Here is a 125,480-nt window from a genome sequence, read left to right as displayed (position 1 = left end):
GTGGACCTTATTGCGCAACGAGCACTCGAGCGTGGCTTTGATCCGACAGCCTCCCCCCCTACCATCCTTGACGTATATGTTCAAGATGCCCCCCGGTCTGGCCGCCCTCGCAAGCAAGAGCAATACAAAGATGAGATCCTCGAGAAGGTACGGGCCAACCGATACGGCTGTAAGATGACATGCGCCTTTATCTCTAACGAGCTTGGCAATGTTATTTCGCCTATAATAGTCTGGCGGATCTTACGGGCAGCTGGTATAAAGAAGACGAAGCCAATACGCAAGCCAGGCTTGACCGAGAAGATAAGGAGGGACCGCTTTGAATTCTATCTCCTTTATAAGGATTGGACTCTCGATGATTGGAAGCGAGTGATCTGGTCTGACGAGACATCTATTATTATCAATCATCGTCGGGGAGGTTACCGCGTTTAGAGAACTCCTTAGGAGAGGTTCGTCAAGTCAACAATTCAAGAGCGATAGAAAGGATATACCGAGTTCCAGTTCTGGGGCTGCTTTTTATACGACTCGAAAGGACCATGTCACGTTTGGCATCCTAAAACGGAACAAGAGAAGAAAGCAGCTAAACGCGACCTCGAAGAGCTGAACGCTAAGCTTGAACCTATCTTGAAGGAAGAGTGGGAGCTTAAGACTAAGATGCGGCGCCTTGGTCTTCGAAATCCTAGCGGTAGGCATCCTCAATGGAAATGGGATGCTAAGCATGGCAAGCTGACTCGGAGGAAAGGCTTAGGTATGGATTGGTATCGCTACCAAAAGGAGGTTCTAATACCGAAGCTTATCCCTTTCGCTAAGAAGTGTGGTCCTAATGCACTTGTTCAGGAAGACAGGGCTCCGGCATATGCACACAAGGCTCAGTTAGTGTCATGAACTAACCTGCAGAGGCCGGTGGGGGCCGACCTGCATGGTCAACGGGCGGTGCCCGTATCCAATCACTGCGAACCAGAAAGAACCAATAGGGACCGAGGAAATCAGGAACAATGCCAAGAACGATTGTTCCCGGGGAACAACGCCAAGGAACGTTGTTCCAGATGGAACAATGAGAACAACAATTGTTCCAAATGTTCCAAAGATCTAGGTACGGAACACCTAGAGGAGGAAGCTGTATATAGTTCTACCATTCTGCCACTCATTCAGATAGCTAGCTTCCTCAGTGAGCAATATTACAAGCAATAGCCCATACCTATTGTGCAGACATTACGGCAAGCATTGTTATGAACCTTTTGGCTTCACCGAGACCTACAGTCCGACCAGCAGTTACCTTCGACCGGCGAACCCTTTCAGAGGCAGGACTGCCAGTGGTTTCGTCACAGTTAGCTATCTTTGATGCTGCTCATATAGACCGGCTTCTATGGTGCCCCAACTCACCTGATCTTAATATAATTGAGCCCTGTTAGCCATACCTAAAGCGGGTAACTACAAAGAAGGGAGCCCCGAAGTCGAAAAAGGAAGCCGAAGTGGTATGGACACAGGCGTGGGAAGACCTAGAGCAGTCAAAGATACAGGCTTGGATTGAGAGGATACCATTCCACATCCAGGAAGTGATTCGCTTAGAAGGTGGTAATGAGTATAAGGAAGGCCGGCCAAAGGAACGCCGGGGAGATGTAGTTACAGGGCCGGGCCCTGATTTGGAATAGCTTCACTCCTAAAATGCAGGACGGTGGCTTATAGTGGCTTACAGCGCACGGTGTCTTGGCACAAAAGGCGGTGTGGTGGAACTTTTGGTAGGGACATCCGTACTCGGAACAAGATTTACAAGATGCGGTTGCTAAGTACCGTCGCGGTGGCTATTCAGCGCGAAGTATTAAGTCGGCCCCCCCCCATTCCGACCACCCCACTTTCCGACCACTTGGCAAATCCTGGTCTACAAACCCACCCATCTTCTTCAACACCATATATTGCAGTCTATTTAACCTACCACAATACAGGAGACCTCTGATTCTGCACTTTCTGACCCGCTCTCTTCAGCCACCGAGTCATCTATACGGCCGGCCTCAATTTGAGCCTGGTGGATCTATTCAATCGAAGCGAACACACTGTTTGGATCAAGAACTACCTTCTTCCTCCTTGACGGCCGGGCCGCTTCCAACTGAGCCTTCAGAGCTTCGTTTTCCTATTGTAACCGAGCCAATTCAAAGTCCTTCTGATCAAAAGCTTTCTCAACCTTCTTGAACAAAAGCCTGCGGGTAGAGAGGTCTTGTTTCCGGATGGCCAGGTTGTTTAGTTGACCATGTAAGTCTGACTTCTTCTATAGTATGTTAAGGAATGCGATAGTAGCTATTGTCAAAGCCTGAGAGGCTTAAACAGGTACCGGGGTCTATATAGAAGCTATTTGTTCATCAACCCTAGCTATGCTATTTGAATTTTCTAGTAGAAGCCGGCTTATTAGGGGTTTAGCCATATTAACCGGCTATAACCCAGATGCCCTCTATCCCGCCTTGATATTATAGGCTATAATGGCCTCTTTACGAGCTTCTACGATATATTTGATCATCATCTGCTTGCCTAATACTATCGATTCGGACTAGGAGGTTAACTTATTAAGGAGCTTCCGGTATATATGCTTCAAGGGGGAGAACACTGACAAATCCAACGGTTGAAGAACATAGGATGTATGGGGAGGTAAAAAGAGCAATTGGATATTGTTCTTATAGCATGCCCATATAAAGTCATCAGTTCTATGGCTGTTATAGCCATCTAGTATCAATAGCCGTCTTTAGGAGGGATCTTGTAGCCGGGTCCAGGGGATAAACACCTCTTAAAGCCATTCTAATGCAACTACTCTATTTATCTAGCCGGTAGTAGTTGAAGCCTATTTCCACTCCTTTAGTTCCTCCTTTTTGACCGGGAACTATTGTTATTAAAGGCTCTTCCCTTTGAAGATAACAGTTAGTAGGAGCGCTACCCCTGTTGCTAAGATACACTCAAGAAAAGAGGTCTAGGCTCGCGAACCAGGAACTCTCTATTAAACCATACACGTTCCTAAGCTTCCAACCACCAAGCCGTTAGTTCCCTGGCCTTCTATAATGCCGAATTCGTCAAAGTTATAGCGGTTAGCTGGTAGGATGTCCTTGATAGCTGGGATATTCAGTCGCGGCCACCAACTGCGGATGACTGAGTCAGTGGCCCCATTGATGCGGACCGAGTCTATCTTACAGGCTCGCTAGGTTCGAAGGACTGGGTTCCTGCGAAGGAACCGGGTTATCCAGCCCTTTCCAATGGTTGTATGGGTAGCTCCTTGTGCCTATAGAACTCGGCTGGCGAACTCCCTGATCTGGGCATGAGTTGGTGGAACACCGAGGGCAACCTGGGTCAAGACCCATCGGGTAAGATGATCTTCCTATACCCGGCTAAGGGTCTGTTGCAATTCGGCCGCAGTTGAATGGGTTTGGGAGCCAGAGAGGCGGTCGTGAAGTGTAGTCCTTGGTATGCCGAATTCCCGGCAGATACTTCTCATCGAACGGCCACGCTGGTAGTATTCTGCAATCGCATCTTGTAAGTCCTGTTCAGTATAAGGCATCTTGAACTGACGGAAATATAGTCAAAAATAAGCTTGTTTGGCCTGAAATTGACTGAGTTGTGGTAAGTTAAAGTGGTTGGGTTGGAAGAGCGGTGAGAATTTGCTAAGTGGTCGGAAAGTGGGGTGGTTGGAATGGGGGGGTCCGACTTAGCCGGGAATTCGGCATCCCAATGACTACCTTATACGACCGCCTCCACGGCTCACAGACCCATTCTATTGCCGCCGAACTGCAACAGACTCTTAGCCGGGTACAGGAAGATCATCTTACCCGATGGGTCTTGACCCAGGCCGCCCTCGGTGTTCCACCAACCCATACCCAGATCGGGGAGTTCGCTAGCCGAGTTCTATAGGCACAAGGAGCTACCCATACAACCATTGGAAAGGGCTGGATAACCGGGTTTCTTCGTAGAAACCCGGTTATCCGAACCCAGAGAGGCCGTAAGATCGACTCGGCTCGTATTAACGGCGCTACTAACGCGGTCATCCGTAGCTGGTTCCCACTACTAAAGATCCCAGCCATCAAGGACATCTTACCTGCCAACCGCTGGAACTTTGACGAACTCGGCCTTATAGAAGGTCAGGGTATTAACGGCTTGGTAGTTAGAAGTGCCCATATACGCGTAATACAACAGAAAGTCCCTGGTTCGCGTACCTGGACCTCCTTCTTAGAGTATATCTCTGCGATAGGGGTATCACTCCCACCAGCTGTCATTTTCAAGGGCAAGAGCGTTCAATAGCAGTGGTTCCCTATCGCCAAGGACGAACTAAAGGACTGGCTATTCACTACAACCGATAAAGGCTAGGTGAATAGGGTGATTGCATTAGAATGGCTGCAACAGGTCTTCATCCCTCGGACCTAGCCGCAGGATCCCTCCTAGAGGCAGCTGTTAATACTGGACGGTCATGACAGCTATACAACCACTGAATTTATATGGGAGTGCTTTAACAACAATATCCAACTACTCTTTTTACCAGCCCTTACCTCCCACGTTCTCTAGCCGTTGGATTTATCAGTGTTCTCTCCCCTCAAGCACACCTACCGTAAGCTCTTCAACCGTTTGACTAGCTGGTCAGAATATACTGCATTAGGTAAGCATTTGATGTTAAAGTGCCTTGTCCAGGCTCGTAGGGAGTCAATTACAGCTCATAACATCAAAGCTGGGTGGAAGGCATCTGGGTTATGGCCTCTTAGTATGGCCAAACCACTGATGAGCTCTCTCTTGCTGGAAAATTCGAACCGAGCGCCTGACGAAGATGATCTACTACGCCTACTACAGACCCTAGCTCCTACGCTACCTGGCCATCCCACTACTACGGCTAAGGAGGTCGAATTTCAGACTCCATGCAAGAAGGTAGATCTTCGGGATCACCTGACCAACCTGGCCATCCGGCGGCAAGATCTTTCTACACGACGGCTTCTATTCAAGAAGGTTGAGAAGGCTTTTGATGAGAAGGACTTCCAATTGGCTCGCTTGCAACAGGAAAACGAGGCTCTGAAAGTCCAGTTGGAGGCAGCCCGGCCGTCGAGAAGGAGGAGGGTAGTCCCGGATCCGAATAAGCAGTTCGCTTCCATTGAACAGGTACACCGGGCTCAAATTGAGGCTGGTCGTCTTGAAGAGTGTGGCATTGAAGAGAGCGGGTCAGAAAGCTCCGACTCAGATGCTTCCTGTATTGTGGTGGGTTGATGATGTAATGTAGTAGGTTGAAGAAGATGGGTGGTTCAGATGCCAAGGCTTACAAAGTGTTCGGAATGTGGGGTGTTCGGAATGGGGGGGGTCCGACTTACAGCCCGGTCTCGAATGATGATTTAGACGATAATAAATTCCCACCTCTAGAAGTGCTCGGTACGATTACCGTCGAGCTAAGGAGCGATAAGATTCTCTTAGGGGATTTCTTTAAGGCTTAGGCCCAGATCCGGGAGAGAAACCGCGCAGGTTTATACAGCCAGCCTCTTTAACCATAACTAATAGAAGAAGCATTGCAGATACAACGGAATAAGGCAGTAGAAGGAGCCGCTTCCAGGTAGCCGGCGGACGGCGATGTTTCAGCCACCCTCTTAGCCGCCGCGCATCTCCGGCTCCGTCGGCGGCGACGGTCATCTCGGCTCAAAGAGGCCGCTCGGAGAGATCCTACGAAGGCGCCGAGAGGCTCAAGGAGGTCCAGACGGATCCAGCGTCGGGATGGCAGTATTCGCCCCTAAGGGAGACTAACCTAATACCGCGCCACTTGGGGACAGAGGATCGGGAGTCAATGGTGCAGCTCAAATAGCCGATGTCACGTCGTTCTCACGGTGGCTCGTTATCTTGCAATCTTTATCACGGCGCCTTGTCTACGTGTAGCACAGTGATTTCGACGTGAGACGTGGCATCTGTCCGGCTTTAGAAGACTATTTAATCTGTCTGGGCCCTCTTCGTCTGGGTTTCCAGTTTCTTTCCTTTCCAAATCTGACAATTCCTTAACCATCCCCCCCGCCAGCAACCACTCTACCAACCTCAAAACATGACCCCAAGAGCTCAGAGTAGCCAGAGCCTTTTCAGAGCGCTTGATACACCTACCGTCGTTGCCTCAACCCACCACGATCGCGTAGCGAAGAAAAAGTCGCTCGGGGCCAAGCGGAACCCGAATCAGAAGAAGCGCCGCCGGCTGATTGATCTCGCAAAAGCGTCGCAGAAGAGCCAGGCGAGGCTTACACGAGCACCGCCGTCTACCACCGTTGTACCTGCACCCACCTCGTTGGGGTAGACTTGAACCAAGATCCCTCCCGTCCTCAGGTACGACTCGTTGAGGAACCTTGGGACGGTTGCCTATTCGGTAGCGACGAGATTGGACACCACCGGCAGGGCTGCCTCTGGACGCCGGAGATCGGGTCACGACGAGAATCGGTACAATGGATGTTCAACTACGAGCTTGAGGATGATCAGAAGTGGGATAAGAAATGGATTCAAGCACATCGGCGGAGCTGCCCCGAGACGCCAGAGGTCAGATCACAAAGAGAAAAGTTACGTGAAATATTAGACGGGCTTGATGATTGTAACGGTCCCAGAGGTGTATTGCAACTATCTGGTGGCAATTCTACGAGTACAACCAATCTCGGAGAAAAGGAGAGAAGAAGAAGAGGAAGACCGAAACGAACCAATAAAGTGTTGTACGAAAACGACGTTGCGAGTACTCTCGCAACACTGTCTGACCTACTGAGGTTGTAGCAACAACAAATTGCTTAGCTTCAGAGCCAGCAATAGACGCGTTAGATCCCTTTAATCCAGAAGCTTGCAAGAGCTGAGGGTCTCAATACGTGGCGCGAGAAGCTGGAACGAGCACTTAAGCGTTTCAAACTCGACAATTATATCCACGAAGACGTCCCCGAACCTACAGACCCTTGTGCCTAGCGCTAGTGGTTGACCGACCGTCTTAACGTTGACGATTATATCCAAGCTACTATTCTAGACTACAACGTCTAGAACACTATATATAGCCTTGAATAGTCCGCTAAGGAAAGCAACCTGAAAGAGACGCTCGACTTCGTTATCCAGTACTATAAGAAAGGTACTGTCGGTGTGTTTATCAACCTATATCTCGAGCTTGTTAACGCTCGCCTCTAAGGAATTCGACTCGCTTCCAGCTTTCTAGACCCGGATCAACTACTTTAACGAACGCCCTGAGGCCTCGGAGTTCAAAATAACCGACAAAGCCTATATATAGCTTATGTTGAAGGGTATCGCCTCTGATTACCCTGGCATTTATACTCACTATATAGCTCGTATTTAGACCGACACCCTGACTTGGGCCGACTTGATAGTGGAGCTCTAAGCACAAGCTGTCAGTGAGAATTACCGACCTATAATAACCTCTATTGATCTCAACAAGAACAAGAAAACTAACGATATACGCGTTGTTCAATACAACGAGTGCTCCGGGATGATCAAGCCTGGCCGCCGCCACTGTAAAGTGTACAGCTGGCACCCCGGTGGACCAGATTGCTGGGCCTGTTTCCCAAAGAAGGCTCCTGATACCTGGCATCTCAAGGAGGAACTACTTAAAAAGAAGAATATAACTTCGACGACTAGCCCACTATATCAGCAGTCAGGCATTGCCTACCCGGATAGTAGGAACAAGCCCCTACTACAACCTAAGTTGACAAAGATAGATACCAAGAAGCTCCTCTTCCAGACCTCAAATATAACTGTGGACGCAGACGAATGGGGTGCCAGGAAGACTCCTGATCCCGACGCCGTTCTCCTGACTATCAGTTTTGCTGGCACTTGCCTGCCTGCATCTGTTGAATTCGGGCATCAATAGGGGGGTGGATGATACAGTACTGCTTCAACACCATGGATTTTCCTTGTATATAGAAGGAGAAGATTAGCACTAGCTTCGTTTCTTCGCCGGCGAGGCAGTCTGTAGGGGGGTGTTTGCGTAGGCCCCATTGGTCCATATACTCCAGCCTGCCCCGCCTCGCCTGGCTCTCCCCACACATCAGGGTTTTTCTGTCCTCTTGCTCCTTTTCTACGGAATATAGGCACAAGACATGACCAGTTTGCCTGTCCCACGCAACAGATATTCCACCTGAAAAATCGCTTCCCCACCCACCAAAACGCGCTTGAGAACCGCTTCGAGTGGCCATTCCTTAAAGCTAGTGAAGGCGTCCTCGACTATCTTCTCTTCCAAAGCGGGTCCCCTTGAAGATTGCGGTATGGAACTGCTGCGTCGACTTTGGCGGCGCTTTGGATCTTAGGTTGCTGGTGGTCTTTGAGTATATAGTGATTGGGAGTTGGCGTACTCTGGACATATTCGCCGCTTGGGCGCCGTTCTACAGGTTGCCAGGGCCGAAGTGTTTGCCCTGCGGCGTTTCCCTAGTGGCGGTCGGATAATATCCTTATCCTTGCCCTGCTTGGCGTCACTTCCTACAATGGAAGAATAGTCCTCCCTCGACGTCGGCATCGTAACGTCGACGACGACGACCTGTATTATGCTGAAAGCTGACCTGGTCTTGGTCGGCGGGTGGCTGAAGGGACGGCTGGATATTAGCCAGCTCACGCTTACGGTCGCTTTTATCACCCGCCAAACTTGGCATGCTTGCTCGACTCTCCTGCGCGTGTGGCGGCACGACACAACCATTCTGATACTTCTCTCTTCTGCCACCTAGAACGGGGGGGACAGTCGTCCTCTTCGAGATTGGTATTGCAATATCCGCCGACGTTGCGCTGAAAGTCGATCCGACCTTAGCTGTCGGGCGGCTACAGAGGCAGCTTAGTATTGGCCAGCTCGGGCTCGCCACCCTCGCTACCGCCATCACTGCAACGGGGGCATTCGCGACTCCCGCTTTTGGCTGAAGGAAGATAGTCTTTGGCATCGGCCGTCTCGGCAGTGCATTCTCCTTCCCGAGACAGGCCGTCCCCATCCAACGACGGCCCGGTCTCGCCAGCGTTTGGAGAAGCCACCAGGGAGAGTGTGCGGAGGATGGAACGAGTTGTCCGCCTCGGCTCTGGGCTCTTCGGCGTCCCAGTTCCGGCCAAAGATCTGTACTACAGGTCGGGGTGTCTGGGACACCCGAGACCCTGTCGACAGGATCTCCCCGCGCAAACAGAATTACCGTTGTTGCCCGCGCCCGCTCGACCGGTAGCCGATGGCTCCTTCACGTTGTTATCGCCACTAGCACCGGGAGGGGTAGTGACATCCTCACCTGCTGAAGCGTATTAACCTAATAGACCAGCCCAGAGATAGCGAGTTAGTCCACATACCAGTACCGGCAACGCCGTTAGATTGAGCTTCGTGGGGCAGAACAGCTAGAACCTTGTCAAGCGGTGGGAAAGACGTGGATCGGATCGGCTACCGTTGAGATCGGCATCAGACTCATCATCGCTCGGGATCAAGACAGCATCATGCCACGACTTCCCGGTACTATCACGATGAGCATCATGTGCGTCCTGTGGTAGCGGTGGACGTAAGGAGGCCCCGAGAATGGCTGCAGAGGGATTGACGTTCCGAACCAGATGGCCGCGACTAGCCGGTTTGGGGCCGCCGCCGCAGGGGGGGGAGTGTAAAAGACCTGGCTGTCGAGGTAGACTGTAAGCCTGGTGACCACCAATTCTCCACACGTCAGCACAACGTTGTTGAGGCCTCAATTCATCGTCGTCTTGTTGTTGCTGCCCGCGGCCCGGTACAAGAACAGCAGATGCTGACCTGCTTCATCCCTCCGACGCTCGCCCAGTTGTGGATGGGTGCGTGTGTTGTGTGTTTTCGCACCTTGTTCAATGGGGTGTGACCTCCTTTCAAAATCTGTTTCCATGGCCAAGGAGGTTCAAGAAACCGAGTATTTTTAGGTCGAGGAGATCCTGGACTCACGGCGACCAGGAAGGCGGATGGAGTACCTCGTCAAGTGGCAAGGATATGGGCACGAGCACGATATTTGGTAAACTGTTGCACATTCAATGAGTGTTCTGGCGGAGAGACTCGTGTTCGTGTGTCGTGTGTTGAAGTCCGGGAATGCGTGAGGATGCCTCCTCGAAGATTGTTGTGTCCACACCTGCCCCAGTACACCCGTATCCGCATTACACATGAGCACTTGCCGGATGATGTCTAGACAATGTGCTGGGATTTGTACCAAGAGTTAGTATCATGATAATAGACGAAGTTGGCAACGGAGGGGGCATTCCAAGGCCTGATTCTGGAAAGCCAAACCCCAAAGTCCCAATCTGTAGTGGAAAGTGAGGCTTAAACTTACTAACGTGGTACTTGAGGATGTCTTCCTCAACATCGAAATCATCATCATTTATCGTCTTGTAATGATTGTAATTGAAATAGAGCGATTTGCGGACCAGGTTCTGCATTGCAAAGAATCAGGCTTGACTCGGAGCAGACGAATAGTGTTTATGATCGTGCCCCGCTGTCCTTCGAGTACATCATCAAACATACCAGGCAATGTAAGTGGTGCAATCCTTCCACCTGCACAGAGTATCCCCCCTCGTACTTCTTCGCTCGTTGTACGTGATGCTTTGTAAGTCCGCCCGCATGCCCTTCCTGTTCTGGAATGACGGAAGGCCTGTCTATTCGTCCATCAGCATTATCCAGTTTGAGACTCCCGTTTAATGCCCTCTGATCATGCCTCAGATGGACGCTGCCGGTTACTCGGGGAATACAGTCTGTGATGTTGTGACATACAATCGATACCTAGAGCCTCCCATGCTGAGTCCACTTCGGGCGATCCAAGACGACGGTAGATTGTTTCTTGCATGAAGGTTCCATTGAAGGTCGTTGTCGAATATGTCTTCTCGACCTCGTTTCAGTACCGGCGCCTGATGCAACTCATCATTAGCAAGGAACAACGGTTTAGAGCACGTACAAAAATGTGCCTCGTGGGCGGCCTAGGATACCTTACCGTCGGGAAGAAGAAAAGGGAGGATTTTGAACGAGAGCCAACTCACAATAGTGTGCCATACGCATAGCACAATGACGATCTGACTCCACGTCCATCTTTTGTTTAGCGAGTCGAGGAATTAGAAGAATGGACATCGCCGCACAAAGGATGGAACCCAGAACGAATGCGAGAAACACCATGAAACACATTGAAGATGCTGATGTGTGGCTTGGCGTACGGCGTTGACCGTCCATGAGGGGGTAGTGGTCTAAGTCGGGGTCCTGATCGGTCTCTCTAAGTGGAATGCTATCTTCAACAAGCTCTTTTCGTGGCTGGCCGTTATACACGGAGGTAGAGAAGAGCTCGGCCTCGAATCTCACAGGCCCAGTGGTCACCAGCCGTTCCAGGGGATCTTTTTACCTTGTTAACTGGGTATCAAAGAATGGGAGTAGAGACAAGCTGCTGACAGTTACCGAAGGCATTCGTCGTCTGGTTTCCAATACAGGATATCAGTGACGGTTGAGGTGAACGTGTGCTTGGTTGACGAACAGCCCACAGGTTCAAAAGCACGGCAGAGCAAAACAAAACCGCAAGGAGACAGAAAATAATGTTATTCGCTCTGTTGAATATACGAGCCCTCTTGCTGGGTACTTCAGCGGTACGAGGGTCCATGGCGGTCAACTGCAGAGAGAGATGCTTCCAGCTCGAATAGATGGGAGTGAGTGGTTTGCCCGGTTCGCTTCTCTGTCAGAGTCAGACTCATTTTGATCACTTAGGACCGTAGGTGCCTGCGGGCTGCCTGCGCAGACCCCGCTCGGCCAAGTTAATTAATCACCTCATTCAGTGTGCCTATGGTCACCTACCGCCTCAGCCGGAGCAGCCTCCATTGAATCCCGATGTACCTGACACAGTGCGTTACATACTGTGATGGTGTCGGGTTCGGTTGTTTGTTGGGTGTTGTTGAGAGCTATAGTTATGGCGAACCCTGCTTCCTTCTGCATGAGCGCGGACGGGCCTCTCGTTGAGCTCCAGCATCCCGTGAGGTTTCATTCCCAAACTTGCACACCACCAGTTCCTTTCCTGATCATTTCGGAGAATGCCTTATTAGCAAGTGCAACATCATAGACCGCCCTTGCCTTTTCAACCATCGAAGCCAACATGGCAGCCCTTTCTCACAACCACGCGAAATACAAGGAACGTTTCGACTATATTCAGGAACTTCTGGTCAATCGCTTGGGAATTTCGAAAAAAGGTTGAATCCCACTGAGTGCTACGCATTTCCGTCTGGCGCGGGCCAGTGTTCGCGTCCGCCTGAAGGCTAAGAATACCCACGCACTTGGCTGGCTCCGCATTACAACTGACCCTCCCACCGCAAGTTTCTCCACTTTCTTTGGCCAAGGTTACTAACAGTGATGGCTCGAAATAGGACGCGGAGCAAACAAAGATCACGCCGGTCCAGTACGAACCTGACTTTCCTTTCAAGTACAATAATTTTGTCTACCGCCTCTTGCTTCCCGTTGGGACCCCGGACCGCCTCGGAAGCGCTAGTGAGGGATCTAAGCTCGAGCATCTTCCGGGCTGCATCCCCATTCCGGCCGGCACCAAGGAGTTTATAGTTCGGCGCAGTAACCCAGATGCTGAGGGCATACACCAAGAAACGCGAGTGCAGAACGAAGTTGCCATCCTCACTCTCGCCTCTGCTGCCCTGCGCCATGTCAAGCCCGCCTTGGTCCCCCGTATCTTCGTCTGGGGCAGTGCTGGTCACGGACGTATCGGGTGGATCTTACAGGAACTGATGCCGGGAGCGCCGCTTGCCGAAGAGTTTAGGAACAACATGTCTCTGGACCAGAAACGGGGGATACTGACGCAGATGGCAAGGTTGCTGAAAGCGCTGCAGGATTACCAGCTTCCTGAGAGCATCAAGGGCTGGGGGGGTCTGACGTTTGATGATTCCGGCGCCATTGTCAGCGCACCCATGCCTACTGTCGGGGCTGGACCTTGGTCTTCGCCGGAGGAGTCCTACAAGGACCGCCTGAAAGCAGCACTCGCTAGGGTGGATGTGAATCCGCATCTTCAAGGCTGGCGTGCCAATGGGGTCAGGGAGCGGGTAGATGCTTTTATCGAACACGGGCTTCCAGCTTATTTTGCCCACTTGACTTCAAAGCAGGACAGGACGATTGTACACGCAGATTTCGGTGAGTATCAGGATGCTAGTTCTGCGCGATTGGTCGCTGAAACCGAAGCGCAGTTCCCGAGAATCTGCTCTACGACCCACCAACAGGCCGTATCACAGCACTTCTCGATTACGATTTCGCCAGCATCCAGCATCCTGGATACGAGTTTTTCCGCTCCTTCAGCACCAACGGTGGCTCATTTCTCGGATGGTCCGGTGGAACAACTCCAGAAAAGCAGGAAGCTGAAGCGCTTCGGAATGCCAAGCTCACCGGCCGGTTTCCTTCACCTCTTCCGGCTCCGGTAGTATCTGACAAAGGTGCACCAGCGGTCGACTGGGAGCTCGCACATGCATGGGAGGTCGAGCTGCAGGAGCTGGACGTGAAACGTCCGAGCACGATCCAGGGGATTGACAAACTTGCCGATGTCGACGAGCTCTTAGGCTCCTTGTTGCCATTTATATTGACCAACGGGGACTTCCTAAGAATGAATACGGACGAGAACCAGAGGAAGGACATGAAAGCCATGAGCGAGAGGAAGCTTGTCGGGTTGCTGGAGCACTTGGGATTCTAGACTGTCAATTTCAAGAGGGAAACAACATAAGCTGATAGCTTGGCGAGAACTTCATGAGGAAAGAGGGTAGGTAGTTTAGGTACTTCGACCACTCTGTAACCTTCTCTATCGACCCATATTATCATCTAACCTCGAATCCTTATCTGACGTATCCCCTATTTCATGCAACGTATTTGACACACCAGATCCTCCTCCAGCCGAACCGCCGTCAAAATGTATCAGGGGTTCGGGCGATATATCCGTTGGAACACAAACAGTCAGGATCCCACGGTTGTCACACAGATGAGGGCTTACGACAGTGGGTTTGGGTGTGTCCCAGAGCACCAAGAGGTGATTGATTGAAGGATGTCATTATTACCATCTCCAGAGGTGGGTACTGTCGGATTGAAGCCGCCTTGATGGCTGCATTCAACTGACCTTGGTGGTTGATTGGTGCCAGCACTGCAACCCCTCTTCCTTACCTACTTAGCCCTCTTCGAGCGCCATCAACAGCATCATCAATCGAGGCAACGGCAGTAGCTCTAGGAGTGGTGCCTTCCTGCATCGGCTGGTCCTGAGACTCGGACTCGGCGTTCGGCTGGCTAGAGGTAATTTTCAGAGCCGAGGCGATCGGGATGTTTTCGCCGCCGTACCCATTAAGTGCGCAGATATTGGCGATGTCGATATAGTATCCTGGCTCGAGCCACCGACGAGCTGAACGGTCAATATGATTATCTAGCAGCGCTAAGAAGCGGCCTGTAGTGGACTCTAGGTCGTCGTTCTGTTTACCGCTGAACAAGATACCGTGGGTCTTCGCGAAGTTGAGCTCCGTTGGCGGAAGTCTAGTCTGTTGCAGGTTCATCGTCGGCGATATGATGGGCTCAAACAGCGTTATAATGCTTTCCCGCTCTACGTACCAGCGCGCCTGCGACCGTCATAATAGCTCGGGACACCGTCGTCGAGCCGCAAACCCAGGAGCAGGAGGTCAGATCGTCGAATGCCCTAATCCGGGAGGCGCTTGTCGATTTCCTCAACAACGGGACTAGTGCGACGCTCTAGGTCAAGAGATCCAGGCCTGCCAACAGGTTAGTGCCATGTCCACTGCCCATCCTTTATCTTTGGACACCGAAGCTAATGTAGTGTTATTTCTTATAGGAGTCCTGGTTCTGAAAGCCCTTGGGTATTGTCGGCTAGGGGAGCAGACGGCGGTGTAGGAGATGTTCTGAGTGCGAGGACGGCGAAGATGTGACGAAACCAGGCAGTCCTGCCTCTGAAAGGGTTCTCCGATCGAAGGTAATGCTGGTCGGGCTGTAGGTCTCGGTGAAGCGAAAAGGTTCACAGCAATGCACTCCGCAATGTCTGCACAGTAGATGGAAGACTACTGATTGAATTGCTCACTGAGGAAGCTAGCTATCTGAATGAGTGACAGAATGATGGATCTATATACCCTCCCCCTAGGCGTCCTCGCACCTAGGTCTCTGGAACATTTGGAACAATTGTCGTTCCCATTGTTCCATCTGCAACAATGCTCCTTGGCGTTGTTCCCAATCTCCATTGGCCCGTAATGATTGGATGCGGGCGCTGCCCGCAGACCATGCAAGTCGGCCCACACGGCCTCTGCAGGTTAATTCATGACACGTAGATATAAGCATTCCCGTCACCCCTAAAAGGCTGGAAGTGAGCAATTGACGATTACCCGCCTCTAAAGTACCTAACTTGTTGTTATATACACGACTACGTTTGGTGCGTAGTGCTTATTAGCTGCGTCGTTTGATCATCATATAGTTAAGGTATATGCGAAGTATGGCTGAACTGCTAACCGTGGGACATTATAGGTAAGGTATTAGCAGGTGACGGAGGGTCCGGAAGCGGTTAGATACAGTCCCTCAACCGTGGATTTCTTCCGCATGTGATGCGCGATGAGATATGTGGGGCACGCAGACGGAATGTGGGGCTGGCTGAGGTCGGTGCACTGCCACCTGCGTACGAATATAAGAATCAACCTGGAAACTGCCATTTAACCAGTGACCAAAGGACTTGAAGTCAGGAGAGAGAGGCCTTGCAATCCGAAATCCGTGGCTTGTTCGTGTGTGGTCTGTACGTAGCTTATGGAGATCCCGGGCCTTCCTTGGCGGATTGGGACGCAATGTTGGGCATCTGTTGATGCCTTGGTCCGAGCGCCCAGTCAAGGGGCACAGGCCTGCAGCCCCACCTGCGACCTGCAGTGCAGTAACTGCTGTAGCATCAGGAATTGCAACTTTGGACGGGAGAGGGACGATTTCTCGATACAGCGAGTTTGGCATCAGCTTCGCATATCTTAGCATCCAAGACATCCTGCGCCTACTTCTATAAGTTGGCTTGAGCACAGCCTCCCAGCGCTGACGACGACGGGCTGAGCACTCCTCGGCTTTAAAGTACCAGTAATGTTACCAGGTAATCGGTTTTCTGCCGACGTCACCGGTTCCGATTTTGGCCCGCTGGAGTGGCTCGGCCGGACAGTGGAGCCGGAAGTGCCAGTCGCATCGCCAGCTGCAAACTCCCAGATAGCTCTTCAACCGTTAAACGTGATACCCGATTGCTTAGGTCGCTCAAACAGTTCGTCCCTGGTGTTTTAAGTCGCGCTCATATTGCTTCGCCGTTCTTCTTTTTTGCTTGACCGAGTCTTGCGCTCTCCAAGTCACCAAGCCCTGCTGGAAGCCAAGACTCACTCTTCCGAATCGCAGGCTCACTTGCTTCACAGTTCACATACCTTACCCCATTCCGGTTTGTCAGGAAATCCGCCCTTGGGCACCACTTCACACCGGTTGGGGCCATTCATCCCCAGGGAGGAGAAGAGATCATGTCGGCGAGGCCCCAATTGGAAGCAAGGTCGCTGTCGACCATCAACTCGCTGGCGGCAAACCCGCCGCAGTACCCCTACCACCCGGAGGTGCGGGAGTCGCTTACTCTGTACATCTCGCGAGTGCCGGGCACACAAGGTGCGTGCCAAATCTGAATGGTAATGCAGCCGTAGCATTACCCTGACTGCTGCTGACTCTCGTGCCAACTTCAAGACATCATTCTCTCCACGTTCAGGCCACATAAAAAGACTGTGACTGGAGAGGATATCACAAACTCACTTTATTATGTCCATCTCAACTCACCCGAGGATGGATTGTTGGGCGTCCAGCGGTCGGAGGATACCGTACCGCTTCGATCCAGCAGCGAGACCACCAGAAGCACAATCCCACGGAAGCCACTGCCCTCATCAGTCCAAATCCCGAAGCCGGAGAGTACCACAGTAGGTGTGGAGACTCCAGCACGCCAGACAACGCCCCCCGAGGTTACGCCTCAGCCCATCAGCACCGAGGACTTTGCGACAGCCCCTCCTTCTCAGTCGCAGCAGCAGATCGAAGGCACCGTGGCGGGCTATCGGGAGAACCCCATGTTCCGAAAACGGCCGACGCCGTCGGCTGCGCCGATACAGCGAAAGACGTTGACTCCGGGGCTGCGAGAAACACCTATCCCTCCCCTGCATGGGGCACAGGAACGTCCTGTGACACCAACGAAGGGCCTGACGTTGGCCAACTCCCTTGCCGGCCAGGGGATGCATCTCACCACCCCAAACTCACCATTAAACCCTGGCAGGGCGCCGTCCCCGGGGAAGGTCGGACGCCGTCCGTTGTCATCCGTATCATTCTCGCTAACCCTCATCCGCCGCGACCCAACATCCGGAACACAGTGCAACGTCGGCAAGGTGTCGGCCTTTCAGACAAATGTGCCCACACCCGACAATGCCGATCCCAGCCTCGGCCCTGACAACTTGGGGGATCTAGCGGCGCATACACAGCAGATGATCGATATTCACCTGGAGACATCAGGCTATGCAAAGTATCGGGACCTGCCTAGTCGAGCGGAGGTGGAAACCCTGAGACCGACCTCTGCACATTCGTTCTCGCAACAGATGGCGCGCAACCCCGGAGGAGGGCCAGCCATGGGTGCAGACACCGCCGCGGCGTTCCTCAATCCCGCCTGGAAACCAACCCAGGACGGGTTCTCCCGCCAAGTCGTGATGGCGTACGGCCAAAGCTGGAAGGCAAATTTCAAGAAGGCCTTTCAGCGTAAGGATCGGCCCGGGAGTCCGGTTAATCTGTCCCCCGAGGATGCATCGCGAAGGCCTTTACACTCGCGACAGGGCAGTGCTTCCACCATCGCCTCGATCGACTCAGTCGACGGGAGGCAATCCCCGGTCCTCATCACGCGTCCCGGGCCAGGCCTGAGACCAAAAGGCTACTTCTTCCTGAGCCCGTGGAATGGCAGATGTGAGTTCCGGACAAGCACGGACGGCCGAAGTCTGAAATGCCGCCACATACTGGACCCGGCGAGCGTGAGGCTTGACCCACGCGAGGTGGCACAAAGCCTTCATAATGCGCAGGGGCTGGGCAGGTCGCGCGGAGATGAGCTCTCGTCGGCTCTTGCGGGGGCAAAGCCCGTCAGCGAGCTCCGCTTCAACCTGCCGACCACGAGGCCAAAAGGCAAAACAGGTGACCGCAACAGCAAATCAGGCGACCAGTTGTCAGCGAAGTTCAGCAAGCTCTTGCACCATCGGTCGCGGCACAGCGATGACGAGTCGGAAGACGACGACGAGTACGACGACTACGGTGAGTTGGACGACCAGGGGAACCTAGATCTGAGTCTGGGGAAGGAGCATGCGGGAGGCGGAAACGGGGGGAAGAGAGCAAAGTTGGGTAAGCTCATCATCCACGACGAAGGACTGAAGATGCTGGATTTGGTTGTAGCGGCCAACATTGGCGTTTGGTGGACGACATGGGGGCGGACTATGATGTAATCTCCAAAGCGTGCGGTTTCATGGAAACTTGAGGCCTTGCGATGCCTATCCGCACCTTTGGACGCTAAACTGAGAAATGAGAAGTAGAAGTGCTTCTGTCCCCGTGTGACCGAGACCGGTAGCCGGACTGTGTCTTGTCTTCGACTAGACTGTAAGGGCCTGATGTCCAACCGCCTCTGGAACCTCCGCCACATGCATCAGCCACAAGCAACCACAAGGATAAGGCAGGTATACGAGGACCAAGTAGTAAAACACTGCGCAATAAGGCGGTCACGCCTCCGAGCAACAATATACCAGAGACTCAACTTGACTTCCAGGGACGGCAAATCGACACCTTCACTTTCGGACTCAACGGGAATGCTTACGCCCAGGTTCAGAACTTCAGGGGCAGGCGCAGGTGCAAGGTTAGGGCGTATTTCGCTTCGAACAGGCCCCGGTCCTTGGCACACAGCACGCAGAGCGGCTTAGGAGGGTCTAAGTTTACGGCAATATTGCGACTCTCTAGCGATTCAGATGATCAGGATGATGTGTAGTAGTTTTGCATGCGCGACTATGTTATCGCGCGATCTCGTTGCCTCCAAAGTTTTGGTGTAAGGCTAACGTAAGGTAACAAGAAGTCCGGTTGGAGACATGCCCGTTGATGGTGGGGCGAGGGTCACGTGATGGAATCAAGGACCGACCGCTGAGCCTCTCACCAATCAACACGCGGGAGATGTAATCGCTCAAAGTGGCGGCTCCAAATCCCGGCGCCCGTTGAAGCTCCAGAGCGAAGAACGTCAAGTGCCGTCAAGGGAGCTCACAGAATCGCCTCCCGTCTCCCCACTCTCCGCCAACACCCGACGGCGACCAAGTTGAACAGGCAACCGAATACGCCGTGATCAAACCATTGCTGGCACCAATTGCAGCGTCGCGCTCATCGTCGCGGGAGCTCGGAAAACCGCGCGAGAACAAAACGCATTTTCAACCTTCCAACTTCGATATCCAGCATAATGCTACACAGCACGGCCGTCTCGATGGCCGCGCGCCGGATCCCCTTCGGCGCCGGCGCCCCGTCCGTTCTGCTCCGCACAACCCCTTCTTCCACGCAAGCGCTCGTGATGGCCGCAAGGAGAGGCTACGCAACGCCAGCAGGCCCGCCGCCCAAGAACTTCCGGCTGCGGCCACCGACCGAGTGGGACCAGGAGAAGGAGAGCACGTTCGACAAGGTCGGCAAATTCTTCCTCATGACCGAGATGCTGCGCGGCATGTACGTGCTGCTGGAGCAGTTCTTCCGGCCGCCGTGAGTTGCCTTCTCCTTGTTCTTGGTAGCTCGGGGCTGTTGTGCTGACATGTTGGTTGGGTGAAGGTACACGATTTATTATCCGTTTGAGAAGGTGCGTTAAACAGAATTGGCGGAGGAATGGGATATTGCCTGGTGGAATGCTGCGGACAGCATGATTCGAGGGAAGCATCGTTGATACGGCGCTGACTCTTGTCTTCACTCAAGGGTCCAATTTCCCCGCGCTTTCGTGGAGAGCACGCCCTGCGCCGGTACCCCTCGGGCGAGGAACGGTGCATCGCGTGCAAGCTGTGCGAGGCAGTGTGCCCCGCCCAGGCCATCACCATCGAGGCTGAGGAGCGCGCCGATGGTTCCAGGCGGACAACGCGCTACGATATCGACATGACCAAGTGCATCTACTGCGGCTTCTGCCAGGAGTCATGTCCTGTTGATGCCATCGTCGAGTCCCCGAATGCCGAATATGCTACCGAGACCCGTGAGGAGTTGCTGTACAACAAGGGTACGAAATATCCCTCTCCCCTCTTCCTTCTTTCTGTTCCACTGACATTCCTGCTGCAGAGAAACTCTTGGCCAACGGAGACAAGTGGGAACCCGAGCTTGCTGCTGTCATCAGGGCCGATGCTCCTTACCGATAAGGGCAGTCACGTTGGTGTTCAACATATCTGTGTTGGGACTGGGAGCGATAAAACTGTAGACAAGCTTGTACATACATCTCTGCATACGACACCAGAAAGCAAACCTGAATTCTTCCTTTTGTCGCCGCCCAATTTGACTTCGATGTCGCCGGGATGCCCTACTCCTGTGGAGTCACGTGAGCGGCAAAAGCACGGGCCAATCCGGCTTCCCCGTCGAGCTTGGCGTCTGCATCCGAGCTGTCGAGTGCATCCCGACTCGGCGAGAAATTTATCATCGATTGCGTCCTGCCAACCTCCCAACGTCCGCCATTGCCGTCCCCGATTCGATTGCACCTGCATTTCAGCATCGAGCCGGCCCAATTTCCATTCCCACGACGACCGTACCTCCGCGCGAACCCCGACTCACCTCCCAAAATGTTCCGCACCGCCATTCTCCGGTCTGCCGCCGCCGCGACGCGGACGGCCATGCGCCCCATCTCCTCAGCTGCCGGTAGGAGATTAGCTATCGCCCCGGCTCCCAAAGTCGCCTCCTTCGTTCCCAAGCCGGTGTCTTGGCAAGCGGTGAGGTGCTACGCGTCCGGGGGCAGCCTGGAGAGGCAAGAGGTCTACGAGCGGATCAAGCAGCTCTTATCTGGTTTTGACAAGGTTGGTTGTTGGCAAGCACACTTTGTCCGCGCATCTGCTTCGCCTTGGCCCAATTCCCGCGGCGCTGTTGGCTTAGCAAATTCAGATTCTACTTGAAATTCGATTCCTGGTTTCGAGATTGGGGACAAATGCTAACCTTATGGCAATGCAGGTCAACGACCCAGCCAACGTAAGTGTTACCGTGGACCCATCGCCGACCCGCTACTATATGCCTTATCCGAGACCCTCTTCGAACCTAACATGATATTTTCTTCGATACGATAGATCACAGAGAATGCGCACTTCGCGAACGACCTTGGTTTGGACAGCCTGGACACCGTGGAAGTGGTTATGGCCATCGAGGAGGAATTCAGCATCGAGATCCCCGACAAGGACGCCGATGCGATCCACAGTGGTATGTTGATCTTATTTGCCTCATAGTTGCGAGGCTCCACGGTGCTGACTTCGCTCCTGCGGCACAGTCGACAAGGCCGTCGAGTACATTCTCAGCCAGCCCGATGCGAACTAGACAGTCTGTTCTTTAGCCTGTACAATACCATGACCTCATAAAACACATGGCATTCCACACCGCTCCCTCGGCCGGTTAGACGGTAGTTTTGGCGTGGGGATGAGACGCTAATCTTCTACATTGGCGGGCCTGCGTTGGGTAGACCGCGTGCGTGTGAGATATTATGTGTCCTCAATGGGAGATATGACGAGGGCTTCTGCCTTGCACCTGTATTGCCGCAGGTCTTCACGCGAGCCTGGATCCTTGAACACCGGCACGCGCGGTTACCGAGGTGATGATACTTCCTCATTCTCCCTGCCGCCGGGCATCTGCTGCCGTTAGTAACGGGCGGGTCCAAACTCGACGTCTCACCCCGTCGCAGCGCTCATCGTCACACCATGTGGTACCTGTGTGGCCGGGGTCTCACGGTACGCCTTGCCGAGACATGCTAAGTATGTAGTTACTTCCCACGTCTACCCCTGACCTCTCTCACTTCCGTCGTTAGGTGGACTGGCACGCCGGATGTGCCTTTCATTCGCCTTGCCTAAGGTACTGTTTCCGAAGCTGAGGTAGGTAGGAGATCCGCTGGTGCGACAGCCCTGCTATATCGTTCTCTTTAGGTCCTAGTCTCCTGATACACTGCTTCATCTTCTACTGCCCGTGCTTAGGGTCAGGGTCTCCCCGGCGAGTTGGGTTTCGTCACTCCCGCGGCCGGAGACTGTCCAGGCCACTGTGAGGTTTGCTGTACACCTCCCTCACCTTCGGGGAATTCTACAGGTACTCACACTAAGTGACTGGGTGAGGAGTCTTGATGTATACTACTTGCACAACCCATCCATATCTTACCCACAGTATCAGTCACTAGAGCAGCCGCGCCCATTCCGACAATAACAGGAACCAAGTGTCTCGGTTCTTGATATCGCCACCGTAGCTCAGATTTGGCTCTGATATTAACCAGTTGCTCAGTGTACCAAGCCCAATTCCAAACAAACAGTATGTTTAACCTAACAGACAGAGATCACATTAAGGTTAGACCCCATGTCGGTTTCTGCGCCGTCTCCTAGTCCACCAACTTGCCAGAACCGCCCGCCAACAACGCCGTCTATAACAAACAAGTTTGTACCAAACACGCCTTCCGAAGGAGAAGAAAAGAATGCAAGGGGGGAGGCGGGGTAAGCCGCCTTTTGTATATATCAACTCCAAGCCGCGTCCTCCACAGGCCTGGCAACACCGAAAACACAACAATGCGCGCCTTTCCCATGCTTCCATGCAGATCGTCATCATATCTTCCATCAGACACCGCTTTATTTTCGTAATCATGTAGTATCGATGCAACGAGATTTCATCTGCCCCCTACCGTCTCGACGGTGCCGTTCCCGGTCCCGGGTTGGGGAGTGTTCGCAGTGGCATTCGAGCTGCGCTTGGTGTTGGCCGCGACATTGGCGTAGCTCCACCCCGTGCTCAGCGGACTGGCGGCGCCGCCGGACCCACGCTTCTTTGCGCGCGACTGCGCATCGTCCTCCTCCTCCATCCGGAAGACAAATGGCGAGTCCTCCTCGTCGATCGGGGCGGTAAACCTTGTCACACCGGAGGTGATGGATCCAGCGCTGATGTGCCGTTCAAGCGCCCGATCCTTTTCCCGCTCTCTCCCGATGATACCCGGCCCCGCGTTGCCCGTCTTATTGTTCCGCGACACGGCGGGGTGAAAATGTGGGCTGGCGCTCCCGGAGCCGCCTTCGGATAGCCGGGTCTCTCGAAGTTGCCGGGTCAGGGCGGAGACGGACTCGTTCCCGGAGTCCTTCTTCTCTCCATTGCCGTTGCTGGACTCATCGGCGTATAGCTCGGCCGAGATCGCGGAAGCCAGGCTCGAGTTCCTCAACGGACTTCCCACATGGCCAAATGCCGAGACGTGCTTTAGCGACCGGCCCGAGCCGGCACCATCGAGATCGTCCTCCTTGTGGCGCTGGAAAAGCGGGCCCCAGCGGCTGGGACTCGCCGCCATCACAGGACTGCCAAACTTTGTGGCGCCAACCGGCACAGACTCGATCCCGGACGGTTCGGCGCCGCCGTCGGCCGCCATCCGCACGGTGTTGGTTGAGGATCCCCGCCTCATCTTCTCGGCCGGGGTCAGCACCTCGTTGGCCAGCGTGCCCGGCACGTAGTCCTCCTCGAACATGAACTCGGCCTCCCAGTCGCGGTCGATCTTGGGTACGCTGCTGCTCATCAGCCGCGGCTTGGCATACCGTAGCGAGCTGCTGTGCATGAGCCGCTTTCCGAAGTACTCGTCATTGCCGAAGACCGATCCCATCGCGGTGGACCCGACCGGCGGGCTGCTCCCAAAGCCGTTTGACTCGCTAGCGCCCATGGCGGCGGGGGGTAGGTTCTCGCTGCTGCCGAAGGCTGAGTTATGCAGGAGCTTGAGAGTCTCGGATGTGCGGCCGTCACGCGCCGCGTGGAGCGAAGGCGAGGGCGATTCGAAGCCGAACTTGGACGGCACCGAGGCCGGGAAAGGGCCGTACCGCGCGGCTAGCGATATGCCGTTGCTGTCAAACGAGGCCGGGAGGCCGGTGGTGTTCACCGGCGAGAGGCCGAGCCCCAAGCGGTTCGTGTCCTCGTCGCGCGGGGAACCATAGGCAGAAGCGGGGTTGGAGCTGTACGTGGTGTCGATTATGGGCAGGCCGTTCTCCATGCTCGGTTGCCGGCCGAGCTGGTGGCCATATGACTCGTCTTGCAGGCCGTAGGCGGTTGAAGCTGGGTATGTCGGCACGGGATCGGCGCGCAGAAACGAGTTCGTCAGCGCGCTGTTGGACGGCTGGTGGTATGTCGTCGGATTCACGCGCACGCCGAGGGCGACTCCGGGCGGAGCGCCAATCGTCACGCCGTTCTTCCCGTAGTTGATGCGGCGGCCGTCGGGCAGCACGTGGATGTTTGCGCATTTCGGGCCAAATTTGCAGTTTCCCTGTACCGTTGCGGCGCGAGAGTCAGTACGACGGTTACTACTAGTAGTATCCAACAGGCTCTGTGTGCCGCCAACTTGCGGCACCGAGTCCAAGTCGGTGCAACTACGTGAGACTCACTTTAGCGAAATATTTGCACACCGTTTCCGATGCAGTCGTGAGGTCGTGGCTGAACGGGCAGGCATTGCCGGCCTGGCAAGCGCCTTGTCGGAAGAATTTGCATGGCACATGCGAGGTGTCTGGGTTGCAGAGACAACGAGAGACTCATGTCAGTACCGACCTGGACCAAGCAAAGACTGTGCCGAAGACGCCGGTCCTCCGCCCAGTGGGCTCCGGCAGCCACGGCACTCTCATGAGAAAAAAAAATTGCGAGCAGAATAGGCACAGAAGCGGCGACTTACTCGGCGGGCTCCGTGGGCCGTCAAAGCGGGCGGCGGGCGTCGGGCCCATCATGCCGGAACGGCCGCTCTGCGGCGGGATGCTGAGGCTTCCTCCACGCATATGGCGATTCTCGCTCAGGTGGGAAGCGGCCATGCTGTGGTTTCGGGCGGTGGATCGGCAGGAGGGTTGGATGTCAGTTTACCTCTCCAGCGCTTCCGGCAGACGAGCGGGAGATTTAGGCCAGTGGAGGGGCGGCCCGATGTGTGGCACGCAAGGCGGGTTGAGGGGCAGCGCATGGGCCACTGCGCTTAATCCCGAGAACTGCCGCCAAGCCGGAGGTGGCATCAACGGGCGTAGGTAAGCCTCAGAACAACAACCGGGGAAAGAAAGAAGAGCACCAGCACCTAGCAAGCAGCTTGGGAAAGGAGAGGTCAGTATATATTGGGGGCCGGATAAGACGGAAGGAGACTGGCGATGAGAATGGATGTATCAATGTTCTGAACCGGTTTCTGACTTGGCTAACCACCAGGCAGGTGGTCCTTTTGGTCATCAGGCCGCCGAGATAAAGGCAAGTTTAACCTCCACTGTCTGAAATAATGACCAGCTAACTGTAAGCCAACAATCCCGGTTACGGTTGACTCGGATCGAACATTCACCCCGGTTTACAGAATTTCCGCTTTCCAAATTCAATGGCACTCTCAGAAAGTCACTTGTGACCCGGCTTCTTGATCTGGTTGAGAGCTCAGCACTCCTCTTCCAAAGCTGTGCGACGCCGTTTCGAGAGCGCTCCGAGTCAGAAGCCAATTTGTCAGACAGTGGAACCTGCATGTCACGGCATTTGGCATGCGGCTGATCAGCGTGGCGGTCGGGAACAGCGATCCCTGACGACGCCGAACCACGAGGGCAGACGCCTGACGACATTAAACCAAGGCAGAAAAAGCTGACGGTTATATGGTCTTCAAGTTCCCGGACCGGGACCTCACCACGCTCACCTCTCATGTTGGAACTCACCGTGAAGGATGCAATTCAAAAAGCGGTCTCACCTCGGATTAGTTAGCGCCTTGGCCAGGCTCCGATGAGGGGTGAGAGGAGAGGGGCATGCGCATGCGCCCGCGTGATGCCGCATCACGAGCTCCAAGGCGAGCAACCACCCCGAAAGGGACACCTACATGCTTAGCTGATACGCCTCCCTGAACCCGGTGTAGTGTCCCTTTTCGGTTCCGAATCTACCATAACAGTCACCGTCTCTCTGTACTTGTGCCGCGGTCAGTTTTCACCTTTCAATGTGATTAGGCAGGCAGCCGGAACAATATCAACCACAGTTGCGACACTCATCTTTCATGCATCATGCCGTTGCCCTCGTATTTTGCGGCAATGTCACCTTTTGGGTCCAGGTCTCATTCATTGAACAAGAGGAAGAGAACAGCGCCTGCGATATGAAGTCAAGACGTCGACTGAGTCAACTCAAGATCTATCCTTTCATTCTGGTGCTGGTTACATTTTCCGGTAGATCAGTGTAACACCCTTACCGCTGTGCCACCCCATTGTCACAACGCCTTCTTTGTATGCATCAGAGGCCTACGGGTAGTTTCCTTCGGGTCGAGTTCCAACTTCCACTCAGATGACTTCGCATTGATCTAATTCATGCACCCCCGCAATCCCCGAAAGTTAGAACCTGTATCATGTACCTTAGTTACCGAGTCACCAGAACCATGCAGCGCTGTTTTAGGGCATCTCGCAGTTAATCAAGATTCAAACTCACGTAATGGACACCGCTGAGGCCATGCAAGGACTACTGTGACAGCTCAAGGTGCGTCACGACCGGCATGAGACTCGGATTCGAAGTCCGTTAGATTCTAGAGGCGTGACTCTCGCCTGACCCATGCGTGGTCAGCCGAACACCCGTATACATAGACATCGATGTCTCTTGCTGGCCCCCCACGCCATCCTGATAAGGCGTTGAGGTGACTGGCGTTACGGCGAAGTTGTACTCATCATGGACTGTGGTAGCATTGGTAGTGGGGTTTGCGGGGAGTTAGTGGTGGTCTACGTATGTTCGCTGATGCCATGTCTCACATGTCTGGGAGGACGCTACCCCGGCTAACCCTACTGTTAAGAGCGCACTACAGAATAAGAGTGCGCAAGCCGGCCACACCAGGTGAGATGGATCGGACCAGTCAGAGTGCCGCCTCCTCGGGGGAGATCACTGTGTGTCCTGGGACGCTACGGACTAACACGATTGTCTTGAAAGCCAGCCATAAGCCGGAGTTAAGGAGCGTCATCTGGCACACTCGGACTTGAATTTTCTCCTCTCGAGATGACTAGATCGGCATCGTAAGCAGCATCAACGGTGATGAGCTACGACGCTGCCGTTTGCCAACTATATGCCAGAGATCAGGAATACCAGTTGAGTACCACGCAGATCAGCGATGACCTGTCTCTGAATGCTGGCCCATCCGTGGGATGCTTGGATACAGGTAAGGTAGTATGTACTAGTAGGTATGGACGTACCCGGAGTTCTATCGTCTATATAGAGATTACAAGCATTAATCGTTAAGCGGGGGTACTCGCGTTCTATGATGCTCCGATAGTGACCCTCCATGCACCGAATGCTCCGACCGCACCGCTGACCAGGATGGCGGCCATCCTCTCATGCCAGACCATGCAGAAATAGATGCCCAGCAGCTTCGCCACGACGCCGGCCAGAATGCCGATCCACACGACGAAAAAGCCCGTCTCGAACCAGGCCTTCTGCCACGTCTCCCTCCGTGCGCGCTCGCCGCTCGCGCGCATGGTGGTGCCCCAGCCGTCGGCGCCCATGGTCAGCATGCTCCAGAGATGCACGGCCGGGAGCGGGATGTAGTAGAAGAAGATGCTCGGGACGACCCAGACCAGGCCCCTGGCGGTCAGGCGATCCGGGTTGCGCAGCACGTTGTAGGCGCAGCCGAGCAGGATGCGCAGCAGCACGTCGCGGGCCGAGAAGACGAGCAGCTGCTGCGAGGTGAAGAAGTACCAGAGGATGGAGAGCGCGCCGATGGCCGGGCCGAACTCGCGCTTGGCCATGCCGTAGAAGAGCAGCGGGTGGCTGGTGGCGTAGACGCGCGGGTGCAGCAGCGACTCGATGTGCGTGGCCCGCGCCCAGCGCACCTGCTGCTTCAGCCAGCGCGAGAGCGTCGTGGGCGTGTCGGTGGCCGCGAGCACGTCCGACGCGAACATGACCTTCCACCCGCGCAGCAGCAGGTTCGTCGTGAGATGGCGGTCCTCGTTGATGATCATGCGCTTGCCGAGCGCCCGCTGCAGATACCAGGGGACGAGGATCTCGGGCAGCGCGGCCAGGCGGAAGGCGGTGCTCGGCCCGCTCTGGCAGTCGCTGGTTCCCGTGGCGGCCGGCGTGGACCGGGTCAGGTACAGCTCGCCCCAGTACACGGCCGAGGCGAGCTTGGTGATGCTGGTCTCGTCCGCGTTGTGAACCACCAGGCCGGAGCTGGCGCCGCCGGCCTGCGGATCCGCGGCAAAGGCGTTGACGGTGCGCTCCAGCGAGTCCGGGAACACGATCGTGTCCGAGTCCGACGACCACAGGAACTCGATGCCGAGGATGTCGGCAATGACGAGCGCGAACACAAAGGTCGTGAACATGATGCCCTTCTTGTGCATGTGGCGCTGCTTGATGCACACGTGTCGCACCCCGTCCGGCGCGCCGATGCGCAGATTGTGCTGCAGCAAGATGCTCTTGGCCACCTCGATGCAGTACTGCATGGCGATGGCGTCGGCCTCCGCCTCGTCAAGCGGCTGCTCGTCCTGCCGCGCCTGGCTGACCACCTTGGCCCGGATTCGCTCGGCAATCTCCCCCAGCGGCTCCGCTACCTGGACCACTGCCGATTGCTCTGGGAACACCTGGCAACTTCCTTATCAGAGAGAACAGTTCCCCGTGGAGAATCCGATAAGTCAAGAGATCAGCACACTTACGCGTTTGAAAACCTCGACCATATCCTGATCTTCCGCCTCATCCCCGTCGATGCCGGCGAGGACAAAAGCACATGTCCGGGCGGACTTGTAGCTCTCCAGTGCCCGCCGATACAGCGACGGCTCTTCTCGCCAGCCGACCACCGCCGCCATGCAGTCCACCCTCGTTGTTGGCCCGGGCTGTTTCTCCAGAAGGACCTCGTCCCAGCCCGCCTTCTCCTGGACGGAAGAACGCCTCTCATGGCCGAGATGCCGCCTCCTTTGCCCCGAGAGACCCATGCGGCGCCCCTCGACAACATAGCGGTTCAGCTCGGTAAGCGCGATGGTGACGATGATATCCAATGTCACCGGGTACCGGCTGTGCGCCGTTGTCACATAGTAGATCGGGATCGCCAGCAGGCATCCGAGGATGTTGAGACACTGGCGGAACGCTGGGACCCGGCGACGATGGGCCGCTCCGGCCGCCAGGTGATCGCCGTCCCGTCCAGCTCGACCTTTAGACAGCATTTCCAGTCGTTGGAGAAGCCGGGTTTCACGGGGGGGCAGACGGCAAAAGGGGTTGATACCACGCAAGAGAGCGCCGCAAACAGCGGGCCCTCGACATTTTATCGTCTGCCTTACGGGAAGCCCGTGAGGTTACACTACAGTCCCACGGGGTGGCAGTAGAGATCTTTTGCTACGGAAGATGCGGCACCCGTATGGAGTCCATTGGGCAGAGCAAAGCCATCATGGGATGCTGGAAATGAAAATTGTCGGAAATTGGGGCTTCGTCCCCTCGCCGTGGCCTTGGGAGCGGGCCTTGCTAATGATCTGCGCAGGCCTTTTGATCGATTCTGATAGGGTTGCCCCGTCTTAGCGGTCTTACCGAGCTGACCCCTGGGGAAATTATCGTCCGGGAAGGATTTTGTGCCCCCGTCGTATTTCAGGCCTATCCACCTCGACAATCTACCTTGCGCCCGCTCTCCTCCGCGATTGGGCGCTGGTCCGTGATTCTGGCTGCATGGGCCGTGTGCAAAACCCAGACCGTTGAGTCAAGCAGCGAGACCGAAATGAGGGCGGCGAAAAAGGACCATGCAAAAATCAAGCGCCCAGCGTAATGTTCAGTGTAAGGTAGTATCGCGGCAGGCACCTACAGGCAACAGCCGGGTTCGGGGTTCTGCATCTGCATGCAGCGAGATTCTTCGTTTTCCAGAAATGGCAAATGGACTGGCTGCTTGACGTTCTCATCTCATGATCTCGTCCCATTGTCCTATCTGCCACCCATTTACGCAGACTCGCAAACTTCAATAATACCAGCAACCTCAAAGCGACCTGCAATGGTCGTCACATACCGGAACAACCGGCTTGTGCCGGCGGTGATCATCACGGTCTGCCTCTGGATGTCCTACTGGCTCATCGACCCGACCGTAAACAACTGGCACGGCCTGATCCCGGCGTGGAAATCATCAACGCTCGGCCAGGACCATGACCGAGCAACACCCACACAACAACAACAACAACAACAACAACCATGGGAAGCCGCTGCGACGCCGATACGCCAAGACACTCCGGAGTCTCCAGCAGCAGCCGCCGGCGCATCTCCATCCGCACAACCCACCACCAGCGACAGCGACAGCGACAGCTCCAAGTCGCAGACGGCCACCCCGCAGCAGCACGGCAAGAGCAGCGGCGATCTGACACCAAGCGACGTGCTCCTGATTGTCAAGACGGGCACCACGTCGCTGTGGAAGCGGCTGCTCATCCACCTGACCACCTCGCTGGCGCCGGAGCGGATCCCGCTCGCCAACACGGTCATCTACTCGGACCATCCCGAGACCATCGGCGGCTTCCGCATCGTCGACGCGCTGGCCAACATCACCGAGGCGACCAAGCGGCTCCCGGACTTTGACGTGTACCACCGCAACCCGGAGTACGCGGGCCACAACGTGTACGTGGAGGCGTCGGGCGTCGAGGGCGACAACTACGGCCCGCCGGGCGGCTGGATCATCGACAAGTACAAGTTCTTGCCGCTGATGCAGCACGCGGGCGCGCACTGGCCGCAGGCCAAGTGGTACGTGTACATGGAGGACGACGCGTACCTCTTCCTGCCGAGCATCCTGGCCTACCTGTCCGGCTTCGACTGGCGCCAGCCGCACTACCTGGGCAGCTACGCGGCCAAGTCGGACGTGGTCTTCGCCCACGGCGGCGCCGGCTTCGCCCTCTCGCGGGCCGCCTGGGAGCAGTCCTTCGGCCAGAACCCGGCGCTGTCGGACGAGTTCGAGCAGTACACGGCCGACCACTGCTGCGGCGACCAGGTGCTGGGCCTCGCGCTGAACAAGCACGGCGTGCGCTTCGGCGAGAACGGCGGCGACGAGAAGTTCACCTGGGGCTTCAACCCCATCGTGCACTGGCGCTTCGGCTTCGAGAAGTGGAACTGGTGCAGCCGGCTCATGTCGTGGCACAAGGTCCACAGCCGCGACGTGGCGCGCTACTACGAGTTTGAGAGGAGCTGGGACTTTTCAAAACCGCTGCTCAACCGCGATTTCTTCCTGGCCATGATCGCCCCGGACCTCCGGGACCGCGCCGAGTGGTGGGACAACCTGTCCGGCCTGTTCCAGGTCACGTCGGGCAACAAGGCGTCCCCCCCGGCGCCCGAGACCGAGCACGACGCGGCGCTGTGGAAGGACGCCTGGGCGTCGGTCGACGCCTGCGAGGCCGCCTGCAAGGCCTGGGCCGACTGCGTCCAGTGGAGCTACGTCGAGGACCTGTGCAGCATGGACGACAAGTTCATCATGGGCCAGGGCTACGCGCCGGCCATGTCGGAGCGCAAGACGGCGCTGAAGAGGACAAGCGGCTGGCTGAAGGAGAGGCTGGAGCGCTGGCAATGCGACTGACGCAGATAATGTACTCTTGTATAATGCATGTACGCGTGCTACTAGTAGTAATGAGTACTACTAATCATGATATCTAATGTATAAACGCCGGCAAAGGAAGACGCGCTGCCGATCTCTAGGCCACGATCATCTGGTGGGGATCGAATGACATGGCGTAGAAACCCTACTAGCTCGGTACTAGTATAGTCGCACAGTCGCACTTGTTTCTTGACGTTCTTCCACGATGAGTTAACGTCCTCGAACCCCCAAGCGCCACAGTCTTCCACCTCGCCCGAAACCTCAAACAAAACCGTTGATATACGCGAGACAAAGCTGTCCCTTCCATGAGGAGGTTGTTATTACTTCAATAGCAAGAGCAGGCAAGGGGACAGGAACTAGTAACCGGGACCTTTCAAGGTCCCTATAAGGGCATGATCCAGGAACAGAAGCTCGGTCGTCCGAGTCAGGGGTACCTATCCGAGTCAGGGGTACCTACTACTAGGGGATAAGGTACTCAGCTCACAGTTGTGGATACAATCGTCGGAGATGCGCTGTTGTCATGCCGAGGCTACTGCGTTCGAAACGTGATTCTTGATATGATATGTGGATTGTGGACTGTGGATTGTGGACTGCTTGCGGTCGGTTTGCCTTCTCGGCTCCATCAAGGTTCTGAAGCCTGACAACACCTGGAGTATCGGGACCGGAAAGCCCAACCCTAGTAGCAGGCGCTTGTTTACCGTAGTGTACCGAGGCATCCGTCCGTCCACTGAGAGAATGCCCATACCCCATGTTCATCCGTCCCGTCGGAATGGCGGCTGATCGGCAGCCTTATTTTCGGGCCTTGTCCCCGCTTGCGAGTGTGCTCGGTGAAATGGGTGGGAAGAGACGCCGAGTCTGCGGTTGCCAGCTCCTGCGCCGTCTCTCAACCACCGAGCCGCTAATGTTATTTAGCATTGAAAACGGGAACGGCTTCCAGAGTAGCCACAAACAAGTCGCAGGAGTCGGGGTAGCTCCTGTTCACGGGAGAACACAGAAAACAAGCATTACCAAGCTCGACCAAGCTTTGCTTCCGAAATTGCCAAGATGCGGGTTAGCGCGAACCCCCTGAGCGTCGCATTCAGAGGCTTCACGGCCCGGAAAGCAACAATTGCCGAATCTGGCACGGAAACAACCTCCGCTAACTTCTAAGCAGCTGCTGGAGAGGCCCACGACTACTCGGACTCCTAGGAGCGAACAGGAAGTCGAATGATAAATAAGACGAAGCTCCTTCTGATCTTCCAATGGCTGAGGCAGGGTATCACTGTGATCACAAGCACCCACCCGGCAAGGCACCAATCATCCCATTCCGCTAAGCACAAAAATGGGACAGAAGAAGACTTTCCAACGCCTCGCTGCCACGGCACTGGCAGTCCTGCCGTTTGTCAACGGCCAGCAGCCCGGGTCGTCGACGCCCGAAGTGCACCCCAAGCTGGCCACGTGGAAGTGCACGACAAGCGGCGGGTGCGTCGAGCAGCAGACATCGGTGGTGCTCGACTGGAACTACCGCTGGATCCACACGGCCAACGGCAGCACGTCGTGCACGGCCAGCGGCGGGGTGGACAAGACGCTGTGCCCGGACGAGGCGACGTGCGCGCAGAACTGCGTGGTCGAGGGCGCCGACTACGCCAGCGCCGGCATCGCGACGTCCGGGAGCTCCCTAACGCTGCGGCAGTATGTCAAGGGCAGCAACGGCCAGATGAGCAGCGTGTCGCCGCGGGCCTATCTCCTGGGGCCGGACGGCAACTACGAGATGCTCAAGCTGCTGGGCCAGGAGCTGAGCTTCGACGTGGACCTGTCGACGCTGCCGTGCGGCGAGAACGGGGCGCTGTACCTGTCCGAGATGGACATGACGGGTGGGCGGAACGAGTACAACACGGGGGGTGCTAACTACGGGTCCGGCTACTGCGACGCGCAGTGCCCCGTGCAGACGTGGACGAACGGCACGCTCAACACCAGCGGGCAGGGCTACTGCTGCAACGAGATGGACATCCTCGAGGCCAACGCGCGGGCCAACGCCTTCACGCCGCACCCGTGCGCCAACGGCGGCTGCGACAAGAGCGGCTGCGGCTTCAACCCGTACGCGCGGGGCTACACGAGCTACTACGGGCCCGGCATGGCGGTCGACACGGCGCGGCCCTTCACGGTGGTCACGCAGTTCGCGACCAGCGACGGCACGACGGCGGGCAGCCTCAGCCAGATCACGCGCTACTACGTGCAGGACGGGAAGAAGATCGCCAGCGCGGCGCCCGGCGGCGACACCATCACGGCGGCGGGCTGCACGTCGGCGGCCTCGTGGGGCGGCCTTGCCGGCATGGGCCAGGCGCTGGGGCGCGGCATGGTGCTGACCTTCAGCGTGTGGAACGACGCGGCCGGCTACATGAACTGGCTGGACAGCGGCAGCAACGGGCCCTGCAGCAGCTCCGAGGGCAACCCGGCCGACATCGCCGCCAAGTACCCGGACACCCACGTCGTCTTCTCCAACATCCGCTGGGGCGACATCGGGTCCACCGTGCCCATCTCGGGCGGCGGCGGCTCATCATCGTCGTCGTCCACCAAGCCGGCTTCCACCAGCACCAGCACCAGCACTAGCACCACGACCAAGCCGTCCCAGCCGGCCCAGACGCACTATGGCCAGTGCGGCGGCAACGGCTGGACCGGTCCGACCCAGTGCCAGAGCCCCTACACGTGCAAGAAGCAGAATGACTGGTACTCGCAGTGCCTGTAACCTATAGGGGGGAGGTCGAGGAGAGAGAAGGACCAAACGAAGGTGGCTTGATTGAAAGGATACTACTATTAGTGCTAGTAGGAGTAGTTCTCGTACATGGTACATACTTCCGCCAGACCAGAGTATATAGTATACAGTACTACTAGTGGTATATATAACACTTTCGTTTCCCTCATCTCCTCATTTCATCCACGCCACCTTCTGCTCCGACTCATGCGCCTGCCCGATAATGTCCCGGTACAGCTCCGGCCTCCTCGCCTTGCGGTACCGCCACCCGCCCGCAAGCGTCAGCTTCTCCCGCGTGCATAGGGCCACGGCCATGTCCTCACCGAGGTTGGTGCACTCGGCCAGCACATCGCCGAACGGATCCAGCACCATGGCGCACCCGTTCTTGAGCTGGTCGTCATCCATGCCGACCGGGTTGCTGAAGACGACGTAGATGCCGCTGTCGTACGCCCGCGCGGGGAGCCACTTCATCAGCCACGCGCGGCCCTTCAGGCCCGTGAACTCGGCCCGCAGCGTGGTCGGGTCGCGCGCCCGGTTCTGCCACAGCGCAGGGTCGACGAACCCGGCGCCGGGCCGCGTCGACGGCGTGCACATGGTGACGTGCGGCGCGAAGAGGATCTCGGCCCCGAGCAGGGCCGTCGCCCGCACGTTCTCGACCACGTTGTTGTCGTAGCAGATGAGCACGCCGCACTTCCAGCCGAACAGCTCGAACACGACGTACTCGTGGCCCGCCGACAGGTGCGCGCTGATGAAGGGGTGCAGCTTGCGGAACTTGGCCACGAACCCGCGCCGGGGCTCGACGCAGACGTACGTGTTGTAGATGTTGTTCTCGTCGTCGCGCTCGAACAGGCCCGCCAGCACCGCCACGTCGTGGTCGCGCGCGATCCGGATCAGCGAGTCCGTGCTGGGGCCGCCGGGCACCGGCTCGGCCACCGCCAGCAGCTTGTCCCGCGACAGCCGGCTGGCGAAGGTGTAGCCCGAGATGGAGCACTCGTGGAAGGCCACCACCTTGCACCCCCTCTCGGCCGCCTGCGCCGTCAGCCGCCGGATGGCCGCGAGGTTGAACGTCTTGTCGCCCGACGCATTCTCAAACTGGATCGATGCAATCTGCAGGTCGGCCATGGTATGATGGTTGATGTGTGCGGTGGCTGGATGCAAGAGGCTTGAAGTTGAGTATTGTGTGACATGATGTCAAGATGATAGACAAGTACAAATGTTTTATATTTACGTTAGTATGATTGTATTTCAAGTCAGCGACACCTTACCATTTGGCGTCGAGTCACCCCTTTGTTGACAGCCACAGCGCAGAACAACGTTACATGCATTAGTCCATCAGTGGACCGATGCCGGCGCCCAAATACGATGGATGAGGCCGCAAAATGGCACTAGCTGCTATGCCAAGATGGGTGTGTGTTGCGGTGGTTACTACTACTAGTACTTGTGGCAGGTTACAAGTGTCGGCTTATGGACACGAGATTGGCTGTAATAAGAGGTGCACAGCCGGCGCCAGCCTTGACGTGTTAATGCACCTCTTCTGCTGCGATCAACGTCTAATGGAGTACGTAGGTACTAACTGGCGCTGCGAGTCAGACTGGGACACACCTTTGGCGACGTGGAAAAGTCAAATGCAACGGGACTTAGTACTTCCAGACTTGGTCTTGAATTCAGTTGTGTTAACCCTCCTGTACGACGCCCATTTTGCCTCCCTGCAAAGACCAGATTTTTGTGAGCCAACCTCACGTCTTACAGAACAAGGTAAACGAGTCGGGGATAGATCTCGGCGGCTGTCATGCAACACGCTATGCACTCCCTCCTCCGTAGTATAATATGATCCACCCAGCTTCTCCTGACGAGAATCCCAACGCATCTGGCAAGGGCATTGCCAGTGAGCCGCCGGATGTAGAGCACCCATCGCTTGGTTTCTGGGATAGAGCCCTCTCCATCCACTAGAACCACGTCCCCTAAGGGTCGTTGAAAGGCAGCGCAGCTGGGGTGGGAGCAGTGCACCAGACCCGAACTTTCCATGATCTCCCTCAGCATTGTATAGACTCCCACCCGGCAGGAGCCCCGCGGACCTGATACATAGAGGTCGGCGAGCAAGGCCTCGGGGGACTCCTCGACGATGAGGGAAGCCTCGAGACCATGGCTTCCTGTGTCCTTCAATAGCACAGAGTCGTCGGCACCGAATGTGCTGGTTGCGTCGCAAGGATAATTCAGCGTAAACTGGGGGACTTGCTCCAATGCCTTCCACCCCCTTGTCCAATGAAGTCTTAGGAAACCGTCCGAGCCCATACCCATCTTGTCGACGACATGCAGATACTTCCTGCCATGCGCTGTTGCAATGCTACCGGGAAGTACGTGGAGGATCGCAGTGCTTCCTGGGTCATCCGAGACCTCCCGAAGGACATCGAAGTAGAAACATATACCACCGACGGCCGCAGCAGTGAATCTACCGCTGCGTTGCGGATAGAGATTCGTTGTGAAGAGGAACTGGGCAGTATGATATACCGACGCAAGGTTAAGGTGGCTTATGAGCGTCTCAACGGTATGGTAACCCGAGATTCGTTCCCCTTCAATCGCGAACTCCGGGTTCCCAGGCACGTGGAGCTGGTACACGTGTCTGAGTCCTGACCGGTACGGCTTGAGATCGGCACCGAGCTGCAGGCCGGAGAGATTCCAGACAAGGAATATCAGTGTCACAGCCAAGCCTGTAAGGCAGTACTCCGCCGAACCGAGGAGCCGGCCACCGTCGCGGCACACATGGCAGCCACAGAGAGTCCCAACCTGCAGTGTGGCTTGATCGTATGCTTCCACGGCATCTCCAAGAGACATGCTCAGATTCGGCGAGATATAAGTCCTCAGAGATGCCAGTTCCGGAAACCAGAAAACGGCAGCGTCGATGAACCCAAACCCGCTTTGACCGGACTGAAACCCAAACCACGCCTGGAAATCTTGCGGTGTGAAATGACCGCTGGGCTCGGCTTTCGTCAACCCCTGAAATACTCGAGCAGCGGAGCTGATCATATTTCCGAACTGCTGCCTGGCTTCCAGTAGCTTAAGGGCCGAGTCTCCGAAGGCCTCACTGAGGCAGCTTTCCCAGGGCACCGAGCCAGACATTATATGATCGTACCTGTCGTCCAAGCTGGAAATGTATTTGTTTATTGTTCTGACGCGATAGGCCATTTTGCAGACTTGAAGCTCGCGGGATGTCGAAGATCCGTCGTAGTGTACGAAGATGCGAACTTGGTTTTCGTCGGCCGCAGATCGGTAACAAAGAGTACTGCCACTGTCCCTACGGATCTCAACGTCGAGGCCAAGGAAAAAGAAGCCAAACGCCGCGATCCATCCACAGGACGGACCACCAACCAATGTGACCGAATGCATGGCGTTTGATGAGACAAGCGCAACGGCATGAAGCGCTCTAGCAACGTCCTCCGGCTCGCCTTGCTGAGAAGAGTCGCTGACAGCAGAAAAAGCCATGAACTGGTCGGCGATGCATCCAAAGGTTGTTGGTCGCAGGATTCCCGAACACGCCTCGACCATGTTGATCCACTGCTGCGGCGATGGCTGCAGTTCACTCGGCGCTCCAGATACACGGGTAAAGTGCATCAGGATTGCCGCACAGGCCTTCGCCGACTGGAGCTCCGCGAGACTTGCACAGAGCGTGAGGAGGGTCGCACCCTGAACAGTCTGGGCAATCTCTCTCACAATGTGTCGGATTCCGAAACCGAACCAGATGACGTCTCCGATGCTGGAGCAACTGGGGAGGCTTTTCAATGCTTCCGTGAATCGCTCCATCCCTTGCGTGGATAGGACAAAAGCTGACGATATGCTTTGTCCAACCACGATGGTATGTGGCGCGATGTCCGCGGCAGCAAGCCGTGCCAAAACCGACATTGGGAAAGATATCGTCGTTTTGGCTAGCTGGATCCAGTCGACGGAACCTTGTTGCGTCAGCTGGTTTTGAGCAGCCCCTGACCCTGACGGGGTAAGCGCAGAGCTTTCCATTGCGTCGAGCTGTATGGAATGAGATCGGAATCACGGAGCTACAGATAATTGATGCGGTTGAGGAACGATTCACTATGATCTGTGTGATGTCGACAACATCGGACCATAAAGCAGTTGCTGGGCATCGGGCGGAAGCGTGAGGGGAAACGCTGCGGCACAATCTCTCCCACGGGTGTTAAGGTAGCTGTCATTTCTCAGCGATTCCATCGCACAAATAGTATGCATGATTCAGGGCATGGGCCTCATGGGCTATGGCCGAGTCACAGCCCGCCAGCATGGCCTCAATGCCCCTAATCAGAATAGGTAACACAACAGGACTCTCAATCAATCGGCGCACGCCGCCCCCCTCTCAGCCTACAGTGCGGGGATCGCCAAGGTCGCCACCCGGGCAATCGTGTGAGCGTGGCTGAAGGAAGAGAGGGGACTGCATGCTTGAACAACGCGCCGATAGGTGATAGTTTCCTCTTTGGTCCCGGGATGGACTACAACGGCACTGCAACAGTGTCTACCGTACAGATCAAGCATTCGGGTTCCGGACAAGCTTGACAATGATACCCTCCTGCTTCGCCCCGCTGCTGACATAGTCGGGCATATGGTACGCCGGGTCGTTGGCATTCACGGTGACCCCCATCTGGCCCCCGTTCGCCCCGCAGGATCCAAGGAGCGACGCGGCCCGCTCGAGCGCGGTACCGTCCGGGCCACCGCCGTCGATTGTGCGCGCCAGGTCGTAGTAGGTTACTGAGGAATCAACCTCCGGGCTGACGTGCTTGGCTAGGACGAGCAGCGTGTTGGGATTCGGAATCGGGATCGTCCATTCGGAACAGCTAGTCTCGGGCGGCATCGCCCACAAAGGGTCGCCCAAGTGGGCGGCATGCCAGCGGAGATAGGCGGCGGCGTATGCAATATCGTCGGTGCTAAGATTCTGGGCTTGGCCTCCGTTGGGACCGTAACAGACTAGGAATTGGGTTTCGGTGCAGCTATCGCGGCTTTGGGTGTATGTCGAACGGACGGCTTTTGGGGGAGCTCTAGGTCCGGTCGCTAGAACCATAACCGGGAGAGCCCAGAACAATAGAAGAAGAAAGGCGGCCATCCTGCGAGCAGATGATTCGGCCACCGACGCGAAGGATATTTTGTTCATATAGAGTCGCATGGGAGACACGGAGGCAGAGAGCTAGTATTTATAACTCTAGGATGTACTTTTGCGATGACGCGAGACAAGAGTCGCCCCTGAAACCATCAATCTCGACCTGGGCCCTACTGTATGTTGTGACGATATTACGTCCTTACACAGTCGATTGCCGACACATCACAGACACGGAATCTGGTGGTAGGTGGCTCTTAAACTGTCCGGAGCCGGCCGAGAAGGGAAGCAGCGACGGCCTCGGCATCCCTTGTGTTTGTGTGCTCTGCTCAGAATGCTCGACCACTGTCTGGATAGTGTGTCGATTACTCTAGCTATTTCGAGTAGGGAAGTCTCCGGCCGAGGTGTACTTTCACTCTTCATTCTTAAATAATAGAACAAGGCTCGAATACAACATACGACGGCGACAAAGCAGTGTCAGTTGAGGAGTTCGGCGCAAGAGACTAGGAACTGAAATTAGGAAAGTTAGGAGCTAAATCACCTGAACTTGGGTATTCAAATAAAGCTAGGTAGGTAATCACACTGAACAATCCCATCAGCGGCTGTGTCACCGGATTCCCAATGGGGCCACTGCCGATTGGTAAGGCACGGTACCTACGTGCTGTTCTAGGGCAAGCGGACGGTGCGGACTAGCATGACAGCCCGGGAGCGACCCGCAGATGCCATCCTGACTACGTTTTGCATCAATGCAGGTGTAAGCATTATCGTTCCGTCAGCTTTATCATCTTGCCTGTCAGCGACAGATTGTTGACTGACTCGAGTCATCCTTTGGGAAGTGGAATCGGTGCAGTTATCCGAAACTTGAAAGGGGTTACAATACACAGCACATTCAATTGGGTAACGTTACCGCTAAGGTTGGTTGTGGATTGCGGCAAGTTGGAAAAATATCAGTATCCGTAACAATGCCGCCAAGACGGGAAACAAACAGGACGGGATCTGCTAACTTTGCGAACGTTGCTTTATGCGTAAATACCAGCCATGACGCAGACATACAGTAAAGTCGGTGTATTGTATAATACCTCAAGGTTTTATTTGTGCATGATACCTACACCTTACGTCGATGTTCCTTGTAAATACCTCTGTTCTCGGTACTAACGTATTAATTCCTACGGCGCTGTCTTGTTATTTCGAGTCATTTCCTCCTCCGACACCACCGTTGCATTTCGCGCCGTTGCGGTCTCTCTGCTAGCGAACGCACTGCATACTTCCTTATCCCGGTCAATCGCTCTGGCATGAGAGATTTTAGAGGCAAAGTGGCTCGAACCGGCCCGCTGTCGTTGTACCGTTGTGCTGCGCAGTCGAGTCTACGAATGTGACAGTGACAGGCTTCGCTCCGCCCGGGTTCCACGGCAGTTTCCGAGACCAGGACACCTTGTCCCACCGCCTTGTGTCTGCCTAGGTACCGTATCATGGATCCTCATGTGGTCAATGAGTCTCAGACAGCCAACTTGTCCTCCTGGGAACTGGATCACATGCTGTTGTAGTGTGCAGAGGTCAGAGGCAGAGGAAAGAGTGTGTAATAGTGGGTGAGGAAGGTGAGGAAGGTGATGTGCCCAGCTAAGCTAGTTCCCTGGCTTATATGTGGGAGGGCTTGAAAGCTATACTGAACGTAAAGACCACAAAGGTCTTGGTAGTTCAACACATCCGGTTGAGAACGCCATGATCATTGCGCTGTTCGCGGCCGGGCAAGGGTGTCGGCTCCGTCATCTCCGGTCCCATCAGCGGTGCTCTGGCCGCATCCGACAGTTGGGAGAGCAGCGTGGAATCCTAGTACGCATATGGAAGTGGCTATGGATATCTGATCGTCTTCTCAGGTGCCACTGCGTCGTTTGCCAGCATCGGGTGTGTGGGCAAGAAATGTGGTGTTATGTGAGCCTTGAGGGGATCGATTGTATTGGCATGACGTAGGAAATGACTGAGACACTAAAAACCGGGAAAGAGAGGAAAAAATAGAAAAGACAGAGCGTGAGGGTGGGTATTGCTGCGCCCCAAATATCCTTTCATTTTACGGCGCCACGGCCGCAAACCTTCTCCAGCCCTGTCTCTCACAGCTGAGATATGTCACTAGATCGCTCATCCCGCTCGAGTCGTTCGCAAATGTGGCACCTTGATACAGCGCAAAGGCGGGAGCAGCCAAGAACACGCCGGCAAAGGCACCCATCCCCACATCCAGGATGTACATGACCCAGTGCGTCGTCCCGGCGCCTTTCCTCTTGCCATCGCGCATCGGCAACAGGGCAACGCTCGCGGCCATCCACAAGAACGAAAAGGCCAGGTATACAACCACCACGGCAGGCAAGGGGAGCCCACCATCACCGCCCCGACTCAGATCGACCACCCCGGTAATCAGCAAGGCCGCACTGATGCCTCCCTGCAGCAGACAGCTGAGACTGAGGAAGACGTTGAAGGCGTACCGCCCCCACTTCAGCGAGTCCGCATAGCGCACCCGACAGTCGATACACAACGGCAGCGCCGTGACAGCGACCGTCAGCCCCTTGACCAGCTTGGCCGATCCATTATCGTTCCGGGACGCATTGGCGGCGACAAACAGGATCTGCGTGATGGGCGCGAAGACCGCCGTGTAAACCAGACTGACCCAGCCGAGCGCCGTAACCTTCCGGTCGAGGTCCATCCCCAGGGGCAGCTTAGATGGCTTGGCGCGGGGCCAAGGCAGAGGGGTAGGAGGCATTAGTACAGTAGTACCGGCGGGCGGTTGATCTAGACCGCGCACAACGGCCGGGGAGGGCCACACGTTTACGCCTAGATGGCGGAAGATGTGTGGTCTCGTCACCGTGGGGACCTGCCCTTCTCGTTCGGGCTCGGGAATCGCCTGCCATCCGCCTGTGTAGACGTTTTCGTCGGCGATACGGGATTCATCGCGATGGTGGGAGTCGTAGGCGGTGGCGGGTATGGGAGGGTCAACGAAGTCGCTGCTCCTCCCCGGGCCCCAAGTGTCGGTTATGCCGTGGTAAAACATATATAGGCCGCCAATAAGGACTCGGAAGATAGCGAGCCATGCTATCCATCCCGTCATGAACGCAACAACCCAGCCGTTTGTGAGGCCGTTGACGACGGAGCCGATGAATGCTGACAGCATGGCGCTGAAGGCACTGGCCGCCGGGGAGAGCTTGCATTCCGACGACCGGGAGTCAATGGCGGATGTGCCAAAGGACGCAAGTGCCTCGCTCCATGGCAACGACATTTTCGGGCTTGTGGCTTGGTCTCGTCCTCAGGTGAGTGAGTTGTCAGAACCCGGGCGGGAATGATTCCAGGACCAAAAAGTGGCCGTCTTGTTCCTTTTTGGGGTTCGACGGGAACGCCGTAACCGCTGCGCCGCATCACTGCTGATCGCAAAGCTGGCGCCCTCAGCCCTGGCAAATGCGGGCCACGCATTGTTAAGTAGTACAAAATCAAATTGGGTACCACCCTTTGGCACAGCGCTTAGAATTTTAGAAGGTGGCTGGGCAACGGTGGCTATGCCAGTGTGCTACGAGTTCCAACGCTGTGGTTGGGTATCTGATTAGAGACATCGGACTTGAAGCCTTCGCCGCGCTCGCGCTCCTACTTTGTTTATTATGGAGGTCTAGATGTTGAAATAGGTATTGGATCACCCGTATACTAGTAATTAGTAGTTCCCATTGGCGATGATCATGACGTCCCAGTTCGACGTTGAGACACACGGGACAGTAACCACTGTCTCTGATACTATAGTACTAGTAGTCACCAATGATAGCAGTATCGGATTGGCAGTTTATTAGCTTACAGCATTATCCCAGTTTACGGTTAGCTGAGATCCAACAATATATCCCCAAGGTAAATCCTCGCCGCTTCCGGATCCCACTCTTCTATTCTCTCCTCCTTGCTCTCCTCCATCTTCCTGTCGACGAACAAGTGCATTCGCCTCCTCACCTTGTCCGATAGCAGGTTCATCCGGCCCTCGTATCCGCCCTCAGCATTCTTTCCAAAGAAGCGCTCATCTAGAAACTCCCAAAAGATAGGATCGAATCCATAGCATCTGCGGGCCGCATAGTCTTCCCAAAACGTACCCGACTTCCAGCTCTCGCGCATCCGCTCCGACAAGGGCACTACCGGCGTCTCTTCCGTCTGGGCGGCCGTCTCCGGATCGAGGCTCAGAGCGAGGATATGCTCGGTGATGGACCACTCCTCTTCCTCGCCGTCTCCCTTTTTTTGTTCCTCTTCCAGGCTGCGGAGCGCCCTGCAAAAGACGTCCAGCACACGGGAAAACTTGTCCCGCCACTCGAGCACAGTGCCGTACCAGAACTCGGGCCGCTCCAGCAGCAGCCAATAGGGCGGGTCGTACACGAACTGGGCGGGCGCGAAGTAGGCCCATTCCCAGTCGATGACAGCCACGATGTTGAGGCCGGCATCGACCAGGACGTTCTGCGGCCGGAGATCGTCGACCCAGAGCTTAAAGGTTTCTTGGCCCGCCCTCTGACTCTCCTGCTGCCCTTTCGCTGCCTCTCGCCGCGACGTCATCAATTTCCCCTGACGCACGGCCTGGCGGAACAGGTGTCGCGCGACAAACTTGTCCCGACCGTCATCGGCTGATTCGACGGCGCTGTTGCGCTGAAACGTCAGGTGGGCAACGTGCATGTCGGCGAGGGCCTCGTACCACTCCTGGGAGGTGGAGTACGTGGCGCTTTCTGGTGGGAGGACCGATGGCGGAATCCCCCCCGACTTAACGAGCTCGTTCATATCCACGGTCAAGGGTCGGCTTGCCACGACGAAGTCGTCCCCCTGGCACTGGAGAGAGCCAATCTTGGGCATTTCCAGCTTGGACAGCTCCAGTATGCTGCTGGCCAGCTGCCTGTACATGCGCTCGAGCTTGTCCGTGGGGATGTTCGGGTCGAGGTATTGCTCTGGCTCTTCGGCTGTGGGGTCTTTGAGAACGCTGGCCAGCGATCTCTCGTCGTGTACGTAGTCCATGATGATGAAGGCACCCAGCCCCAGCGGGTTCTCGTCGGCTGTGCTCCAGTGGTAGACGTGTGGCACCGGTATGGAGGTCATCTTCTCGATGTAGCGCATCGTAGCCACTTCGACACGCACCTTCTCGTCCGGAAAGGCGTTGACACCGGGAAGCGCCACCCGTAGGGCGGCTGCTGTTCCATCGGTGAAAAACAGGGGGAAGATGGCGTTGTAGCTGCCGCGGACAATTCGTCCGAAACGCTGCGGGATTCCCGGACGGTATTTGTGAATGAACTTGTAGATTTTAAGCCAGCGGCCTTCCCCTTTATCGCGTTCAGCTTTTTCTGCAACCCTTCCCAATCGCTGATGCTTTGTTCGTCGACGAGCCGATCCGGGTACATCCCATACTCCCTGTCTCGCTTATTATCTGGGTGTGCGGGGTCAGCGCTCCCGCTCGAGATCGGCGATCTGGAGGAGTCTTCATTTCTGTCGGCCATAATCTGAGTGCAGTTGGGGAGTTCAGACTTTCGACTTGGAGTTGGGCACCAGAGAGTTCAGGGGATGTGTCTTTGGTGAAAATTGGCGGAGACGGCTGACTTAGGTACTGCTGCATGGTACATGTGCATGTATTATGAACCAACGGTGGCTTGCCGGACCTGGCCTGCTGCTGCGTGCAAATCGTTCATGCAGAGGAGGCCGTGCGCCCCGCCTGCCGCCTCCGTACGGTCACATACGCCGTCCTCTCCGGACCGACCCGCCCGCGCCTCGAGCTCGGCTGGCAGTTACTAGTACTTAGGACCTGAGTAGAGTGCCGGATGATGATATCGGAGCTGTGACAAGGGCTCGCGGGATGTCGCCGCAAAACAGAAACAGCCGGCATAGCAGTCGATACTAAGAGGGGCCGGGGAGGACACGCTGAAGAAATACCTGACCATGTTGGGGCGCGTCTCCGAAGTAATGCCATGGTTAGGTGGGCCGCATTGGACAGTTCCAGGTTGCGGACTTGCGGTGATAAAGCGAGTTGCGGGCGACTCTGCTATTAGTACTGTTTGGTTTTGTAACTTTTGTTTGCTAGTATTTAAGTTGTTCAAGTTCTCGATATCTCGGCTGTTATTCGTCATCGTTCCGCTTCCGTCTTTGTGATATTTTTGCGGATTTAGATAGTGGTTAGCCTGTTCGCGTGAGTTCAGTAGGAATGCCGTGCCCAGGTGATTCGTGGATGCTAGGTGGCACCAATGAGAGCATCTGCTGTGCTACCTACAGCGCGGTGAATATCTGAAGGTGTGATTTCCCAAGTGCTGCCTAGACGTCCCCGCCTTCCTGCTCCTTTATGAGAAACATGGGAAGAAATATGCCAACAATGGAAGCACCAAATCCCACAGCATCAGCTAAGCTTGTGCAGGTAGTTTGGGCGGCTCACATTCTATCCTACGTGAATCCTCATACAGATGCGGACCTTGACGCTGATGAGGAACTCGACGGAGACGAGGATGTCGAGACCTCAACACAAGACACTGACCTCCTGACTCCATATGACGCCGAAGTTCGAAAGAGGTTTCTCAACTGTATTGCGGAGCTGCTCTCCCACTCGAAGGGCGGCGCGACCGTTACCGCGGCTGCTTTGCGAGAAAACGAGGATCTGGTCGAGGTGGACTTGGCGCGGAATGCCAGATTCCAAGAGCGAGATAACGAGTATTTGTCGGCATTAACGCGATTTCTGGCGATAGCGGGCAGTGGCGAGTGGCATATCGGCGACTGTCTTCGTGCCAAAAGTACTTCTACTACTGCTACCTTAGACTACTAGTACTCACCCAAGTCGACACAGCAGCTATGCACGATGGGCCGAAAGAAGGCTTACATACTTTCCTCGACATGACCATCGATTAGAACGCAAACAGGCTCGACCATTGTATCCAGAAAGCGCAAGGGCTGGTCAAGCGACTACTGATCCGATCTCCTATGTCAGAAACCGCGGCCTCGGAGGCGGACCAGCCCTGCCCCCTGGGGTATTGCACCACAGCGGAAAGATCAGTCCCAGCCGCTGTTCAAGCGCTATTCTGGAAGACTCGCTTCATGGATGTTTCAAAGCCAGACAGCATGGGAACTTCCACCGGTCGACGAGAGATAGTAGCCCTGGCAAGCGCCGTGATTCGTTCCCCAGACGATGGACTCATACACCTCGAGTCTCTTGCATCCTCAGGCTCCGTGAATCTGAGCAAGATACTTGCTTGGTGGAAACGCCTGGCGAGACCGATCACAATTCTCCAGACCCTGGCCACCATTGCGAGGCTCTTGCCCAACTTCGGCACCGTACGATTCATCCCGTTGGAGGTCCCGCCCCCCATCAGACTGCGGAATCGTCAGACGCCCTCGCTCATCAAAGCATGGACGGAGCTTGGCCTCCCTTCTGCCCCGGACGGTTCCATACCTGCTGCGGTAAGCCGAAGAACTCGCGACTTCAAAGCTGACTGCTCCCGGGAACTTGCAATCCACTGCGAAATCCAACTTCTCACGCGCTACGAGGCAGAGCCGTCCCAGGCACCCACATTGGCATACTTCGGCTGTAGCAAGAAGGCCTGTTTCCTCTGCTATGAATTCCTGGCGCTTTCACCGTTGAAACCTGGTGTTCGGGGTAGACATGGAACTTGCCATCCAAGCTGGGCTGTTCCTCCCTTGTCCTTGGGTCTCAGAGCCAGTGCTGCAGACGACGGGTTGAGCGAGCTGTGCAATGTTATCAAGGGACAGATCCAGCGGTTTCTATCACCGGGTCGTCCTCATTCACCGCCGAAGATCGTGTGCCAGTCATCGGCTGTTTCCGAACTGAAAACGGGCGACATGGTCCATCTGAGTCAAATGGCTGCAGATCGGAAGGCGGCAGAGCAAGCGGCCAAGGAGCTTCGTGAGAGAATGCAAATCTTGTAACACCCACATGACCCGTTCCAGTTCCCCTCTCTGTGATGCTAACTGTTTCGTTCGTCCAGGCTGAATCCCGCGTGCCTGAGAGGGCAAACGAAGATCTACTGTCGAGATATACGCACACTTTGCGCCATGTGCCAGTTTCCCGGCGTGCAGTGCACTGGCTGCTACGCAATTTCGTACTGCAGCAAAAGATGCCAGGCCATCGACTGGCCGGCTCACAAGCTCCTCTGCCGGAAGTTTCTTCCCTTCTTGGAGACTCGTCCGTCAGTGAGATCCCGGGTGGGAATCTTCTTCCCAAGGAACCAAGACTCTCCGCGTCTCGTCTGGGTTCCCTTCCGCGACACCAACGGCGAGGCACGCCCTGCCATCTTTGATCACTTCCTCGGCCCGCTGCTCTCAGACTCACTAAGCTGGACTCTTCCCGTCAAGGTCAACAAAAGACGAGGATTCGAGTTGGGACACTTGATGACGATCTACTACGCTGACTACGACGAGTTCCTCAACAGATCTGCGCACCGGACTGTGGAAGCGTGTGTTGGTATGACAGTCCCAACCACCCTCGAAGGCCACTACGTCGTTCTAAGCGGGCCGCCGCTGGGTGGCGCCAACGAGCACGGCGACATGACGCTGGCAGACTTCCGGCACATCCTTGACTTCTGGAGTGTGTACTACGACGAAACGATTTATAGTACTCCGCGGGAATGTTATCCTCAGGGCCTCAAAATCTGCAGCCCGCTTGAGCGTAGGCTTTATGGGCACGAGATGTTCACTCTCGTCTGGGTGGAATCGAAGTATGGGTGGTGCAGCACAAGCACTATCTCGAGCTTGTCAGTGGCACTGGTCGGGTTTGCGGTCAGAGTGTGCGCAGTGAGGGAGACTGAAGCGGAGCGCCAAAGCAACACCGACGTCGAGGGCGGCGATTGGAAGAATCCGTACGCAGAGGCGCTTCTGATTGAAATAGATCCATCTTCAGGGGAATGGGGCAAGTCCAACAGCAACTCCATAGATACCGGAAGTGCTGTTCTCCTGCGGGAGGATAAACAGGACCTTGATGCAGAGCTGGCGGAGTGGATGTGCAGGTATTGTGTTGGGGACCTACAGCCCCTATTCGAGAGATGCCTTAGGGGTGAGGTTTCCCGCTCCGAAGTCCTTGCGGCGATCTCACAGGAAAGCTTCACTGGATGGGTGAAATTGCAAAGATAGGGACAGCGGGAAGCGAGCGGGATGCCCTAGGAAGTCTCTACAACACCAAGGCGGTGTAGTTACAGCCAGGTAGGAATTACTACCGGTGTTCATAAGCGGGCCAGAACTGCTAGAGTCCCTCATTTCCGGCAGACGGCCACGCGATGCTATCATTGGGAAGCCAACACCCTTCTCTCCGTCCACCATCGTGTACTCCTCAGCGATGCGTGAGGTCTTCTCGTGAACCACCCCACGGAACCTTGCCTTCTCATCGTCGAGCCAGTCCTTCCATATAACCTGAAACGCGTCAGCCAGCAAATCGACAAGCTCTTCCAGCGTCGCCGCCGCGAAGTGAACTTTCATCGCAGACACCTTAACATCGCGAAATCCACACTGGCCCAAAATAGATTCTAGAGATGCCGGGGACAGCCAGTCGGGAGAAATGGGAAGCTGGTGGGGACTCTCGCCGGGCCTGATCTCCAGTTTGATAATGGGTTCAAAGTAGCCGAGGTCGGACCAGGATGTGACCGCAGCTACGCAACCGGGCCGGAGCGTTCGATGGATCTTCTTCGCTCCCGCCAGGCCGTCCGAGAAGAAGAGAATGCCGAGGTTCGTGATGCTGTGCGTGAACGTGTTCTCGTCAAAGTTCAGACGCTCGCCGGGCATCACGTTGCTCGAGATCTTATATCGATGCTCGCCGTTGAAGGCGTCTAGCTTGCCTCGGGCAATGTTGACCATGTTTACAGCAGGGTCGACGACGTGAATCCCCGGCACTGTTCCTTCCGTCTTTGCGTTGCGGCGTCAGCGCATGAGCTCCTCGGCCACGATGCCGGTTCCGCAGGCATTATCGAGCACAACCGACTCGGGAGCGCCCGCGTCGGCGAGCTCCGGGAGGTCCAGCAGCAGCCGCACAAGCTGCCGCGTGCATCCGCCTGTATATTTCTCGTAGTGGACCGCTGCGGTGTTGAAATGTTCTATCGCGGACGTTTCGTTGTCGGCCATGGTGGTTTGGTCACCTTTGGTGTATCGTGCTATTGCCAGGGTAATGTGTCCGCGGCTCGAAGGTAAGGTCAGAGAGGGTAAAGCCATGGGCAGGACACACCTCTGGTGGGTAGGTCCCTACAAGTACCTTACTTACCTCAGCAGGCGACGGTTCACGGCTCGTTCCAAGACGACACAGCACTACACCATTGCCCGATGAGACACGAGGCCTCCCATCTTATCCAATGATCGCGGTCCGAATTGGTAGGAACGGGATCGGGGTAAGTACCGTAGGTACTACTAGTCACAGTATGTTGCTTTTTGGCGGTTCATTCGGTCCACAGAACGACTTGGGAGAGATTTTCGAAGCCGGCACCGTTGTTGACCTGCCATTGCATCCGTTGAATCAACAGGCTTCGAAGGACCTGCTTGCGAGGTATGAGTCAAGATGGCGCAAGAACCCTGATGGGCAGCAGGGGTAAAGGTTGGCTGGCCACTGGACAGAGAGGCCCATCAAGGTTCTCATTTCGGAGCGGGAATCTGCGATCAGAGAGAGCACGTCACACTGATAACCTCTCACTGGCGTTCCATTTAAATGTCCCTCCACTGTCCCCCACTCTTTGTCTTCTCTGGTTTCTACTTTCTCCTGCTTGGAAACTCGACCCCTTCGGAGTTTAACCCCCTCTCTAAGGTTCGGAAGATCGGATCTCGGTCCCCTGGCCCCGATGCGCTCCGCGGATCCGCCCGAATCCTCGTTCGAGGCGGGGTGTCCTGTTTATGTCTGACGGGCAGATGTCAGGGGCGCTAGGCTACTAAGGTAGTAGCAGCTCACCATGACGATTCTCGAGGTAAATGTCGTCAAGCTTCTATTACCTGTTATCTCATGTCAGACCCCAAGATCCCAAGAAGTTGGCCCCATTCCTATGACGTACACGTGTTCGTTCTGAGTAACAGGCTCGGACTCTGAATGATCTCACTTGCAGAGCACAGTAGCGCCCCCTTATCTTCCGCCTTAGCGCCGCCTCCGTCGCTCGCCCAGCTCGTCGTCTCTACCCGCCTAACCCCGGCACCGCGACCTTCCCGACCAACGACGGCCGCGCCCCATACGCCTTTGGAGACTGAGGTGTCACTCTGGTCGTGATCTGGTGTGATGGTCTCGCAGGAAGTCTCAGCTACGGTGGGATATGGAGGCATCACACGCCTTTGCTGTCGCCAATAGGATCCCGCACGGCGGTGTCCCACTTCTGTTGCCAAGTTGTTCGGCTCGACGGCGTTAACAACGAGCCCCACGTTTCCCGATCTGAATCCTGCCGTGTGACGACCGCGACGATTCTCGTTGGTGGCCGAAGTGGAAGCGACCTGTGACGACCCCGCGACTTGACGTAAAGCGGTCCAGTTGCCAGGAGTACTCGTGCGGGGAGGCAGAAAGAGCAGGAGGGGTAGGAAGGGTTGCCTACCTATTTAATCCCCTCGCGTTCGTCCCATTCCCGGTGTCTTCGCAAATTCGCTCGTCTCATCACATTTCGGACGCTTGCTTTCAAACCAAGTCAAAACACAACCAAACCAAACATCGGACCTTTTACGGCCATCAACTCCATCAACGACATGAATCCCTGGTAAGGCAGCCTGCCACTGCTCCGAAGCCAACACAGATCGTCCGCGCATGGCTTCTTAAACCCTGGTTTCGATGCTGATTTCGCCTCGTAGCACCTGCAACACCTGCTCTTGCTCTGGCAACTGCGCCAGCTGCGGTTGCGGAAGCTGCGGCGTAAGTTCCACTCTCCCATCCAACCGAGCCCCCTTCGGGTTGCTGAGCTAACTGTGATACGACAGCACTAAGCACCCGGGAGTGTATCGATCTTCTCCGGTGTATGTCGGATCAAGATGATGCAGGGCGGGTTGCGCATGAGATTGGAAACTGGTTTCACTCGGCTATGGACACTCGTGGCGGGTTCCATGTTGCACACGGACTTGGTCATCGCGTTCCCTAGCTAGGACACTCGTTCAATACAGATCAACTATGACATGCAGCGTAGTTCCAGTCATAAAGCCCCTCTCTCTCTCTCTGATGATTAGAAGTGATATTTCTGTTTCCCTTGCGAGACTGCCTGTTCTATGACGAAACCTCCACCAGTCCACTGAACATGTTGCCGGTACCGGTAGCATAGTCGACCAAGCTTTCCCTCGCTGTTGCCCAAGGCGTGCCACCATCTGGATCAAGACCGGATGCCTTGCGCATGACCTCCTCAACACCCCACGCAATCCTCTCGGCGGCAATCCGAGCCCCTCCCAGGTTCGGAGCGGCCGGACCCAGCTTCAGGGCGGCCAACCTCCCCGCCACGAACAGCGGCACATCGTCCTTCCACATCAAGTCGTCGTTCAGGCACGGAAAGCCGCCATAGCCGTCAATGGGATGGCTCTCCATCATCGTCTGCAGATAGGGCAGCGTCCTGAAGTCGGTCTCAATCCCCGTGGCAAAGTAGATGTAGTCCATTGGCGGCAGCCCTTCCACCTCGGGACTTGTCTTGACGTGCCAGAGGCCCGAAGAACTTGGACCGTCCTCTCCTCCTCTGTCCTCCTTCTGAAACCTTGCCTCGTGCAGGGTGGTCTTCTCAAACAACCGCAGCTTGCCCGACGTGACGTGCTGCTTCAGGATGCGGCGGTAGATCGGGGTGACACTGCCGCCGCCGCGTGCCTCCTTCATCAGGCCGAGTCGCTCCTCGTCCGAGTCGGCCTGCCAGAAGCGCGACTGCTCGACGTTGCGGAACTTGCCCATCCAGCACAGGTCCACGTCAAACGGCTTGACGCGCAGCGGGCCGCGCATCATGTGCCACACCGTGCCGGCGCCCTTGCGGATGGCCAGGTCGGCCAGCTGCGCCGAGGTCAGGCCGCCGCCGATGACCAGGATGTTGGTGTGCCGGTTTGCCGCTATCCGCCGTTTGACCACCGGGTCCGGGAAGTGGCGGATTTGCATGGCGTGGCAGGCCTGGGGGAACGACGGAGGTGCCGCCCCTTCGGAGCCGCTCGTCATGCCGGGGATCCTGGGGATGCGTGGCTGGTTGCCGGGACCGACAGCGAGGATCACGACCCTGGAATATCGGATGCCCGCGTCGGTCCGGACGGTGAAGAGCTTCTCGTCCGCGATGGGCACACCCGGGACAGAGCTGTAAGCGATGTCGAGGACTGTCTCCTTGTGGACTAACCCGGTTCCATGTAGGCTGTAGTGAGCGACAACGTCCTTACAGTGCTCCGAGAAGAGCGACTGCGATGGGGTGAAGTAATCGTTGCGGTCTCGCTCGTTGATCGGAACTCGGGAGTCTCCTCTTGTCCACCGCACCGTTTGAGCAGCTGCTCCATAAGATCGTCGGGACCACAGAATAGCAAACTTACTTGCCGCCTGTGTAGTTCCTCCGCCGCTTCTTCATGTGCTTGCTGATTTCCTTGCCCACGCATCCCTTGATCTCCAGCAGCTCCCCTGACCGTTGCTCTTCATACGCCTTGGACAGCAGGCCATCGCGGCTGTTGGGGTCGAGGTGCCAGAACATGGGGCTGCGGAGATGCGTAATGTGGAAGGTGTGGAAGAGCTGATTCCATCGGCCCATCCAGTCATCGTGGTTGGCATCCAGGACGGCCATGTCGTACCCTCGGACAGTGCCGTGCGTCGCGGACGATGTCCGGCCACTCTTGACGTGCTTCAGGGCCATCTTCTTTCCGTGCCGATTCATCCAGTGAAAGCGCTGGTGCTCCTCGTCGGTGAAGATGGCAGCGGGATTCGCTTCGCGCAGCCGGGCAGCAACTGCAAGGCCACATGGTCCGGCCCCCACGATGATGATGTCGTGAACGGCAGCACCGTTCAGACCGGGAGTGCCAAAGTCAGGCTTCGAAGATGCCTCGTATCCGTTGATAGTCATCCTTCCGGTGAAAGGGCAACAACGCCACTGATGGACTCAGGAGTAAACAGGGACGCAGAGGGTGACGGGCGTCGGGATGAGAGAACGACGGAGATGGTTCGACAGACCACCTAGAATCCAGAGATGCGGGCGAAGTGGCTTCTGGGGAGTTTACCCATGACAATCTGATGAGAACCTTTACGGCTGAGGGCCAGGTTCTCGAATCCGACTGCCTTACATTGCCCCCGACGGTCTTGACTTCCGGCCACACTGCCGCCACAGCCAACCCCCCAACACTTCGAGTCCCAAGTCTCGCCTGGATCGTGCGTCGCCATGGCCATGGTATGCTGATGCTAAATCAGTTTCATTGCTGAAGTGGACTTCCACTAACAATCACTTCAACGAGCGTTTGTCGTACCCTCGAGTGACTGCGGATTTGAGACGTCTCGTTCTCTTGGCTAGTAAGTACGCGGGGGTGAGGTTTGGGATGCGAGAACCCTGATGGGTAGGTACTACCTCACTGGTATGTCTCTTCTTGTCGGACCACAGGGCCGCAGGGTCCCCAAGGAAGGGGCATGGCTATCAAGGTTCTCACACTCCACAGTCCCCTTAAACAACGTCATACCTTAATCCAGGCTGATTGCTGCAGTCACTTTCACAAAGACTAAGTTAGGTAGGTAGAAACAGATTACGAGGACACCCAGTATTAATACCACCTAAAGCGCAAGGTAGGTACTAGTATACTAGTACTTGTGCATACATGTATTCCTCCAATGTTGTTCCTCCCTCCGATACTTCCAACCCCCCTATTGCCACTTGCTACTTAGTAGATCGCCGAGGAGTTGAGTATGGCTTGGACCTTGTCGACCTGCGCCATGAGGAGCATGGTCTGCCGTCTGTCGATATCCCATTTGAACATCCGCATGGCAAGGTAGCTTTCGAGGCATGCAAAAGAGGCTACGTACATGGGAGCGGTAAGGCGCTGGAGTACCGGCGGTTGAAAGGATGGTCCAACTTCCTGTCGAGTATACAGACCTAAGGATGCTGAGCGGGTAGGCATAATGCAAGGGACTTTCTAGAAAATTCAACATCTGGAAACTACTAGTAGCTACCGTACTTGCTACCATTACCTGTATCATCTAGAGTAGGCATTGTACTATACATACATCCCTTTGTCATACTTGCACTGTGTTCACGGTTCCTACGTCAACGTGACATTACCCATCTTCAAGTCCTCCTCCCTTGAGCTCGACCCCGCCCACAGGTGATATAGTCCCAGCTGGGTGGTGAGTTTGGCGTTGATCCAAAGGCCCAGGTCCTTATACGGAATCGTAAACGCAAGCTCCCGGCTCTCCCCGGCCTCCAAGTCCACCTTCTCGAAGCGGACCAGCCGGCGCACGGGGAACTCCAAGCCGCGGGTGGTGGCCGGGCGGAAATAGAGCTGGACCACCTCCTGGCCCTTGCGCGCGCCCGTGTTCTTCACCGTGATGCTGACAACGACTTCCTTCGCCTTGCTGCCGCTGCCTTGCACCTTCGCAACCGGCGCGGCAATGTCAAACGTGGTGTAGCTGAGGCCATATCCGAACGGCATGGGCACGGTGCGCGTCAGGTTCGGGAACTGCCAGGCCGAGTGGTACCCCAGCAACCTCGTGCTGCCGCCCTGGTCGTCCGACGGCAGGTAGTCGTACATGGCCGGGACGGCGGCGCTGTGCTGCGGCATGCTGATGGTGAGCTTGCCGCTGGGATTGACAGCGCCGGTCAGCAGCTCGACGAGCGCGTCGCCCGTGAACTCGCCGCCGAGGAAGCTGTGGAATATAGCGTTGGCGCGGAGGGTGGACGAGTCGAGCACAAACGGCTGCCCGCCCGACAAGACCAGCACTGTCGGGACGCCGGCGTCGAGGATGGCGTCGAGGAGCTGCTGCTGCAGGCCCGGGAAGCCCAGGTCGGCGTGCGCGAAGAACTCGCCGTCCGTTCGCTTCGCAGCGAGAATGGTGTCGTCCATGGGCGCGGAGAGGCTGCCTATCATCACGACGGCGAGGCCCGCTTCCTTGGCCGCGGCGACTGCCGTAGCGATGCCACTGTCGTCCGTAGTGTCCACGAAATCGCACCCTCGAGCGAATGTGACCTTGTTGGCGCCAAAGGCGGACACTGCGCTGCGGTAGAGCGAGTTGCCGTACTGCGGATCCGTGCTGTTGACCGCCGCATACGAGCCGGCGTTGATGATGTCCCCGAACGGGCCGATGACGGCCACCTTGTTGGGCGTGACGGGCAGTAGACCGTCGTTCTTGAGCAGCACGATGCCCTCGCGCGCCATCTGCCTGGCCACATCCAGGTGCGCCGGTGCTCGGAGTGTTGTGTTCAAGGCGTCGAGATCTGCCAGGGGCTGCTCAAAGACCCCTGAGCCGAACTTGATCTCGAGCATCTTGAGTGCCGCTTCATCAATGAGCTTTGCGACCTTTTTATCCTTCACGGAAGAGAGGAGCGTCGGGAACACGGCCGGGCTGCCCGCTGGTGCCAGCTCCATCTGGAGGCCGGCGTGAAGCGCCTGGATCGCGGCATCCTCGAGAGATGTGGCGGTCATGGATTGCGTGTACAGGTTGGGGATGGAGTAGGCGTCGGACATGATCAGCCCTTCGAATCCCATACGGGCCCGGAGGATGTCTTGCAGCATGTACTCGTTCGCCGACATGGGGACCAGATCGACAGTCGCATACGACACCATCAGCGAGGCCGGCTTGGTGGTCTCCAGGACATGGAGATACGGCCGCAGCTGGTCGTTGAAGAGGTGGTTCAGCCCTCCGTACTGGCTCGCCGTGTTAACGCCGCCGCGGGGGTCGCCAAACACAAAGTGTTTGATGGTGCAGGCGACCTTCGTGTAGCCGTTGCCATCTTCCTCCTCCATCGTCTCCACATACACCCGACCAAACTCGCCGATCAGGTACCCATCCTCGCCAAACCTGCACTCTGTGTTAGAACAACTTGGACTTAGTCCTTCTTGGGCCATGACCTTCAGGTCTCACTCACAACTCTCCGATGCGTCCGTATCGTGGTTCCCTGGCTAAATCCAGTGACGGTGACAGGACCCAGCGGACCCCGATGGAGAGCTGCTCCTCACGTATTGCCTCGATGGCCGATTTGAACAGCGGAAGATTGAAGGAAGCCGACATGGCAAGGTTGCTCGGGAATACAGTGCCGCCGGATATGAAGAGCCCGTTGACCGAGTCCGTCACGGTAATGTACGGGACGTGCAGACGGCTCGAGTTGACTTGCTCCTGTCGCAGCTTGTTGACAACCTCCATGATGTCTCCTGCCCAGTTGAACATGGGACCGAACCCTAGCCGTTTATTATATGGTCAGCTCTGTATCTATGATGTATCATCTGAGGAGACGACATAGTAACTCACCCATCTGTCCATTCTGCATCTGCCGGATCGTGTCATACTGGGGATTGACGGTCGTGCCTGAGGACAGAACGCGTCGAACGCCTCCCATCTGGCCGATCTTCTCTTCCCATGTCATCTGCTTGAGAAGGTCTTTTGCTCGTTGTCTAGCATCACAATGCTTGGCCTTCTTGCACGTCGAAGTTGTCGCCGAACTGACGGTGGCGGCCAAGGCCAGCGCCGAGAGGGCTGCATTGCGGATAGACACCATGCTGACGCGACTGATTCCGAGTGCTGTGGCATGGGGCTCAACTCCATATGCTAGTGGTGGTCCATTATATACAAGAACGCGAACGGTCACGGTAGCTATCCATTCTCAGGATCACCTTTTCCAAAGTCGGGCGGGTATTTCCTGTCATGACGATACACGGGAGTCTATCCCAGCTTCCAGGAACATGACCTAATCCCCCCCACAATTGCCGTTTTGTTGTCTACGTCCAATGAGGAAGAGGCCACCCCGACATCCGGCGCCAAGGAGGAGGCTATTCCCACGAATGCGGGGAACAAAACATGGAAACGGCGGGGGAAGCTAGGAACCACGAGCTTGGCATCGCCGGTATAATCGAGCTCGGCCATCGGAATTGCGTGCTGAGTTTAGCAGCTTTATTTTGCATGGCGAGAGTTAGCGTGAAGAATCTCTGTGCCGAAGTCCGAGTCTCGTTGGCTTCCAACTTTCGAAATATGTATTATACAGTTAATAAAGGCATATGACTTTATCTGGCAACTTGTCCTAGTGAATCCTTCCTGTGTTCCAACTAGGGGAACTACCACCTTGCAATTGCCGACACCTGCCGAACTAACTTCCGTGATAGCCTCATGACTTGGCTTCGTGTCCCCTTGATGAAGAAAGGATCCAGGGGTTGGGTCTTGCATCGACCTGGAGGAGCTGTCCAGGCACGGAAGGAGTCCAGCAGGTAAAAAGTGCACTTTTGATATCTGTTCTAAGACTCGCTCACGTACAACTCTACCCATACCCAATTGGACAGAGTTTAGACATCCACCTTGGGATGGACAGGCTCATCGCCAATCTCCAGCATCTTCTTCTCCAACAAGGCCGTCATGTGGCGCACCACCTCCCGGTATTCCGGCTCGTGGTACACGTTGAACAGCTCCAGCGGGTCCTTTTCACAGTCAAACAGCTCCCACTCCTTATGTTCCTCGCCTCCCGAACGCGCCCCCTTGATGCCCAGCGCCTCGTTGTACCAATAGATGAGCTTGTACCGCTGGTCGCGGATGCCGTAGTGCGCGTAGGCGTTGTGGATGATGTCGTTGTGCATCCAGTAGCGGTGGTAGGCGGCCTGCGGCCACTCGGCGGGGGTGCGCCCCTGCAGCAGCGGCCGGAAGGACCGGCCCTGCATGTACGAGGGGACGGGGAGCCGGGCGTAGTCGAGCCAGGTGGTGGCAAAGTCGACGTTGCAGATGATGTCGTCGCAGACGGACCCCGGCGAGATCTCCTGCGGGTATTTGATGAGGAAGGGCATCTGGAACGACTCCTCGTACATGAAGCGCTTGTCGAACCAGCCGTGCTCGCCGAGGAAGAAGCCCTGGTCGGACGTGTAGATGACGATGGTGTCGTCGGTCAGCCCGGGCTCGTCATGGTCGAGGTAGTCGAGCAGGCGGCCGACGCTGTCGTCGACCGACTGGATGGTGCGCAGGTAGCGCTGCATGTACCGCTGGAACTTGAACTCTGCGAGCTCGCCCTGGGACGTGAAGGTGAAGACGGTGCCGTCGTCCTTGTCGATCAGCTTCAGAGCGCCGAGCCCTTCTGCGGTCGTCGGTGCCGGAATTTTGCGCTCGCTGGCCCCCTTCTCCTGCTGGACGCGCTCGCCGACTCTCCGACCGCCGTCCGGCTGCACAAGCCCGAGGTCCTGGTACGTCAGGTCCTCGGCCACGCGCATCTTTGCGACCTTGGCCGCTTTGGCTCGGCTCTTGTAGTCGTCCGTGAAGGTGTCAGGCAACCGCACAGGGTCCTTGTACAGGTCCTTGTGCTTGTCGTCGCACTCCCATGACCGGTGCGGGGCCTTGTGGTGGCACATCAGGAAGAATGGCTTCGTCCTGTCGCGGCCGCGCATCCAGTTCAGGCTCTTCTCGGTAATTATGTCGGTGACGTAGCCCTCCTCGACGTTGATACCGGACGGTTCGATGAACTCCGGGTCCCAGTAGTCTCCTTGGCCGGGGAGGATGGACCAGTAATCAAACCCGGTTGGATAGTTCTCCTCGGCCTCGCCCATGTGCCACTTGCCGACCATGGCCGTCTGGTAGCCTCCTGTACGCAGGTGCTTTGCCACGTTCGGGATGTGCTTGTTGATCTGGGATTCGCGCAGTCAGTCGCCGGTTCTCAAGCTGCCGGGAGAAGGATCAACTTCTGTTAGTTTAAGACGTACATGATCATCCAGTGTCATGACACCATTGACATGGTTGTAAGTGCCACACAGGATGGCAGCTCGCGAAGGGGTACAGATCGAGTTGGTAACATAGCAGTGGTTGAACTTCATCCCTTCCGTCGCGAGCCGGTCAATGTTTGGCGTGTTGTTGATCCCCGCCCCGTAGCAACTGATGGCCTTGGAGGCATGGTCATCGGCCATGATAAAAATGATGTTCGGACGCCGCACATGGTGTTTTTGGTTACTGCCTGATTGTGCCATGTTTGCTTGATGATGGTCGGATACTGACTTCCTGATAGTCGGACTAGGGAAATGACGGCAGCGGTCTGCTGCCGAGAGCTAGAACAAGCGTAGCGGCACCGAATAGCAGAACACCAAGGAACGCAACACTGGGAAGTCCGACAATTGATGTGGTCGCATGTTGTTTCTTTTGTTTTGCTAAGGGGAGAAGCTCTGCGGGTAAGGTTCAGTAACTGCTGACATGTGAATTATGTGATGGGCGGCATGTCGCTAGTCACCCACTAGTGACGGATCCTGCCGGCACTCGGTCGGACTCGGTGCTTATTGGTGGTTCGCAGAGAGTAACGGTCCTGGGGTGCGCATGTGTTCGAACTTCGGGTTGCATCTTGCGTCCGTCGGCACTCGGCCCTTCCGCGTCTTGGTTGGCCTATGTTGAAGTTGTGGAGTGAAACCTCCGCTCCGGGGTCAATCCGTGGGGTGGCATCCTCAGCCGGCAGTGAACAAGCGGGTAACTGGCCTGGGTTGTTTCCTTTCCCCATGGGGTTATTCGCCATGCTATTACGTGAAATCCTGGGCTGTTCGAGTGGAACGAGTGTGCGTGTACGCTAGGGAGCCGCAGGCAACAATAGCATATCGCTTCAGTACTAGTACATGTATTGCTCATCCTCTCCACCGACACTATTGCCTGTCCCCATCCCTTCAAATATTGCAGGGAATAGAGACCACACGCTAAAGTCAATGCTCGCCCCGTCGTACATGCCAATAAGTCCCGGGTCGGGGAACGAAGCCTGGGACGGCAGCAATGTCGGAGGTTGTATCCACTCTTGTTGGTGCGCAGCCGAAAGGTAGCCGGTAGCGGGCGATGGGCCGGCCCAATCCGGGGGTTGGTCTAGGGGAGGGCCAGAAATCACGTCTCTGGGCGGCTCCGTGGCGGCCTCGCGGCTGTCATCGACGAAGTCTGACCGCAGAAGCAGGCTGTGGACGGAGAGCCTCTGCCGGATAATAGCAGCCTTGGAAACACCAGGCTGCGCTCGGGGTCCCTGATCGACCGCATACACCCCTTCACTGCTGGACGAGCGGATGAGCCCCCTGTACCTCTCAATCAGCTTGGACAAATCGTCGCGCTGGCCAACACGGAAAGAGGTTAGCATTTTCGGGCATTCGAGCCATAATGGTAGAAGACAGACGCACCATTGGCTCGACCGCTGCCGAGAAGGCAAAACGTCGCGAGATGATGTCCACGCTACGTTGTGCATGGTCGATGGCTGCTTCCATGGAAATGTCAATCCCCCCTTTTCCGCTGAATGCTCCGAACAGAACAAGACGGGCAGCATGGTATGTGCAGACCGCTGCGTCAAAATCCAGGACCTGGCCGGTGTCGGTCTGGCTGTCGTAATAAAACAAAATATCAAGAATTTCTTGGGCGCTCTTAAGACATCGGTGTCTCATGGTAGCGATATTTCGGGCTTTGATGCCCTCGATGTTCCGTTGCGGCGCCGCCTCCGGGTAGCCGCTCAGGAATATCCGGTACAGGTCACACTGACATTGACGGTACGACATGTGCATCATGATATATTGCGGACGCAAGCCGATTGCGGTAGTACTGGTAGGCGGGTACCCATCTTCCGGGGCGATCTGGGACGATATGCGGCGGAGATCTGACTGTAGGTGCTCGATTGCGCGGAACAGGCCCGGAAGATCGATCTCGTTCAGGTATAGTTGTCGGTTGAGTCTTGGGTTCCGAATCTCAGTCAGCACGATATCGCCAAGGGAGTGCGGAGATGGAGGGGGGGGAGATTCTGACAGACTTCATGATGGACCGCCGAGTGAATGCAAGCTTCACAAACAAACCCCGGACACAGAGTGTTTCGGGTTCCAGCCCCATCCCCGGTTGCAAAAACCCCGTGACGGTTTCCCTCTCGTTGCCAAAGTCGATGTCGGCGCACGGCAGCTGGAGTTGGATGATCTCGGGCCGGCAGAGTTCGAATTCCTTCAGGCCGACGCAGAAGACATCCTCGAGGAGATACAGAGACCAGAACGTCCGTCTCCGCACTTCCTGAGCCACGGGACCAAGCTCGGGATGCTCGTAGTTGAGCCGGAGAGCGACAGCCGAGCGTGCAGCAAGCCCCGCGAGCATAAAGGCCCTCCTGGACTTGGCCGTCTCGGCCCGGTAGCGGATCACGAGGAGCAAGGCCTGGAGGTGGAAGATGGAAGGCTCATCCAGTTGGTCCAGAATTTGGCGCTCGCTTTCCCGAGCCCACCCGTCACGCTCGGCTTCGTGTCTACCCAAGACCAGGGCCGTGATGGCACACAGCGAGAGCTTAAGGGCATCATTGATGGTCCTTTCGCGGTTTCTTCTCTTCACAGTTTCCTCGTGCAGGAAGCTGTAAGCAGGAAGGGAATGGAGACGGCTGAAGTATTGGTCAATCAGCTCGTCTACCACCGGCTCGGGTGGCACAGCACCAGCATCGTGCAGCCGGGCGTAGTGCTGTTCACATGCCGGAATCGATACCGCTGAGTCTGACCCGAAGAGGCTCGGAGCGTCATCTGACACCCGCTCCGACCTGGCCGAGACACCAACCGTCGGGTAGGTGCAAGGCCGGCCTCGCCGAAGGCAGTTGGCGCACCGTGGTGTTTCCTCGGAGCACCGGACCTTCATGGCGCGGCATTGCAGGCACGCACGGGCGCCGCGGTACCTCGGTGGCAGATGTGGAGGGCGAGGGCCTGTTGCCACGCCTCCGGGGCTCCCGCTCGCATGGGGTTGGAGTGAGCACACGAGGCCGAGACGCCTGCAAGTGGCGCAGGAAGGCCGAGTTCCGTCGCAACGAACCTGTCAAAACGTTAGTCTCCATATGTACCCATGCGTGTTTAGGCCGTCCGGTTCGGCTTACCTTTCGGACACGGCATTGGACACAAGCAGTCTTCATCATGTCGGCTCTGACCCCGACGCTCCGGGTCTCGGAGAGGGGCAATGGCTTAGATCACATGCGTACCGCCCCAAAGGCTGTGTCACCGCTCGTGTGGACGGGCGTGCGTCCCAGACAAGGCACGCCGGGGTACGGTGTAGATTTGTGGAGAGTTTAGAATGAGCCGATGAAAGATGGAAGCTGGGGAATGTGGGCACTTTCCCAGCCATGTGCGATGTGGATCACCCCGAGGCACACCCAATCCCGCATCGGACCCCATGTACCATGGGAATTTCAATGGGGCATCTTCTATACTATGTAGGAGTACGTTGTAACCATCGGCACACATCAGCCACTGGCAGACCTCTCCGGCCGACTACCGACCCGGCGACTAGGTCGGCCAAGCCGCTAAGGACGACGGCGACGACGCCAGTTTATTATTGGATGAGGCATGGAGTATGGTTCCGTTGGACTGGTCACACAATTTGTCGCAACATCGCCCCGCAATTGCGCGGCAGCAATTGTGCCTCTGTACCCAGGATCCCGGGACGCCTGTTCCTCTCGGTCCGGAGGGATAGCCACGCTACGAGCCTCGCCATTGCCTCCTAGGCCTAGTAGTCATCGAGGCATGCATTTAAGGATGGATATCCTTTATGAATCTCACAAGCTCCATCCATCAGCTCCCCGAGTCCTAGTTGCTAGTACTCAGGAGTCAAGACCAACCCAAATCCCAGAACTCGAAGGGTCTATCCTGCCGACCTTCATCGCTGCACCATGACTCGCCTCGGCAACTTCAGGGCCTACTACCTCGTGGCCCTGAGCTGCGTCGGCTCGTTTCTCTTCGCCTACGACACCGGCATTGTCGGCGGCGTCCTCACGCTCGAGTCCTTCCAGAAGGACATGAACTTCACGGCTGCCGATAAAGCCAATGTTAGCTCTCTCTCCGCAAGTCTGTTGCAGGCTGGAGGTGAGAGAACGCCATACTCTCCTGAGTCCTCCCTAGGGGGCTGCGTGACGGTTTACTTACTGTTGATCACCGGAACAGCCTTCTTCTCCTGCTTCTGCGCCTGGCCTTTCACTTCCCGCTTTGGCCGCCGATGGTCGCTTATTCTCGCTTCCTGCATCTTCAACGTCGGTGCCATTCTACAAATCATCACAGTTGGCGGAGTCGGGGCGTGGTATGCGGGGCGCACCATCTCGGGCGTGGGTGTCGGCATTGCTACTGTCGTTATCCCCATGTATAGCGCCGAGATGGCACCGAAGCAGATCCGCGGTCAACTCGGCAGCAGTGAGTCCATGTCCCAAGAAATTCCGACTTGCCAACAACATGCGGGCTGGCTAATCTGGAATGATACCACTCAGTGTTCCAGTTCTTCTTCACCATGGGAGTCATGACTTCTTACTGGGTCGACTACGCCGTCGCGAAACACATGGAGCCCTCGACCGTACAATGGCGCATCCCCGTGGCCCTGCAGCTCGTTCCGGGCGGTTTCCTCGGTCTGGGAATGCTGCTGACGAAAGAGAGCGTCAGGTGGCTAGCGAAGAAGGGTGATATTCAGGGCGCCATGGCATCCCTAACATGGGTGCGAGGCAATGAGGACGCCTCCGTTGTGCAAGCAGAGTGCGTACACATACATGTATTAACCGCCCCACGATTCGAGACCTCCTCTGACAAACTAGCAGGATGGACGAGATCCTCGAGGGTATCAGAGAGGAAGAACGAGTTACGGAGGGCCTCACCTGGAGAGAGTTCCTCCTGCCGTCCAACCGGTGGCGCATGATGATTGCTGTCACGCTGCAGATCGGCGTCCAACTTACCGGCAACACGTCTCTAGCATACTTCTCGCCCCAGATCTTCAACGCAGTTGGAGCAGGAGAGAATTCCCTCCTGATCAGCGGCTTCTTCGGCGTCGCCAAAGTCGTCTCATGCCTGTTCTTCCTGGTCTTCCTTGTCGAGAGGATCGGCCGACGAGGCTCCCTGCTTGGGGGCTCGTTTATGATGGGGGTCTTCATGATCATCGTCGCCGTTCTCACCGCCGTCTTCCCTCCGAATAAGAATGCTGGAATGACGTCGACTTCGCTCGCCTCCCTCATTATGATATATCTCGAAGCAAGTAGGTCATCACCCATCGACAACGCCTCGGTGCCCCCTGAGTTTGTGCGTGGCACTAACATGATATCGCAAAGTGACCTACAACCTCTCTTGGGGTCCTGTGCCATGGGTGAGTTACGCCAATGACAAATTTCCCCCTGTTATTTGCTCGGAACTGACGGCGAGACTTAACAGCTTTACATGAGCGAGATCTTTCCGACCCGAATCCGTGAGGGAGGAATCGCTGTCGGCACGGCCACGCAATGGCTGTTCAACTTCACCTTCTCCCAGATTACACCCCACGCCGTCAACAACCTGGGCTGGAAGACATTCTTGATGTTTGCCATCTTCAACTGGGCTCTCGTCGCTTACACATGGGTTTTCATCAAAGAGACGAAGGGTAGATCGCTCGAGGAGATGGACATTGGTAGGTTCAGAGCCAGCATTCCCGACAGCAACCGACGAAGCTTGCTAACACATTACTCGCAGTGTTCCGAAAGGGGAATAGGGAGCGTGGACATGAATCCGATACCGACAAGTCTGAAGAGGGCCCCATTGAGAACAAAGCATAGGACAGTCATAGGAACGCCGAGTCCAAGCTTGCTTTCCACTAGGCACGATCAAATGAGATAATCCATAGATTGCAGTGCACAGGGAGCTCACGTATCTGATGTGCGGGTATTGACCTGTAGGCTGTCTGGTTCAGGCTGTATCCGACTTGAGCCGGAACACCACATTCGGGCTATCAGCTGCAACCAACATAAAGTTTGTATCGGACCGTTATTGTCGCGTAATGAGACAGCGAACAGCTGGTGGCTTCAAGGCCCCTCTCCGCCACCAACGGTCCCTCGTTGTCTCCGTATCCACCACCTCAGATTTTGGTCATCCCCCTCGCCTCATTTCTTCAATGAAAACAATCACCTCGATGTTGAACGTAGGGTGTCACATAGGTTGAACTACATTCTTGAAGAACCTGAAACCGTTGTGTCGTTATGTACATGGAGAGTCAGGTTCCGAGTCTCCTACTCCTGGTCGTCTCCCGCTCGGATGCATGTCTTTGGTCGGTATCATCGGACTCTCTTCGCCATATATGGCGGCATTTTCATAATGCTCACTTATTACCGCCAGGACCAGGAATGCGGCACCGGTGATTGCGATGCTGAGTTATAACAACATCTACGACGTTTCTCACTATCTTCTTTTCTAGAAGTGCGTTATATATGTCCCACGAAGCGACGCGTTCCCCAGGACCATCCCTCCTGTCCTGTCTTGCCTTTCTCGTGGTATAGCCCGTGACCCTTGAAGAGAGCTGCGACATGTGCAACATGCCACAGCTCGGCTTCGGGTCCGCTAGCTGATAGATTGACACTCAGGATTGTAAGAACGGGTAACGGAAGCTGCCGTATTACCTGTTGGACAGCTTGGTTGTAGTCAAAGGAGACGACTCCAGCATATCTTAGTAGTCATTCGAGTATGGCAAAAATGAGAGAATGACATGCCCTTTAGCTTCACTGAACGCCAGTGTGAGTTGTATGATACGCTCTTGGAGTGGTATTGGAGTCAGACTCAGATCAGGGTTCAAGAACGTCCGCAATCTCAACACTCTTGACAGACGCTGATAACACACATCTACGATAGGAGATCTAGAAAACGTTGCGCTGTTTACCCCTTGTTAAATGTCGTAATTTGGGGGCTCGTTGCAATTCAGCATGCCCAGCATACGGGTGATGAAAAGAAGGGTCCCGAACTCATCCCATCGTCGGGGTCACTCTTCTCATGACCTTTGGGTGTTCCCACTTTCCCATGCTGTCCATAGGCGCATTAGCTGCACCGTGATGCCTCCACGGCGTGGAGCTCTCTTACCATACGCGCAGGTTGCCACGATCGGTGATAGGTCCGGCATGTTTGAGTGCTTTGCCGGTGGCCACTAAGAACGGGAAAAGGAACAAACCTTGAGGGAAGGGACCCGTCCCATGCATCTTGCGCCGGTCCTTTCCTTTCGACTATCGCCAAGCTGCCGAAGTGATACAAGGTACTCCTCTTACCCCTCAGTCCATGCACCCCTATTACGAAGTAGTCATATATAGTACCGTTGAGCCCCCCCAGTTTGGATCACCGGCACCCTTATTAAAACGGACAGATTTCTCCCGCCATCTTCAACCTACATGCTCGCGGGATACAACACACCCACGCCCACGCACAACTCCTCATTTGCTCTCAACAAGGCACAGACAATGACATCCCCGCCGCCCGAGGTCGCGGAGCGCATCCGCCACAAAAAGGCGCAGTACACGCGATTCGCCGACACCAAGCAGTGGAGCAGATTCGACACCATCTTTGTGCCAGACGCCACCTTCAAATTCGTCGACGAGGATGGCAAGGTCATCACCACGCCGGACGGAGCCATCCCGTACGAGTGGGCCTCGCGCGAGTCGTGGGTGGCGTTTTTCGAGGCGGCCTTCACCGACCTGCAGGTCATTCACCTCGTCGGCCCCGGCGAGTTTGAGCTGGTCGGACCGGACGAGGTCAAGGCGGTGTTTACGGTCATCTACCACGACGCACCCGCCAAGGGGAAGGGGACAGGTCCGCATGAGACGGGCGGCGGGCATTACTACGAGACGTGGGTGCGCCAAGGCGGGGATTGGTTCTGTAAGGATTTGTTCATGCAGAGGAATTACCACCGGGTCGCGTAGTCATATGAGGTTACTACTAGTAGTACCTGGGTCTTCCTTAGCGGGATGTAGGATGCAGGTACTAGTAGTACCAGCTTCTTGGGAAAGTTGCAATATGGGCATGATCACGCTGCGATGGATAAGAGAGAGCGACACAGAGGTATTGAGTAGATAAGGTAAGTGTCGTCAATTTTCATCACTCATAGCGTCCTTACACGGCAACTCCCCGAGCTCACAAAATCCCATCCCATGTCCTTTTAATTATGCACCCACCTTGCCGGCGTCTTCGGCGTCGATGCCCCGGTACTCGAAGTACTTGCGGAACTCGGCGTCGTTGATGAGGTCCTGGGCCAGATGCTTCTCGTAGGCGATGGAGAACTCCGGGCCCTCGTCCGAGTCCGGGCTGTTGTTGCGGGTCGGGTAGACGATGATAACGCCCTCGGTGACGCGGTCCAGCAGGTGGCGGTACGTCAGGGGCGTGGCAAAGCCAAAGTCGGCCGAGACGATGTTGGCGTCGCGGTGGTCGGTCTGCAGGATCGACATGGGCGGGTGCGAGTCGATGCGGATGTTGAGGCTGGTCTTGTCGCGCACCAGCGCCACCATGTCGAGCGTCTTGTCCAGGTTCTCCTGCGTCACGCTGTTGGTCATCTGCCGGATGTATGACGCGAGCCTCGACAGCGGCGCGTGGAGGATGTCGTCGACCGTGAGCTGCGGCACCGGCGCCGTGTTGGACAGCGCCGCGTACATGACGTTGTGCTGAATGCGCGGATGCACCTTGGGGCTGTGCATGCGCCGCCGCATGTCGACCGCCTCGGCCCAGAAGAGGTGCGACGCCGGGTCCGGCTGGAAGACGGGCACGCGCAGCCGCGTCAGCGTGCGCCAGATGAAGGCCGAGAAGGCGTCGTACGTCGAGATCCACGAGCCGTCGGTGGGCGCGGCCAGCTTCTTGAGCTCGGCGGCCTTGCTCTTGGGCAGGTGGAACAGCAGCGACTGGCCGACCTTGTGGCCGGGATGCCGCTCGGCCGGCGGCGGGCCGTTCACCTTGGCCTCCTCGGGCACCTCCTTCTTGGTAAGGCGCGAAAGATCGAGACAGACCGGGTCCCAGGCCGGGAAGGCCGTCTTGGTCAGCGCGGCCCGGCAGTTCTCGGCCAGCTGGTGCGTGAAGCCGGCCCAGCCCATCACGTCGTTGGCGTAGTGGTGGTGGTGCATGTTGAAGACGAGCCCGCCGCGCACAAAGTTGGCCTTGAAGGCCGACACGACCGGTCGGTTGTCCGGATGCGCCTCGGCCTTCTCGCCGTACGTCATGGGCGGCACGCTCCACGTGTCGAGGTCGCCCAGCGTCACCGCGCTGTAGTTGGCCCGCTCGATGTCGTCGATGGACGGGTACTGGGCCGCGTCCTCGGGCGCGTCCAGCCACTGCACGATGAAGCGCACCGTGCTGTACTTCTTCTTGACAAACGAGTGGCCGCCCTCGGGATCCTTCTCAATGGTGCCGACATAGTGGCGCGCCTGGCTGAGCGTCCGCTCGAGGCCCTCCTTCAGCGTTGCTGCCGCCTTCTCCTTGTCCGCGTCATCGAGTCGGAAAAAGAGCGCGTAGTTGTTGTAAGTGCACGCTGTCAGGTAGTCGAGCGTCGTCACCTTGAACCGCTCCTCCTCCGGGTCGTTCTCCCAGCCAAAGGGCCGCAGCTGATAGACGTCGGCGCGGGGCATGGTTGAGGAGTGGAATCGGGTGCCGGTGTTCTTTCGTGAGATGTGGATGTCGCCTGTGCCTTGGGTCACGTTGGGTGATGGGCGCGTCTGGGAAATAACATTAAACGTAGGTAAACACGTTCTATCGCTGGTGAACTCCTTGTCCCCCCCTCATCAATAAGATGTTCGCTCTCACCGACGCGCCTCACGTCCCAGACTCCCTCCGCACCTCCTCCCGCATGAATCTGGAAGGGGCGATCAGCGGGTCTTTGAAAAGCAAAGACTGCACAGTCGAGGGGTTGATCAGTGCTGTCTCCGCTGCGTCGCTGGAAACCCCCCCTGTCAAGCTGCCATCAGCGCAGGCAACCGCACCATCTGCTGCATTGGCGTCGGCGGGCATAAAACTCCAGTGTTACCATACTGTGTGCTAGCACTGTGCGAAGAAAGAGAAATACTACACTGCCTTCCACTGGAGTGGGTTGGGCAGGGGAGGAAGGAGAGTGGCTGATAGCCTAGTGTAAACCGCCCACCGCAACGCCCCCTGGGCCCCTAAGATCATGCAGCCGAGATGTCAGCGTTGGCGGTCGCTGGCAGAGTCTGGCAAGAACGGGACGTAGTATTTCTCTTCTTGGCGTACTACGTGCCTGACGACGGGAGAAGTCGGGGACAACACGAGAGCCGAGACTCAGCGCCCGTGAGAGACCTGAAAGCCCCTATCCAGACGAACTATGGAGTACCGGTACACTACCTACGTTCCTGATCAGGAGTACTCCAATGTGAAATGTTAGTATACTACAACCCTAGTTACTAGTAGCAGTAACTTCCGCTGCAGAAACCTTCATGAAGTGCCAGGTATGGTAGGTTTGGCGTTCGGGGCGGGCTCCGCGTAAGCTTGTTTCGGGTGGGTCAAGTGCCAGTCGAGCCACCTGGTTTATTCGCGTTATTAGCGCCGCCTCTCCAACGCCGGGGCCAGCGGCAAAAGATTCCCACAAACACCAGAAAGGCTAGCTTCGTCGTGCCGAGCTAACATGACAAGTTTCACCTCGGGAACTTATTCCCGCACCGTTAGCACCGGGCCGTTCCCAGCCATCCGTTGTCGTTCGAGACTAGCCGTCCTTCCAATCGGAGCCTTCCGCGGAACCCACTACACTTTGCAGTGCATGCCCAGAACCAGTACCGGTACGTAGTACACTACACCTTGACGGCTATACAGAACGCCAAAAAGTTCCGTTACTCACAAAACGACCTGCATCTCCCGATCGTTTTAACTTTCTGACGTGCTTCTCTCGCTACCGGAAGCATGGGTATGAGCCGCTTCTGAATCGTTTCTTACTGTACAGTAAACCATACATCTAGTAGTAATCTCGGTAACACAGTCTCGATAGTAGGTATGGAGCTATAATACGGAATACATTATCCGTATCCGTTCGAAGGTCCAGAAATCAGGAGTCAAGAGACTAAGAATGGACGTTTTTCTTAAGAAAGGCCGTTTTGTCGCTACTTGCGATATCGAACTACTAGACAAACCAGAATTAGATTGTTAGATTGTCCGTCTTTTATTTTCGGTGAACCCCGGACATTGGTGCAAGCGAGAAAAGATAATTGCTTGTTCGGAGCCGTGCCATTTCTTGCATATCCAAGGAGACGGTAGGTGTGTTGATCTTTTTCCCAACATGAAGCTCTTCGTTGCGTGGAGGATTTCACCCTGGCTCTCCTGGACCACTGCCGACCCGCTGGTCGGTCCCCGGGACCGAGAGAGGACCGAGCTGTGCTTTCGTACATACTGTACTGTGTAACTTGGCAGTAACAACTCCAAGCCGGAAACAGGACAGGATCGACAGGACAAGACGGCGGAGAAGTATTAACAACCGGGAGGCGTTCGCGCTAGGTACCCATGAGCTAGTTAGCGCCTTCCACATTGAACAGACGTGTGAAGATCAAACGGTTTCCTGCCGAGAAGGTGCATTCAAGAGATGAGCGTGAGGGTGGCCCAACGGTTAGGACCAGTACAGTACATCTTCAAGTCGTTTTCGCTTGTGTGGGGTGACATCCCAGGTCGCAGGACAGTATCTCAACAATGATGCAACGTCATGAGGAATTGCAAGGAAATCCGAAGTGGCATTGTAGTTACATACAATCATGAGAATTAAGGGGGTCAAAGCTCCGAGGGTGCTGAGTTTGGGAATATGCAAATTTTCCGTCAACTTTTCCCCTTATTAGACTACTACTTCAGATAACGTTATACCTGGATCATTCTCGGCTAGTCTCCCCATCTACGTTGAACCCGGTTCTCGCCTCACACTGCCGATGGGCGCTGCTCTTTATCACAGAGGTCCCAGGTGTTGAAGTTGCCGTGTGGTTTGCACCTCCGCAGGACGGGCTGTAAGAACATCACCAAGCACACACACACGCACACACCCGAGCCGCCGCCATGGATCTCGACGGACCGGCCCTTGCGCCGCCAGACGGCGTCGTCCCGAACTTTGACAACCCGCCCAACCAGAACGGGCTCGCGCGGGGCGTGCTCGGCGCCACCGTCGCGATCGCCACTGTCTCACTGGTCCTGCGACTGTACGGCCGGTTCTACCTTCTGAGAAAGATTTCTCCCGAAGATGGTATGCATTCGAATCTTCTGACCCCCCCGGCGCGATACAAGATAGGGATTCTAGCTAACGCGAGGCATTGGTACAGTCATGGTCATCCTCGCATATGTTCGTCCAGCACCTGTGCTTTGGAAATGGTATTCCATCAGTGATCATTCTGACACCTCCGCGTTTTCGCCGTTCCTAGGGTGCCTTCTGTGGCGCAGTTAACTCCACGTTTGCGTTCGTCGACACTCCGGGGTATTTCGTGCACCAATGGGATATCCACTTGCGAGATCTCATGCCCACGAGTTATGTAAGTGAGCACGTGGAAAACACACACACACACACACACAGAGAGAGAGAGAGAGGGGGGGGGGGGGGAGAGAGAGAGAGAGAGGGAAGGAAGGGACAAAGCGCTGACGGCTTGACGAACTCAATAGCATATCCTCGTCTTCGGAACCTGCTACTCCTTCGTGCTGCCGTTGCTCAAGGTGGCCATTTTGATCGATTGGTGCCGCATGTTCGTCCCACACGGCTCGTCCACCAGGAATGCCTTCTGGTGGGGCTGCGTGGCCATCAGCTTGGTGCAGATCCTCACCGCCATCGCGACCATCATCGCGCTTAACCTCCAGTGCATCCCGCATGAGGCCATCTGGGACTTCACGATTGCGAACGCCAAATGCTTCAAGCTCTACAACCTGCAGGTGTCCTCGGCCACCATCCAGCTCGTGTCGGACATTGCCATCTTCTTGCTGCCGCAGCGTGTCATCTGGACGCTGAAGATGTCGTGGAGGAAGAGGATGGGTGTCTCGGTGATTTTTGGTCTTGGTCTGCTGTGAGTACTAGTGCTCGTACCCCTTGGTACCTACCTTGCTCGGTGCGTGCTGCCGCTGGGCTGGTTGCTAATCCCTGCTCTCTTCCACGCGACAAAACAGTGCCTGCGTTTCGGCCGCTTTCCGTCTAGCAACAACGGTTGCATACGGCGAGGCCCAAGATGCCATTTATGCTCTCGGTCCGCTGGTGTTCTGGGCCACGGCGGAGATGGCCTGCGGGTTCTTCATCGTCTGTATTCCTTGCCTGCCCAAGATCCTACAGCAAACCGGCGTGCTCCGCAAGATGAAGAAGGCGCTGGGCATGTCGACGGGCCCGACAGCCAACTCGGCACAGGCTGGCTACCACACGGGAGGCAAATCCGGGAACCGCAGCCGGGGGCCGAAGGCAACGAGCAGCTCTGGACAGGACTCGTACTACAAGCTGGAGGAGGACGGCATGGCCATGAAGGATCTGAAGTCGTCCGAATCGACCGAGCACCTGCGCGACGAGGAGCAGGGCCGCAAGCCAGCCGTCCCCACTGGTGCCGCCGCCATAACCCGCACAACCCACATCACCGTCACCGAGGACTCCCGGTCGACGAGCGACGGAGGCAGCAACCCGGACATGCACATGTACAACCAGCAGAAAGCGCCGTGGGGTGGCTATCGGTGAGGCTGGACCCACGACACCACCGGGGTCAAAATGGAAGGTACTGCCGAGGCTCTTTTTTGTTTTGTTTCGAGGTTGGGGAACGCGACCCATGGAATGCTTGGCAATCTGGGTTTTATGGACGGCATGGCCGTGTTGTCCGAGAGACACCTGGTTGTCGTCTCGTCTACACAGTAACCACACTAATCTCCCTGTCTATTTGTTCGGCTCGAATTACCTGGCTCCCGGAGTTCAATGGAAGAGAACAGAAGGACGGGGCCAGTGGCTCCCAGGGGAAAAGAAATACCTGATGTTCTTTTGTTTGCGATACCGGATATGGCTAAAAGCTAACAGGTTATAATGACATGATCAAGATACCTTCCATAGTGTAATCATACGGCACTGACTCTCCTCGAGTCCTAATGTACTAGCAGGCTTTGAAGAGATGTACCCAAGACAGCCGTCATGCTAACTTCCATGTTCCCATCACCTTATTGTGGTGCAATGCGAAAGACAAGTCTGCCGAGGCGCGGTGTCATCCCTGCTTCACACGGTGGCAGGGGGGATTGGACAGGGTCCAGGGGCACAGGTCGCGGACTGCAAATCAAATCTGCACAGGAGATGTCGCCCGGGCTTGTCCAAAACAGCAGAACGTTGTGATCGACAGCCTGGGCTACTCAGCGTAGCTACGAAGGATCGTACCAAGCTTTTCCAGTACCGTGATAGAGGTCGGCAGTTGCAGCTCTTTCTACTGATCCTACCGATACTACCTTACAGTAGGCACACAGTTCAATTGAGCGAAGAAGCCCCGAGTGGTTTGGCTTGCGAGGGGACACAGCAAGCTATACAGCTTCCTATGAGCTGACTCGGGGAGAATTGCGTGATGTGGGCGTGCATAAGAAAGACGGAGACAAGTCACAAGCTGGAGAGGGCGGTTCCTACAAAACTTACATAGAACAGCGATCAACGAACACCTTGGCGTCAAACACCGCAGAATCCGTAACGTCGAATGTTTGTCTGATCGAAAGTGGAGGGCTTGAAGGCTCCAGACTCCGGGCCGCTTATGTGGCACAGGAAACGTTACTACATAATCATCCCAGGACCCTATAATGCTTACACTATGATTTTACACATGCTGTAACCCACTTTAAATGGGGTGGTAAGATTCTGCGCCGCGCCGTGTATCGAACTCCGCGCTACCAGGCCTACGGAGTACTTTTTCAACATAAAAGTGGACTAACGGCCTAGGGCTAGCCCAACATCGTTCCAAGCCATACACTATGGCACTAAGCTTCAAGCCGCTAGTCCATTTCCGTATCGATGAAAAATCAACGATAGTTAGCTAAGGTATTAGTAAATCCAACTTGAGGATGTTACGAGCAGCGTCGAGTTCGATGCGCCGGACGACCAGCTGGAATTCGCCCGCTCCCTAATCCTCGTCTGCCGCGAACTTGTGGAAACAGCTGCACGGTCACATAACTCGAAACCACTACTTGGCTACCCTGTACTGACCTTCACGACATACGATAGTCTCCACTCTCTCGGACTCTCCTGTGAGACGGTTTAGGGTCACCGTCTGGGTCAAACTTTCGGAAACAGAAATAGTGACGACCGAAACGAAGGTCCTGCTCGGAATCTACTGGAGTCTTTCATGCCTCAGGAGAACAGCCGCGAGAGACAGATAACGTATATGAATAGTAGCTCACGGAACGCCAGAATGTCTAACTGAAGCCACGCCCTTCCGTGCAATCTTATCCGATTTCTTCTCGCTTTCGCGGCGCAACAAGCCGGACTAGTTCGACATTTATTATAAGCCTACCAATAAGTTTTAACCTCTCGACCCGGTCATCTAACCCATCTTCCTGCTCACCCATTCGAGCGTCAGAACCCACTTCGACTTTCGCCATGTGCGAGCTTAAGGTTATAGGAATCAAGAGGAGTGGGAATTTTGAGGTAGTACTTGAGCTTTGTGGCTGGGCACAGGTTTTGAGGGGCGGCAAGATCTGTAAAAACGCCTTAAAGGATAGAGACTACTACAAGGAGAAGTACAAGGAGAAATATCGGGAGATCCGGGACGGGGGCTCGCGCAAATAAGGTAGCGATGAGAGTGAGGACAGCGGTGCAGGCGGGACCTGCCACAAGGTCGTCACATACTCTGCAGGGCGAGAGAGAAGCAGGATAGAGCTGGAAAGGGCACGGGTGGAAGAAGCGAAGTCCATTGTCAGTACGTCCGTCCGCGTGTTTGTATGTGCTATACTCCGTAACTACAGACAATACGGACTCGGAGTTGTAGTCCGGATCATTCAGGTCTGGGGTCGAGTGGAATGGTCTCTTGGAAGGAACAGAACCCCGGCTCGCTTGCACACGTACATGTATTAATGCATGTACACGTAGTTATTGTGCCGATTCCCCCCGAGAACCCCCTGTCGGTGAGTGGTTTTCCGAGCCGAATAATGTAACGATACGCCGGAACTGGGCTCCGAGCTGTCTTACTCCGTGACTGCAGGGCTCGTGACTCGTTACCTGACATAGAACGACGCAAAATCCGGGACCAAAAGCAGGCGGGCCGGCTAGGTTGCCAGCAAGCTCGGTTCCAAACGCAGGTTTAGATTTAAGATATACAAGAACAGAAGGGCAATCCGTACATTAGCGTGGCTAAGCAACCTCTGTCCAAAAGACGAAACATTGGCTCGCTCGATCGACGGCCCACATCGGCCTACAGGAAAGGAGAGGATCTGCACGTACGGAGGTACCAAGAGCCCGATTACAACAGAACGGATAGGTGTTCGTGGGCCAGACTGGGACCGGGACAGTGGAAGCGAGTGTCCAAATGTCTGCTTCGTCCAATCGAGGCGAGGGAGGGCTCCGACGCCGCGGGCAGGGTAGAGTCTATCGGGGAAAGAATGGGGAAGGTGACAACGCGCGAGCTTCTATGGAGTGCACTATGTCGAGGTCATGCTACACGTACTGGTAGTTGAGGTAGGCGGGAAGCATAAAGTAGGCAGGGTCGGAGAACATTGTTACCTCCCTGTACGGACTCATACCTGACGTTGTTGTGTTTTTGTCCAAGTACAATACTCTCCAACTACGTAAAGTCTTAAAACCGTTCAAGATGGACGAGGCAAAGTACAGCGACAGACTGGCGGACCGACCGGACGACATCGCCATTGTCGGATACGCTTTTAGACTGCCACAGGACGTCGATGACGACTTCACCTTCTGGGACGTTCTGCAAAAGCGACGCAACTTGAGAACGGACTGGCCGGCATCCCGCATCAACGTCGATGCCTTCAAAGTGAAACCGCCCAACAGGTTCGCTTTGAATTAGTACTCGGTGTTCCATAGTGCTAACCTCGCGGCTGCAGCTTCATGGCAAAGGCGGACATTTCATCAGTGAGGACGTGGCCGCCTTTGATGCCCCCTTCTTCTCCCTCACGGCCAAGGAGGCCGCGGCCATGGACCCGATGCAGCGCTGGACCCTGGAAACTTCATATCATGCCTTTGAGAACGGTAAGGGTGTCCTATTGAATCTCACCAGCATCTGATGTGACGAGTGGACTTAGATTACTGATTTGGACCTTTAGCTGGGATGCCGGCAGGGAGCCTCAGAGGCTCTCGCACTGCGGTGTTTTCGGCCTCGATGTTGGAGGACTATGCAAGGATGACGGCTATGGATCCCGGCAACACCGAGAGAACGGCCGTGACGGGCAGTACCGTTGCGTCCGTCATTCCGAACCGTGTCAGCTGGTATTTTGACCTGCGCGGTCCGAGTATCCATGTGAATACGGCGTGCTCCAGCGCACTGTCTGCCGTAGACATGGCTTGTAAGAGCTTGCAAGCGGGGGATTCCTCGTGTGTAAGTGCCTCATCCCTCCGACTCTAGTCTCTTGGCTGCAAGCCCAAGCTAATGGTATTCTGGCCGCAGGCGCTCGTCACGGGGGCGAACCTGCTTCTCGACCCAGGCGTATTCCATGTTTTGTCAAATGGCGGCTTTCTGTCTCCGGACGGCGTATGCCATAGCTTTGACCACCGTGCCAACGGGTACGCCAGGGGCGAGGGATTCATCGCTTTGGTGCTGAAACCGATAGCCGCAGCCGTCAGGGACGGTGACGTGATTCGCGCCGTCATCCGGGCTGTTGGCTCTAATCAAGACGGCAACACGCCCGTGCTCACGCAGCCTAGTGCTCAGGCACAGGAGGACTTGATCCGGCATGTCTATGAGCGAGCTGGTCTGCCGTTTGATCAGACACGCTACGTCGAAGCCCATGGTGACACAAGGTCTCCTCCTCTTTGCTTTCAGTCACTGGCTAATAGAGAGAAATGTACGCAGGGACGGGAACTCGAGTCGGCGATCCCATCGAGGTCCGAGCCATCGGCAGGGTGTTCGGAGACTTCCGCTCAGCGGAAGAGCCCATGTTTGTGTGAGTCTTCAGGCACCATTTCTATGCATGATTCCTGCCCGGCTCATACGTCTGCAGCGGGTCCGTGAAAGCAAACGTCGGGCACCTGGAAGGGGCCAGCGCCTTGGCCAGCATTGTGAAGGCCATATGTAAGTGCCTTTCTACCGCTCCATGCTCGACCAAAGGTACTTGTACCTTACTTTGGGCGACGGTATCCTGACGTTTGTCCCGTAGTGATCCTTGAAAAGGGAGTCATCACTGGGCAGGCGCTCCTCGAGAAGCTCAACCCAGACATTGACGCTGACATGTACCACATCGCCGTAAGTGTTCGGCATTCCTTATTTCTTATCCTCACCCAGCGAGGTTTCAATGCGCTGACTACGTCCTTACTACAAGGTCCCCTTGAAAGACACAGTCTGGCCAAGCCCGGGGCTTCGTCGGATATCGGTCAACTCATTCGGATTTGGAGGCTCCAACTCCCACGCCATCCTTGACGACGCACTGCACTACATGCAGGAAAGGGGCCTCCGCGGGCATCATTGCACTGTTTCCGGTCCTCTGGTCTCCAACGCGGATGCGCAGGCGAGCACCTTGGACGGAGAAGCCACTAGGTTACCGAAACTTCTGGTGTGGAGTGCCGCTGACGAGGGGGGACTCAACCGCATGATCCGGGCATACGAGTCCTACTACCAGGACAGAGTTGCCGGTGACCCCAGCCAACTCGACAGACTGGCTTTCACCCTGGCAGCACGACGGAGCCGCATGCTGTGGAGGGCCTTTTCCATCGTCATCAACGACGGCGCAGAGACCAAGAGCCTGCCGCGGCCCAGCGAACCAACCCGGAGTTCGGCTGAGGTTGGCCTGGCATGGGTCTTCACCGGACAGGGCGCACAGTACGCGCACATGGGCTATGCTCTTTGCCGGTATTCTGTCTTCCGCCAGACGTTGGAGCAGGTCGACGAGATATACCGCAGCTTGGGCGCGGAGTGGTCATTGTTCGGTAAGAGAAGAAAAGAGAACCGCATTGTTGACTTGACTAGCAGTAGTCGTGGCCGAGACCCCGAGACTGTGGACTAACTTGCGATGGCAGACGAGCTGCGGAATCCGGCGAACATCGATAAGCCTGAATACAGCCAGCCGTTGACGACGGCTGTACAGGTGGCCCTTGTCGAGTTGTTAAGGAGCTTTGGCGTCATCCCCAAGGGTGTTGTCGGCCACTCCTCTGGGGAAATTGCGGCCGCGTGAGTGCTACCCCTGAGCCCCTGAGCCCCTGAGCCCTGAACGCCACGTCCCGTCGAGGTCATAGACGTTTCTACGAGCGCAATGGGCTGACTGGCCTCCCTCCCACATACACACAGTTATGCCATTGGCGCATTATCTTTGGCGTCGGCCTGCAAAGTTGCCTTCTTCCGCGGACTGCTCGCCGGAAAGTTGCGCGCCGCAAGTGCCTCCACGCCTCAGGCCATGATATCCGTGAATCTTGCGGAGGACCAGGTCCCAGACTACCTCTCCCAGGTCGAAACGTCCAAGACGAGTGCGGCGTCATCGGTATGCGTCGCCTGCATCAACAGCCCGCTCAACTGCACCTTGTCGGGCCCGGAAGCAGCCATCGACGCGATTAAGGCGCAGGCCGACAGGGACGGCATCTTTGCACAGAAGCTCCGGACCGGGGTTGCTTACCATTCGCCGTCCATGCTTGCCATTGCAGGCGAGTATCTGACGCTGATGGGACATCTCGAGGGGGGTGCGACCTCGAAAGCCTCCGGTGGGAGTATCACGATGGTGTCGTCGGTCACTGGCAAGGAGCTCGGGCCGGGCGAATTGGCCAAGCCACAGTACTGGGTCGGTAATATGGTGTCCACGGTCCGCTTCTCCGACGCAGTGCGAACGCTTCTCACCAAATTCGAGTCAAGCATCACGGACTTGGTCGAGGTCGGCCCGCACCCAGCACTGCGCCGCCCCGCACGAGACACCATGGGCAAGGAGCAGCAGATTCGGTATGCGGGTGTGTTGGACCGGTCACGCCCCGCGACGGAGACCATGCTGGAGCTCGTCGGCGGGCTCTTTTCGTTAGGATACGGCATATCCATCCCCGCAGTCAACCACCACGAGCAGGCCAAGCCGGCTCCTCAGCCTCTCGTCGACTGTCCCCCGTACCCATTCGACCATTCTCATCGCTACTGGGGTGAGTCGCGTCTTAGCCGGGACTTCAGGCTGCGAGGCACGGTTCAGGGCGAGACGCTGGGAGCCCGCGTGTCAGACTGGAACCCGTTGGCGCCAAGGTGGAGGAATTTCCTCAGCATTGAGTCCTCGCCATGGCTGGACCACCATAAAGTACGTGTAACCGAGAGGCCACATGTGCTTTGCTGTGATGTGCGTGCTAACGGACGGATGCAGATCAGCGATACGGTGCTCTACCCGGCCGCCGGGATGCTGATCATGGCCATCGAGGCGGTGCAACAGCACACGGCTCGCGCCGAACGCACAGTCACCGGTTACCAACTAGAACAGGTTGAGTTCCTCAACCCGATCATTGTGCCGGAAGCGTGGGAAGACAGGACAGAGACACAGGTGCACCTGCAGCCGGCGCGGAAGAAGGAGAACAGCTTCGATGTGTCCATCTTCTCGTACTCCCCCAGCGGGCAGTGGTCTGAGTGTTTCCATGCCGGGATCACAGTGGAGTACCAGGCCGAGCCGGAGGAAGAGCACAAACAGGTCGCAGATGAAGCCGCACGGACGCGCCAGGCGGAAGCACAGAGAGATTGCAGGCTGCCCCTCGACTCGGAGGTCTTCTACCACGATGCGGCGGAGCACGGGCTCCAGTACGGAGACTGGTTCCAGCTGCTGCGTGAGATCCGCTGGGACGGCCGGAAGACGGCCGTGGCGCAAGTCGATATGTCGAGGCAGAGGTATCGGAGTGAGAGCCTGGTGCATCCGGCCCTGCTCGACACAGCGTTCCATGTGCTGCGCGCCAGTGCTGGCCAGCAGCGAGCGGCCAACGTCCCCGTCCGTCTGGATCAGGCATGGTTTTCGGCTACGGGCTGGCAGCATCCCAGCAATGGAGAACTCAGGTGGCTGGCCACTTCCAATCGTGCTAGACGGGACAAGCCCGACCAGCTCGGCGAAACTGGCACTCTCCAAGCCCTTGCGGCAAACGGGACCGTCCTATGCACCATCAAGACGGCCGTGACGGCGCCCGTGTCCAAGACGACCGCAGCAGCGGATCAACAAGTCAAGGACAAGAAGCTCCTGCACAACATGGAATGGAAGCCACAGCTGAGCCTGCTCTCGCCGCAGCAGCTGGCAGCCGTGTGTCACGCCCACGTGTCCGCGCTGGATGAGACGGCGATCGTGAGCCACTACGCCAAGCTGTGCGCCGCTCTGGACCTCGCCGCGGTCCGCATTCTCAAGCACTTGGACCGCTCGAAGATACCACAGAACCACCTTCTCCGGCATGTCGATTGGATGGAGCACCACGTGGCCACGCTGCCGGCGGCACGGCGGCAGGAAGGGGAGACGATCAATGACGCCGACCTGGAGACACGCCTGCGCGAGGTCGAGGAAGTGCTTCCTGCGTGGAAGCTGTACACGGCCTGCGCGCGGCAGCTGGGGAGCATCCTGGCGGGAGAGGCAGACCCGCTGCAGGTCGTGTTCGAGTCGGAGCTGGCCAACGTGTTCTACGCCAACCTGTTCCTGAACCTGTGCGCCGACGGCCGGCTTGCCGCATTCTTGGAACTCGCATCCCACGAGAACCCGGGCATGCGCATCCTCGAAGTCGGCGCCGGCACGGGCGGCATGACCGGCCACGTCCTGAACGCGCTGCAGGCGCGCGAGGCCCGCACGGGGGCGCCCAGCTTTGCCGAGTACCGGTACACGGACATATCGCCCGCGTTCTTTGAGCGGGCACGCAACCGCTGGCCGGATCTGCACCAACAGGGTCGCATGACCTTCCAGGCGCTGGACCTGGATCGGCCGGTCGAGACGCAGGGCCTCGAGGCGGGTGCGTACGATATGATCATTGCCGCCAGCGTGCTGCACGCCACTCCGTACCTGGAGGCCACCCTGCGCAATGTGCGCACTGCGCTGAAGCCCGGCGGCCGTCTCGTGCTGGTCGAGGTCATCAACCCCGCCGACGTGGCCACAAACTTCATGGCCGGCCTGGTGCCCGGTTGGTGGGTTGCCCGCGAGGAATGGCGGCCGCACTCTGCCGCCGTCACCGAGCCCATGTGGGACAAGCTGCTCCGCGCCAACGGCTTCTCCGGGAATGACGTGCTGCTGCGAGATTACAAGAGCGAGGAGTGCCATATCATGAGCGTCATTGTGTCCACGGCGCGCCAGGAGACCAAGGTGCAGCAGAATGGTGTGTCAGAGCCTAATAAGCCAAAGCGCCGTGCTGTCCTCGTCGTGGATGAAACGCCGTCAGAAGAGCAAATGCAACTGGCGCGCCTTGTGGGCGGCCGGCTCGGACCCGGCTGGGAGACGCCTACAGTTTCCCCTTTCGCCCCTGAGGAACTCTCCCAGACACTCAGTGTCCTAACAGGGGACGACGCTGTAGTCTGTCTCGCCGAGGTGGGCAACAGACCCCTGCTTGCCAATCTCTCGGAGCAAAGCTTCGCGTGTCTGCAGCAGCTGATCAAGGGCGCCCCGAGACTGCTGTGGGCGACAGCACCGAGTGCGGCTGATGATCCGCTGGCAGCCCACTACGGTGCTGTGCAGGGCTTTCTGCGCACTATCCGCGCGGAACAGCCGAGCAGCCGGTTGGTGAGTGTCGCGATCGACGACTGCAGCAATGACGCCACGTGTGCAGAATCCATTGCCCGGGCGTTCCGGACTGCATTCGAGCCCTCGCCGTTAGGGGTAGAGCCAAAAGAAGTCGAGTATGTCGTGCGCGACGGTCTGCTGATGACGGGCCGGGCTGCCGAGTACGTGGCTGGAAACGAGACTCTGCGATCCACCTTACAGCCGCAGCCCCGGAAGCTTGCGTGGGCAGACGCCCCGGCACTGCAGCTCTCGATGCACACCTCTGGTAACAACGAGCTCCTGTGGATTGTGCAGGACCTCACGCATGACCCTGAGGCGGAGATTGGCCCTGACGAGGCCGAGATCGAAGCGAAAGCGTGGAGTCTTAGTCAAGACATCGTTGATAACGTAGCCGCGAGCCGGATCTCGGACGACGAATATTCCCAAACAGAGGAGCGGATGTCGCAATCTAGCACCGGCTGCGCCGGTATCATCACGCGGGTGGGACGCAACGTGGACCAGTCCCTCGTCCGACCAGGCGACCGCGTCTGCATGCTGCTGCCGCCGGGGGAAGACATGCGCAAGTACATGCGCGCCCACCATCTGGCCGTGACCAAGCTGCCGCCTGCCGGCAACCTCTCGTTTGAAGTATGCGCAGCCTCGCTGGTCCCGGCCATGGCCGCGTACCACGCCCTCATCGACGTCGCACGCTTGAAGCCGGGCATGAGCGTGCTGGTCCATCGCGCAGCCGACGCCACGGCACAGATGGCTGTCCGTATTGCCAGAGCGCATGGCGCAATTCGCGTCTTCGCCACCGCCTCGTCACCCCGGGAAAAGCAGTTTGTGGTCGACACTCTGGGCCTCCCCGCTGAAGACGTCTTGCTCAGCCGCCCGGCAGCAGCCTTCGCATCCGGAGTTAGAACTGCCACGCACGGAGCAGGCGTTGACGTCGTCTTCAACAACGCCTTCCTCGGTGACGACGCGCTGCTGGCTTCGTGCGAGTGCCTGGCACGGGCCGGGTGCTTCGTGGAGGCTGGCCACGCCAATCTGGCCTCGGGCGCGGCGCTGCCCATGTCGGTGTTCGCTAAGAATATCACCTTTTCGGCCGCCCACTTGAGCGAGCTGAGTCGTGACTCTGCTGCCGGGCTCGCCGCGAGGGTCATGGAGCTCTTGGGCGAGAGCAGTATCCAGCCGCCCCAGCCGCTGCGCGTGTTTGACGTGTCGCAAGCCAACGAGGCCGTCCAGCATGTCAAGACCACCAAGGCGCTGGGGGAGTGGGTTGTCATCCGCCCAAGAGATGAGGACATGGTTTCGGTGAGTCTTCATTTTCGTGTCTCGCATTCTGCATGGGCATTATTGCATGTAACAAGCTACTGACCGGCTCATTCTTCACCTTGACGTTAGTACTTCGTAAGGGAAGAGAGACACTGGAGATTTGACGGCCAGGGATCATACCTCATCGCGGGAGGATCTGGCGGCCTGGGCCGGGCCATCGTCCGATGGATGGCTGACCGCGGAGCCAAGCACATCATCATCGCCTCCAGGTCCGGAGCCACGTCGGAGGCTGCTCGGGGGCTGTTGGCAGAGCTCGGAGCAAGGGATGTCAACGTGGTGGCAGTGCAGTGTGATGTCTCCTCCGAATCAAGCCTCGCAGGCATGCTCGAGGAGTGCACACGGCGCGGCATGCCGCCTGTCAGGGGCTGCATCAACGCGGCCATGGTCCTCCAGGACGCCGTCTTCCAGGACAGCATGACCTTTGGCCAGTGGGATCTCACCATGCGCAGCAAGGTGCAAAGCTCGTACAATCTGCATCGTCTCCTTCCGCACGACCTCGACTTCTTCGTCCTCCTATCCTCGCTTGCCGGGGTGCTCGGGCAGATGGGCAGCGCCAACTACGCCGCCGGCTGCGCTTTCCAGGACGCACTGGCACGGCATCGCCTCGCGCACGGCCAGCGCGCCCTCTCGCTGGACATCGGGTGGATGAAGAACATCGGCATCGTCGCCGAGACGAGCGTATATCAACGCCAGCGCCAGCGGGCCGAGGACATGCAGCCTATCGATGCCGGCGAGCTCCTCGCAGTCCTGACGCTAACCCTGGACCCGGCCAGCCCGCTTCCGATGCCGATCCACGGCCAGCCGGGGCAGCTTCTTTTCGGGCTGCGGACGCCCGCAGACCTGCTCGCCCAGGGACGCGCGGTGCCTGCCGTGCTGGAACGCCCGCTGTTCGCCGCCTTCTCCTCCAAGGCGACTGCCGTTGGAGCCGCATCGCCTTCGTCCTCTGCTGTTGCTTCCAGCGCGCCTGACGACAGTGTGCTCTTCCGCCGGGCGGCAGTCGGTTCGCGCGAGCGCTCCATGATCGTACGGCGGGCCTTGGCCAGCAAGCTGGCCCGCGCCATGTTGATCGCACCCGAAGATGTAGAGCCGACCAAGCCATTGTCGGCGTACGGCGTCGACTCGCTTATGGCCGTCGAGCTGCGGAATTGGTTCGCAAAGGACTTCGGCGCCAACGTGGCTGTCTTTGACATCATGGGAGGAGTGCCAATTGCAAAGATTGCAGAGACGGTTGCTGCGAAGAGCAATTTGACGTAAGTAGGAGAGACAGGGTCGAATTAGGGTTACGCGCCAATTTTAAATGCCGGCCGGAGTCTGAGCTGGCAGTCACAGCGACGCCAACCTTAGGAACGTGGAATGTGCATAGGGAGAATTTCCATTAATAAGTCCATTCAACAGACTCAATGTACCTGGTAGTTAATAAGCAATAATAAGCAATGAGTAAACCAATTTATCCACGGCACGGAAGTCGAAATCATGGTGAGGGTGCTTGTTGACCTGAACCGAGATTTCTGTAGTGCTGCCAATCCTTCGGATAGTTCCTTAATGGGTACTGTAGTTATCCGTGCACGACGCGAACCGTTCCTTCCACTTGGCACTGCAAGTTGCCTCTCTTTCTGCTTCTGCCAGAACTGCCAGAAACTCAAAGGAAACAGAAAAGAACGGAATGGGCTTGCAGAGGTGAGATTGGATCAGACACCCAAACCTCAGCTGTTGAAATGCATGTTCTACAAACGCCAGTCGCGTTACGCGTATGGGTTCAAATTCAAAAGATCCAGCATCATCCGGGGGCTGACCGCCGAAACATAGTTATAAGACACAAACAAAACCTTTCTTCCTTATTCAGCTGCTGCCACTGCTACATGCTCGTTCTACTACCTCCGCTACCATACAATTCCCACAGCCGTTGCTGGGAGCTTAGTTGGCGGCGTTGCCATTGCCCGCTGCATTGCCGTTGCCATTGCCAAAGCGGTTCGCCCCGTTCCCGAACCCGTTCCTGCCATTGCCATTGCCATTCTGGGCACCGCCATTCGCGTTTCCGTTGCCGTTCCCAAAGCCGTTCCCGAAACCGTTACGGTTCCCACCACGGCCACCACCATTGTTCGCTCCCGTTCCCGTTCCCGTTGTCGGCACGGCTGTCGCGGTCGCGGCGGGTGCGCCTCCAAGCTCCACGCTTGGCGTCTGTGTCGGGAAGTCGGCCAACGCGCTCGAGCTTGTCAGGCCGAGGATGGCGTTGACCGCCGCGAGGTTCTGCTCCTGCTCGGTGCCGCCGGCATCCTGGTTGGCCTTGACGGCCGCCGGGAGCGCGGCCTGGTTGCTGGCGACCTCCGAGTTGATGTGCTCGAGCGTCTCGCTCGTCTTGATGTTGTTGGGCCTGTTGTCGTTGGGCTTGGTGTCGGTCTGTTGCACGGCGAAGCAGCCGCCAAACGGACCGGCTTGGGCGTTGTTGCGGCACCGAACGGTGCAGATGTTGCCTGTCGAGCCGCCAATGCACGTGAAATTCTGGGGCATGGTGACGGTGATGTTGAAGTCCTGAGCCTTGGCTTGCGACAAACCGTTCGCGCCGGGGATGTTGTTGGTGACGGACAGGTTGTGGCTGAAGATGCCGGTGTTGCTGGTCTCGTCGAGGTCGCAGAAGTAAGGGCCGGCACCATCGGCATTGACCTGGTGGATGGTGACCTGTATCTCGGTGCCCGCCTTCACCTTGGTCACGCCGTTAGCCGCCAGCGCGTTCTCCGTAGCCTCGCCAACGTCGATGTTGCCGGTGAGCTTGGTGCGTCCGCAGCTGTTGACGGTCCCCGCGGCAATCTCGGCATCACGGATGATGGTCGTGTCCATCTGGCAAGGGTTGATTGTCGTGCAGTTCCTCGCGATCGCGGCGTTTACTTGAAAGCCAACAGATGGGGGCGACCCGCTTTCGCCTTGGGCGTCCAGAATCACCGCATGGGCTTCAACGAAGGCGAGCAGCGCCGCGATCGGCAGAAACTGGGCGAGCATGATGAAGATAAAGATAGGGATGAAAGGATTGTGTAGCGTTGAATGAAAAAGATGAAGTATGTAACGGCAAAAGCGAGCAAGGCGCAGCCTGCTGAGAGAAAGAATGGAATATAAACGGCTCCCTGAGCGCGACTGAACGAAGGCAGAGCGGTGGTGATGGGAATGGGTGCCCGTCAGAACTACTTGTAGTTCATGTCTTATATACCTGATCTGGCAGATCTGCATTCCTGCTGATCGGTACTCGGAACTCGGCAGAGGAGCGGGGATTCCAACGAATGCAACCCCGTATCATTCAGGGGTAAGGAGGCGCTTCGCATATCAAGATAAGACAGGGTTCAGAAACAGATACTACCCAACTTCCCAACGTAAACAAACTGCCGGAAACAACAGCTGTTCGCCTATATCCCGTTTCGGTTGATCAATTCGCGGCTTGGAAGGAGGATAACCTGTGGCTGTGAGTCTACTATGCCATTATGATGTTCAAACACAGTGAGTGGTAGAGTCGTAGGTGCAGTCAACCACCGAATTGGGAGAAGAGATCCCTCTCTCTTGGCCCAGACTGGTGCGCACGAGGGGATAGTCATTCCTCTTTCATCATGACCCGTTTGGTCGTTTGTTTATTCCATATCGTCTCAAGTTGCCCGCCCGAGAATGATACCCAAATCCTCAAGCATGTTGGAGCCTCGGCTTGTGTCGGTCAATGAACCGGAGTTGAAACAGATTGCTCTCAGCCTGCTGCCTTCAAGTCGCTCGTCGATCGCGGATCCATAGTTCTGTCCCCTTCTAGGTAAACTCTTCGTTTAGTTATCCCAGGATTCAATGAAACGATTGCTTCAAAGCCGCCTGCCGCCCTCTCCTTCTTGTCCTCATGCGTCGCGTAACACTGAGCAACCCAGGACTCGGCTCAGAGCGGGACTGTCTCAAGCCTTCTGTTCCCCATATGACAAGGCCGGCGGCAGCAACTCCCTGAGCCCCATTGTACGAAGACACAAGTAAAACAGAAGTTGAGGCGGGCGTGGTGGAGAAAACGGAGTCGTACGGAGATGTCAGCCCACAATCGGATGATAGGGGTTTCGCCTTGCAGCTGTTGGACACAAACCCCACTTGGATCCAGGATTCCAGCAACGACTGGCGCATGCGATGCACAGTCGCGGTAATAACCATGGGTAGCATGCCAGATGGAGCGACCTAACGGAGTATGCCGTGTGGATGGTTGAAGGTGGTTGACGATTGTGGCGTGAGTGCGTGTTGCGAAGAAGTAATGTTCTTACCTGGTGAAAATAGAATGTCTTCAAATAGTTATTGCGACATGTTTGCGTTATGTCGTTGGCGTCGTTGGGACAAAGGCTAGTAGGCTATGGCAAAGCACTAACTTGAGTTCCGGATTGCTTCCGGAAGCGATTTACAGTGGTAGTTATATTGTCCTTGGACGACACCATGTCGCTGAAGATGGGCTGCGTGGTCGTGGAAATGAAATTGCCTTTGAACGTCCAGCCGCTGATGGACCCGTCCATGACCACGCTGGGGTTTCCGGCTCTTCAACGCGGTGAAGTCCGCAAAGGTCGACGCGTCCGTGGCTGGCATGGGCCCGGCGTCAAACGTGTCGGCGAGTACGGGAGACGAGTGCAACTTCTGCTCGCTGCTGTTGCTACGAAATACCGGAGCGCCCCTGCGCCTACGGGAACGGGCCGCGAGTACGAGGTCAGTCGCTGCATGAGAGCTAGTGTACACGTTGTCGTGTGGGTTATACCGGGTACCCCCAGAGAACCACGCCCACCATGACAATCACGCCCATGACCACGGGCACAGCTACGAGCCTCGACATATCGCGGACCTTACTTAGGGAAAACCTTTACTATCCAGGCGATACATGCAAGTCTGATCCGCTTAGCCGGGGCATTGCCAATTTGCCACCACCTCGATCCTCCTAGATAACGATTTTACCGGCTTACTAATGGTTTCTTACCCGGACTCGCCCTTCTATCACTCAAAAGACTTGCCCCATCAAACTGGCTTTCCATGGTTGGCTAGAGCTGAAGGCCTTTGGAGAGTCAAGGCCCAGTACTAAACTAATACTAAACTAATACAAACACTGCTGTATCACCCGCGAGCAGGCTGGGTTCACTTCTCTTCCGCTTCGTAAGCCTCCAGTCATCCGTGGCTTGATCGCCCCCCCGATGGAGTCTGCTCCTCTTCCCGCCTCGTCCAGCGCCTGAGCCGCCTTCGGCTACCTTCGGCGCGTTCAACTCGGCTTCAATCAGGGGCACCTGCTCGAGGATCTATTGCAGTAGAAGATGCTGAAGGTATAGATTTTTCTTCTGCTCTCGGTAGGTCCACGTTCCCTTGATGAACTCTATGATGAGATCGTTTCGCCTCTTGACCATCCGGAGCGCCTCCTTGGCCGCGATTAGCCTGGAGTGAGCTGCTGCTAATTTCTGTTTGCGCTCTTGCGTGGTGAACCTTGAGCGCCCAGTCTTGGCTCTCTCCGTCTCTGACAAAGCTGCTTTGGCGGCCGCTACGGCGGATGCTACAGCCTCATCGGCCTGCTCTCTTTCGCTCGCACGTCGAAACGCAGCTTCGGTTATGCGTACGGTCTGGTCCGTCTCCCCCGGCCGTAACACTCCAGAGTCTACCAGCTTCTTCCAGGCTTCATCGTACTCTGGCCGCAGCCGCTTGATGGAACGCTCGTATCGATCGTGCCACGAGTACTCGTAATTGAGGTATTCGATCCATGTCGTTAGCTTGTCTTGTCGTGCCGGGTCTTTATCGAGCTGGAAGGTCCGCGTAAAGCCGTGTTTTGCGAGGCGGCGCTTGGCCTCGGCAACATATTCGGGAAACCCGCCCCGGCCGTTGTCCTCGCGCAACCACAAAAAGTACTCTCGGTAGCGCCAGTACTCATCCCTATTAAACCAGACCCTGAGCGTCTGTCGATATTCGTCGTCTGTCATCCCGGGCCACCACGTTCCGGCCTCTAAGTCTTGCCGCTTCTCCTCCTCGACAAAAGCTAGAAATCCTGCCTCCCCATCATCAACGCCCTTCTCCTCTTGCATTTTCTTGAACTTAACCCGAAGCCGCTCAACATACCGTCTCTTAGAAGCCTCATGGTCTCGCCGTCTGGATCTGCTCATGTTGGCTTCTACCTCTGCCTTTCTGCGCCTCTCTTCCTCAAAATAGGCAGCAAACTCCTCTTCCTTGTTGTATATACCTCGGTTGTATTTCTGCCAATTGCGGAAAGCCTTCCACCTCACCAGTTGTACGCGGAACAAGTTCCCGTCGAGTCTGCTCGGATTTGGACGAGACTGCCATGGCAGCAGCATCTCGCGATGTCCTTCGGGATTGTTCAGCACCTCCTCCCGAAGACTGATTGGATAGAGCGGGCGGCCGCCGCCCTTGACCAGTTCGTGGTACGCATTCGTCTCGGCTTCTTTTGTCTACGCAGCCTCGTCGTAGAAGGGAGTGGGGGATCTCTCGTAGCTCGGTGATCGAGATGCAACTGGCGGCAGCGCGTCTTGGTTGTCGGAGATTTCACGCAGTCGTGCGGCGACAACGTCCAAGTCGACCGGGCGGGACTTCGTCTTGTCATTGGCCTGAAGCGCCCCGGCCCTACGACACTGTTAGTAGCTGGAGGGAGAAACGTTAATACGGCATATAGAATTACTTCAATCGCTGAGCCAGCTGGTCGCGCTGCTCCTCGGCCAGATTCTCCCAACCGTCGAACTCGAGACCAAACCCGCCATCATCACGGCGGTTTTGCTTCATGTACTGCACGAGCTCCGCGTCGCTGAATCCGAGGATATCGTTAACAGTCAACTTTGGGGTCGTTAGATCGGAGGACGCCATTTCGCCGTCGCGCAAGGCAGGTGGGAGAGAGATGACTGCTGATGACTGCTGATGATGCAGCCGTTGGAGACAGCTGGGTGCACAGCAGTTTTGAAGGAGCGGAAGGGGTGGTTTGTGCGCACTCCGTGTTAGTAGACTGACCTGCCCTGCGTGTGCTGCCATCTGGCTTGCCCATCGCCTTCCAGGTTCCCATGTCCAGACCATCCACCAGTCCGGTCAATCTTGCCCTGCTTGTTGTCTGCATAACTTCACTTGTGTTAGGCAACTGCAACGCTAACCAACCATGCAACTTCCCAGGAGTCAGGCAGACTAATCAAGTAAACGTTTCAACTGCCGGCTACGTGGCGTGCATCAAAGAAGCATCGAATGCAGTGACGTCCTACGCCGGCGGAGGGCTCGGTTTAAAACACGGGGATGAAGCAACGCGCCTGTTGCATCCACCGTTCCATTTTCTTCGTCTCCCCTTCATGGTACATGCGCATCTCAGCATGGCAGATACGGATCTCATCGCATGCCTGTATCCCTTTGTGGATCGCCAGGCTGTCGGCCAGAAGGCAAAAAAGGTGATCAAAGCGAAGCCGAACAGGAACCGGCTCATCCTTCCGCGGCTTACGGAAACTGAGCAGCCGCAGCTCAGTCGCCGCGAGAGAGAGTCGGCGCCGCTCGAACAGCCGCGGGAGCAGGTGCCGGCGTACTTTCACCACCCGGGCCTCGAACTGCGGTTTAGCCGCGGCCCACTAACTCCTTACGGCTTCCTCTTTGGGCATGACGAAAATTCGGACGTCGTCCTCGAGTGCGATATACCGTCTTTCAGCGCCCATCATTTCGCCCTGACGTTCGACGACCACCATCGCCCGATCATAAAGGATCTGGGCTCGTATAATGGAACCGAGGTCACGTACGACGGGGTAGGCGAAGGGCGGCGCAGCGATTTCGTCTGGGTCATCGGCGGGCACGATGTCCCTCGGAAGATCACGACAATCGTCATTTGTGTCCACGAGAGCCTCAAGTTCCAGATCGTCGTCACTGACCACGACATTACTTCACCGCCATACATCGACAACGTCAAGCGGTTCCGTCAGGGGATGGCGAACGCGGAGAGTCTGTTCGGTCGGCTCGACCTTCGGAGTCGTCCGCATACCGAGCGTGCAAGTCAAGCACATACGCCTGGCACTGGTCCCATCGTCCTGAGGAAGAAGCTCGGCGAAGGAACCTTCGGGGTTGTAACACGTCTCTGGGATGTTAGCACCGCAGCTGAATGCGCCCTTAAAGAGCCATCCGAGCGGGCCACCCGGAACGGATGGGTCAACCTCGATGCGTGGAGAAAGGAAGCTCGTATCATGGGACTCGTCTCTCATGTACGTAGGTACCGTACCCCCTTGGAACTACTAGTCTAATATTTGTTAGGATCGAATCGTGAGACTCATTCGCTCGGACTTTACTCCAGTACCTCAATTGCGGTTTGAGTACATCCCTGGTGGAAACCTCAGCGACTACCACGATCTCTCTGAATGCGAGTGTCTACAGGTCCTCCGTCAGTGTCTATCAGCACTCGTACACCTTCATGGACGGGAGCCGCCAATCGTACATCGAGACATCAAGCCAAGCAATATCCTTGTCCAACATCGACATGCTGGTAACATTGATGTCAAACTTGGAGACTTCGGTCTCTTGAGAGAAGGCCCCGATCCGACAACGATCTGCGGCTCTCTGCGATATCTTGCCCCCGAGATCTACGCCGAACAGGACAGAAGAAGGATTCATTCCGACGAAAAGAATTACACTCCGGCGGTCGACATCTGGTCTCTTGGCGTGGCTGTCTTAGAATGCGCGGGCGAGCTTCCATCCGGCGGCTAAGCCAGAGGGGTCCGTTGGTGCGAGGAGATCGTTAAGAAGCTCTGGAAAGACCTCAAGCGCGGTCCGGATGATATGAAACAGTTCTTGTGGGACACTATGGTAATCCTGAAGCCGGAGTCACGATGTTAAGCCCAGTATTGCTACGATCAGGTCCAGCTCCTTGCTGATCCGGCCCAAGATCGTTGGCAGACCCCAACCCCCGACGTGGGTTTGGCCGGGTCAAACGGCCCGGCTCCTGACAGCGTGGTATCATCATCCACCCGAAAGAGGACAAAGGATTCCCCGTCATCTAGCCATAGAACTACGAAGCGACACGCTGTGAGCAGTCAGCTGCCACCGTCCGAGCCGCAGCTACCTCCCGAGCTATGGGACGTGGTCCATCCGCTTGGCGGTGGGTCCTCGCTCGCGGCATTCATCGGGCAAGAGATGTCCGATAATCTTGATTCGAACTCTTCGACCACTCGAACCACTGCCCCGCGGAGCGTACAGGGTCACGTGGATGACGACCCAAATAGGGTTCAGCTATCAGAAGTCGTCCGGCCAGACCCTCCTGCCGGCGGAAATGCCTCGGTACCATCTGGGGCCGAAGTTGTCGCAGTTGCTCTGACCGCGAAATTACTCACTGGAATCAGTGAAGGCAGCTAAGGCGCGGGGGGCGGGGCGAATCGGCTAGGGGTTTTGGGTTGAGCGACATGCAGAGTTTCGCTAGTAATTACTGTACGGTACTGCATGGGCGAGGGACAGCCCCAGCTTGTTACAAGTCCAACATTGCTTTCAGGTCCTATCATTAACTCTTCTCGTGGACATTGAGTACCGAATTCTCTTTCGTTCTGTTTGTGCATGCCACGTGATCGCATCTAGTTCTCCATAACATGGCGCACAGACCGTCCAGGCGCTTATGTAAGGTGGCACGCAAATCCCTCTCAATCCTCACATCAATTCATCATTAACAACCCCGTCCATCGTCTATCTTTGTTTGTGGCATCACAACCATTGTCATCGCGAACCGCGCTGCAAGAGGACGCATCAACCGAGCCAACAAGCAGACGGCCCTTCTTCTAGGGACTCGTACAGCGCACCTCCGGTGTGCTCCCGAGTTACCGTGCACGTCTTGCCAGTGGCTGACATCGGGCGACACTTGTCCCTCGCGCCCTCGATCGCTTGGCCGACTCCCACCCCTCGGACGCGTTGTATGCACCACCTCCCTGGGAAGGATCGGGATCTTGGGAAGGGGCTTGGCTCTCTCACGAGCGGCCGCGCCTCCTGTCCGCGAAACTAGTTTCACCGCTGTCGGCCTGGCTGGGACGGGCGGGAGTTGCGGTCTGCATAGCGGCGTCTGACGCGACAACTCGGTCTGGCACAGCCTCTGCGGGCGTCTTTCCTGGCCGGTAAGCTGCCCTCTCGCTTGTTTCAATTGACCTTGTGCACAGGTACACCTACCGATCATGGCCGACAGTCCCGATACCATGGAAGAGACCGAGTCCAGCTTCGAAGTCCGCGGACCGGCCGTGGTCTCTTGGGAATCGCAGAGCAGCGATACGCCGCGCTACGTCAATCCGGACCCCGCGAACAAACGCGTGGTACTTGAAGTCTGCCTCGACCGATCCGCTTGCCTTTTCCGGCTACGCGTCCCCATCCGGCTCAAGAGTCTCGACAACACCTACCTCTACTTCCACATTCCTCCTGACCATATCTCGTCGCTCGAATGGACCATCGACTCTGACGCTCCCGGTGTCGTGCGCCAGCAGCTGAATGGCAGCCTGACTCGCCTCAAATTCCGTCTGTGCACCCCCGGGCAGCTGGTCGTACCGGCCCAGCAATCCCTCGAACCGAAAAAGCCGGCGACGGCGCGTGCTATCGAGGCCCTGGTCTCCTTAGCCGCCGTCGACTCGCTGTCGGTCTACGTCGAACATACTGTCCTATCCAAACCGCGCCTCGAACTTCTTGAAGCCGCCGTCAAGTCCGGCGCCTCGTCGCCGCCCGCGCGACTCCTCGACCTACGCAGCCTCTATAACGGCAAGGGGGGCAAATACTTTCCTTCCCCCGTCGACGAGAATGGCACCAGCACGGCATCCGACGACGCTGCTTCCACCGTCGCTGTCGACACCCCGCCGCCGTACGACGAGATTGGCGCGGGGCCTCCTATGCCCCCCATCGTACAAGGTGAGAGCGTTGTCCCGTACTGCATTTCGTGTCACGCCGCTCTAATGCGTACGGTCTCTAGCCGACAAGTTAGGGAAGCGGACCCGTCACAGTAGCGGTAGTAGGAGCGGCATCGGTTCGCCCGCCCGACCTCTCAAGCGAGTCACCCACGTCCGGGACGTCCAGGATGCCTCGGCGAGTGTCTCTATTACCGAGCAGGTCTTGAAGTCCGGGCTAGAGTTGTCCGAGGAGTCCGGGCTTCTCGCCCAACTCCTGGCTCTGGTCAAGATGCAACAAGAGACGATCGAGCGGCTCAACGACACGGTTGCTGGGCTGGAGTCGCGCGTGGCGGAGATGCAAGGGCGCCTTGACGAGACGGGCGATAAGGTAGATGTCCTGGACGTTAGTGTATGCGAATTAGGACAGGGCGTCGATACACTGGAGAGCCAGATGCCGGACATTGAAGACATCTTGGAAGAGGCCCTGAAGAGGAAGATCAGTGACGAGGTACAGGAGCAGGTAGAAGAGAGGATGCAGGACATTTTTTCCAGAATTAGGAATGCATTTCGTGACTACTTCCCATCTTTGCTGCGTGACATGCTGCAGATCGGGCCGATACGTTGCTCTTGCTCTTCTATCTCCAGGCGAGCAACTAATAGTAGAAAGGACCCCCCTGCACCCCGCAATCGCGTACCCTAAGGAGGTGGTTCGCCGGTGCTTGTTGCATTACTCAGTACCAGTTCCTATAGTCACGGGCATCGCCAGGGCAGGACGCGGAGGTTGGCACGGTGTGGCGGAGCATGGTCGTGCCTGGGAGTTGGACCGGGTTGAAGCGCAGCTGCGGATTGCCGGGCTTCGTCCAGTTGGGGCGGCAGTACTGGTTGCAGTCGTACTAACTACCTACCTAAAGAAGAAACTGATGTAGTCGCCGCCGAGATCAGTGACGCCGTAGTCGCCGGTCCGGGACAGGATCACCCTGTCGGATAAGACGAACTCGTGCTGCGAGATGCCGCCTCATAGTTCGCACAGCCCGTTGTTTCCGCCGGAGACTTGTAGCTAAAGTCTACCGAGGAGGTACGATTAGTTCAACGGTTGTTTGATCCGTGTCGCCGTGCACCTACCGTTTAGCTCCTGTATGAGCTGCGGCCATGCGCTTCAATCGCCCCTCCAATTGGTATTGGTATCGGACTTTTGCTAGTTAGTTCTAAATGGAGGGCTTAACCAGTGCTTTCTAGCCAGCCTAGGAAGCCGTTCTTGTCCAACAGCCACACTAAGGTCACGCTAATCTTGTTAATCTTATTAACGATAACGTATCTTATAAGCGAGCGAGACATATAAGCGAGCGAGACACTAAGTTCTTGGCACGATGCGTCCTTCTTCAACCACCCCCAACAGCGCGTTTTTCCTATAACCAAGAATGTCTTCCGCTTCAAAGGAAGCTAGGGTAATCTTGGCCCTTCAAGCTCTTCAAAATGACACGAAACTGAGCCTCCGAGCCGCGGCCAAGCTCTATAACGTACTAGTTTCAACCCTCGGCCACCGACGTACCGGCCGAGCTATACGACACGATCTTCCAGCTAACTCGCGGAAGCTTACCGATCTAGAAGAGAAGGCTCTTATTCAGTATATAATTGAGTTATCCGAGCGAGCTTTTCTACCAAGACTCCGTGGTATAGAAGATATGGCCAACCAACTGCTATATATACGCGACGCGCCCTCTGTCGGCAAGCTCTGGGCCTATAACTTCGTCAAACGCCAGCCAGCCCTCCGTATACGTTGGTCGTATCGATACGACTACCAGAGGGCTAAGTACAAGGATCTAGAGGTCATTGGCGAGTGGTTTGCACTTGTACGGAATACCAAGGCCAAGTATAGTATTATAGATGACAATATCTATAACTTCGACGAGACTGGGTTTATAATGGGCATTATCTTTATGGGCATGGTGGTTACAACCTCTGATGGCTATAGTAAGGTAAAGCTGGCCTAGCCTGGCAACCGCGAGTGGGCAACGGTGATCTAGGGAGTCAATGCTCTTAGCTGGGCCATCCCTCCGTTTATCATCTTGGCCGCATAGTACTATCTCGCTAACTGGTATACCGAGTACAACCTCCTAGCCAACTGGCGTATTGCAACTACCGACAACGGCTGGACAACTAATGCCGTAGGCCTGGATTGGATCAAGCACTTCGACTACTATACAGCGCCCTAGGCAAAGGGCAAGTACCGGCTGTTGATCCTCGACGGCCACAACAGCTACTACTCGACCGAATTCGAGCTCTATTGCCAGCAGAACAATATTATCACGCTTTGTATACCTCCGCATTCCTCGCACCTCCTCCAGCCACTCGATATTAGCTGCTTTGGGCCACTAAAGCAGGCGTACGGTCGCTAGGTTAAGGACTTGATACGCGTATATATTAACTACGTAAGCAAGCTCGAGTTCCTCTGTAGCTTCCGCAAGGCCTTCTTCCCCTCGATAACGGGGAAGAATATCCAAGGTGGCTTTGCAGGTGCTGGCCTTATACCGTACGATTAAGAGAAGGTACTATCTAAGCTGGATATAAAGCTCCGTATACTAACGCCCCTGAACTTGCAGGCTAGTATATTATAACCTTGGGTATTCTAGACGCTATATAACCCTCGAGAAGCCAACTCGCAGTCAACGCTCATCAAGACTTATATTGCCAACCATCAAAATAGCTCCCTAACTTCGATATTGTCTGCTATGGACTAGCTTACCAAGGGTACGATAGCTATAATGTACCAGGTGGCCCTCCTTCAGGCAGAGGTGTCTTTGCTCCGCAAGGCTAACGAGGCGCTAAGCAAGCGCCGGAGAGCCAAAAGAACACGCGTATAGCTTAGAGGATCGCTTGCAGTACAAGATGCAAAGGATCAACTGGACCAGAAGGCCGTGGTTGGGGAGGTGGTGCAAGAAAAGGAGCAGGATAGTGGTGGTGCAGGGGGGGCTTATACGAAGGTTCGGTGCTGTGGTGTGTGCGGCAAGCCTGGCCATAATGCCTGTACGTGCCAGGAGGTTGCAGAAGGGTCTGATTCAGCTGTCTCTGATGTAATTGTAGTTGGTTCCTAGTGTTGTTGTGTTGCAATTGAGGATAGTTGTTATAGAGTGGTGGAGAGTGTCTCGCTCGCTTATATGTCTCGCTCGCTTATAAGATACGTTAGGCTACTACCTAGGTACATTTGGCTAGCGACTTGATGCGGTAAGTGCACCGTATACTACAATATGCATAGAAATCAAGTAAGAAGAAGGAGGAGGATGATTTAAGAAGAGAGTGGCTTGCCTGCACGGAAGATACTCCACACACATGTCGGCATGCCTATGGTACTTACTTACCTTTTCGAGCTCGGTCCGCAATTGCCGCACGGCAGCCGCGAGAGTCTTGATGTGTTGAGAGCGTTCGGAGTGGTCCGCCTTCCACGCGGCAGCTGAGTATAGCAAGTTCCTCGCTACCTTGATAGCCGCGATGAAGGATTCGTCCCAGGGCTGGAGCGCAGGATTGGTCGGGAGAACAGGGGGGCTTGAATCAATCTCAAAGTCTTGGATGCACGATGCGCACCCCAAAAGGAGGGAAAGGCTTTTGTCAGAAACGTATATTGTCCAGAAAATGCGGCGCATGACCTCTGCGTTCCCCGTCCGGTCGATTTGGTATGTTCTCTCGCAGCGATATCCGAGTGTCTGGCAATGGGCTCGCTGTTATGGCAATCAGACTCGAGAAAAGACGAGGTTTGGCTTCTTCTTGAGCTTGATCACCTAACAGGAAGTTAATGGGCACGTGTGTGTCAGTCAGGTATATGTCGGACATTTGCTTGGCGCCATCACGCCCTCGGTCATGGATTTGACTCACACCCATTGTCAAAGCAAGAATGTTTTCAGAGGTAGGTAGAGCGAGTACATCGTACGTCTCCAGCCCAGCGTTGACGTTGTGCTCACACTTAGCCAGGCACGCCTTGAGATTATAACCCTAACTCTTCGTATAAGTCGACCACCCCCCATTCCGCCCACTTTGTAAGTCTTGGCGTCTAAACCACCCATCTTCTTCAACACCATCTATTACAGTCTGTTCAACCCACCACAATACAGGAAGCATCTGATTCGGGGATTTCTGACCTGCTCTCTTCAATGCCAGACTCTTCAATACGGCCAGCCTCAATTTGAGCCCGGTGGACCTGTCCAATGGAAGCGAACTGCTTGTTCGGATCCGGGACCACCCTCTTTCTTCTCGACGGCCGGGCTGCCTCTAACTGAACCTTCAGAGCCTTGTTTTCCTGTTGTAATTAAGATAACTGGAAGTCCTTCTCGTCAAATGCATTCTTAACCTTCCTGAATAAAAGCCGTCGTGTAGAAAGATCTTGCCGCCGGATAGCCAGGTTGGTTAGGTGACCGCGAAGGTCTACCTTCTTGCGTGGTGTCTGGAATTCGACCTCCTGAGCCATAGTTATGGTCTGGCTAGGTAGCCTAGATGCCGGGGTCTATAGTAGTAGTAGTGGATCGTCTTTTCTAAGCGCCTGGTTTGAAGTTTCTAATAAAAGAGGGCTTATTAGTAGTTTCGCTATATTAAGAGGCTATAACCTGGATGCCTTCCACCTAGCTTTGATATTATGAGCTGTAATTGCCTCCCTGCGAGCCTTGACGAGGCACCGTAATATCAACTGCTTGCCTAATGCCGTAGTTTCTAACCAGCTGGTTAACTAGTTGAGGAGCTTGCTGTGACAGTGGAGCATAAACCTAACCTACTCGGCTATGTACACCTTCCGAAAAGGATGTCGGAATCGCAAGTCCCTCGGACTTGCGACTCGGTAGATTATATCTTCCCTGACGGCAAGCACCCCGTAGGCAGCACTTGCCGTCACACTTGCGGTAGGTATGCTTCAGGGGGGAGAACACTGATAAATCCAATGGCTGGAGGACGTAGGAGGTATAGGCTGGTAAAAAGAGTAGTTGGCTATTGTTGCTGAAGCACTCCTATATAAACTTAGTGCTTATATGGCTATCGTGGCTGTCCAGTATTAATAGACGCTTCTAGGTAGGATCTTGCGGCTGGGTCCGGGGGATAAAGACCTGTTATAGGCATTTGTCACGAATTAAGCCAACAGGACAGCTGCAGGTGGGACAACCCGACGGGTGGCGCAGGGCGCACCCGAACCAATCATTTAGGACCAATAAGAAGGAGCTCTAAGGTGTTCTAGGGAGCAGACAAGAGCTTAGGGAGCTAAGCCAATCAACGCAAAGGAATGGAAGCTCTCGATGGAGTCAACAGAGCACCGAGCTCTAGGGAGCTCTATAGAGCACATGAGAGCACCCAGAGATAGCCAGTATATAGTCACTCGTTCTGGAGGACTCTGGGAGTTCTCCAGTGAGCAATACAAGCAATAGCCTCCACCTATTGTGCAGACATTGCGACTAGCATTGTTATGAACCTTTTGGCTTCACTGAGACCTATAGTCCGACCAGCAGATACCTTCGACTAGCGAACCCTTTCAGAGGCAGGACTGCCTGTGGTTTCGTCATATAAGTGTCTGTTGCGGTTCGGCCGCAGTTGAATGGGTCTGAGTACCACGAAGGCGGTCGCGAATAGTAGAGCGTGAGATGCCGAACTCACTATAGATGCTTCGCAATGACTGGCGCCCAAGACGGTATTGCTCAACTGCATCTTGTATATCTTGCTCTGAGTAAGCCATCTTGAACTGGCAATCAGTTTGATATAAAAAAAAGGCCGTTTGGCCAGAGATTGAGTGAGTTGTGGTAAGTTGAAGTGGTTGGGTTGAAAAAGCGGTGTGGACTTACAAAGTGGGCGGAATGGGGGTGGTTGGCGGAATGGGGGGTGGTCGACTTAACTACTCCTTCAAGTCCAGCGCTTCCTCTTAGATTGAGGGGCTTGCTTATCGCTCATCATCTTAAACGTCGTCTTCACGTATATTAGCTAACTAGTTGCTAACTAATAATCGCAATGTGTCACGAATTAACCAACGGCAGGCTACAGGGCAGACGGCCGTATATAGGGACGCGGGGACGTCCCGAGCCAATCATTTGGACAACTAGGCGGACCAGTCAGAGACGGGCAAAGGTGCTAAGGTGCCAATGCCGCTGAGCACTCTATAGGATGTAAGCGATTAGAGTGATTAGGGGCATATTACGATAAGCACCTGAGTGCTTATCCGAATCGAAGCACTGAGCACCCAAGAAGATAGCTAGTATATAGTCACTCGTTCTAGAGGACTCTGGGAGTTCTCCAGTAAGCAATACAAGCAGTAAAGTAGCCCTACGTTATTGTATAGACATTGCGACTTGCATTGTTATGAACCTTTTGGCTTCACCGAGACCTATAGTCCGACTAGCAGTTACCTTCGACCGGCGAACCCTTTTAGAGGCAGGACTGCCTATAGTTTCGTCATACGTTGCTTACTCCCTTTGACTCTATCATAGTTCAGATCGAAGGTAACATCGATCATCATGGCGCCTTAGACACCTAGTACCCTAGGCTCCCAGGGCTAGACCGCGACTATACAGCAAATGCAGCAGGTCATCGAAGCCCTTAACACGAGGATTGCCTAGCTTAAGGCCTAGAAAGATAATATCTAGGTCCTCAAGGCTCTTAACGATAAGATCACCTAGCTCGAGGCCGAGAATAGCAATATATAGCAACTCGTTAACAAGGCCTATAATAGCAAGCCCAAGGACAAGGCCAAACTCGAAGCATCCCCCAAGTATAGAGGCGATAAAGAAGGACTTATTAGATTCCTTATATCTATAAGGGCCTACCTCAAGTACTACCTAGATAAGTTTATAGACGAATCTATCAAAGTTATATTTATCTCCTTATAGCTCGAGGGGAAGATACTTCGATAGTTTAAACCTACCCTTAAGGATTGGCTAACCAATAGTACGAACACTTAAGACGACTTCACTATTGATATTTTCAAATCGTACGATAAATTCGAGCAGGAAATCTAGAAGGTGTTCGGAGACTATAATAAGAAGCTCTATATATAGAAGCGACTCGTACGCCTAAGGCAGACAAAGTCAGCGGCTGCCTACGCTATATAGTTCCGCCAGGATTCACTTTGGTATAAGATTAATAATAAAGGTCTTATATAGTTGTTCTATAATAGTTTAAAGGAAGAAGTCAAGGATGAACTATATTAAAAGGATCGACCCGATACGCTTGACAAATATATTACTATAGCCATCCGTATCGACGATCGAATTTACGCCAGGCGCCAGTAATATAAGAGATACGGAACGCAGCCTATATTCGTCAAGGCCAATAACAAGAAAAAGCGACAATATCCTAGCATATTATATAGCACCTATGCTGGACCGATGGATGTAGATGCCACCTAGTATAAGGATAACGTATCTTATCAGCGAGCTGATCATATCAGCGAGCCGATCAATTTCCACCACACCAAAACATCTATCCTCAATTACAATACACTAACACTAGGAACCAACTATAATTACATCAGAAACAGCTGAATCAGACCCTTCTGCAACCTCCTGGCACGTACGTACATTATGGCCAGGCTTGCCGCACACACCACAGCACCGAACCTTCGTACAACCCCCCCCTGTACTACCACCGTCCGGCTGCGTTTCTTGTATCACCTCCCCAACCACGGCCTTCTGGTCTAGTAGATCCTTTGCATCCTGTACTGCAAGTGATCCTCCAAGCTGCACGCGTGTTCTTTTGGCTCTCCGGCGCTTGCTTAGTGCCTCGTTGGCCTTACGGAGCGAAGAGACCTCTGACCGAAGGAGGGCCACCTGGTGTATTATAGCCATCGTACTATTAGTAAGTTGATCCACAGCACCTAATATTAAAGTTGGAGAGCTGTTTTGATGGTTGGCAATGCGAGTCTTGATAAGTGTTGACTGCGTTTCGGCTTCTTGGGGGTTGTATGGTGTCTGGAAGACCCAAGATTGTACAGTGCTAGGTCGTAAGGTTAGAGGTGTCGGTGTACGAAGCTTTACGTCTAGCGTAGAAAGGACCCTCTCTAGATCGTATAGTACTAGGCCAGCCCCTATAAAGCCACCCTATATGTTCTTCTCCGTTATAGAAGCAAAGAAGGCCTCGCGAAAGCCGCAGAGGAACTCGAGCTTGCTAATGTAGTTGATATACGCGCGCATTAAGTCCTCAATCTGGCGACCGTATGACTGTTTCAACGGCCTAAAGCAGCCAATATCGAGTGGCTGGAGCTTGTAGGAGGAATATAGAGGCATGCAGAGCGTAATAATGTTATTCTCCTGGCAGTAGAGCTCGAATTCGGTAGAGTAGTAGCTTTCGTAGCCGTCGAGGATCAACAACCGCTTTTTGCCCTTTGTACGAGGTACTATATAGAAGTCGAAGTGCTTGATCCAATCTAGGCCTGCCGTATTAGTAGTCCAGCCGTTGTCGGTAGTTATAATGCGCCAGTTTGCTAGGAGGTTGCACTCGGTATACCAGTTGGCGAGATAGTATTGCGCGGCCAAGATGATGAAGGGCGGGATAGCCCAGCCAAGTGCATTGACTTCCTGGATCACCGTTGCCCATTCGCGGTTACTAGGCTGGGCTAGTTTTGCCCTACTATAGCCATCCGAGGTCGTAACTACTATACCCAGGCAGATCATACCTATCATAAACCCGGTCTCGCCAAAGTTGTAGATATCATCATCTATAATACTATACTTGGCCTTAGTATTTCGTACGAGCGCAAACCACTCCCCAATAATCCTTGGATCCTCGCACTTAGCCCTCTGGTAATCGTATCGACGGGCATAACGCGTATAGAGCTCTAGCTGGCGTTTAACAAACCGATGTGCCCAGAGCTTGCCAACAGGGGGCGCGCCGCGTTCGCGTAGCAGATGGTTGGCCATATCTTCTACCCCACTTAGTCTAGGTGGGAATGCGCGTATAGATAGCTCAATCACATACTGAACTATCGCCTTCTCTTCTAGATTGGTGAGCTTACGCGAGTTGGCTGGAAGATCGCGTCGTATAAGCCGGCCAGTAGATCGGTCATAGAGGGTTATATAGGGTACGTCGTAGAGCTTAGCTGCGGCTCGGAGGCTTAGCTTTTTGTTGTTTTGACAAGCTTCAAGCGCCAGGATTACCCTGGCTTCTTTTGAAGGAGAACGCATATTAGGTTGTAGAGAAAATTGATGTTGGGTGTGAAAATGACGCGTTGCGGCAAAAAGTGATCGGCTCGCTGATATGATCGGCTCGCTGATAAGATACGTTAAGGGATATAAGGACAAGTCCTAGGTTACCTGTTTCAATTACGGCAAGAAAGGGCATTTTAAACGGGAGTGCTATAGCAAGAAGAACTAGAAGCAGGTGCCTGGCAAAGAGAACGCTATAATTGACAAGTCAACCCGTGTAGTTGAAGTAGCTATAGCAAGCTATACCGAAGATAACTTCGATGATATAGTCGACCAGGGCATAGCCGAAGGAAGTATCGACGACTTCTCTTAGTCAGGAAGTAATAGCCCCTACGTTATATTCAAAGAACCTATTATAGGCTACGATATTGCCGCCGCCGTAGTATTATAACTTATAGAAAATTAGGGATTCTAGTTGACCTAAAACGAAGAAGGTCAATGGAGGATACGACAAGCGGATAACAAACCCGTTGGCCCGAACCCCATCTTTCTCACCTAGCACCTCCAGGAGGCTAAGGAGGAATAAGCCGAGCTTCGAACAATTACCTGAAGACTTGCGGAAGAAAAAGCTCAGGCTATAAGCCAACTAGAATTCGTCAAGGCCAAGTTAGTCAGGGTCTAGGAAGAGTACTACTCGAACTTGTAGGATGGACTAGCATAGGACCTAGGCCAGGACAGGAGAAATAGTAGAATCAAGAACCCCGAGGCTAAATACTAGAAGGCCTAGAACCAGCGAAGACTCAAGGGGCAGGAACTATAAGATTAGGACACTTTTTGGAATAAGAAGCCGTATAATAGCGTCGGGGATAGCAACGCGGTATATATCTGGATTGGATTCGGCCTGTACTACGAACCCTATAAAGAAGATATATTTCGACTCCAACCCCAGCGATACGACCACGTCTATATCCTATAGTTCTAATACATTATATACGAATGCCAATACCATTTTCGATTAAAATTTGACAATGACTTTTGGCCTAATAGGCCTACTGACCGAAATAGAGAACCTCGACTAGCCCTATAGGTTTGGGACGTAGGGACTGGCGCCGACTAGTTCCTATAGAGGGTCGAGAAGACCAACGTATACGATAGAATCAGGGTAACACCATAAAGAACCTAGCCAGAAGACTGCCAGCGGTGGCCTAATAGCACTTGATAATATAAGAGCTAGGATTGCTTAATTTATATATATACGAAGCTCTAAGAGCACCACGAATATAAAATATATATACGAAGATAGATGATACCTTGCGAATAGCGATAGGAAGAAAAGAGAGCTAATGAGATTCGACAATTATTCAAAGAACTCCCGAGACTTGGACCGTAGGACGGTGACTAAGAGGTATAGGAAGATAGGGACGCTTATCTAGATGCTCAGATGGAGTTGGGAAATGGCTTAGGGCCTTCTGAGGGGCCCGAAAACCACTAAATCTATTATAACGATAATAGATCCGCGGGTATAGGAAGAACTATATAGGGAAAAGGATCTATGACCTTCTAGCGAGCGAAAAGGAAGCCACTACGATTCAGAATAATAAGCCTGATGATAGAATCTAGGTTATAGTATACTGGAACGGATTCCAAACATATATTCTCCTACTCCGCTATGCCTCGCTATTTACAAGGCGCGCCGGACCCTCTATTGCTATATACAAAGGAAAAACCGTGCCGTTTAGGCCGGGTGAAAACCTTTGTCGGAAGTAATAGGAAAGACATAGTTCCAGTGATACACGCTGCTGCAAGTAAAGAAAAAGGCCTTGGGAAGGCCTTGGGCCAACGGCTAGTAGGGTGCTAGCCCGGCTAAGCCGTGGCCACGGATGTGGCTAGCCGGGCTCTCTAGCTTCCAGTTCCTCATCGAGGTTCCGAGCGAGCCTATATTCCCCTAGCCGGCCCGAGTCCATTAGCCAACCCAGTACCTTCTTCAGAAGTCTTCGGTTCCGGTAGCCTAGGCCCTGTAAAACAAGGCTAAGGTCCCGGTGGGTGCGTATTAGTTGCCTAGGCCAAGTTCTTGGTATAGGTGGTATAGAGCACCAAATCACAAGATGCTCTACTGTCTCTCTGGCTTCCCCGCATTCGCAATAGGGGGTAGGCTGGTTACGGGCCTTTTGTTTAAAAAGAAAGTCCCGTAGGCCTATAGCCTCCGTACGGGCCTGTACTAGTAGGGAGCTCTTGGCCTTTGTAAGGCCTTGGTGTTTCCGTAGGCCTTGGTTTGTGAAGAGAACTGTTGGTAGGCCTTCGTCGGCTAGCCTGGTTGGCTGTCCCTGGACCTGGGTTTTCCACCTGGCCTCCCAAGCTCTTAATAATGCCCAGTCATCCTGGGTCTTGGCCAATGGTGGGCCCAAGGCTTTAGCCTGGGCGTTCCATTCGGCCACTACAGCCGAGGCCTTTTCGACGTCTGTTGGCTTTTCTGGGCTCCGGGGCCGGCCCCGTAGCCTCCGGAACCTTCGTTGGAGCCTATTGCAAGCCCCTTGGATGATTTCCTTTGGTGGGCGTCTCGGGGCCTCTGGGCCTAGCCCGGCCTGTAGGGTAGGCTCGTTGAGCCGGCCTTCGAAGTCGGCCAGCCTCTTGTTAAGGTAGAGGTCTAGGGGAGGGATCCAAGTTTCCGTCTCGAGATTCCGTATAGGGGTAGTCTTATAGGCCCCGGCTACGATGCGTAGGCTTCGGTTCTGGGTCTTTGCTAGGTCTCTGGCTAGGCCTTGTGGTGAGCCGTTGAGTGTTGTAGGCTTGTGGAAGCTGGATGCCCCATAGGCTATTGCGCTACGAATGCACTTGGTATAGACCTCTCTGGCCCTGATTAGCCCCGGGCCCCAGGTCTTGGCTGCTATCCTTGATAGGGCAAAGTCTTGGGTTCTTAGCTTGGTAGCTATGCTGGCTCCGTGGGCCTTCCAAGAAAGCCTCCAGTCGAGCCAGACCCCTAGGAACCGGGCTGAAGCCGTTGGTTTAACCATAGTATGGTCATGAGGGTGGCCCGGTTTGGCTAGTCGTAGTGGTTCAGACCACTGTTTACGGCCTTTGTTGAAGTGGATCAGCTCTGACTTGGCCCCATTGAATTCCATTCCGTAGGATCTAGCCCACTGTAGGCATGTAGCCCAGGCTTGTTCTAGTTGCCGGCAGTTGATATAGGGGTCCCTTCCAAAGGCTAGGATGTTGGTGTCATCTGCGAATCCCACTAAGCTGACCAGAGGGTGCTTTTCCTTTAGTACTTTATATAGCGAGGCTATATATAGTATAAAGAGGATTGGTGATAGTGGTGATCCTTGTGGCACTCCAGCTCGGATGTCGATTTCCGGGGCAAGTTGGCCGTCGAATAGGAGTGTGGCCTTCCGGCCCGTTAGCCACGACCGTAGCCAACCTACAAGCCACTGCGGGAGCCCGAGGTCCCGAACTGTAGCCAGTAACCGGGTATGATTTACCCGGTCGAAGGCCCCTGTGAGGGATTCCAAACATTGGCATTGGTAGATAGAGGATCTTAGGTCGACCTTATCTCGCCAATACTTGTCAATCGACTTAGGATCCTATAGAGGGTTAAAAAGAAATAGTATATCATTAAAGGACTATTCGATACCCAATAGGTATAATAGAAAATAGAACCACTTAAGATTACAATAGAAGGAAAAACCACTAAAGTGGTATTTGACATTGTTAAAATAGGGCCTAAGAAGGATATAATTCTAGGACACCTATAGCATTAAGATTATAACCCAGATATTAGTTAGAAGGGAGGTGGCCATCTATAACCTTGGGAATAGAGGCTATATCCGACCAACGAGATAGGAAGCGCAGACGACGGATCGTAGCAGGGAAGATCGCCCCGGAAGGCGGCTCCTATAGATCCACCGTAAGAGACGGACAGTGCCAAGTAGAGTATTACGGACTTAGGAAGAGGCGGCAGTCACCAGGAAGAACAGCGAGAATTAGCAAGACCAGGCCAGAGACGACGCCACTTGTAACGATACCCTTGCGCGGCTTATAGAGATATAGACGATATCGAAATCGCTATTATCTTAATCAATGAGGCTAGAGAATTCGAATTCCAGGATTAGGTTACCAAGAGGGAAGCGGCTAGTATTACGGCTAGAAACAAGTTCTTATACTACCGAAGTATAGGAAAGAACGCGGAAACGGGCAAGATCCTAGTAGAATACTAAGGACATCCGGCGTTCGAAGCGAAACATCTTAAAGGGCTACTAGACTATGGACCTTAGGATCACGAAATCAAACTCAAGGAAGGAGCCTAGTTAAAGTTCTTTAAGGTATACTATACCAACGAAAAATAAGATACTAAGTTAAGAAGATATCTTAAAAAGAATCTTAAGATAGGGTATATTAGACTATTAATATTATTAGCAGGCTACCTAGTCCTATTTGTTCCGAAGAAGGATAGGAAGCTTCGGATATATATAGACTACCGATAGCTGAACGAAGAGATAGTAAAAAACCGGTACCCCTTGCTACTTATCTTGCAGCTTCGAGACTAGTTGGCAGGCGCCTATTACTTTACTTGCCTCGACCTTCTAATAGCGTACGCCTATATTCGTATTAAGGAAGGGGATGAATAGAAGATAGCGTTTTATACTCCCTACGGCTATTATAAGTACCTTATAATGCCCTTTGGATTAACGAATATACCGGCAACCTTCTAGGCGGTCGTTGATTATATAATCTGCCTATTCCTCGACCGATTTATAGTCTATTACCTAGATAATATCCTCATCTTCTCTAAAATACTTAAAGAATATAAGAAGCATATAAAGGCAGTACTAAATATACTCTATAAGTATAAGTTATTAGTTAATAAGGACAAGAGCGAATTCTATATTACGAAAACAGTATTTCTTAGATACGAAATTTCGCCTAGTAGAATCAGGATAGAGCCAGCAAAGATTGAAGCGATTAAGAAATGGCCACGACCAACAATAATAATAGAGGTACAAGGATTTATCGGATTCGCCAACTTCTACCAAATGTTCATTAGGAACTTTGGCGACCTTGTATGACTATTATATAAACTTATAAAGAAAGACATCGAGTTCCGATAGGAAGCCGAGTACGAGCAAGCGTTTTAGAAGATCTGCGATATAATCATTGCCGATCTAGTGCTCTGGTTACCAGACCTATAGAAGCCATTTGAGGTTGAAACTAATATATTAGATTATATAATCGGAGGATAACTCGGTTAGCGCGATAAATATAGGAAGTTATACCTAGTTGTATTCTTTTTGAAAAAGCTCGAAGGACTACGGCTTAACTGCCCTATCTATGATAAGGAGTTGCTAGCCATTATCGAAGCATTTTAAGAATAGAGACTATACCTTAGCGGTATAACCTATAAAGTCCAGGTCTATATAGACTATAAGAACTTGCGGTACTTTACTACCACTAAGGTATTGAACGGACGACAAACTCAATAGGCAGAATTCCTTTTAGAGTTCAACTTTAAAATCAATTATAAGAAAAGCTCGGAAAACGTACGATCAGATACGTTGAGCAGGAGGCCAGATCACTTCAGGAATAGCCAACTAGAAGCCTCGCTACTGTTACTTTAACAATAGCCAGACGGTTCCCTATAGTACGCTCCCTAACCGATAGAAGATCTCGATGATGATACGCTTCTACGATAGGACGAAGATCCCAGTATATAACCTCTACAATCGTTTGAAGAATATTATATAGTCTTTAGGGAAGAACGGCTAGGAAAAGACTTCCAGGACCGGAAGCAGAATGATATAGACGAAAAGGCAGGTATCTCTTGGAGAGATAGAGCGTTATAGTATAATAGCAAGGCCTATATTGCACTATAGGATTAGAAAGAACTGATCAAGACAATCTACAAGTCGAAGCTCGGAGGATATATGGGAATCGCCAAAATAGTCGCTAAGGTTCGGCAACACTACGACTTCCTAGGACTTAGGACTAGAGTCAAAACCATTGTATAGGAATGCAACCTCTATAATCGAAGCAAGTCGGTATAGTATAAACTATACGGACTCTTGAAACCACTGCCAGTTATAGAACGACTATGGAGTTCGGTGACGATAGACTTTATTACTAAACTACCGCTTTTAAAGGACTCGACTACCGGAATGAAGTATAATAGTATCCTTACTATAGTTGACCGACTTACTAAATAGAGCTACTTCTTCCTGTATAAAGAATCATAGTCAGTAGAACAACTTATGGATATAATCTACTGGTATATTGCATTAGTATATAGATGGCTAGGAGAATGGATTATAGACCGAGATACCAAGTTCGTATTAAAGTTTTAGCAAGCGCTTATAAAGCGTTTAGGTATGAAAAGCAAGCTTTCAATAGTATACTACCTGCAGACAGATAGCCAGATAGAAAGGCTTAACCAGATCGTTGAATAATACCTTAGAACGTTTATCAACTTCTAATAGGACGACTGGGTTGATCTATTACTAGCAGCATAGCTTACGTATAATACTATACCAATAGAGATAATAAAGGTTACTCTATTCTTCGCGAACTTTGGCTACGAAGCAGATTTATGCCAGGGACCAGACGTCACGGTACCTAGGGCAAAAGTCAAGGTAGAGAAAATATATACACTATATATAATACTAAAGGAAGAACTCGAGTTCGTTAGGCTTAAGATAAAGGAGTACTATGATAAATATCGGCTCGAGAGACCTCGCCTTGAGAGAGGAGATATAATCTACCTTATTTCCCGAAATTTGAAAATGAAACGGCCAAGCTAGAAACTCGACTTTAGGAAGATTAGACCGTTTAAGATCGACGTAAGAATTTCGATATCTAATTATCGACTTTCGTTACCATTAATAATAAAGTTATATACTAATATCTTCTATATCTCGCTCCTCGAACTAGCACCTAAGAATATACGGCTTATAAAGGACATCGAAGCCAAGGACGAAGAAAAAGAATAGGACGTTAAGGAAATCTTAGATTCGCAGATAGCCAACGGAAGGCTAGAGTACTTGATTAAATAGCTCGACTTCGGACCAGAAGATAACTTATAGGAGCCGGTAGAACACCTTAACTATATAGAAAAACTAAGAGAATTCTACCGGTAGAACCTAGACTGGCTAGGAGGAAGGTATAAAAATCTCTATATAAGTTACCTTACCCTATGGTAAAGCCACTCATATGGAGATAAGGCGCAGGTAAGATTCGAACCTACGGTCTCCTAGAGCAATCACTTGGGTGTGATAACCAAGCTATACCATTGAGCTATTTCATTTGTAGGAAAACAGGCAGCAATACTATAGACAATACTTATACGGCAGGCGCGACTAAGACCTAGCCACCATCGGCTACAAACCCCCACTACCTTGAGAAACCAGAGGGCTTCTATTACCAGAACCCTATAGAGCTAGAAATAAGGGACCTCCCCTAACAATACTCTAGTCTATAAGAACGTCCGATAACCAGTTGGGATCCAAGTGATCCGACAAAGTAGGACTAGGAGCAAGGAAATCTGATAAAGAAGGCGAAGCGGCAGTATCTAAGGATGCTGCTGCCGTACTATCCGAAGGTAGAGCAGCCAGGGAAGCCTGCTCCGACTCCTTCTTCTTCTCCTCGTCCAATAAATGAGACTCCCGACGGAAGGCTATATAAGCCCTCTCCTCCAACGCCCGCGACTATTGCTCTAAACGAAGCAATTTGTTAATCGTGGCCCGACGCTCGGCATTAAGACGCTCCTTTTCCTTAATAAAAGGATATACTATGGAGGTTAGCAAGTATAGGAGTAAAGGAAAGCGGTAGACTTATAATCTATACTATAGATATTGTAGTTGGAACGACTTGCCTTGATATAAGGAAGGCAACGTTCGTAACGCTTATGAGCAATATACTCTAGTTTCTTCTCGTAGCAATAGGTATAGGAGGGCATGATAATACCGGTCTATATAAGGAAGCGTACCTGATCGCGACGATGGTCAGAATTCGTTCGTTTCTTTTTCTCTATACGGTCAGGTATAATAATAACGATATAGAAGGGAAGAACCTACTAGGGCAAGATACAAGGAGGATAGCCAGGACTATTGGTTATTTCAGGAACTTGGTCGTCGGGGCGTTGACCCTAGAGGAGGGGCATTGTATCACGAATTAACCAACGGCAGGCTACAGGGTAGACGGCTATATATAGGGACGTAAGGACGTCCCGAGCCAATCATTTGGACAACTAGGCGGACTAGTCAGAGACGGGCAAAGGTGCTAAGGTGCCAATGCCGCTAAGTACTCTATAGGATATAAGCGATTAGAGTCATTAGGGGTATATTACGATAAGTACCTGAGTGCTTATCCGAATCGAAGCACTGAGTACCCAAGAAGATAGCTAGTATATAGTCACTCGTTCTAGAGGACTCTAGGAGTTCTCCAGTGAGCAATACAAGTAGTAAAGTAGCCCTACGTTACTATACAGACATTGCGACTTGCATTGTTATGAACCTTTTGGCTTCACCGAGACCTATAGTCCGACCAGCAGTTACCTTCGACCGGCGAACCCTTTCAGAGGCAGGACTGCCTGTGGTTTCGTCATATAATGGCTCACAGCTAGGGTTAACTTAGCTTAACGTATCTTATAATATTATAAGATACGTTAGCTGTTAATGTACATGATAAGCGAGTGACCCAGACAAGCGAATAACCTACTTCCTATACAACGCGACATCTTTGCACTCAATAACAAAATTTCCTCTACTATCCAAAATGCCCTCTACTTTAAAAGAAGGCTAGATAATCTTGGCTCTCCAAGCTCTTTAAAACGACAAGAATCTAAGCGAACGAGCCGCAGCTAAGATCTATAGGGTTGACTGTAGGACCCTAGGGCACCGACGCACTGGCAAGCCTGCACGATACGATCTTCCAGCCAACTCGCGTAAGCTTATAGATCTAGAAGAGAAGGCGATAGTTCAATATGTCAATAAGCTATCTGCATGTATATTCCCGCCTAGGTTGTATGGTATAGAAGATATGGCCAACTAACTACTGCGCGAATGCGATGCGCTCCCTATTGGCAAACGCTGGGCTTATAACTTCGTCAAACGCCGGCCAGAGCTCCGTACGCGATATACATATAGATACAACTACCAGAGGGCTAGATATAAAGATCCAGACGTTATTCGCGAGTAGTTTAGGCTTGTATAGAATACTAAGGCCAAGTATAGTATTATAGATGACGATATCTATAACTTTGACAAGACTGGGTTTATAATAGGCATTATCTTTACAGGTATAGTTATTATAACCTTAGATGGCTGGAGCAAGGCTAAGCTGGCCTAGCTTGGCAATCGCAAGTAGGCAATAATAATCTAGGGAGTCAATGCTCTTGGCTAAGCTATCCCTCTATTCATTATCTTAGCCGCGCAATACCACCTTGTCAACTGGTATACTGAGTATAACCTCCCGGCCGACTGGCGTATTGCAACCACCGAGAACGGCTGGACTACCAACGCAGTAGGCCTTGATTGGATCAAGCACTTCGACTACCATATAGCGCCTCGGATAAAGGGCAAATACTAATTGTTAATCCTCGATGGTGTGACGAAACCACAGGCAGTCCTGCCTTTGAAAGGGTTCGCCGGTCGAAGGTAACTGCTGGTCGGACTGTAGGTCTCGGTGAAGCCAAAAGGTTCACAACAATGCTTTGTCGCAATGTCTGCACAATAGGTATAGGCTATTGCTTGTAATTGCTCACTGGGGAACTCCCAGAGTCCTCTAGAACGAGTGACTAGCTATCCTATATACTACGGTTCTTCCTACGGATCACGGCCTCCCTCTGGTGATCTCTTATACTAGATCACCTTGGATCACCAGTGATCCCTTATGAGCCTTATACCTGGATCACCAAGCCTTCCCTATGCCAAGTGTGATCCTCTTCTGATTGGTCCGTTCCTGGACCGGAACGATTGGACGCAGGCGTCGCCCGCAGACCATGCAGGTCGGCCCCACCGGCCGCTGCAGGTTAATTCATGACAGATGGCTACAAAAGCTACCACTCGACCGAGTTCGAGCTCTATTACCAGTAGAACAATATTATCACGCTCTATATGCCTCTATATTCCTCCTATCTCCTCTAGCCACTTGATGTTGGCTGCTTTGGGCTATTGAAGCAGGCGTATGGTTGCCAGATCGAGGACTTAGTATGCGCGTATATCAACCATATAAGCAAGCTCGAGTTTCTTTATGCCTTTCGTACGGCCTTCTTTGCCTCTATTACTAAGAGGAATGTATAGGGCGGTTTTATAGGGGCTGGCCTTGTGCCATACGATCTAGAGAGGGTGCTTTCGAAGCTAGATATTAAGCTTTGTATACCAACACCCCTAATCTTATAGCCAGGCACTGTATAATCTTGGGTCTTCCAGACACCATATAACCTTCGAGAAGCCGAGTTATAGTCAACGCTTATCAAGACTTATATTGCCAACTATTAAAATAGCTCCCCGACTTTAATATGGGCTGCTATAGACTAGCTTATCAAAGGTACAATGGCTATAATGTACTAGGTGGCCCTCCTTCAAGCAGAGGTGTCTTTGCTCCGCAAGGCTAACGAGGCGCTAAGCAAGCGCCGGAGAGCCAAAAAAAACACGTGTGCGGCTTGGAGGATCACTTACTGTGTAGGAGGTACAGGAGGTGGTAAGCTAGGGGGCTATAGGTGGGGAGGCAATGCAAGAAACACAGCTAGATGGTAGTGGTGCTGGTGGGGGTCGTACGAAGGTTCGGTGCTGTGGTGTATACGGCAAGCCTGGTCATAATGCCCGCACTTGTCAGGAGGTTGCAGAAGCATCTGATTCAGCCGTTTCTGATGTAATTGTAGTTGGTTGATAGTTGTGTTGTTTTGTAATCTAGAACTCGCTGTCGCACCCGCCGGGTTTAGCGACCCTCCCGATCGGGTATAGCGCCGCGTCCGAACCGCGTGCTCGCACGGCCCAGCGCGCCCGTCGCATAAATACGAGCCTCGCCTCTCCGACGTCCCTTTTTTGTACTCTCGACTTCTCCCTTCATCCCTCTACTCTTTTCCTTCGCTCGGCCCCTGCCTCCTCAAATGTGCTCATCACCAACGCCTCTCTGATCGCTCATTTCGCCAAGGCGGCCGCGCGTCCCTACCTACCAGCCCTTGCCTTCCCCTCTTTCCGGCGCCTCGGAGCCTCGCACATCGCCTCTCGCGCAGTACTTGCGCTGTTTGGCAACTGTTTCCCCCGAGCCCTTCTCCTTACCGCTTGCGTTCCGGCTCATTTTCACCACGGCTTTCACTCGACTCATACTACAACTCCAACTTGACTTTGAGCTTCATCTACACTAAGCGATCGAGATCCGCCTGCTTTCCTTGCTCTGCCATCCAGGATGCCTCCCTTTGTCCGTGGCGGGCGACTTCGCGTCTGCCTGGTAGGTCCCCCCTGTGTGGGCGATTTGTCGTGCACGCTAATTCTGACCAGTCACAAAAATGCCGCAGTTATCGACTGCGTCCGATGCAGAGACACCAGGACGCCTCCTCTCGCTTGGCGCATTGGCGACCTCCCCGTCTGCAAGTCGGATAATCTCGTATTCGGACCGAATGTCGACACACGCTGCGGCGGAGCCTGCAAGAGAGTGGCCACGAGAACGGCATGATCGCTCCTGATTTGACTGCGATCTGTTTTTGGGTCACACGCCGCGATTCAGCCTGCAGCGGACGTGGATAGAAAGGCCGCGCCGAAACGAGCCCTTGGCGATGCGATCCAATGGGGGCGGGCTCCGGAAAGAAAGACGAAGTCGGTCCTGGCTGCAGCAAGGACAGTGGAGCAGGCGAAGGAACAACACGGACCCCAAAATGACGTGGCCTCTTTGATGCTCCCGTTGGCTCGCGGTCACGCATGACGGACGATCCTTGTCTTTGTCGCATTGACGGCGAGGCAGACTCGGACCACTTTGTGGCGGGGGGGTTGAATGGCCCTGGGTTAGCGGTCGCGTATGCGACAGCTCGGTGAGAGGTAGTCTCGCGATTGGGTGGTTTCGGCTGCGGGACGGCGAAGAGGAAGGGGGCTAGTTCATGCAGCGGGCTGGAGGAAAGAGAGACGACGCGCCTGCGTCACAGCGGCTAAGCCGACCTGGGCGACTTTCGGCGACGCCGTGGATCATGCGGCACCCACGCCAAGGTCGTGAACCCGCCGCGATACGATGCCCTGCGGCTGCTCCCTTCTCCGGCCCAACTCCTTTCCGTCTCGGCAATTGCGTGATTGGCAGAGGTACGAGGGACCGGTGAATCGATGTCTCGCGTGCTTGAAGCGACATGCCGGGCACGTTCCTTACGAGCTGTCGCGATTGGCGGAGCGGATTGGGAGTTGGAGGCTAGGTCCAACTCCTTGTCAGTGAGCCAGGTCTGTGGCCGAGTTTCCGCACACGCTGATATATTTTGCTCGTTCCCCGGTACCCAGGTCTGCGAAGATGGCTAGCTTCTACACTGGTTTCCTCCGGGTATCTTCGAGCCTTTGGCGTCATTCTGCAATTCAGCAGCGCGGTATTACTGGCAACACCATGGCACCAGTCTGCCTTGATCACCAAAACTTCTACACTCCCCCTGCGGCGGCGGCGGATCCTAAGCCTACGACCCGTGTTGTTTTCGCACGGGATTACCCCTCTTCAACCATCTCTAGGACGCAGTCGATGCAGAATGCAGGCGATCCACGGCCTGGTGGTACCAAAATGCCACAGAACGACGTGATCGCAATCTCGAGCGATGGCGAGTCTGAGAGCGACAGATTGCACACCCACGACAACCCATGTCTGCCACTACCGAGGGGTGAACTACGGCCCACGGGCGGCAGCCGGTGCCTGAATGGCAGCGCGGAATGAGGGCCCTAACCGCCGTCCACGCGGGGTTAATAAGGGGTACCGCCTACACTAACTCGCGGGTGGGACTAGGTCTCGGCCTTATACCACGCTGACGCCGCCCTCCGTTACATGCAAGATACCGGTTCAAAGTTGTAACGTTACCTGGCTGACGGCAGGAACCGAATGCAAAGGCAGAAGCCAGATATATGTCTTCCGTCCTGCTGTGTAAGGTAGGAGTCCGTAGGACCAAGGAGGAACAGGATAGCATATCATTTCTGTGATCTGGAATTGATAACAATAGGTGACCGGTCGATTGGCGATCTCCATTCTCAAAGGCGGAGGAGAGGAAGGGCGATATCAGCGATTCGTCGTCGGCTTCATGAAGGTGGAAAAGACACTGCTGCACATAGCACCATGGCAGATACCCAGTAGCCTCCCATCGGGACTCCCTGGCATAGCTCAACTCGGTAACCGCCTGCCCAGATGTAACACTACCCGTACACCCGCGTAAGCCGGGTAGAGAACAGAACAGATGTGTCGAAAATCACCAGGCTGTGCAAGACTCCGAGTCTCCGACTGCCCTCGGGTCACGGCGTCACGTGTCGACGCCGGTAGGCTGTAGAAAGCACAGCCACCGCGTCGAACCCGGCAAAGAGGTTGGCAGACCTCAGGTAGGTATTTCTCGAGGAAGAGGGTCCATTGCATTGCGCGGAGAGAGATCCTGTGTTGGGCGCGGACGTAAGGGTAAGGCGACATACTCGGCGAGGTACCATCAAGTCATTGAGTCCATGTTACCCAGGAGGCGGCACGTTGCGAGTTCCTGGCGGACTCTCACCATCCTGCTGCTCGTCCTTTCCTTTCCTTCCCTTCGCTTTGCGGTGGTGGCAGCAGAGCTCAGGTTTTAGGATTCGAGTGCAGTCCACTGAGGAGCGGAGAGTTAGCCTCGTAAGGATGGAACAAGATGTCAGGAGGCGGGAAATGTTTTCGATGCCGTGCATAATACCACTTACCGTAGCGCGCCACCAGGTTCAGAGAAAACCGTTGCAGGTATGATTCTGACCTAGTGGAACCCGCACCTCCATAAGGGAGCGTTTTCCGGCCTGCAACCTGCCCCATCATTGATTTAGCTACATTCAGCCCTATATAACATATTGGCTATAATAATGGTCTTTGCCTAGAAGACTATTCTATCTTAAGCATCCTGTTTTTGAGCCCTAGTCTATTTTAGAGTAGTAAGTCTGTTTTACCTAGAGGAGGACTTATGGAAGGTGCCCCTAGTAGGTATATAGGCACAATGTCTGCTTTTCTCAGTTGTGATTGCCGTAGTGTAGTGGTAACCTTGTAGACTTGTAACCTTGTAGCTCCGTGTTCGATCCTGTGCCCACCCATTTCTTTATGTAGACCCGTAGACTTGTAGAATCTTTACCTACCTAGGGTAATGTTTTACCCTAGTATCTTTCGACTAAAAAACAGCCTTCTGGAGAAAACAGATTCTAAGAAGAAAACGGGGTCCTTATGAAAATGGTCATAATCCATTAAAATAGGCCTGCAATAGAAATTGCCGATTGCCAAAATTAACCCCTTCCTATTTTCGTCTCGAGACCGTTTTCACACTATAAAATTGTACCTGCAACCGTTTTCTCTGAACTGGGTGGCGCGCTATGGTAATGAATGAATGCTACATCAGGATAGTGTCACGGACATCTCTGGGATACGTACTCTCTGAGGTAACGCCAGCGTGGGGATTGCATGGCCGTGCGCCTGAATGAGCTGTAAGTTTTATACGACCCTGAGCTTCTGCTCTGCGTCCCAAACCTTCTGTTTGTTAACGTACTTTTACCCAGGTGGGGTATCATATATGCCCAGACAACTGGTTGACTTGTTTCTTCTTGCTCGTTTATTGCCCGGATTCCGGTCGTTTCCCCGGTACCTTCCCCGGTGATAGTATCGTCGAAAACCTCCCCTATTTGCATCATCCTTTGCGCAGTTAAGAGGGATATCCATATCCCTCCTCATTGTAGGTTAATCTCGGGGCAGCGAGCGATCTTTAGGTGGATTCTTGTAATCTCGATTTGGCCCTCCTCTTCCCTCGATGTTGCGGCGATCCGTTAGCCCCGTCTGGGATAATCCTTGGTTTGCCTCCGGCCGGATGGCGAATGGTTTTTGTTTTTTAAGAGTTGAAAGGTTTTGCGTAGGAACATCATAATTATCATTCTGGGTCCCGGTTTCTTGATGATATAAAGCATCGAATAAAAGAACCTTCAATACCACTGCTAGGTCGGGAAAGAGCCACCCTGGTGTGTGACAACGGTGGGAGAGCCAGAGCCAAGGACTAGAGCCTCCATCATCCCTTTCTATCTGTCCGTTAGACACAGTCATTATGATCACCACCTGGGCCGGGCGCAGCAGTCTTTTCAACAACTAATCAATCTTCCTCGATTACTGACTGGCCGGTAAGTGAACTGGGTCTCTGGAACTCTTTCGTTTTCCTACAACATCCTCATCACTCTGGCAGCCATTACAATCTTGCCTGGGTCGGGCTCTGGTAGCCAATTCAACCATCAATCAAACTCTGTTACCCAGTCCAGTCATCTGGTCATAATCCATTTCTATTCGACTGCACCCTGTTGGAAGCTACAAACCAATTCCTGTTACCAACTTACCAACCAGCCTACCACCACAAATTCCACCACTTCTTGGCTCTACTTTTCAACCCCTATTACCCGGCTTTTCTACCACATGATACTTGCCTATTCGTGTCTGATTGGATGGGGAACAAGATCTGATTCAAGGACAAGCGGCGACGGAGATGGTTCTGGCCGTTGCATGCGATCTCGATCCACTAAACTTCACTCGCCCGTCCGTATCTGATTGGATGATGAACCGCATTTGATCCAACTACCAGCCGTGACGGAGATGATGACGCAGGTGTGATCTCGATGCACTATAAACATGGCATTCCCTCCCGACTTGGATCCCCCCCGGCTCATATATACGACTTTCCGCGTGCCTCACACCGATCCGATTAACCACCGGAGAATCGAGAACCTTGAACGGACAAGATGGATGTTATGAGTCACCACGCCCTCCCGGCGTTCCTTGTCGCCCTTAGCCTCCTGAGCGTCTTGTGGTCTGCGCAGGCAGCCTCGCTTGCCGCCTCGGCGCCATTCCCTGTTCGCCGACTTCCTCGCGCCCCAACCTTGCCCATTCACCGTGACGGCCGTCTCAAGGACCCGCCGGTGATCGTCTCTCCGGCCTTCAAGCCCAGCACGAACTACTCGTACAATATCGGATTGAACAGCTCCGCAGATGTATTCCAGTTTGCAACCAGCATCGGAGACCCGCCATCCGAGGGCTTCGGTGCGACGGTGGCCGCTGCGCTCCTGGTCATCACGGAGCCCCTGGATCAGTCCCCGGAACCAGATACCGTCGTCTTCCGTGTTGGCATCAGCGTGTCGAAGTGCAACGTCCAGAAAGGACCCTCCAAGCTGGACAAATCGTCTGGGGAATTTGTGCGCGATCCGCGAGCCACCAACGATAGCTGTGGCCTTGACTCGGGCGACATCAGTCAGCAGCCGCTCGTCTACGTGACGCAGAATCTCACCTCGGGGGAGTTTATCAATGTCTACTGGAACCAGTCCACGTCGGGACAGGACCCCAACAACCTCCAGGACCCCGCTGCCTACACAAAACTGCTGGTCAGCACTGTCCGAACCCTACAGTCGACTTACTCTCCAGGCAGCAGGTCATATGTCGTGGAACGGCCTGGTCGCTTCGGTACACCCCGTAACATTACGTACACGTATATTGGAACAGTATGGCGCCCTCCTCGATTGAACTTCACCTGTTGACGCTTTCTCACCTTCTCCAGGTTGCCGGCACAGGAGACCCCTGCTTCGACGTCGAGGCGGAAAGCGTGCAAGGGGATCAGTTTGAAGAGTTTCATCAGCAGGTTTGCTACTCGAACAGCAGCACCGGAGGGATCTCGATGGCTTCCAGCGGAGACTCTGCAGATCTCGGAACCCCCGAGGCCCCAGGCGTAATCCCAGTCACGTCTTGTATCATTGCGGACTGGACCACCATTACCAGCCAGGATGACACAGCTTCCATGTACCTGCAAACAAAGGAGCTACCTGACCCCGGCCTCGGCGTCGTCACCGATGCTAGAGCAGGGTATATCTTCGGCACCACCCCGGTGGTTAACGTCTTCACCCTCAACGACAAGGGCGTGCTGGCCCGATGGAGCCTCAAAGGAAACACGGTGTGGCCGAATCCCATAGGAAACACGCAACCCTCACCTCTGGTGTTCATCTCTGGCGTCTCGCTGCAGCAAATGGTTCCTGGCCCACGGGACGTGTTTGCGGTGGACGTCCAGGGTGTCATATGGGTATACCGGACCGACGGGAACGACGTGGCCTCCGCTTGGGTGAATTACACAGACCCGGGCGTGATAGATCCCGGCAGCCAGGTGCTCGACGTGAGTTCTAGACTTGGCTTGCTGTCTGCCTTCATTGGATTCATTTGCTAATATCAGCCACGGGGAAGTTCCATCCCTGGACGAAGCCATGCGCTGCTACCTCGCCTCCGTCCGAGGTGTTTGGATTCTGGGTATCGACGGGTGGGCAGGCTTTCATCTTGTCAAGCGCCGTGTGTGCCGGCACGGCGTCCCCCCGGGGCCCCATCGTTTCCGCCCAGATCCCCAGCCTCGACGTGGTCATGAACGCTCAGAACATCTTGGAACTTCAACCGGTTGGCGTCAGCTGGGTGCTGCCCCACGTAGCCGCTGTTACAGCGTCCCAGAAACTGGTCTTCAGCTTCTACAGCCCCACTCCCTCGATCAATATCGCGGATGGGTATAGCGACTGGAATAACATAGATCTGGGGACAGACAGCAGAGGGGCTGCGGTCAACGTAACCCACGTGAGTGCTCGCGGTCACCTCGCTCTTATCCTTACCGTCTTTGCTCGCTGACAATGATTTATGATTTCGCGGGTTTAGGTTGAGACGTTCCATTTTCCCGCCGGCTTCAAGTTTCCCAATGGACAAACGCTGGCGAAGGAGGAGGATGGCATTCTTGTCGTGTTGGCGAATTCGTCCGTCTGCGCAATTCTTGCCACGTCCGCTGCGACAAACGCTCTCAGCACACCCCAACTGGTACTGGATTCTAACGGCCTGCCCGTCATTGGCGTTGACAAAGTAAGCCGGTTCTGCCCACTCCGTTTTCATGCCCATCAGCGGTCTAATTCTTGTCGAAAAAACCGAGGTCTCGTTCGACCCTTCCATTGCAGGGGGCGCGTTGCCCACTCGACACGCCATCGCTACGCCGTTTGGAGGGCACAAAATCCGATCGCTGCAGTACGTCGCGTCGGGCCAGTGGCGGGCCTTTGACTCGTGGCAGCCATTCCAAGCGGAGACGCAGGCGAAGGTGCAGAGGGACCAACCGCTCGGGTATCCTGCGATGAACGGCAAGTATTCTCTGTATTCTCGCCTGCTGGAGCCTCAAGGGGAGGGAAGCAGAGGAACGAACGGGCTGACGTAACTGGCAACCTCTCCAGCGCAATCCGCTGCCCTTTCGACATTGCAGAGTTCGTCCCGGCGCGCTCCAGCGGAGACGAAGCAAGTGAATTTTCAGAACCTCACAAGGACCGGGTTTGACGACCCGTTTTGGTATGCCGCCAGCGGCGATACTTGCACAACCGACAGTAAGGCAACTCGGGCATTCACTGATTCAGAATGATCCTCCCCTCGCTTCTAACAGAACAATTGTCTAGCCATGACGGCCGCGGTCAAGGAGCTCTTTGTAAACCCCACCGATACAAACGCGCTTCTGGAGTTCCGCCGCTTCTTTGCTGCCTGCAGTGCGCTCTCGATCGGCAGCCTTTGGCAGGCCATCACAAGCGGCCAGATTGTCATCTCGGATGACGCTCACGCCTCCCCTATCTTCGGTGCTGTGTACGAGTACCCTGTTTCCTCCATCATAGCCGACAACATGGCCAAAATCATGAATGGCCAGCAACCAAACGCCAACGCAGTCCCTGTCCGCGCCAGCGCCATTACCCAATCTCCATCTCTCCCGTGCTTTCCGGCCGTGATCGAAGATGCCCTGATCACCCTGGCCTTTGATCCAACACTAGACAAAGAGATCTCCCTCTCCGCTCAGAATGCGCTCGCGGCTTTCGTTGGGAAGGGGGCGTGCCCGTTCGACACCCCCGACTATGACCCGGCACACCACGAAACGATGAACCGTCTCCTGGACACGACGAGCAAGCATCAAGAGATTGCACCACACGAACTGTTGGGCACTGTGTACGGCATGGCTAACACGCGGCACCCCGACGTTGTCGACGCAGCAAGCGACCTGCTGCACCATAACTCGTCGTCTGTGAGGGTTGGTGCCATCCGGGCGATTGCCAACGTCCCGACGGTGAGTAGCAGTCCTCTCCTCCGCGCGGGGTCCCGCAGAAGATGCACGGATGCTGACCATCCATTCATTTGCTCCAGCTCGGCGCCACCACGAAGCTGGTACACAATGTTCTACATCACAAGGACAAGGCGGTCAGGCGATATGGAATGGCCGCTCTGGCCCATCATCAAACGACAGACTGGATGATGGTGACCCAGCAATTGCTCCGGTACTTGTACCAGCCCCGTGTCCGACGTCACCAGAGTGATCTGGACGGATTCGCCACGTATTTCCGGAAACGTGCCGGCGCCAACGCAGCCGACAGTCGCCTGGCCCGTGCCGGTGCTGCCCGTCTCAGAATCATCCAACACGCCGTGAGCCGGGTCAATGATACGGAAGCCGTCGCCCAAGCAAACTTTTCTCCATTGGTCTGGGACAAAGAGTTTGGCGGTGAGTTGCCGGGGGGGGAGGTGCCCGCAACTGGCTAATACTAGTAATTAACGAACAAAACAAAAGGCTACAATGCGAAGTTCTTGGTTGGTCTTCACGTCGAGAGCGACCTTGACGCCACCGGGGCAACATTCTACGCCGGAGCTGACTTGGGCGGCGAGATATTCGAAACTGACTTTGACATTGCATCTGCGGGGATCGAAGCCGTGGCGACGAGTGGCGGGCTCATCAGTCTGACTGCTTGGTTGGCCGTTTTCCTGCTGGATCTCCCTTCATTCCAACAGGTCCCGTACTATGTGATTGCGATACAATATCAGGCAGCAGTAAGATCCGTTATTTATTTATACTAATGTACCTCTTCAGATCACTGGGACTCACGGGTGGCATCAGACCGCAGTTCAAGTCTCCTCGGGAGACGCTTGCAACCTGACGCAGCCATCCCCACTTGCCAAGTCGATTCGGGAGACGAGAACATTCATCTCGGCCACGTATTAGTGAGTTGAGGCTGCATCGATTGTTCTTTTTTTTTTCTTCTTTCTTTCAAAACTGGCATCAGCTGACGACCGGGGGCCCGGGGGGGGGGGGGGCCGCCAGCTACGGGATACCTATGATCGCCGACGTAAACTTGAGGGTCGAGCTTGTTGGATGGTACGGGATCAGCTATGGCATCGGATGTAAGCTTGTAGTGTCTATAGGACGCAGGAACGAGTCTGGGCTAACCCGGCCACGCAGTGAAAACAGATCAGCCCATCTCTCACCCCTATCCCGGCCAAATCGCGGCCTATCTGGACCCCAATGCTGGCATCAGCGGGCAGATCTCTGCCAACGTCCACCTGTTGGTTGTATCGGGGGGCATCAAGGGCAGTCTCGACTTTGCAACCATCGATCTCAAAGTGAGCGGCGGTGCTGTTGTCAACAGCCCCAGCCCGCTCACTGTCGGCTTTGGCGACTCGATCATTCTGGCGGGGCAGTTCCTTCTCGGCTCGGTCGACTTGAACGTGGAGATTTGGGAATGCTGCTGCTGGACGTGTTGGTGGTCCTGCTGCTGGCGCTGCGGTGGCAGCTGCAACTCCGTTTGGACCAAGAGCCTCTTCACGTGGAACGGGTATAGCGTCAGCGTGCCGATCGACGACCGCAGCAACCTTTGTTCAACCCTTGCGGATTCCTCCAAGCTCCCTGCTACGCCTTATGATGGCAGAACGGCCCTGGAGGCCATCATGGATGCCGAGCTGCCACCTGCTCAAGATAACCTATTGGACGTGGACCCGGATTCCGAGTTGTATTGCGACTGCGATGACGCGCCCTATTGGCTACGCGACAGATATGTGGACTACACGCCGTTTTTCGAGAGCACCCAAGGGGTTTGGTCCAAGGGCGCTATGGCTCCTCTGGTAGGCAACCTCCCTCCCCCTTACGTTTCTGCGAGTATATACATATATATATATATATGTGTGTGTGTGTGTGTGTGTGTGGCATGCGACTAACACGCGGGCAGTACACATCCGCGGTGTACAACGCACCCAACCTTGCCCAACCGTTCACATACGATTGCTCTGCCACGGGGTACCCGGAGGTCTGCATCAACACGATGTGCTACTTCCTCTACTCGCTTGGGACGCATTACTTTAGCCTGACCTATAGTGACACTCGCGAGAACCGGAGGAAACTCAGTCTTTCCTTGTTGCCTACCGTGAGCGGAAAGGATCGGGACGAAGTTCCCATGAACAAGGTACTTAAGTCCGAATCACCTCTGACTCTGGTAGTTCTGTGGCTAAGCTCGGGTTCTGTCGCAGTGCGTGGAAGGCGGGTGCTGTGCTCGAATTCAAGCGCTGGATCCCACTCAAAACAGACGACATGGCGCCGTGTTTTGTGCCTACCTCAACCACGAGTTTGGACCCAAGAATTACCGCCCAAATATGGGAGTCTTCGAAATCAAGTACGGCTGGACAGTAGCCTCTTGGCGCAGCTGTGAGTCTGGCTGACGCGTGGATATAGCATCCCATCCTCCGTGCCACGTCCCAATATTCAAGAATGCCGCAAAAGTGACCTCAGGTACCTTGTGACAGACCTTTATTTCTGGCAACCGCCCTCGGTCGCGAACTGCCCGAACCAATGCGGGAGTAACTGGCCTGGGTACATCGTTTTTGGCAGGCCCCTCAAGCAGGGTCTGCAGCTGCTTATATTCCACGACGGAGATGTTGCTCACCCAAACCTGCGATACGACGCCGAAGACGTCACACGGGTACAGGTTGATGTAAGGCTTGCAGAACCGATGCCCCTTCATTGTCAAACGGCCTACTGACGCAGTGCCTCCCTGGCATATATCAAAATAGCCTCAAGCCCACCCCGACTATGTCATCCTCCACAGCCGTCTGGAGAACCTCACCGTGGCCGGGACCGCTCTTGTCCGGAACAGCCAGGCAGTAGGCAAGCTTGGCGAG

General features: G+C 54.9%; 33 protein-coding genes across 33 annotated transcripts; 13 read left to right on the top strand and 20 right to left on the bottom strand.

Moving 5' to 3' along the window:
• Window positions 1–7,931: 7,931 nt before the first annotated feature.
• On the bottom strand, window positions 7,932–8,818 carry B0T15DRAFT_257645 (uncharacterized protein). Its single transcript, XM_062863268.1, has 2 exons — window positions 8,310–8,818; window positions 7,932–8,240 (listed from the first exon to the last, which is right to left on the bottom strand). Exons 1-2 carry the CDS (start codon window positions 8,645–8,647, stop codon window positions 8,036–8,038), a joined length of 543 nt encoding a protein of 180 aa, XP_062718626.1. The 5' UTR covers window positions 8,648–8,818; the 3' UTR covers window positions 7,932–8,035.
• Window positions 8,819–9,093: 275 nt separating this feature from the next.
• Window positions 9,094–9,812, bottom strand: B0T15DRAFT_257681 (uncharacterized protein). The gene is made up of 3 exons (XM_062863269.1): window positions 9,713–9,812; window positions 9,271–9,603; window positions 9,094–9,212 (listed from the first exon to the last, which is right to left on the bottom strand). Exons 1-2 carry the CDS (start codon window positions 9,719–9,721, stop codon window positions 9,316–9,318), a joined length of 297 nt encoding a protein of 98 aa, XP_062718625.1. The 5' UTR covers window positions 9,722–9,812; the 3' UTR covers window positions 9,094–9,212; window positions 9,271–9,315.
• Window positions 9,813–9,848: 36 nt separating this feature from the next.
• On the bottom strand, window positions 9,849–10,808 carry B0T15DRAFT_400731 (uncharacterized protein; the record flags this gene model as incomplete). The annotated part of the gene is made up of 4 exons (XM_062865079.1): window positions 9,849–10,120; window positions 10,254–10,353; window positions 10,445–10,575; window positions 10,691–10,808. Coding segments are annotated over 4 exons (621 nt in total), but the record flags the coding sequence as incomplete, so codon positions are not given.
• Window positions 10,528–11,750, bottom strand: B0T15DRAFT_257712 (uncharacterized protein). Its single transcript, XM_062863270.1, has 6 exons — window positions 11,722–11,750; window positions 11,436–11,630; window positions 11,354–11,375; window positions 10,908–11,298; window positions 10,691–10,824; window positions 10,528–10,575 (listed from the first exon to the last, which is right to left on the bottom strand). The coding sequence occupies exons 2-5, from the start codon at window positions 11,556–11,558 to the stop codon at window positions 10,812–10,814; spliced, it is 549 nt and encodes a 182-aa protein (XP_062718623.1). The 5' UTR covers window positions 11,559–11,630; window positions 11,722–11,750; the 3' UTR covers window positions 10,528–10,575; window positions 10,691–10,811.
• A 118-nt stretch (window positions 11,751–11,868) lies between these two features.
• B0T15DRAFT_504150 (phosphotransferase enzyme family-domain-containing protein) lies at window positions 11,869–13,744 on the top strand. The gene is made up of 3 exons (XM_062867488.1): window positions 11,869–12,110; window positions 12,313–13,081; window positions 13,135–13,744. Exons 1-3 carry the CDS (start codon window positions 12,045–12,047, stop codon window positions 13,629–13,631), a joined length of 1,332 nt encoding a protein of 443 aa, XP_062718622.1. The 5' UTR covers window positions 11,869–12,044; the 3' UTR covers window positions 13,632–13,744.
• Window positions 13,745–14,088: 344 nt separating this feature from the next.
• Window positions 14,089–15,005, bottom strand: B0T15DRAFT_576313 (uncharacterized protein; the record flags this gene model as incomplete). Its single annotated transcript, XM_062871026.1, has 2 exons — window positions 14,528–15,005; window positions 14,089–14,457 (listed from the first exon to the last, which is right to left on the bottom strand). Exons 1-2 carry the CDS (start codon window positions 14,546–14,548, stop codon window positions 14,089–14,091), a joined length of 390 nt encoding a protein of 129 aa, XP_062718621.1. The 5' UTR covers window positions 14,549–15,005.
• A 1,444-nt stretch (window positions 15,006–16,449) lies between these two features.
• B0T15DRAFT_401693 (oxidoreductase-like protein) lies at window positions 16,450–20,352 on the top strand (the record flags this gene model as incomplete). The annotated part of the gene is made up of 6 exons (XM_062865126.1): window positions 16,450–16,588; window positions 16,664–18,384; window positions 19,344–19,717; window positions 19,784–19,811; window positions 19,925–20,216; window positions 20,276–20,352. 6 exons carry the CDS (start codon window positions 16,450–16,452, stop codon window positions 20,350–20,352), a joined length of 2,631 nt encoding a protein of 876 aa, XP_062718620.1.
• Window positions 20,353–20,766: 414 nt separating this feature from the next.
• On the top strand, window positions 20,767–21,505 carry B0T15DRAFT_486426 (acyl carrier protein-like protein; the record flags this gene model as incomplete). Its single annotated transcript, XM_062866357.1, has 4 exons — window positions 20,767–20,997; window positions 21,149–21,166; window positions 21,262–21,391; window positions 21,459–21,505. 4 exons carry the CDS (start codon window positions 20,767–20,769, stop codon window positions 21,503–21,505), a joined length of 426 nt encoding a protein of 141 aa, XP_062718619.1.
• A 1,312-nt stretch (window positions 21,506–22,817) lies between these two features.
• Window positions 22,818–25,173, bottom strand: B0T15DRAFT_257503 (uncharacterized protein). Its single transcript, XM_062863267.1, has 3 exons — window positions 24,843–25,173; window positions 24,562–24,680; window positions 22,818–24,443 (listed from the first exon to the last, which is right to left on the bottom strand). The coding sequence occupies exons 1-3, from the start codon at window positions 24,973–24,975 to the stop codon at window positions 22,827–22,829; spliced, it is 1,869 nt and encodes a 622-aa protein (XP_062718618.1). The 5' UTR covers window positions 24,976–25,173; the 3' UTR covers window positions 22,818–22,826.
• A 1,801-nt stretch (window positions 25,174–26,974) lies between these two features.
• On the bottom strand, window positions 26,975–29,719 carry B0T15DRAFT_538354 (uncharacterized protein). The gene is made up of 2 exons (XM_062869681.1): window positions 28,789–29,719; window positions 26,975–28,716 (listed from the first exon to the last, which is right to left on the bottom strand). Exons 1-2 carry the CDS (start codon window positions 29,290–29,292, stop codon window positions 27,397–27,399), a joined length of 1,824 nt encoding a protein of 607 aa, XP_062718617.1. The 5' UTR covers window positions 29,293–29,719; the 3' UTR covers window positions 26,975–27,396.
• Window positions 29,720–30,101: 382 nt separating this feature from the next.
• B0T15DRAFT_495409 (uncharacterized protein) lies at window positions 30,102–31,658 on the top strand (the record flags this gene model as incomplete). The annotated part of the gene is made up of 1 exon (XM_062867095.1): window positions 30,102–31,658. The coding sequence occupies one exon, from the start codon at window positions 30,102–30,104 to the stop codon at window positions 31,656–31,658; it is 1,557 nt and encodes a 518-aa protein (XP_062718616.1).
• A 1,005-nt stretch (window positions 31,659–32,663) lies between these two features.
• Window positions 32,664–34,491, top strand: B0T15DRAFT_257349 (glycoside hydrolase family 7 protein). Its single transcript, XM_062863266.1, has 2 exons — window positions 32,664–32,726; window positions 32,830–34,491. Exon 2 carries the CDS (start codon window positions 32,998–33,000, stop codon window positions 34,399–34,401), a length of 1,404 nt encoding a protein of 467 aa, XP_062718615.1. The 5' UTR covers window positions 32,664–32,726; window positions 32,830–32,997; the 3' UTR covers window positions 34,402–34,491.
• Window positions 34,492–34,576: 85 nt separating this feature from the next.
• On the bottom strand, window positions 34,577–35,820 carry B0T15DRAFT_538350 (carbon-nitrogen hydrolase). Its single transcript, XM_062869680.1, has one exon. The coding sequence runs from the start codon at window positions 35,527–35,529 to the stop codon at window positions 34,582–34,584; it is 948 nt and encodes a 315-aa protein (XP_062718614.1). The 5' UTR covers window positions 35,530–35,820; the 3' UTR covers window positions 34,577–34,581.
• A 230-nt stretch (window positions 35,821–36,050) lies between these two features.
• On the bottom strand, window positions 36,051–38,696 carry B0T15DRAFT_538349 (uncharacterized protein). Its single transcript, XM_062869679.1, has one exon. It carries the CDS (start codon window positions 38,413–38,415, stop codon window positions 36,151–36,153), a length of 2,265 nt encoding a protein of 754 aa, XP_062718613.1. The 5' UTR covers window positions 38,416–38,696; the 3' UTR covers window positions 36,051–36,150.
• A 236-nt stretch (window positions 38,697–38,932) lies between these two features.
• On the bottom strand, window positions 38,933–39,565 carry B0T15DRAFT_538348 (uncharacterized protein; the record flags this gene model as incomplete). Its single annotated transcript, XM_062869678.1, has 1 exon — window positions 38,933–39,565. The coding sequence occupies one exon, from the start codon at window positions 39,563–39,565 to the stop codon at window positions 38,933–38,935; it is 633 nt and encodes a 210-aa protein (XP_062718612.1).
• A 1,996-nt stretch (window positions 39,566–41,561) lies between these two features.
• B0T15DRAFT_400971 (uncharacterized protein) lies at window positions 41,562–42,758 on the bottom strand (the record flags this gene model as incomplete). Its single annotated transcript, XM_062865084.1, has 2 exons — window positions 41,562–42,209; window positions 42,357–42,758. The coding sequence occupies 2 exons, from the start codon at window positions 42,756–42,758 to the stop codon at window positions 41,562–41,564; spliced, it is 1,050 nt and encodes a 349-aa protein (XP_062718611.1).
• A 581-nt stretch (window positions 42,759–43,339) lies between these two features.
• B0T15DRAFT_568620 (kinase-like domain-containing protein) lies at window positions 43,340–45,154 on the bottom strand (the record flags this gene model as incomplete). The annotated part of the gene is made up of 5 exons (XM_062870776.1): window positions 44,866–45,154; window positions 44,322–44,776; window positions 44,234–44,291; window positions 44,072–44,194; window positions 43,340–44,035 (listed from the first exon to the last, which is right to left on the bottom strand). The coding sequence occupies exons 1-5, from the start codon at window positions 44,977–44,979 to the stop codon at window positions 43,340–43,342; spliced, it is 1,446 nt and encodes a 481-aa protein (XP_062718610.1). The 5' UTR covers window positions 44,980–45,154.
• Window positions 45,155–46,316: 1,162 nt separating this feature from the next.
• Window positions 46,317–48,894, top strand: B0T15DRAFT_257140 (uncharacterized protein). The gene is made up of 2 exons (XM_062863265.1): window positions 46,317–47,400; window positions 47,464–48,894. Exons 1-2 carry the CDS (start codon window positions 46,442–46,444, stop codon window positions 48,602–48,604), a joined length of 2,100 nt encoding a protein of 699 aa, XP_062718609.1. The 5' UTR covers window positions 46,317–46,441; the 3' UTR covers window positions 48,605–48,894.
• B0T15DRAFT_559201 (uncharacterized protein) lies at window positions 48,684–49,585 on the bottom strand (the record flags this gene model as incomplete). The annotated part of the gene is made up of 3 exons (XM_062870499.1): window positions 48,684–48,713; window positions 48,770–49,369; window positions 49,439–49,585. The coding sequence occupies 3 exons, from the start codon at window positions 49,583–49,585 to the stop codon at window positions 48,684–48,686; spliced, it is 777 nt and encodes a 258-aa protein (XP_062718608.1).
• Window positions 49,586–51,677: 2,092 nt separating this feature from the next.
• On the bottom strand, window positions 51,678–53,708 carry B0T15DRAFT_568619 (FAD binding domain protein; the record flags this gene model as incomplete). The annotated part of the gene is made up of 2 exons (XM_062870775.1): window positions 52,955–53,708; window positions 51,678–52,887 (listed from the first exon to the last, which is right to left on the bottom strand). The coding sequence occupies exons 1-2, from the start codon at window positions 53,473–53,475 to the stop codon at window positions 51,678–51,680; spliced, it is 1,731 nt and encodes a 576-aa protein (XP_062718607.1). The 5' UTR covers window positions 53,476–53,708.
• A 947-nt stretch (window positions 53,709–54,655) lies between these two features.
• Window positions 54,656–59,143, bottom strand: B0T15DRAFT_402158 (alkaline-phosphatase-like protein; the record flags this gene model as incomplete). The annotated part of the gene is made up of 5 exons (XM_062865143.1): window positions 54,656–56,411; window positions 56,479–56,788; window positions 56,859–57,015; window positions 57,055–57,141; window positions 57,896–59,143. 5 exons carry the CDS (start codon window positions 59,141–59,143, stop codon window positions 54,656–54,658), a joined length of 3,558 nt encoding a protein of 1,185 aa, XP_062718606.1.
• A 1,019-nt stretch (window positions 59,144–60,162) lies between these two features.
• B0T15DRAFT_401102 (fungal-specific transcription factor domain-containing protein) lies at window positions 60,163–62,177 on the bottom strand (the record flags this gene model as incomplete). The annotated part of the gene is made up of 3 exons (XM_062865092.1): window positions 60,163–60,642; window positions 60,710–61,250; window positions 61,327–62,177. 3 exons carry the CDS (start codon window positions 62,175–62,177, stop codon window positions 60,163–60,165), a joined length of 1,872 nt encoding a protein of 623 aa, XP_062718605.1.
• A 939-nt stretch (window positions 62,178–63,116) lies between these two features.
• B0T15DRAFT_257116 (general substrate transporter) lies at window positions 63,117–65,186 on the top strand. The gene is made up of 7 exons (XM_062863264.1): window positions 63,117–63,391; window positions 63,470–63,712; window positions 63,787–64,045; window positions 64,108–64,538; window positions 64,612–64,646; window positions 64,712–64,943; window positions 65,006–65,186. The coding sequence occupies exons 1-7, from the start codon at window positions 63,199–63,201 to the stop codon at window positions 65,086–65,088; spliced, it is 1,476 nt and encodes a 491-aa protein (XP_062718604.1). The 5' UTR covers window positions 63,117–63,198; the 3' UTR covers window positions 65,089–65,186.
• A 1,341-nt stretch (window positions 65,187–66,527) lies between these two features.
• B0T15DRAFT_538329 (uncharacterized protein) lies at window positions 66,528–67,356 on the top strand. The gene has a single exon (XM_062869677.1). It carries the CDS (start codon window positions 66,682–66,684, stop codon window positions 67,207–67,209), a length of 528 nt encoding a protein of 175 aa, XP_062718603.1. The 5' UTR covers window positions 66,528–66,681; the 3' UTR covers window positions 67,210–67,356.
• On the bottom strand, window positions 67,330–68,990 carry B0T15DRAFT_257109 (acyltransferase). Its single transcript, XM_062863263.1, has one exon. The coding sequence runs from the start codon at window positions 68,896–68,898 to the stop codon at window positions 67,450–67,452; it is 1,449 nt and encodes a 482-aa protein (XP_062718602.1). The 5' UTR covers window positions 68,899–68,990; the 3' UTR covers window positions 67,330–67,449.
• Window positions 68,991–71,570: 2,580 nt separating this feature from the next.
• On the top strand, window positions 71,571–72,947 carry B0T15DRAFT_486413 (uncharacterized protein; the record flags this gene model as incomplete). Its single annotated transcript, XM_062866356.1, has 4 exons — window positions 71,571–71,588; window positions 71,668–71,775; window positions 71,903–72,297; window positions 72,398–72,947. 4 exons carry the CDS (start codon window positions 71,571–71,573, stop codon window positions 72,945–72,947), a joined length of 1,071 nt encoding a protein of 356 aa, XP_062718601.1.
• Window positions 72,948–76,035: 3,088 nt separating this feature from the next.
• On the top strand, window positions 76,036–84,855 carry B0T15DRAFT_437780 (polyketide synthase; the record flags this gene model as incomplete). Its single annotated transcript, XM_062865858.1, has 11 exons — window positions 76,036–76,218; window positions 76,289–76,433; window positions 76,508–76,779; window positions 76,849–77,191; window positions 77,254–77,344; window positions 77,402–77,472; window positions 77,558–77,643; window positions 77,720–78,323; window positions 78,414–78,564; window positions 78,682–83,377; window positions 83,468–84,855. 11 exons carry the CDS (start codon window positions 76,036–76,038, stop codon window positions 84,650–84,652), a joined length of 7,827 nt encoding a protein of 2,608 aa, XP_062718600.1. The 3' UTR covers window positions 84,653–84,855.
• Window positions 84,856–85,312: 457 nt separating this feature from the next.
• Window positions 85,313–86,392, bottom strand: B0T15DRAFT_495392 (uncharacterized protein; the record flags this gene model as incomplete). Its single annotated transcript, XM_062867094.1, has 1 exon — window positions 85,313–86,392. The coding sequence occupies one exon, from the start codon at window positions 86,390–86,392 to the stop codon at window positions 85,313–85,315; it is 1,080 nt and encodes a 359-aa protein (XP_062718599.1).
• Window positions 86,393–88,671: 2,279 nt separating this feature from the next.
• On the bottom strand, window positions 88,672–90,232 carry B0T15DRAFT_504125 (uncharacterized protein; the record flags this gene model as incomplete). Its single annotated transcript, XM_062867487.1, has 3 exons — window positions 88,672–89,823; window positions 89,887–89,995; window positions 90,051–90,232. The coding sequence occupies 3 exons, from the start codon at window positions 90,230–90,232 to the stop codon at window positions 88,672–88,674; spliced, it is 1,443 nt and encodes a 480-aa protein (XP_062718598.1).
• Window positions 90,233–90,786: 554 nt separating this feature from the next.
• On the top strand, window positions 90,787–92,302 carry B0T15DRAFT_256976 (kinase-like domain-containing protein; the record flags this gene model as incomplete). The annotated part of the gene is made up of 2 exons (XM_062863262.1): window positions 90,787–91,590; window positions 91,640–92,302. Coding segments are annotated over 2 exons (1,254 nt in total), but the record flags the coding sequence as incomplete, so codon positions are not given.
• A 1,232-nt stretch (window positions 92,303–93,534) lies between these two features.
• B0T15DRAFT_513051 (uncharacterized protein) lies at window positions 93,535–95,127 on the top strand (the record flags this gene model as incomplete). Its single annotated transcript, XM_062868021.1, has 3 exons — window positions 93,535–94,252; window positions 94,314–94,750; window positions 94,981–95,127. The coding sequence occupies 3 exons, from the start codon at window positions 93,535–93,537 to the stop codon at window positions 95,125–95,127; spliced, it is 1,302 nt and encodes a 433-aa protein (XP_062718596.1).
• A 2,450-nt stretch (window positions 95,128–97,577) lies between these two features.
• Window positions 97,578–97,937, bottom strand: B0T15DRAFT_383346 (uncharacterized protein; the record flags this gene model as incomplete). The annotated part of the gene is made up of 1 exon (XM_062864260.1): window positions 97,578–97,937. A coding segment is annotated over one exon (360 nt), but the record flags the coding sequence as incomplete, so codon positions are not given.
• A 21,162-nt stretch (window positions 97,938–119,099) lies between these two features.
• On the top strand, window positions 119,100–123,612 carry B0T15DRAFT_538248 (uncharacterized protein). The gene is made up of 10 exons (XM_062869676.1): window positions 119,100–120,001; window positions 120,058–120,663; window positions 120,732–121,106; window positions 121,185–121,382; window positions 121,450–121,651; window positions 121,742–121,888; window positions 121,958–122,610; window positions 122,688–123,039; window positions 123,106–123,362; window positions 123,430–123,612. The coding sequence occupies exons 1-10, from the start codon at window positions 119,249–119,251 to the stop codon at window positions 123,532–123,534; spliced, it is 3,648 nt and encodes a 1,215-aa protein (XP_062718594.1). The 5' UTR covers window positions 119,100–119,248; the 3' UTR covers window positions 123,535–123,612.
• Window positions 123,613–125,480: the final 1,868 nt, after the last annotated feature.

Source organism: Chaetomium strumarium (assembly GCF_033439665.1).
Source record: "Chaetomium strumarium strain CBS 333.67 chromosome Unknown B0T15scaffold_6, whole genome shotgun sequence".
NCBI classification, from domain to species: Eukaryota; Fungi; Ascomycota; class Sordariomycetes; order Sordariales; family Chaetomiaceae; genus Chaetomium; species Chaetomium strumarium.
This window is presented reverse-complemented; position numbering and strand designations above follow the sequence as displayed.

What these genes read in the sequence shown, in the direction of transcription:
- B0T15DRAFT_257140 (XM_062863265.1), top strand. Translation starts at nt 46,442, where the DNA reads ATGTCAGAAACCGCGGCCTCGGAGGCGGACCAGCCCTGCCCCCTGGGG. An exon ending in CGTGAGAGAATGCAAATCTT is followed by an intron (nt 47,401 to 47,463) that starts GTAACACCCACA and finishes TCGTTCGTCCAG; the next exon opens with GCTGAATCCCGCGTGCCTGA.
- B0T15DRAFT_538248 (XM_062869676.1), top strand. Translation starts at nt 119,249, where the DNA reads ATGGATGTTATGAGTCACCACGCCCTCCCGGCGTTCCTTGTCGCCCTT. An exon ending in CGATTGCCAACGTCCCGACG is followed by an intron (nt 122,611 to 122,687) that starts GTGAGTAGCAGT and finishes CATTTGCTCCAG; the next exon opens with CTCGGCGCCACCACGAAGCT. An exon ending in CTGGGACAAAGAGTTTGGCG is followed by an intron (nt 123,040 to 123,105) that starts GTGAGTTGCCGG and finishes ACAAAACAAAAG; the next exon opens with GCTACAATGCGAAGTTCTTG.
- B0T15DRAFT_257712 (XM_062863270.1), bottom strand. Translation starts at nt 11,558, where the DNA reads ATGGACCCTCGTACCGCTGAAGTACCCAGCAAGAGGGCTCGTATATTC. An exon ending in TGCTTTTGAACCTGTGGGCT is followed by an intron (nt 11,376 to 11,435) that starts GTTCGTCAACCA and finishes ATTGGAAACCAG; the next exon opens with ACGACGAATGCCTTCGGTAA. An exon ending in GACGAATGCCTTCGGTAACT is followed by an intron (nt 11,299 to 11,353) that starts GTCAGCAGCTTG and finishes CAAGGTAAAAAG; the next exon opens with ATCCCCTGGAACGGCTGGTG.
- B0T15DRAFT_538349 (XM_062869679.1), bottom strand. Translation starts at nt 38,415, where the DNA reads ATGGAAAGCTCTGCGCTTACCCCGTCAGGGTCAGGGGCTGCTCAAAAC.
- B0T15DRAFT_257109 (XM_062863263.1), bottom strand. Translation starts at nt 68,898, where the DNA reads ATGCCCCGCGCCGACGTCTATCAGCTGCGGCCCTTTGGCTGGGAGAAC.
- B0T15DRAFT_257116 (XM_062863264.1), top strand. Translation starts at nt 63,199, where the DNA reads ATGACTCGCCTCGGCAACTTCAGGGCCTACTACCTCGTGGCCCTGAGC. An exon ending in TATGATATATCTCGAAGCAA is followed by an intron (nt 64,539 to 64,611) that starts GTAGGTCATCAC and finishes GATATCGCAAAG; the next exon opens with TGACCTACAACCTCTCTTGG. An exon ending in GCTCGAGGAGATGGACATTG is followed by an intron (nt 64,944 to 65,005) that starts GTAGGTTCAGAG and finishes CATTACTCGCAG; the next exon opens with TGTTCCGAAAGGGGAATAGG.
- B0T15DRAFT_257503 (XM_062863267.1), bottom strand. Translation starts at nt 24,975, where the DNA reads ATGGCCGCTTCCCACCTGAGCGAGAATCGCCATATGCGTGGAGGAAGC. An exon ending in CGGCCCACGGAGCCCGCCGA is followed by an intron (nt 24,681 to 24,842) that starts GTAAGTCGCCGC and finishes TCTGCAACCCAG; the next exon opens with ACACCTCGCATGTGCCATGC. An exon ending in TGTGCAAATATTTCGCTAAA is followed by an intron (nt 24,444 to 24,561) that starts GTGAGTCTCACG and finishes GCAACGGTACAG; the next exon opens with GGAAACTGCAAATTTGGCCC.
- B0T15DRAFT_257645 (XM_062863268.1), bottom strand. Translation starts at nt 8,647, where the DNA reads ATGGTTGTGTCGTGCCGCCACACGCGCAGGAGAGTCGAGCAAGCATGC. An exon ending in AAGCGGCGAATATGTCCAGA is followed by an intron (nt 8,241 to 8,309) that starts GTACGCCAACTC and finishes GCGCCGCCAAAG; the next exon opens with TCGACGCAGCAGTTCCATAC.
- B0T15DRAFT_538350 (XM_062869680.1), bottom strand. Translation starts at nt 35,529, where the DNA reads ATGGCCGACCTGCAGATTGCATCGATCCAGTTTGAGAATGCGTCGGGC.
- B0T15DRAFT_538329 (XM_062869677.1), top strand. Translation starts at nt 66,682, where the DNA reads ATGCTCGCGGGATACAACACACCCACGCCCACGCACAACTCCTCATTT.
- B0T15DRAFT_538354 (XM_062869681.1), bottom strand. Translation starts at nt 29,292, where the DNA reads ATGCTGTCTAAAGGTCGAGCTGGACGGGACGGCGATCACCTGGCGGCC. An exon ending in TGGTCGAGGTTTTCAAACGC is followed by an intron (nt 28,717 to 28,788) that starts GTAAGTGTGCTG and finishes GGAAGTTGCCAG; the next exon opens with GTGTTCCCAGAGCAATCGGC.
- B0T15DRAFT_504150 (XM_062867488.1), top strand. Translation starts at nt 12,045, where the DNA reads ATGGCAGCCCTTTCTCACAACCACGCGAAATACAAGGAACGTTTCGAC. An exon ending in ACTATATTCAGGAACTTCTG is followed by an intron (nt 12,111 to 12,312) that starts GTCAATCGCTTG and finishes GGCTCGAAATAG; the next exon opens with GACGCGGAGCAAACAAAGAT. An exon ending in GATTGTACACGCAGATTTCG is followed by an intron (nt 13,082 to 13,134) that starts GTGAGTATCAGG and finishes ACCGAAGCGCAG; the next exon opens with TTCCCGAGAATCTGCTCTAC.
- B0T15DRAFT_257349 (XM_062863266.1), top strand. Translation starts at nt 32,998, where the DNA reads ATGGGACAGAAGAAGACTTTCCAACGCCTCGCTGCCACGGCACTGGCA.